Source organism: Drosophila kikkawai, chromosome X (assembly GCF_030179895.1).
Source record: "Drosophila kikkawai strain 14028-0561.14 chromosome X, DkikHiC1v2, whole genome shotgun sequence".
In the NCBI taxonomy this organism is placed as follows: Eukaryota; Metazoa; Arthropoda; class Insecta; order Diptera; family Drosophilidae; genus Drosophila; species Drosophila kikkawai.
In genome coordinates, this window is record NC_091733.1 from 15,555,857 (window position 1) to 15,677,302 (window position 121,446).

Genomic DNA, 121,446 nt, shown 5'->3' on the forward strand with positions numbered 1-121,446 from the left:
GCAAACTAATAAATATTTCTTTTAATTAGAATTCGAATTCCCAATTGCTTTTAACTACACTTTTGCCAAGCTTCATTAAGCTGTAATTCTTGACAATCATATTATATTGGGACCTTTCATAAACAAAAATTTATCTAAAGTTGCTTAGAATTCCCAAGTTCTTTTTACGAAAGCTTCAACCAATTCAAATATACCTCTCAAATTATAATTTCCAAATTCTTTTTTTACTTTATTGTTCCATCAAAATATCTATTAAGACTTTAATTTTCAACTTTTGCATTTTTCAAACCCAAGCCAAGTCATCTTAATTGACGTCCCAGGACTTTATCAGCACGATAAACTAATACAGACACTTTCCCGTCACTTTCACCAATGGCACGCACTTGTTTTCACCCCTTTTCTTCATTCCTGCCCTTGCATTCCTTCGTCCTCGGAAAATGCAATGCCAAATATGCGGAAAAAGCTGCGAAAAGTCTTTGCTTTTGCCAACTGGTCATCAGGCGATAGAGCGAGCGAGATGGCTACCAAGAGAGAGAGGGCGGGGGGGGGGGGAGGAAGTGAGGGTGAAAGAGATAGAGGAAGTGAAGGAGGGGGACAAGTTCTACTATGTCTGGACATGGCTCCTTTCCATTTGCCGTTTCCCGTTAGTTCGTCCTTCGGTTTGGCTGCGTGTCAAACGGTAAATTTGCGCGGTCCTCTCGCTCCCACTGATGGCAGGTACAGTAGGCACTAGGTAAAATAAATATATAAGAAATATATTTTTGATTTTAGATCTTACACTTTTTGGAAGAATTAAATACATAAATACATTAAAAACATAAAATTAAAATATTCATAACTTTCTCTATAGTTTTTAGTTACTTATTCCTCTTAGCGAGTGCCTACTGTGGCCGTGTATTTTGTGTTTTGTCGCGCATATTAATCATAAAGCGGACACGCGTCGCTTTACGCACGTCTGCCGGCTGCGGATGCGGATGCGGAAGACAAGAGAGACTCCTAGCCAGTAACCCGACACCCCCACCACCAACCCCTCCCCCTCCCTCCTTGAGTACTGTCCGCGTATTAGATTTAAGCGCGTTATAAATGAGCTCGGCCAATACACAAACACACACATAATTTCTGGCTCTTCTTTTACTTTAGCTTTCGCCTGCTCATAAATCAAAATTTTCGTTTTTGGCATTTTTAAAGGCCAGAACTAACACAGTGGAGTCTCTAGTTGGTGGTGGTGGGGGGTGGACAGCGACAGCCCTTTGCTGCTTTTACTGTCCATGACGGATGATTGGATTTTATGTTGATTACGAAAATGTCTAGGACTGTAGTGTGTTCGTGTGTGTGCAAGTCGAATTTTTGGCTTTGCCTTTCAAAGATATCTTTTATTTTTCCCTCCTGACAAAAAAATTAGGGAAAAGTATCGCCAAGGGTAGCAAGTAACGGGTATACTAGACGGAATTATTATTATTATTGTAGTAAAAATAATTTTCAATTTTAGACAAAGCAGCTCAAAGGAGTTCTCAAGCTGTCGTAAAAAAGAACTTGGGAATTCTAAGCATCTTAGGAGAAATAAGCAGGAGCAGGTTTTATTTATTTTATTATAATTTTTATTTATTTATAATTATTTTATTTATTATTTATTTATTTTTTAATTAAATAGTTATAAATGTTAGACAAAAATATACTGTTCTCATGGTATTTACATTTTTTGGTTTTAAAATAGAAATTTTATATTACTTGTTTTTAAACATTTCATATAATTATATTCAATATTTTATCAATAAATATAATAATAAACTTTTACTATCCTAGATCTTTGTATAAATTAAAAATTTGCGCCTAACATTTTGTGCCAATTACGTATACGTAATAATTACGTTATAATATTACGTATACGTAACTGCCATAAGAGCGAACTGTTAATTTATAAAAGGTTCTAGGAAAATAAAATGTAATATTTAATTAATTTAAATTATAAAAAAAATAATGTCAAACCTAGTTTTGTAATTTAACACATGCTCTGCACTTAATTCTACAAATTTAAACAGATTTAGCATTTTTAAGAGTAATTCAGAGTCCACATCCCGTGGAAAAAGTGCCACATTCTTCCTTAATGTCCCTCCAACCCCACCTCTTGCCAGTTACCCCATCTCGTATTACCAATTTTAGTCCGGCCGGGATTGGGTTTGGTGGGTAGAATGGGTGGTTGGGTGGTTGGGTGGTTAGATGGATATATCACTTGGATATTTCGGTTATTATTGGCCATATTTTAATGCTCTCTCGCTGCTGCTGGTGCTGTCCGTGTCCGGCGCTTGGCTTTCTGTTTCGAGCCAACCGAGATTTGTCGTAGTCCATTTTTGATTTATTTATGTGTTTATTTGCCTTGTTTTTGGGGGGGTCCTGGCTCTGCGTCTGTGATTACTCATGGCTCCATGGACATGAACCGGAGAGCAGCAGCAGCAGCTCTTGTGGGCTCATATATTCGATTTGCATATTATTTTATTTGCATTTTACATAATAATTTAATTTTATTAGTTTTGCTGCATCATCATCGTCGTCGTTGTCATTGTCGTTATCGTTGGCCTGATGGTGCGGCTCAAGTTTGCCAATCCTAATGGCTCTAATGGCACCTTGGCTTTCCCACTCCCCCCGTATTTTCTCTACGTAGTTTGCCCAGTTTTCCACGTTTTTCCAAGCCCCCACATTGATTGTATATTTTGAGGTCGTCGTCCGACATTTCATCGACGTTTTTTTCTTTCTGGTCAGGTCTCCTGCTGTTTAATTTTATTTTTATTTTTTTTAGTTTTATTTCAGTTTTTGGCGAGCTCTATGGGGACACTTAATGCGGACCACGCCCCCATGGCGAAAATCAACGCCTACTCCGTGTATATACTATAATTTCTAGTTGCATTTTGGGCTTTCCATTTTGTTTCTGTTTTTTTTTTTTTTTGGGTATTTATTTTCATGGTTTACTTGTAGCATATTTTGTTGGCCACCACATTCATTTAACTTTATGGTAAAGGGTGCTAAGAGGGAGGAAGGGAACCCAGAGGAGAGGAGGGGACTAAGGGTTGCTGCAGGGATTGCCCGACAATTGCCGCAGTCTTTGGAGAGTCTTCCCAGCGCGACGGCCAGTCGTAAATTAGTTGCGAATGGCAGCAGTAACACCATCAACAACAACACCACAAAACAACAATAACAATAAGGCCGACACCAACAACAACAACAACTACAACAATACAACAACTAACCGGAAAAGTTGCACAGTGCAGAGGGAGAAAAGTTCAAAAAGTCGAAAGGAAAAGTTCAGTAAAAGTGTGAGGTGAAATTATTATCAAGTGTTTTGCCATAAAATTTGTGGCAGCCTTAAATTGATGCACCTGTTTGCGTTTAGAGACACAAGGTGTTTCAATTTAAATAAACAAATATGATCAATTTAAATGTAGAAAAAGAAATTCCCAAATGATTGTAAAATAAAAGCATTGGAACTTCTCCCACATTAGGTATTTCTTTCAAAAACTAACCAAAATGTTTTAAGAATATCAGATAAAGCCTTTTCCCAAACTGATTTCAATTGAAACCAATAATTTTAAATTGTTGGTGAGTTTAAAAGGTTTTACGAACCTTGGGAAGAGTATTCCAACAAAACGAAATATACACCAATAAGATTCCCCAATGATACTCTTTCACCTGATTACTTTAATATATATATATATGTTTTTAATACTTGTCCAACTAAAAAGTTAAAGTTAAAGTTTTACAAACCTCAGAAAGAGTATTTCAACAAAACTAACTGTACACCAATAACCTTCTTCAATGATATCTCTTCACTTGTATACTTTGAAATATTTGAACCAACACCTTACACCAACGATTCTAAAAAATTCTCTTGTCCCCTGATTACTTAATTATTTAAAATACCCAAGTGGAAAGCCATCTAAAATCTACCACCACCGTAATATTTTAAGCAACTTCGGAGCTATTTTCCACACATTAAGCAGTTGGAGTGAAAGCCCCCCAGAGTTGAAACCCGAAAAGAATATAAATGCCGCTGAAGGAGAGCCAGGACAACGGCAGTCTGTCCAACCATTCCAAAACGATTCCTCGAATGACTTGCAGACACAAACCCGAAAATCTGACTCAAGCACACTGAGTGGGGGTCAGGACGAAATGGAACCTTAACGTTCGATGCAATTTGGCCGGCTTCTGGTGGCGCTGCCATTACCAATTATTTGCGCTGTTATCGCGACCTTCTTGTGCTGACCCCAATTTGGCCAATAAGGTTTCCTTGGCAAAAAGAAAAAGGACGAGCGGCAAAGAAAAGGAAACGAAGGAAAGAAAGAAAAATACAAGTACACATAGAGCAGGAAGGAGCCGCAAGCTTCGAGTTTCGAGCTTGTTGATTGCCTTCGCGTCCTGGCGATGGCAGCTGATTGAAGTGCAAGGTGAGGCGGTGCATGGCGGCATGGCGGGGCGAATTGCCATCGACAATTTCGCACAGTGTCTGGGAGGTCCTTGGGCAGGTTTCTCTTTCACTTTTAATGGCAACTGGCATAATGAGCTGCAAATATGTGTGCCATGTGCCACAGGCCCAAACTCGGAACTCGAAGCGACGCGATGCAACGCTACTCGCCAGCTGCATTTGTTTTGGCCACTTGGGAACTGGCTAGGCAAAAACAACGCAAAAAGAAATAAAGAACAAACCGAAAAAATAACCCTTTCGGCGACCCTTTTGGCCAGCATTGACACAATAAAACATTTGTTGTCGTTGCATTTATTGACGCATTTGCTCTTTTGCATATTTTGCATGCCTGCTGTCATACCCTTTCTTGAAACAAAGTTGGCCATTACCATTTAAATCCAACTTTAAATATTTTAAATAAAAAATTGTATATATTATTTCATTAACTTGGTCTTTGATTGGATTATTATGTTACATTTTAGGGTGGTTTCTTATTAAAAATTATTCAAGTATTATTATAAAAGATTACTGCCTTGGAATACACCTTAAAAAATATTTATGGTTGTAATATTTTTAGTTTTAAATTTAAATATATAAAACAAAGCAACTGCAACAGGGTAATCGTGCCTTCTAAATCATTAGCAAAAAAAAGTATATAATTAGAGATTTATATTACAAATATTTAAGTTACTTGAAGACTATATATATATTTTTTATTGAAACCTTCAAAACCCTAAACCCTTTCAAGATTCAGTTAAAAAACCCCATCAGTATTCAGTATAGCTGATGATCCATGTTTTTGAATTCTAACTTGAGAATTATAAGTACACTTTTGGAGATTTATATATAAATTGTAGATTCATCTAATGAAATTAATAAAAGGAATTATAATTTATTTATTTATATTTACTTTAAAGAGTACCAATAAGTTGAGTTATAAAAACTCCTCGACTTCTCGCCTATTGGGGCTCCGCGACATGCGACAAAATAAAATGTAATTTCTCTTTCAGGCCCAGTTCTCCAGTTCCAGTTAGCAGTTACCCAACCCTGGCCAACATGCGACAATTCAATGCTGACAACAAAAATAACAACAAAAAAAAAAAGAAAAAAAAACTATAGTAACAAAATATGCAAATCGTAGTTTCTAGTTGGGCGAGGTCAGGCACACTGACTGACTGGCTGACTGGGACTTGGGGTTTGGGTTATTGGCTAAATTGGAGTCAAGTGCAATCTCCTGCCCGCCGCCCCATCGAACGAACACATAAATAATTTAAGAGTGCGAAAACAATTTTTTGCCCCGGCCGGAATTTTGTTTAGATTTTATTTTTTGGGTGGTCTGGAGGCTGGGTTGAAAAATATTTACAGCAAACAAAAAAGTTGTTTGGTTATTGTTATAATCTCGTTTAAATGTGATATTGGGATTTTTAATTGTTATGCTTTTTTAAATGATTTTATTTCGGATGTCGTTACGGTGTCATTTCCATTGATTTCGGCAGCGCACATTTTCAATAGTTTTTACTGCAGCTGCTAGAATTGTGTTTATTTTATTTATGTCATTCGTTTTATATTCAAAAATGGGCCAGTGACATTTTAATTTCTGATAATTCCCATACAAAAACCATACAACAAAAAATGAAAAGAAATCGCGAACAAAAAGTCTGCTAAATTATATGGTTTTATATTTAAGAGGGGTTTGTATTATAGAATGAAATATATACATATATTATTTTGTATATTTAATTGTGGTTCCTTATGAGTTTTTTATGCCGAAATATATTCAAAACCTAATTATAATAATAATTGAAATTTTTAAAATTAAAAAAATACCGTTTCAAAACAAAATTTTATTTTTTTATGTACATTTTTATATGATTTTGTTACATCTCTGATGTTTTTTTCCTTGGTTTTTACAATATTTTAAATATTTTTATAATTTTTACATATTTTTCAATTATTTTTAATATGATTTTGTGTGGTTTATGTTTATCTATATATATTTTTAATATTAAATTAATTTCTTTTTTAAGAAAAAGCACATATTTCGGCTGACAAAAAAACCCAACAGATCGAATGATGGTCACTGACTTATAGGAGTGCCCGTCATCCGATCCGTTGGATCAGTTATGCGAACTAAGTGCCTTCTCTAACAAGTTCCTTCTGTCCTCCTGCTCGTAGAGTGAGTATTGGGGCGAGGCGTTGGATAGGAAGCTGGATCTATTGGAGATTTTGGAGCGCAGCCGCTTCTGGGTCACCAGCTGCGTCATTTTCCGGAGCGTGATGTAGTCCCTGTTCAGCATGCGGCACAGTTCGATGAAGATGCAGAGACGCGGCGATTTTAGGTCGGTGGCCAGTTCATAGGCGAAATTCAAGACCTCCTTCTGACGCTCAAACTTGTGGAGGACGGCATGCGACTTGGCCATCAACATCATGCTGAGGAACTGCCACACCAGGCTATTGCATGCCTTGGCCTCTTCAATGGCCCTGCGGGCCGACGACAGGCACTGGCTGAAGTGGTTCTGCTGCATGTGTCGATCGGCCACTTCATGGAGCAGATACGCCCGCTCGATTGGCAGACGGGCGAACAATAGCCGCCGCTCCAAATGCTCAATGGAAGTCCTACAAAGGAAAGGAAGTCCTACCTCTAAAAACAAGAACACAAATCAAAACGAAGGTTTTAATACTCACTGGTGGTCGGCCATTGTGCGCTCCGTGTGTGGTTTGTCGCCGCCAGCATTAGAATAGGAGGATCGGTCGCCGAAGATGACCTCTGTGAACTCCAGCGGCTTGGCCGCGGGTATATTGAGCAGATTGCACATGGCGTTCTTATCGTGGGGCGTCACTGGCGTCTTGGGAATGCGATAGGTATCGCAGAGACTGAGTGCTAGATGGTTATAAACCTCGTTCATAAACTCTACCTTCCATGGCATCAGGCGATCGGTCTTAAGGATCACATAGTTGCCCATCACATCCTCGATGAACTTGCGCAGGCACTGGTTAACCAAAGGCAATCTTAGGTACTGAAATATACGTGAATAGAGTAATCTTAACTCACGGATATATCATTCGTTTTTCTCAGCACCCGAACTGTCCGAAGGATACTGTGCATATTGCGCCTGGTCTGGTATTGGATCCTGAACAGATTCGCCTCCCTCATCCGAGCCTCCATTACGGGACTACGCTGGAAGTACTCATGGTACATGGGACTGCGAGCATGGAGCATTCGGGCAAAGGACTTTATGCGCTGAAACGATCTCTCCAGACAAGCCCGCCTCTCCTTCGAGGAACCAAAATTGTGGTCCAACAGAAGCTGTGGATTGTCGCGAAGCGTTTTCATGAATATAAAATCGGTCCAATTGCGACCCAAGTAGTTTTGGTAAAAATTCTTGGTCTTTCGAAATCTACGTTCGCTCTCCAGGGGCGATAGCAACACCTCCTTTCGATCGATATAGCTCTGGACATCGCACTCCTGGTTATCCTGTCGTATCTTCCACAGTGGCCGCTTGTCCGCCTTCACAAGCTGGTCCCTCTTGTGTTCGTAGAAACCGGGCATTGCCGTCGAGTGTTCCATATAGAACTTTGTCAGACTGTCCCCGGTGCTATCCTTGAGATTTGCGTTGACTGCATGTAGGCGCCTTGCAAAGGGCTCCCGCGAAGTGCCAATATTTCGGCGAACATTCTCGTGCAACAAAGCCTTGTTGTCCTCGAACCGATTGAGATCGTAGAGGCAATCGGCCATTTCCATAGTCACAGTGGCATCCCACACTGTCATTGCTTCGGTGGCCTTTTTACTATCATCAAGGGCACCCTGAGCCAAGCCCACTGCCCTTTGGAATTTGCTACGCAGACAGAGGGCCTTTTGATCGACGACAGCATCGCGCCGTGTAACGCACAGATTAAAGTTCCTCATGGCATCGATATCCCTGCGCCGCCTTGCAAAGTACTTGCCCCAACTGCAGTTGATTTGCCTCTGCCCTTCCGCCGTTAATTCCAAATGCATCCATGGTTTCAGATTGGCGGACTTTGGCGTCCCTAAGGATGTGTCCCTCATTGTCTTAGGCTCAGTCAAAATACAATTATATAAAACACTAAAAAAAAACCTAAAATAACTATAAAAAAACAAGGTTTAAAAAACGAAACAGTTTTTGTTGATTTTAAATCTCAAAGGAAAATGATGGGAAAATCCAATACACCTGATATAAAAACAAATTCTGTTACGTATAAATAGTAAAATATTTATAGAAAAATCATGAAATCCTCAAATGGAAATATAAATATAAAGAATATAACATGTCATAAGTTTATCGACAGTTTATGTAAACAAAATTTAAGTACATTTTATGTGTATAATATCTTTACAAGTCACCCGGCAACCGAACTTAACAACTGCAATACAATTTCAAATACGAAAACGGTATGTACATACATAAAAAAAAAACATATTAAATCATTAAATTCACAATCGATCACAGGCATCACTTCGGCTGGAAGGGATCTTTAGCGATATATTTATCCAGTCTCGCATCACCATCGGGCTCCACCTGGGACAGCTCCCCGAATCCCTCCTCGTCAACGAAACAGATCTCATGGCCATCCGGATCGGCGAGTATTAGCACCGAAACTGTGGCCTTACCCGGCGTATCCAGGGTGATCAAAGGCTTCAATATGGTGCCATTGGCTGCCTTTACCGCCTCATGAAGCGGTGGCTGCTTGGCCGATGGAATGGCAAAGGCGATCCTTCCATAAGCTTTGGCCCTGTCCAGTGGCTCCTTGATCTCTGTGATCTGTAACGTAGCCTGCGTTCCTCCGTAACTTAGGCGCAAACTCTGTTTGTTCTCATCAAGCAATTGCATTTGAAGCAGCTCGTGCCAGTACTTTCGGGAGGTTTGCAGATTGCTGACATTCAGCTCCACCGACTGGACGGGATCGGAGCTGGCCGCTGGCTGCTCAATTACGTAGAACTTGTAGCCATCCGGTGAGGTGAGCAGACTGCCTTTGCCAGCCACCTTCTGTACAGGATACGAGTGCTTGGCGGCCTGCGAGAGAATTTCCGTGGAATGAATGGTTACGCCACCAAAATCGTTGCCTTTAGAGGGGGAAAGTTGTGATATTCATTAGTAACTCATACATTTTAAACTATAATTTAGGTTGCGATAACAAGATAATGTTTAAGTAGTTTTTAAAATAGCATCACAGATTAATCATCCGATAGATTTTTAGCCTACTCAAAGATAACTGTGTGTTTTAATTACTTCAAGAGATTATTTATTTTTAATCTATTCGAAATAACGCACAGTCACTTATCAAATCTAATAATAGTGAAAAATACCTTTCAAACAAATCACTTAATTATAAAGTTCTTAAAAAAAGAACAACTCATTTGTGATTTTAGATAAGGAACCTGAGGATTACGATTGGCAACTAGTCCTTTATTCAACATTGTTAACTTTAAGTCAAATCAAGTACCAATTTTCTTGTTTAAATACTTTCTTTCCTAATATTAAATATATAGAATAAGGGATTAACAAGATATTCCTCAGATTAGAGTAAGAAGTCATCTCTTACCCATTTTATAGCTGCTAACTCCATAATTATAGGTAAGCTCGATGACGAAATGCGAATCCTCGGGTCCATAACCCACCATTGTTTTGCTCCACCGGTTGTCGTAGGGCCTGTGTAAGGGTTAAACATTACCGTTTTTAGTTAGTCCTCAGCTAAGTCTGGCATCTCGCTTGCACTCACCCATTGCATTCGGCGTCACAACCTTCTTTGAACTCCTCATGCCGCAGTACCTGTTGCCGCGAGACAGAACGAGAGAGCACGATTAATTTTGAAGAGTGGGAATAATAATAGTTACACCGTCATTATATGACTTTATCTGGGCATCTGGGCTTTTTAATTAGCGACTGCCAGTTGCTGTTTAGTCGTTGACACGTTGTTCAGATAAAAATCCGGCCCAGACACAACAGCAGCGATAAGAAAGTCTGCCGATTTATGCATGCACTCGTAAAGTGATAAACTCCTCCCCTCTTATTCCACCGGTAATATCAACCTCCCTTTCGCTCACCTTCATTCCAAGGATTTGACGGAAGAAAAAGGCGTTTTTAGCCCGATCGCCGATCTTGAAGACATAGTGGAGAGCACGTCCTGGAATCGCTGACATGGCTAGGTCCGTTTAAAAGCTACTCCGGGGAACTGGGTGAAATGTTTTCCGATCGGACTGCGGCCGTGCTTTGTAAGGGAACGGTGATGGCTAGAGTTGGCCAAATCATCGTAAATGGCCCCATCGATAGGTTTAGTGGCCGCAGCTATCGATTGTGTGACAAATCGATTTGGTACCATCTCTGGCTCCATGGCCTACTTTATTAGGAGCCACACACGGTCACACTGACTGTAAACCAAAATCCTGAAACATTAATTTAATTTTTCCGCATCCATTTTAAGAGAAACAAATATAGCAAGATGCCCGATGCCGAACAATTACCCGAGGGATGGGAGAAGCGCACTAGCCGCTCAACAGGTAAGAAATACACTCAACGGAAAGCTAAGCAAAAACAGCAAAAACACCGACCGGCGTCTAAAAAAAATTCGCACACTAACTAATTCATTTGTAGGGTTGAGCTATTACCTGAACGTGTACACAAAGGAGTCGCAGTGGGATCAGCCCACGGAGCCGGCCAAGAAGACCGGTGGTGGTGGATCCGGCGGCGGGGCCGGCGACTCACCGGACGAGGTGCAGTGCCTGCATCTGCTGGTGAAACACAAGGGCAGCCGTCGGCCTAGCTCCTGGCGGGAGGAGAACATTACCAGGACAAAGGAGGAGGCCCAGCTGCTGCTGGAGGTGTATCGCAACAAGATTGTCCAGCAGGAGGCCACCTTTGACGAGCTGGCACGCTCCTATTCCGACTGCAGTTCCGCCAAGCGGGGCGGTGATCTTGGCAAGTTTGGCAGAGGTAAGAGAACCTGTGAGCCCTTTTATTTACAAACTGATCCTGTTCCTGATCCTTCACAGGTCAAATGCAGCCGCCATTTGAAAAGGCTGCCTTTGGTTTGAACGTTGGCCAGCTATCGGGAATCGTGGACACTGACTCGGGACTGCACATTATCTTGCGCAAATCGTAAAAAACTCGTCGACTTACAACAACAATAGCAGCGACAACTGTGTCATCGCATAAATAAAACTTAATTTACAGTCATTTCTCAATATATAGGTTTATGTATTTAAAAAAATTAAGTTGTCTAAGCTAGCAAAAACGGGGATTTCGTTCTCGGTTTCATTTGCTGTTTTTTAAAGCCAGTTTGGTGGCCAACATCTTGGCCCCGGGCGTCTTCTGGCCAAGCAGTGTCTGGCTAAGGCTCTTCTCCGACGAAATGGTCTCCTTGCAGGACTGCAGCAGCGACGGACTGTTCTCCACCAGCTTGACGAGGACAAAGCAGGCGCGATTAACACTTAGCCAAGAGTTGAGCTAAAAAAGAAACGAGGAGAACAAAAATGCAAGTTATTTCCCAATAAAATATTAACGTGTCAAAAGGATATATAACAAAAAAAACTGAATAATTGCTCAGATCTAACATTAAAACAGCACTTGAGCAATGATCAACTCTTAGCACTTTTGTAGACTCGAATTAAATACATGTCTTTGAATAACATAAACTTAATTAAACCATTAAAAAATTCTTCTGGCTGGGAAAACATGAAAAGTAATTGAAAAATACTCACCACTTCCACATCGGCGGCTAGGTTTTCCAGAAGCTGCTGTCCAAAGGTAATGGCACCCTCACGCTTTACATCATTCTTGAGGATCTTCTTCAGGACTATGTGCATGCCGGCCTCCTCGATGCCAGAGACTTGTGGTGCTGCTTCTGCTGGCTCCTCTGCCTTTGCCTTCTTGGCCTCCTTTTTAGCTTTCTTCAGCTTGGGGGCTCCGCCTTCCTCCTCCTCCTCCTCATCATCATCCTCAGACTCGTCCTCCTCATCGTCGCTGCTGCTAATATCGGTCTGGAGCAGTTTTTTACGCTGCTTGGTAGCCTCGGCTATGATGGCCTCCACATCGTTGTGTGCCTTTTTCTTATCCTGTGGCTGTGGCCCGGCCGCATCCGCTGTAATGCGCCACTCCGGCTGGGCAATCACTTTGGCCAAAGCGGTGGCCGCCTTCTCATACGATTCGCCTTGAACTAAAAAATCAAAATCAATTTAAATACAGATAAATAAATATATAATAAAAGCCCAAGGAACTTACGGTGATTAAGGACATCGGCGGTGACCAGGCCAATGTGGCTGTTGGACAGCCAGAAGGCCGGATCCTCGACTATGTTTTCGGCAATTGGTGCCTCGATTTGCTCAAAGATCTCCTTGCGACGCAGCTCCTTCTCCTTCTTGCCGTAGGCCAAGCCCTCGTCCACCAAACGAATAAACTTTGGATGGAAGCAGGTGGTATCACCCGGTGCCACCAGCCACTGAACCACACGACGGCCGTACTGGTTACCCACCAGCGTCTTTAAATCGCCATGCAAATGGTCATAGATGGCCTTCTTGGTGGCCTTGGTGTCATCGAGGGCATTGAGCAGCGAGATAAGGAAAACGTGGCCATGCTCGTGGGTGGCGATCTTCAGCAGATGCTCCTTAATGTTCTTAATAATGGCCTAAGGATATAGGAAGTATAGACTTTGGAAAACTTGCTATTGGTTACTTAGGGTACTCACTCGACGGTTCTTGGGCGTGGATTTGTAGAAGCAAATAACACCGGCCTCGCTGCCTTCCTTGGTGGACAGCATGTGGGGCACTAGCGCCGCAAAGGCAGTCACGGTCTCCTCCAGCTTCTCCTCGTCCTCGTCACAGGCACGCAGGTATTCCAGCATTACGGCATGGACAAGGGAACTATCCACCAGCTGCTTATTGGCCACATGATCCAGATTCGCTTTCACGGAGCCCAGAATAGATGCCTTCATATTGGTTGTTTCCTTGTAGGTGTCACTCAGCGACTTGACACTTGAGTCCTTCGCCTTGCGATACAGATCGCCATAAAACTCCTGGCGCATATGGATGCGCTGCTGGGGCGTGGCACTCTGGTACATCGTGTCCAGCAAGCTACTGGCTATGCTATGACCAGCCAGCCGTACTACGTGACCCATCAGGCTATCCACCAGTTTCGTTTTGGTCGCTGGTGCTCCGTATTTAAGCATTCGCTGGACACAAAACTGGGCATATTTCGACTGGCACATGTCCACGGTGAAGGGCAGCAGCTGGTCGGATATTTCCGCCCGGAGAGCGGGAGAAGCATATTTAAGCATGCATTGCAGCACGCGGGCGGTATCGTGAGCCTTAACCACTTTGGATATGGTGTCGCCCACATTGAGCACCTTGTATATCTGCTCGACCAGCTTGTCCTTGTTCTCCGTGCGGCGGCTGTCAAGGGGAAAGACGAGAAGATTCATTTTGTATTCACAAGGGTATTGTAAGGGCCTTACCATCGCAGCTTCTCGTAGATCTGCTTGGCCTCCTTGGTAATTTCGTAGGTGTCCCTGGTGCTCTTGCGCTTCAGCTTGAGGTCCTTTTTCTCCTGCTTGAACTTGGCCCAATCCTGTTTCTCGCCCTCCGCCGGTGCCTGTTGTGGCTTTCCAGCAAACTTATTATTGTTGTTTCCGCCAAACTTTTTGCCACCGGATTTATCGAACTTCTTGAAACCTCCCGCTCCACCACCGGACTTGTCGAACTTCTTGAAACCGCCCGCTCCACCACCAGACTTGTCGAACCTCTTGCCCGACCCTGCTCCGGCGGGCTTATCAAATCTCTTGGCACCTCCTCCGGCAGATTTAAATTTCTGTCCATTGACCGGCTTGCCGGGCGATTTGTTGGGCTTGAAGGCCGGCGGTGGCTTAACGCCTGTTTTCGCCACCTTTGCAGTTCCCTTTGCCTCCGAACTGACCATGTTTTTCGCTACTATTTCTCGCACTTAAACTATTTGGAAATGTTGTTGGAAGAGTTACAAATTCTACACGTGCTGAGACCGCAGTGTGACCGTCGGGCATTTAACACATGATCCTAAATAAGCCGACCAGAAGTGGGCACACTATTCTAAGGTCAGCAAAAACAAAAGCAAACAATTGTGTTTTTCAGAGGATTTCCCATACGAATGATCCAAAACGGTATTGGATAACTTTTTTCCATAAGGAAATATAATAAAAATATTAAAAATCAGGCAACAAAATCATCACGATATAAATATTTATTTTTATATCGATATATCGATATCTATTCTTCACATCTCTATTGACAACCGGCGAAAATAATTTTTCAAGCACACGTGCAAGATATTTTAAACTTCAAAACCTGAATTTTTTGTTATTGATTACAACATAAAACACCTTGTTCCCATTCCGCTTCGAGACTATTACCAAATTCCTTGTCTCACGTTCTTTAGTGGAAAGCGATACGAAATGTCCAAAACGGCGGCATCAACATCAACGCCACTCATCGCCAAGCCAAAAAACGGTAAAGCGGCCACCAGCACAGGCCAATCGACATCTAATGGTGGAAGAGCACGTGCCAACGGTAACGGTAAAAGGCAGCCACCGTTCGATCTGAAGAACCTGGATGCTTTGGTAGAGGAACTGCTCGGCGACAAGAAGAAACTGACTGCAGCCCAGAAGGTACAGCGTAAAAAGCTCGAGGAATACCTATCCAACGAGTTCGCAGAGAGTGATGACAGCTCGGAGGATGGTCAGGCGGATGACAGCAATGAGAAGCCGTCGGGATACGGCAGCGATAGCGACTTCGACGATAATGATTACACCGAGTACCCAATGGACATATCCAGCCCAGAAGCGTCGCCACAGCCGCTGCCGCCGCCTCCCGCCAAGAAGGCTGCCCCAAAGTCTTTAGCTGCCAGGCCAACCGATCGTAAGCGAAACAGTCTTAGTGCCAACAATGATGCAAACAATAACGATAACGAGCCCGACAAGAGCGTTCCACGTAAGAAGCGTCGCAGCCTGGAACAAACTGAGCCCGTGTATGAGGATGGCAAGGCCCCCTATTGCCCGCTGGTCGTCCGCAAGTCACTGCCCGCCGCCACAGTTGGCAATTCCCGCCCCTTGCCAGAAAGTCGCAAGAGCCTGGCGACCGGTGAGGCAAAATCGTGCTCGTTGCCGCCCGAAGCAAAGGTCAGTGCCCGTGTGGATGATGAGATGCCCACCACCAGCACGAGCACCAAGCAAATAAAGCAGGAAGCCACTGTGGAAGCACCAAAGGACGTGCACAAATCCAATAGCATCGAGGAGGGTCGCCGCATTCTGCAGTGGATCATGAATCCGGTCAAGCCGGATGACTTCTTCAGCGACTTTTGGGAGAAGAACGCCTGTCTGGTGCAGCGCAAGAACCCCAAGTTCTTCTCTGAGCTGATCTCATTCCAGATGATCGACGAGATGCTGATACGAAACCACCTGGAGTTCACCACCAACATCGATGTGACCAGCTATACGGACGGCAAGCGCGAGACGCTGAATCCGGAAGGCAGGGCCAAGCCGCCGACGGTTTGGGGCTTCTACGGCGATGGCTGCAGCATTCGCATACTGAATCCGTCCACTTATTTGGCCGGACTGCGTCAGGTGTGCAGCATGCTGCAGGAGTTCTTTCATTGTTTGGTTGGGGCCAATGTGTATCTGACACCGCCAAACAGTCAGGGATTTGCACCGCACTTTGATGACATCGAGGCCTTTGTACTCCAGATAGAGGGACGCAAGCGCTGGCGCCTGTACATGCCTCTCCAGCCGGCCGACGTGCTGGCCCGCGAATCCTCTGGAAATTACAGCCAGGAGCAGCTGGGCGAGCCCATACTGGACGAGGTGCTGGAGGCCGGCGATGTTTTGTACTTCCCGCGCGGCACTGTCCACCAGGCGATCACCGACAAGGACCAGCATTCGCTGCACATAACGCTGAGTGTCTATCAGCAGCAGGCGTATGCCAATCTTATGGAGCACCTCATGCCGCACGTCCTCCAGAGGGCGGTGAAGCAGAGCCTGGCCATGCGTCGCGGCCTCCCGCTTCACACCTGGCAGAATCTGGGCCTGGTGCATGCCAGCGGTCAAAGTCGCACTCGCGGCCTTTTCATAAAGGATGTCCAGGGGATGGTGCAGAAGTATCTGGTGCCCACAGAGACTGAGATCGACTGGGCGGTGGATCAGGTGGCCAAAAAGTTCCAGCACGAGGCCCTGCCGCCAACCATTCTGCCGGAGGAGAAGTTGCGTACGGTCTTTGGGTCGCGTAGCGAACGGGATGAGAAGGGCTATTGCATTTGTGACTACGAGTTTACCGATCAGACTTCAATCCGTCTGTTGCGCGCCAACATCCTACGACTGGTGCAAACCGAAGACTCTTTGCGGATCTACTACTACGTGGACAATGCCTTGGAGTACTGCAAGTACGAGGCCAATTTCATGGAAATCGAGCCCACAGAAGGGGGTGCCGTTGAGACCCTTATAAAAGCTTATCCTGCCTATATTAAGGTATCTCTGCTGCCACTGAAGAACGCTGATCGCAGGATAGAGGTTGCCACGGCTCTGTGGGAGCGCGGTCTCCTGATGACCGAGAAGCCGTTTAAGTAAAAAATTAAGAAACATAAAAAATGTGATGATACCTAGATAGATAAATAATATTGTTACATAACTAGTATTTATAAAGAGACTCAGCCGTTTTGCCTGCCAAAATACGAATGTACTCTGAAGTCCCAATAACTCGCATCATTTCATTGTAATCGTCATATATCATTTGTAATTCATTTCCCATTTGGGCACTCGGCCCGCAAAATCCCTGAGTTTTGTGGCTGTTCTGTAGGCGTCCGCCCGGATTATGAAACCAAATCGTAAATTTGTAATAAACACTTATGTAGTTTCGTTTAATTACTTGTTTTACTTTATTTGGACTAACTACACGAATTGGGAAAGAAGAGGAGGGAAGTATATTAGGTGTTCTCCCTTAGGCGCTGCGGATTTTCTTACGTTCGCGGTAGAGGCTCTCTTTCTGAACTGAAAGATATAGATAAAAATAATACAAAAATTTTAATTATATATTTATTTAATAGCACAAAGCATAATTATTATTTTGAGCGAAAAAATAACACTCAAAATATAATCATTATTTTTTTTTTTACAGTTATTTGTACAAAACAAAATTATAATTTCAAGTTACAATTACGTAGGTGGTCTTTAAACCCCACGCACCACATAGGGGTTAACCCACACTCACTCTCATGCAATATTACGCTTGTGGAAGTGCCGGATTTTGCCGGCGAGACTACCTTGTATAACTGTATCATGATATTTATACTCACTGTAGGGATCGAAGCGTATTATCTCCAATTTTTCGGCCAAACGATCACGAAAGGCATTAAACTGATGTCCGCTGACCGCACTTTCCAGCACCACCATGATGCGCCTACAATATACAGACAGTAGTCAAACACAAATTCGATTCAGATCAAAGGGTTTACTCACTTGCTCTTCACTTTTTTCAGTAAAACGTTTGTCAATCTCATTTTGATTCAGTAAACTTGGTAAACACACAAAACAAAAAGAATTCCGCAGATTCTAGTGCAAGCGTATAAGTCGAACAGCTGACCACCCCTATCGATAGGCAGACGTAGCTGCCACCGATAGTGCTATCGATATCGCAACGCTAAATTGCTAGTGTACAGTCGTCGAAAAAATTCCGGATTTTGTTGTTGTGTTCTGCAGGTACGCGGCAAAAAAGAAATTCTTGCTAACACGAAGTAAACAATTGGCCAAAAGCCCATTTCTTCGGTAACAAAACACACGCAAGAATGGTCAAATTAGGCAAGAAGAAGGTCGTGGTGGAGCTGGGTCGGAAGAAGTCGGACAGCGAGAGTCGGCGCAAAAACGGAGCCGCCCCCGACCGCGACAGCGAGGAAAAGAATGCCGTCTCAGAGGAGCAATCTGAGCGGGGCTCTAATGGAGAAGTAGCCACATCCCGGGCCTCCAACTCCTCATCGGACACGAAGAAGGCCACCAAACGCAAGGCCGGATCGATTGACAGCGACGACCTACCGCTGAACGGCAGCAGCGGCGCCGCTGGAACCAAAAAGTCCCGCAAGTCCGGCAAAACCAAGGCTGGGGCCGCCGCCAAGAATGGCAAGAAAGCGGCATCCAAGCGCCCAGCGGATGATGAGGCCAACAGCAACGATGAAGCCGGTTCAGAGGAAGAGGAGGAGTATGAGGCATGTTATGTTATGAGTGCTAATATTTCGATTTTCCCTAACAATGCTCGCTCAGCAGAAAAAATCTGTATTGAAAGTAAAAGAAGAAATTCTAGTCGGGTCGAGACTTTTCCCAATTAGAGCGGTACGGCTGTTTTATTTGGACAGTTTCAGGGAGAAGTCTAGATATCTAGATAGCTTCAAAATGTATTTACCAAATGGAGAAATTCCTATTTATAGTCTTAACTCTTTAAAAATAGATTAACTTTAAATAATTATGCACAAGTACTTGACATTATGTACAGTTTTGTCAAGTTATTCTTTGCAAAACAAAACATGTTCACACTTGACTTTATGTACAGTTTTGTCAGGTTATATTTTGCATTTATAATTTCATTTCATTTAAAATTTCTAAATTAAACCATTATATTCCAGGTGGAGGCAATTGTCGGTCACAAGACTTTGCGCGGCGCCTCATACTTTCTGGTGCGCTGGAAGGGTTACAACAAGGACTTTGACACTTGGGAGCTCGAGGATGGTTTAAACTGCGACGATTTGATTGCTCAGTTCCGCAACAAGGTAAGTTCAGCCAAGTTATTATATACATAATCCCATAATCTTATTCACAAATATCTTTTATTTTTGATTAGCAATCGAAAGCAACCGATACCGGAGCCAAAGGCAGAGGAAGGCCGCCGAAAGTCGTTAAGCAAGCTGGCACCGGTAAACGCGGAAGACCTGTCGGTGGTGGTGGTGGTGGCAAGAAAACTGCTACGTCGGCAGATCCCGAAAAGGAATGGGTGGTTGAACGCATTGTTGATTGTGTCGAGGACGACGATGGCAGCAATCTTTACCGGATACGGTGGAAGGGATTCGGGGCCAAAGACGACACATGGGAGCCGGAGTCAAATCTCTTCTGCGAGGGTCTGATTGAGAAGTACAAGCGGGCACTAATTACGCAAAAGAACGTGGATACCAAGGAGTTGCGCGAGTCACCGAAGAAGACCAAGAGGCTGGTTAATGAGTGCTATCCCAGGACGAACATACATAATCGGATCGAGCGCTCCTCCAAGCGCTCCGCCGCCAAAAACAGGTGGGCTCTTAACACAAACCTTCAACCAGGACAATAGTGCACACTAACTTCTTTTTGTATCCTTTTCCAGGGTGTTTTATGGCGAGGAGTGAGTGAAGGCTGCGGCCAAGGCAGTCATCTCATCGGCTGTCCCGCCACCTCGAAGTGGTCGTCGTCGGCGAAGGCCGCTTGCCTAAATTCTGAACATATTTGTTTTGTTTTTGGGTTTTTTTTCGTTAATTTCAACGTTTCAGCTGGAGGAAGCAAATACAAAAAAAAAAAAAAAAAAAAAAAAAAAAAAAAAAACACATTTAGGATCGAACAAGTGCGCCGCATCACAAATCCCAACAATCCCAGCAAGGAACACTGAAGAATACAGAAGATTTATCTAGCATCTAAGTGAGGTCAGGCACCACGGTATATTCGTAGTATTATATCTGGTTGTGCTGCACCCAGCCAGCGTAAAGTGTAAGAAAATTAAACTTAGATCTAAGTAAGCAGAAACCTCGATTCGGTAACTAAATACATTTAGTTGAGTAAAGGAATTTGTAACTACACAGCTGCAGATAAAGCCTCTCACCATTCTTCCCAATTCTTCAATCAATATTTAGACACTTGGGTGTAAAAAGAATAATAATAATAATACTAGAAGAGTTGCAAAAGCATCTCCAGTATGGAATAAATAATTAAATAAATGTAAAAGATGTCACTGGAATATGAAGTTTGTACTGGGAACTAGCCAGTTAAGTAATGTCCCCAAAGGGTAGAATGGGATGAGGAGCTAAACCAAGAGAAATCCAAATCGGAACACAGGCAATCGGTTATCAAGGCCCTCTTAGAGTTGCTTAACTTTTATTTAACATTTTCGCTCGACAATCAGTGATACGGTGTTATTGGCTAGATGCTCCCAGGCTGTGTTAATCCCCTAGAGGCCGGGTTGCAGGCCGAAACCGGGACCCTTTGGCTCCTCGCTTAGGGATGTGGGCTCACCCTTTGGCTCGCTGGCAAAGCGTCCATTGCGGGGACCAGGCGGCGATGGCTTATCGGCTTTAAGGTCCCTCAAAATGTCCTGCATGTCCTTGGCCGTCAGATCTTCCTGGAATAGAAAAAACATATACAAATTTGAGTAAATATAAGATATAGAACCACCTCGGGAACTCACATAATAATCATCGTTGACCGCCACCATGGGCGCATTGACGCAAGCACCCAGGCATTCCACTTCCGAAATGGTAAACTTCTTGTCCTTGGTGGTATCACCGACACCGATGCCCAGCTGCTTCTTGCACGTCTCCAGGACCTCATCCGAACCGCGCAGCCAGCAGGGCGTGGTGGTGCACACCTGGATGTGATATTTGCCGGTGGGCTTGCGCATGAACATCGTGTAGAAGGTGGCCACCTCGTAGACGCGCATATTGGGCAGCTCGAGAATCTCGGCCACCTTGTGCATGGCCGAGATCGGTAGCCAGCCGTATTGGCGCTGGGCCAGATCCAGCAGGGGGATCATCGCTCCCCGCTTGTGGCCCTCCGGATAGATGCTGAGGATTGCCTCCACGCGCTTCTTGTTCTCTGCGGTGAACTCGAACGGGATGTTCGGGTTATCCTCCGGGGTGTCGCGATGCACGAAGAGATTGTCACTGGCCCGGACGCCGCTGGTGGTGATTGCCCGGATTCCACTGCGCTGCAATATCGTTTAGATCCTGTTAATGTTATTGTTTTCCCTGGCATAATTATATAACCAAACGGGAAGGCAGTAGCCATTCCCCCAGCCCATTCAATGGACAAAATAGGGACACTCCGCTTACCACTGCGGCCAGTGTCTTGGTGGCACAATTCGTCAGCATTTTGTCGATTCCGAAAGGAGCTGCGGCTGGGAAAAAGCTAATTTGCTCTTATGTGAAATCTCCTGGCCTGCTGTCAGTTTTTTTTTTTTTTTTTTTACAAGCACCGCCTCCAGCTGATTTAAGGCGAGCGCTTCGCAACACTGGTATGGTATCGTATGTTTTGCCTAGCTATCGACTTGACCTATCGATAGCGCGCTGAATGCAACTTGCAAAATCTAACGGACTTGCGATCAGACGCCAGGAAAAATTAAGAAATGTAAGAGTTTTGTTATATTTTAAATCGATTAAAATTAATATTTTTTTAGACTTACACTATCGATAGATCATCCACCCGACTATCTATTTCACAATCGATAGTCAAACCCTATCGTTATCGTAATATTTGTAAATAAAACCACGAGTTTGCATCGAAAGTAGGAGAAATAATGGCCAGGAAACGGAAAATCCCAGTGCGCAAGCACCACGGCATTCGCGATCCCCTCAAGCAAATAGAGCAGAAGGAAAAGAAGTATTATCTTATGCCATAATCTCCTAGAAACCCCGCTCCAACATATTTCCATTGCAGACTCTCCAAAGTAACGAATAATCCGCCCGAGAGAAAGGACGAGCAGCAGGTGTCCTTCAAGTTCCGCCAGTTCAAGCGGCTCGCCGATGCAACCAAAAGCGGAAAGAAGGTGAAACTCGGGGTCATAGGCAAGGAGGATATTCCCAAGTCGTCGTTAGGGGCCAAGACCAGCGGCGGCTCCATCTCTGCCAAAGAAGTCAAAAATATCAAACAGTTTGCCAACGAAACGGACGAGGATTATCTGCGTCGCGTTAACCGCATCACCAGTGCCTCCGTACGCGAGGCCCAGTACGAGGCCAAATATGGCGTAAATGTGATTAGAAATCCCAAGACCGGAGAGATTACGGTCCAGAAGAGGCCAAAAAATGAGATTGATGAACTGCTCAAGCAGAAACAAAAGGAACGTCGCACAGCTGCGGGCAAAAATGGTCGGAGAAAGGCAAATAATGCCCCCCAGAAGACAACAATGGATGCCAAAACCAGCAGGGAGCTGATAAAGAGAGCCTTCAAGGAGGCCAAGGACGAGGTGGATTCCGAGAACGAGAAAAGCGCCCCGCCCGCAGAATATAAACGAGACGTTTTCGCATTTGGTGAGATCGTACATGCGCCACCATCGCTTAAGACGCTGCCTAGAAAGGCGCCGAAGAACGAGACTGTGCCACGGCCGGGACGCAAATCCAATCTCCTCCTGAAATCGATGCTGAATCCCGCCACAACGGAAGGGGACCAAGACCAGCATGAAGGCAGTGGGCGAAAGGTGGCAGCCAAATCCAAGGAGGCCTTCAAAGCGCCCACCAAGGCGCAGATGAAGGGCAAGCGAAGGGATCTTCCGGCGGCCACACGGTCCATGCTAGAAAACGAGCGCAACAAGATGATTTCACTGTACCGTCAACTAAAGAATAAGACGGCAGCGGATGCCTAAGCACTAAGACTAAATGGAGTTCCCATTACTTTTTTTTTACCACGAAAACAATAAATTAATGTTTAAGAAATGCATTTGTTATTCTTGCTATCGATAGCACCGATAGCAATCAATTACAGAAACCCTTACACACAAATTGGTTTTGTAAATATAGGCTGGTACATGCATTTTTAATTTAACAATTTAAATGAAAGTAAAAAATTTGATTTAAAAAAATCCAACAGCAAATTGACCCACAAATGTCTAGCAAAGTTTCACTCCTTCAAATTAATCGAGTCATTTTTAGGTGTTTTTTTTAGAGTGTGGTATTTTCGAGAGGACTGACTGCGTGCACACTGTCTCCAAAATGAAATAGTTAAATTTATTATTTTTCGGCGAGAGCGCGCGTCTCACAAGTTTTCTCAAAATTCTTAGTTCTAGGAAAAAACTGAGTGGCCAGAAAAACACGGCTGTATTGTCTAAACATTTCGTCTGGCAATTTTTATATATATATTTTTTTTACAATATTGATTGAAATCATTGTGAATACATACACACACACTGACACACGCGGATAGAGAGGAAAACAACAACAACAATTATTGCTGGCGCGCAAATACACACACACGCGGGCGCACTCACGACCACAGAGGCGTATAACAACAATTGATAAATTGCTTAGACGCTAAATGAGTCAAATATTGTGCTTGTAAAATTAAAGCCAAGCTGTTTTTTGTTCCTGTTTTGTGAGCTGTTTTACCGCAATGTCTTGCTGCAATAGTGTGGGTGAGTTTTGGCTTTGTTTCTTCTTTGGCTTATCAGCTGGAAAAGAGGAAGAGACGCATGGAAGGGAACAACTGTGTTTAACCTTTAAGCAGTGTTTAATCTGTGAAATAACCACCTTTTTCATGCTGTTCCAGACAACTCCGATAAGATGCCTAAGCTGAACGGTCTTGGCAGCACTCTGAATTTGCGGAACGGCCGGCACAAGCCATCGAAGGACCAATCGCTGGGTCAGCAGGTGGAACAGCAGCAGCAACAAATGCAGCAGCAGGATCTGGATCAGACCCAACACCAGCAGCAGCAGGCCACGCCACAAAAGCAGGCAATGTCGCCGGACGAAAAGAAGGCCACCAAGAAGTCCCTGGTCATCGTGGCGGCGATCTTCGTAGCCAGCCTGGCCACCATGTGCTATGTCTACGCCATATTCCCCGAGCTGAATGTGTAAGTTGGATCAATTAGAGCCCCGTCTCCACGGATGATGTGTCCCCAGCGCATTCGTGCACCTGTGAGGTGTAAAAAAAAAGTCAAGCGGGTGTGCCAGTGTGTGTCTGTGTGCAGGTCTCGCTTGATTTGCGAGCAGAGATGCCGCTGAAAGTAGCTAGATCACAGTAATAATCTCCGGAATATTTGTCACAGCATGGAAATCTGCTGAGATATATGTAGATAACCAATTCCTGTCTGATCGCCTCTTCTGTAGTTTCTGGGTTTCTATTAAAATAAGGTTTGATTTATTTATTTCGCTTAGTTATAAGCACACGTGCACCTTGGTATTTTGGTTAAAAAGCTAATCAGCCAACGTGCCTGGCAAAACGTTATCAATTTCTTGGTAGTTCAAAACATATGTACACATGTTCTGTAAAATATCAATTCCATATTTGTTGAATTTGAATTGGCACAAAAATCGCAAACTCATCGCATAATCTTTCATTTTTTTTTTTGTTTGTCGATCGCAACTTGTGATTTATTTGGAAGTATCAAGGGGTTGAGCTCCCCTTACTTATGTTCATTATTATTATTTTCGTTGTTAATTGATGATGTTGTGAAATTGTTCTTATCAGCTAGTCTTTGCTTTTGCGACTCTTTTGTTTACTGTTTTCTAGATATGCGTGTGTAAAATATTATAAGGTAATTGCAATAGTTACTGAATGATATAATGATTACACCAATATCTTTTATGGCACTATAAAATTGGTTATCTTTTGACTATCTCTAATGTGTATGCCCAAACTCAATGGGGTGAAATTGTGGAAGTAAAAATAGCAGAAGTCTCAATATTATCATCAAAAAGTTTTTAAAAGCTATTTTTTTTTTTGGTAATTTGAATACTTGACCATTTAAATGAAAACTGAAAATTCTAAAAAATGTTTTTCAAATATTAAAGTTAAGCAAAACCCTTTAGATTGCTTATATTTTTAAAAAACATTAAGATTTTGATTCCATAATCTTAGTTACAGCTGGAAAATGGCGAAATTAACATCACTGCTAGCGAGAGGGTTTACAGACAAGCACACACACAGCCACATATATAAGCCGAGTCACGCCACTTGCCACCCATATTATCACGCCAAAAATGTTTACACCCCGACTTGTTGCTCTTCTTATTCTCTCCGCAGGTCGGAAAAACAACATTTGAAAATACCGCGTGATATCCAAGATGCTAAGATGCTTGCCAAAGTCCTCGATCGCTACAAGGACATGTACTACTTCGAAGTGATGTTCGGCGTCGTTGTCGCCTACGTATTGTATCCTTTACCAACGCAAACACCTACAGCTATTAGCTACCGAAAATCGAAAGTCTAGAGTCTAGGAATCGGCCACCGATTAGATAAGAATTCTATTGTTCGACGTTAACCTTGACCCGATTACCCAAAAAAAGGCAGACAAACGGACAGACAGCACAAACTATTCACGGCCGGCCGTACATTTGTATTTGGCTTAATTAATGCATGATCACCGCCGATCGCCGTAGTGTGCATATTAATTACGTGGGTAGTTCCGTACACCGCCTGCGGGTGCGAGCGAGATGGCACCAGGAAGTGGGGCACGGGCACCCACAGAACGTGCGCGCAGCTCAGGTGATATTGCAGTCGCTCTCCCGCTCGCACTCACACTCTGAATACCCTCTCTCCCACACGCACTCATTAGCTTTGCGTTCGACGTGCACTCTTAGGGTGGACCTGTCGCACTATAGCTTTTATTAATTTTTATTGTCCATTGTAAATTGATAAGCTAATCAAATTTAAATTTTACTGGAGGTAATATAAAATAATTTTAGGAAACGATCAAACATAAATTGAAATATGTTGAATTGATAATGTAATGGGTCCAGCCTAATGCATGCCCCATTGCTCTCGCTCCCTCTTAAATCGACTTTGGACACTCGTGTGACGCATTCTTTGTGTTTGTTGCTGTTTTCGTCAAAGAAATCAGCTGAGCTGGACATAATTTTGTTGTCGTCTTGAGTTTGTTTTGTACTCTTTTTTTCCGCTAATTCAATTGCGTTTTTAGCCCCCCCCCCCAGCCAAGGCGAACAACAAAATTCAAAGTAAATAAGTACTATTTTTGTTTGTATTTCTTTACTATCTCGCAATTATTATTTGTTTGTGTGTTTTGCAAGAGGGAGGAGAGGGCGTATGCCGTTATCGGGCATCTGCACAATACGTGGTCCGATGCCAGATGATTCGATTCTTCTGGGGAATCTCTGAGATACTCGTTGCGATGGGGGTGCCATTGTCAGGTCTTCGCGTCTATTAATAGCTGAACACAGCCCGTGCCCGAGCACGCGTCCAACTGACCGTCAAATCTTTTGCTAATCCGAAGCACAGTGATCATTCGTAAGGGAAATTGGTTTGTCGAAAGAGAAAGGGAACTATTTTGTGTTGGCTTCTAGCCAGTGCTAAGTGTACACAAGTTTTCAGCCACTATTCAGATCAAACCGCCTGCGACTGGTTGCCTTGACCTAATTGAAATCCATTTATAGCCTGCAAACATTCGCCATTCCCGGATCGCTGTTCTTGTCGATTCTGCTTGGATTCCTGTACAAATTCCCTATTGCCCTGTTCCTGATCTGTTTCTGCTCGGCGCTGGGCGCCACCCTATGCTACACACTTTCCAATCTGGTGGGACGTCGCCTGATCCGGCACTTTTGGCCAAAGAAGACCAGCGAATGGTCCAAGCATGTGGAGGAGTACCGGGACAGTCTGTTTAACTATATGCTATTCCTGCGCATGACGCCGATCCTACCGAACTGGTTCATCAATCTGGCGTCACCGGTGATTGGAGTGCCGCTGCATATTTTCGCCTTGGGCACCTTTTGCGGTGTCGCACCGCCATCGGTCATTGCCATCCAGGCGGGGAAGACCCTTCAGAAGATGACCAGCTCGAGCGAGGCATTCTCCTGGACCTCGATGGGTATCCTGATGGTGTGCGCCTGTGCCTCCCTGTTGCCCGGCCTCCTCAAAAACAAGTTTAAGCACAAGCAGGAGAAGGAGGCGTAAGCTGGCGTCTGGGAACTGGAAACTGTCAACTAGAACCTGGAAACTTAAGAACCGGAGAGTCCTCAATCCGATATATGTATGCTATATGCTATTCCCCCAAACTGAAACCAAAACAAACCCGACAAAAATCATTAATTGTAATTTATACACATAACAAAGCAGAGAAAAACTTGGAAAGCACTTCGGGTCTCGATCCACTATGTTTAGGTGTACTACAAATGTCTGTGTTTCTTTTACTATTATTATTATTATAATTATTATTATTATTATTACATGATTAATTTTGTCGAAAAAGAAAACAAACAAAACAAAAACAAAATATTCTTACGATAAACTTTTGCATCATATATTTCCATCAATTGTTTTTAAGTTAGTGAATTTTTGTTTAGTGCTATTGCAGTATTTACTAGAAAAGTTCTCATATAAGTAAATCAAATTAGCAGAAATAAATCCATTGAATATTACTATGCCTATGCATATATTAAATGTGGTATGTATGTACAAGTATGTGTGTGCGCAAGTAAATGTTCAAAAATGGCCAACTAAAAAGAAAAATCAAGCACGTTGTTTATTTTTATTATGGAATGGGCCTTGGGGGTTGTTAAATATTCCACTAGGTTAAAGGATATTATGCCAAAATAATGCAAGGAATACTGTAAGAACCCAAATCAAGTATTAATATTCTCTGCCAGCATCACCAGGCGAGTCAATTTGGCACTGTCTTTGGAGCTATAAGAGCTAGAGCTATCAAATTAGTTGGCAAAATTCTTTAAAAAATATGTATTTATGAATCTTTATAAACATATTTATTTATATACGTATAGATAAATCCTCAACTACATATTTATAACTAAATATATAAACATATATATATACATAGGTTATGGATTTAGGTTCACTGAAAAACTTTGATTAAATTTTATAATTTACTAAGTAGATTTTTTTAAACGGCTTTTTTAAAATGTTTTAAAGAAACAGCTTTTCGCTTAAGCTCATCGAACTCTTGGCGCTCCTTTGAAATTCAAAACTGCTTGATGTCAAAGCTCAGGGGCTTAGCTTCCTGCGCCTTCGTAACCAACCCTTCCCCTCTTAGCCATTTTCAAACTTTCTGTCCCTCGTCGCCGATTCTTTGTTATTGTTTTAATTAGTCCCTGTTATTGTTAGCCCATCGTTGGCGCTTTCTTTGGCCCTTTGTTTTTGTTGGCCTAATGCGGTTTTGGCCGCCATTTGATTTGTTTGCTCAATTAGTTGGGCAAACTTTTTTAAAAAGGATTAAGTGCCGTCAAGGCGCTCTGGGGCGATTTTTCTGCCTTTAATATTTTAAATACGTATGCTTTAAAGGAGTTTCTTTTAAGATTCTTTTGGGTCTGTTGATGCCACAGGTGTCTATGTCTTTCAAAAGAAAGAGTTTGTTGTAATCTTAAAAATTTGATGTCTGTTGTATTTTGAAACGCTGTCATCAAAGAGTTTAAACTGTATGTATGTACATAGCCATAGCCATGCCAGAGCATAGAAATTCTATTAACGACATCATAATTTGGCCCATCATGCGTTCCCTCATCACACAGGCGTACGCCACAACGTCAGCGTTAAGGCCTTTTGGTAATTGGCTAAAAAATATGCACATCTTTATTGGGCTTAAGTAGGAGACAGATATGTACAGACTTGAAGTTGCCAGTGGCCGTGTCTGTTTCAGGCAACCAAACTCTGATCACTTAATTCCCAGACAAATGCAAATGAAAAAGGCAAAGTGCGGAGGGGTAAAGGGAATCGTAATCGTTTGTAAATTATGCACTTCATTGCACAGCTTACCACATTTTCAGGCCATCATCTCTCAGAGTGCAGAAAATGTAGTTGAAAATTTACAGCAATTTATGTACATTCCATGCGGCTCATATGGGCATTAATACTTAATTTTTGAAAATTATTAAATAAATTCACAGGATACTCATACCAAGGACTTCACTAAGAAGCAGCAAGAAGCATGGGCTTTATAGATAAAATTCTTTCTTTGTTTAATGTTTAATTCAACATAAATATGCGATTTGATGGCCATTTATATTCACTTCTTTTTTTTTCAAACGCCTCTGCTGTCTGACTGGGATTGAAATTGTTAATTATTTTCGCCTTAATTTCGTCTGCTCAATCGGGGGATTTTTTTCTTTGCAATACAAAAAGGGCAAATTGTAAATGTGGAGTGTGTGCTGCTGGGCAGGGCGACTCTAATCCACTTTGTCGCCCAGTCTGCCAATTATGCAAATCAATCATGGAAGTGGAGTGGGAGGGACACACTTGTTTGCATCACTAGCGAACGTGCCTTTGCCAATTTTTTGGCTAGAAGATTGCACAGTGGGAAATTTGGGGGATTTTTATTTAATTAGAAATTTTAAAATATACTTTATTTAGTATATTATATAATAATATTTATATAATAATTTACTATTATTATTATTATTTTAAGCCACATGGTATCCCACATCGGAAACCTTCACAATATTACAGGAATGCTAAAACGAGTTGGGAATTATATGCAAGATGTCTTGACACATATTTTTTTTACCTTGAAAAATGTAATTGTTGCCTTAGATTCATTAAAACTATATTTTAAATGTAATGTAAATTTACTTCTAAATTTTTTTTAATATTTTAAAAATATTGCCCTAAAAAAAACACCCTAGAAATAAGAAAATGTTTCCTAGTTTTAGGGCGCTTTTTCTAAGGCAATTTCCTATTTCAACCCACTGTGCCATAGTGGGTCAGGAGCTTGAAAGCGGATCTGGACTTGGCCGATGATTGAGCCCAGCCTTGGCATTGATGTGAACGGGTGGCTGACGTGACCAGGGCCAACAAAGAGTCACAGCAGTGTATTATTTTTTAATTGCCCTCGGACGAGTGGCAAAATGTTCCAGGTTATGGTCCTCGTTTCAGTCCAAGTCCTAGTCTAGGACCTGTACCTTCTCGAGCTTCTGCCTGGTGCCGGCTTCTGGTTCTTTGTTCCTAGAAAATGAAATTTCATTGTTCATCGAGTGCTTATCACTGGTTTTGCACACACAAACACACAGAGAGTAAGCCCACGCACATGCGTTCGATTTAATCCAAATTCAATTCACTTTAGTTGGTGTTCTTATCGGTGCAGCCATGGACTGACTCTGGACCTGGTCCAAGGTCTCCCCCTCACGCAGCTGGGCTTTATTGCCCTTGTCTGTGGCCAGCAGACCAAAGGATCCCGTAGTCCGAAATCCGAAATCTGAAAAACACGCGCCCAAACAAAACAAAAAAAAAAGGAAAAAAACCTGTCCATCCATCTACGCATCTTTGTGGCCGGCGACGAGCTTCTGGCTGCTTAATTAAATAGGATTGAAAAGCTTCAATTATTCAATAGAACAATAGAAGAAGGGATAGCCTTGTAGTACACTCCGTTGCAGTTCTATAATTCTGTCTAGGAATTTCTAAGATTTTATTAAAGGTTTAGATCATCCTTACTAATTACTCTTATCGCTTTCGTTTGATATTTTATTATTTATATTAATTGCATTTCGTTTTAAAAGTCTTTTTAGTAATCAACATTAATTCTTATATTCATGTTCCACATTATAGCCTGAACCAAGGCTATCCCATCTGTTATTGCATCTTTTCGTCCGACTGAACAAATCGAAAGCCTTGCAGAAACAAAGGACTTACCAAGACACCCCCGAGCGGGGCAACTAATTGTAAAGTCAAACAGAAACTGTTAAGCAAATGGTCCTGGTTCTGGTTCTAAGAAAAATTGCCCTGGGGGGATTGGCAGCCGACTATCCCCTTTGCACCGTTTCTAATTCTAATTCGAATCCTGACACATTTGCTCCGTCGATGCCTTCCTTTGACTGCTACTGCAGCCAGGACGACGACGACGACAGCCAAGGGTATTAAAAAAGTTTTCAATTTCTTTGGCCGTCGTCCTTGAGAGTTTTCGGTTGAGCCGCCGCCGTCGCCGCCGACGCCAAGCGAAGAACATATTTTCCCCTGTTGGTGGATTTTATGATACCCATCTATATTTTCGATGCATTTAGATATGCTAAATTCGATTTAAATCGATTTAAAATCTATTAACATAGAATTAAATAGTTTTTTTCTCAGATTTAATTCGGTTTTAAAAAGTGAAGGAATATTTTTGAGGGAGATAAATTATATCAATAAAGAAAAGTACAATTTAAGCTTAGAGTTGGCAAACATATCGAAACGTCTATCGATTTTAAGTCGACGCTTACATTATTAAAAATATCGAGAGCTTGAAATGGCTTTAAAAATATATCCATTGATCGATGTATATATATATATTTAAAAAATATTGAAAGCTTAGCTTAAAGGTGTTAATAAATTATATGCTGCATTTGCAGGGTATTTCCACAGCCACAACAAATGAAAGCATCTTGTACCGACTGCCTTTTTTATTTGCCTTTTGGGAAGGGACGCGTGGACAGGGGACTAGCGACAGGCGACGGCCACTCTATGGGCACCACATAATTTTAACTTTTGTAGGCCAACATAAATACTTGATTAAGTAAATCCACATTTGTAGACAAACTTGAGACGAGTGGTCCCTGGAATCCTGAGGGGAAAATGGGGCAGTCTTTGACCTGCAGATCCTATGGATGTATGTATGTATGCTCTTTGCGGCCCCAAGTTCTTGCACTTGGTCTGCGCTTTTATGTTGCTCGATTTGCATAATTTACAAAAAAGGAAAAGAGGCGACCTGAATGGAAATGGAAAAATTGGCATACGAAAGCGCGTGGCTGGTCTCGACAAAAAATAGAAATTATACTCAATTTGGTGCGTCCTGCCTGAGTAATCAGGTTAACTGGGTTCTGGCCAAAGGTTAACCTGTCAATGGCAACTTCATGGGCTCCCAACTCCAAACGGAATTCCACAAATCTTCAACAAGTCCTGGTCTACAAAATAATCCAAATCCAGAGTAAAGAACTGATAAATAAAATGAGCCAAAACCAAAACCAGAGTCAGTGTTTATACAGAAATAAATAAATGAGAGAGCCATAGAGCCTGCAACAACAATAAGGCCTAGACCAGGCATTGCACACAGAGAAGAAAACTAAGATGACTTACCAACAAGGACACAACATATATATACAAATTAAGGATTAGTCAAAATTTCACTTTGAAATAAACAACTTAGAGATGTTTTTAAGGATTTACATATTTCCCAGATATAGTTGTGATAGTTTCGACCAATTTCCTCAATTTTTGGTTACTGTGCATTCAAGTTACAAAACAAACAATCAACTTGAGTATCTCTGAGATTCGCCCGGCAAATAATGAAGCAATGAAATGGCCAATTTAAATCAATGCGTCTCCCTCTTGGCTCAGACAACAGAAAAAAAAGCAAAAAAAAAAAAATAAAAGAAATGAAGAAGATGTAGCAAAAAACTGAATGGCTAAATTGCCTTTCGGCCAGATTCTTGTTGCTTTTATTGCTTCTGCTGGTACTGACCCATCATCGTCTATATACTACATGCCATTAAGTGTTGAACTTCAATCGCCAAAGCGTTTTCTTCGAAGAACAATAACTGCATTGAGATCACTAGTTTTATCAGAGGAGACATGTACTGAAGTTGAACTAGGTTTAATTCTTTGAGCCCAATTACCTTGTTTAAATGTGAATTCGTCGTTAAGATAAAAGACAATATTAATATGTTGATATGATATCGATTTATTACAAGAAATTCGATATATAAGTCGATATTTTAATGAGTTATAAATCGATATTCTGCTTAAAATATAGCATCGATTTAATCTAAAAAAGGGACACATTAATTAAATATTCAATTTTTCTGATATTATATAAAAATATCGATATTGAAATGTTAAATTTAATACATATATTTATATATTTTATGTATACCATTTCGATATGATTTTTCTTGACTTGACTTTTCCTCTCGGTTTTTGTACATTTCTAAAAATTAAACAAATTATGTTATTCCCTTGGCTTTTAAATGGTTTACTTATATTATCATTATTCTAATTTCCACTTTTTCATGTTTTTCTTAGTGTTAATCCCCTGCTTAACTAATCTGCCAAAGAAACTGCACAATATTATTTAAGCAATTACGCAGCACTCTCTTTGATGTTTTTCCATGTGGAAAAACAGAAATACAGAGGTAAGTATGTATGTAAGTGGTAAGGGGAAATCGGGGCTTTTCATAGTCCAATGGCTTCTTCGATTTTGGTGACAATTACCAGGACATGTCTGCAAGAATTCCATTTTCCTTTGGCTTTCATAGGGCCAAGCATTATCTTAAAGACAATTTCTAGGATCACACTTGGCGTATGAGTAACGTGTCGTATGCGCAACGTGTCGTATGAGTAACGTCTATTCCTATACTTATAAGCAAGACCAGGACGTGTGTGTGTGTGTGTGTATTGATTTGGCAACAACAAATGCAGCGTACAAAATAATAATAAACAAAAAAAAAAAAAGAGATTGGCAGCCGCTTTGCTTTGGCATATGGCTCATCTTTCACTTTCCCTCTCACTTTCACATCCACATCCATCAGCTGTGCCTCCAGCGTCTAGACATTTCCACATAAAAGCCTCGCGTTTTCCCGCTGACACATTTTTTTGTAATTATGCGACAGATTCGTTTTTCACTCCCATTTCTTTTTCTTTTTTTCACTTCTCTACTCGCTTTGTGCGCGTTTTTAATGGCAACGCTTTGCGTGCCTAATTTGAAGCGCACACGGCGCACATTAATGAGAAGGGACGAACACAACAGGCAGGAGAAGGGGGGTTGGCACATCTCAAAGGACACTGTGCCAGAGGATCAGAAAGGGCGCTGAAGACTACGGTCAAAGGATACGTTAATATAACACATTAAACCATTAGTTATATTATAATTAAATTTAAATCAAAAATTAACGTAAAGTAAATAAAATTGTTAAATAAACTTGCTGATTTTAGCTTTGTAATCTAATTTTAACATCTTAATTAATTGTTATACATAGTATTGAGATGAATTGTGATTAAAAACATTTAATACCTTTAATAATTGTATATAATTTAGTAAATAAACTGATATATGCCACTGTGGGTATATAGTATTCTCTGATTTTATATGCCGACCCGTATGCCCGTTTGATTAAATAAGATTGAAGTGTAAAATGCAATTTCATCGCCTTCATTTAACTGTAAAATTAATGATGATAAAGTGCGATCCGAAGAAAAGGTGCCCAAGTATACACTACAAAAAATAAATTCAAATAATTCAGACAGCTCTTCAAAGTAAATAAAGCAAATATTCATTAAATCTGCCAAACAATATTAATTTGAATGGGTAAATATGGATCGATCTGAGGAGTGATACACAAGTGCCACAGAAGGGGGATTCACCATCCTGCCGGTATTCTGGGGCCACACACGCATGAAATTAATTACGAAATTTGCGTGTGAGTGTGTGTGTGTGTGTGTGCAAAAACATTTAAAGCAATTTAATGCCCTCAACAGCAACAGCAATAACGCATGCAAATAACAAATAAAACAAATTGCAAAGCGAATTCTAAAACGCACAGCTAAACCGAAACAAAAACTGAGGCCAAAATTGGTAGGCAAATCGGAAACGAATGGAAGTCAAAACTACCTGGGGAAAATAGGAAAAATTTCAAAGGTATCTAATTTTTAAGTCTATATATTATGTTTTATATAATTTGGTTAAATATTATTTTGTTAAATTTGTACAATTTTAAAAAATGTAGTAAAGTTTGGTATATTGAAACTGTAAAAATCGAAAATGATCGAAATTTAAAATATCGATGTTCTTGTGCCTTATTATACAGTATCGATATAAATAATAAAAATAATACAAATTGAGTTACTTTTAGGGTAAATAACTAGGTAAAAGCATATATTTAGCAGCACTGTATGTACTTGTACAAACGTGTATTCACAGTGCTCGCCACCGGCAACCGTCACTTCATTCTAGTTAAGTTAGAAGTTAGAACCAATTGGGAATTACATGTGAGATTTTCTTCCGTTAGATTTTTAGGGCAAATTTTCTTTAATTCGATATTCAATATAGAAATATTATTATTATTTATCTCTAAAAATCTCTGAAAGTGCATAGCTTCCCCCCTCGTACAGGGTATGCAAAAAGGAGGCCGTGTTGAAGAGGATGGCAAGGAGAATCAGACGCCAAATATGCAGACAAATAAATGGCAGGCCAAATCTGACGTATGCCGCATGTGCGACAGGGTGGGAGCGAGGCCAAAGTGCGGCGGCGAGAGCGAGAGGAAGCTAGCGGGTGAGAGGCGTAAAAATAAAATGAAATTTGACACTTTGTTTCTTTTGCTTGCTGTCTTTTGTGGCTGCCAACAAAAGCGTTTTGCGGGTGTTCGGGTGTGTGTTTATTTCATAACCCACAAACACACGCACAGGCACACGCACACTTCAGTGAGTGTTTGTTGTTGGCAGTAGATTTTCCGATCATTTTACGCGTATTTTACTCTGAATGCCAAAACAAGCGTGAACGACAACGAGGGACGACCTTGACGGAGGGGGCGGATCCACCCGAACTTCCCACCGTTCCACCTCCCGGTCAAACAAATCGACTGCGACATTTACAGGACCCCAGTGGCCTCCTGATTTACCCGCTCCTGGGCGTCCCTGTGTCCCCTCTTTAAATGCGGCAAATGTCTTGGCCAAGTTGGCAGAACAAAGGAAACCCGGAAACTTTGGGTAGCCTGAGAAAAATAAGGAATTATTACCCTCGAAAGGGTTGTCCATGACGATGCCCCAAAAAGTATGCTATAATTTAATAATAATTTCTAGCTCTCAGCAAGAGTATTAAAAATCAAAGAAATATTTGATAACTAGCTTACAAGAGTGTTAAAATTAAATATTCAACTAATAAATATAAACAATATTAAGTAAAAATAGTAAACCTAAGCAACAAGCTGTGCATGATCATCAATTGCCGCCATGAAAAGTGTTCCCTTGCAATTGCATTACGTATCCGCCACGGGTTACGGGCAAACGAAAAATCGGAAATCGAAAGCAGCACTAAATAAATACGTATGACTATATAAATAAAGTGACCCAACTGGGAAAGGGTAGGGGAGGGAAAAATAAATTCACAAAAAAAGAAAAACATGAAAAAGAAATAGAGAAAAAAAACAAAAGACCGGCAAGAAAAACAACAATGAAGGAGAGTTGAGAAAATTCTATTGAAACAAATTTGAAGATTAAATTACAGCCATTTACCTCGGCAAATATTTGCTGAGCACACGATGAAGATGCCCCAAGTGGGAATCAGGGGAATTCTCTTGAATGATGCTGATGCTGATGCCGATGATGCTGGTAGTGGTTGGTGATGATAATGATGATGATGACATTGATGGGATAACCGACAATGGACGTGGGATAGTGTGCTCAGGGGTCGGAGATCGAAGGCAATGGAATGGGAATTCAAATCACAGATTAGGTTTTGTCTGTCATGGAAACATGTGTAAAATAAATCAAATTTGATTGGGCTAAGCGGTTAACTGTCTTGGCAGTTAATATTCAGGCTTTATTTAAATCAAATTTGACATGTATTTATGTTTAATTTATGACATGTTGGTGAACACTATTCAATGAATTTATTTTGTAGAAATTACCCAGTGTTTTTATTTAATTTTATTAATTAAAATAATATAAGGCGGTTTTAAAAGCCTTTAACTAAAGCAATAGTTTATCGATTGTTAGATGTAGACCAGCAAATAAATCGAGTTTTAATTAATCGATTTTTTAGATTTATAAATTTATGATTCTTTACATTTTATCAACTTTAAACTTCACTTTTCTACAAGTTCACATCCGAATAGAACTTTTTCGATTAAATGATTCTAAAAATATATGTCAAAATATTGCATTATTAAAACAAATAGATTAATCGATTATAGAATCGATTTTATTACCAAGAGATTGATAAATCGATGCTATCGGAAAACTTGAACGATTACTTTTTGAATTTTAAAATTTATTGGGTATATCTGTACAGAATATACCCCAATAATAATTGTTATAAAATATTTAACTTATCGCTTGACCATCAATCTATATCGAAATACGTGCCTATCAATATGAAAACAGCGTGTGTGGCTATTCCGAGGCATATCTACATTCAATTCCAATTAATCGCTGACCATTATCGTTTACCGTTTGCCGTTATTTGTCTGGCCAAATCCGTTGGCCCCTTGACTCCTCCGAGCTATATAGGCAAATGAAGTGGCAGAGTGTGATCTCTTTCGCTTTCGCTGGAAGTTCAAGTGGCAATGTGCTGTCAAAAAGTTGTTAGTTGTTGGTTATGTGTCTTGGGCAACCAACCCCCTGCGATATATTTTTTTTTTGAGACTTGTCTGAACTGGCTTAAGTACAAATTGAGTTTCACTGTCGTTGTCGCTTTCGGCCGCTCTCCTTATAAACATTTAAGGTTGTAATTTTGTTGTGCTGGCTTTTTAATGGCTTTGTTTGCCCTCGGCTGTCTCGGCTGCTTCCCTCTGTTGTTCGCCCGTCTCCGCATCCTTCGATTGTGAGACAAAAGCGCAGCGCACATAAATTCATCATAAACGTCGACAATATTAGCTAAATTGACATATGGCCGAGACAACGAGGGGCGCGAGGTGGGCGAGAACTTTGCCGAAGCCCTCGCCAAATAGGGTTCAAAAAGTTATATCATCATATACATGCATTTTATGTTGGCCTGAAATTACATTGACCCTGAAACACAGCCTTGATTAAGTCGGTTTATCGGGTTACTACGGAATTTTTCTCTCAATATAAAACCATATTTCTAGAGGTGATATTATGAAAATAGCATCGAAATGCAGAGGCAGCTCTAAGGCCGCGCGCACACTACGAGCTGAAAGCGGAGCTGACGGCTGACGGCTTATCAGCTCTCTGAAACAAACACACTACTTGTATGAGAGCGCGCACACTGAGAGCGGAGCTGAAAGCTGATAAGGTCAGCTCCGCTCCGCTCTGTTTGATCAACCAAACATGTTTGATTTTGTTAGCAGCTGACGCGAGCTGATTTTTTAGACTATTCTTTAAAAAATTGCCCTAATTAGCGCTTAAGTAACAGAAATTTAAATTTCTGTCCAGTTATATACAAAAGTATGAAGAATTTTTTTAATATTTATTAAAATAAAAATATTGTCAACTTTCCGAGATACAGGGTGCCAAAGTACACTAAAAAAACGTACTTTGTCAACCATATTCTGGAGAACTGGGTGGTCCGATTTCGAAAATTTAAATGTCATGATGATCTAAATAAATATGTCATCGCATTAACAACGATATTTTAAAAATATTAAAGAATTAAAATATGTTTTTTTTTAAACGTATTGCTTGAAAAACATTTACAAATCAACATCAGCTTCAGCTCGCAATGTGCGCGGCTGCAAAAAGCTCCGATCGCTGATAAGCTTTCCGCGGATAAGCTCTCAGCCGTCAGCTCCGCTTTCAGCTCGTAGTGTGCGCGCGGCCTAAAGGTGGAAGCAATGAAACTTTGCAAATTAACTAAAACCATCAAGCGTAAATCGAATTAATTTACAAAGCTTAATCATTGAAGAGGCAAAAAGCAGAGACAGTGAGCTGTTAACTTGGCGATGACGCAGCTGCCAGAAAGTTGGCCAGCCTTAACCCTGATATACATATATATACAGATAATTATATATTTAAGTTATAAGGAATATTTCCTTAAATCATTAAATAAATTTAAAACAAACGAAAAAAAATTAGTTAATTATTTAATTATTATAAATAATTAATTATAATTATTTAATAATTAACTAATTAATTAAACTTATAAGGACTATTCCCTTAATTCTATAAAGAAACTTTAGACAAACGAAAATAAAATAAATTAAATTAAATTAAAATTAAAAACATGGCCTTAAGTATTTAATTTAAATTAAATAAAGTTCTTTTAAATTAAAATTTAATTTAATTTAAATTAAAAACTTAATACCACAGTTATTATATTTTATAATTTAATTCCACAATAATTATAATTATAAATTTATTACTAAAAACTAAACAAGTACATATTTTAGTTGGGTTTTTTTTAATTAAATAAATGGGTAAAACTTGTAATATTTAATTTACACTTAAAAAAACAAACTCGCATATTTTTTGCTCGAATTTGAAGCAGGAAAATGGTTCAATCTCAGCGCCTTCACAGAGATCCCTTGGCTTTTGTCTATGTAAATGAGATGGCGCCCAAAAGACGCTCCAACTAAAGGCAGAAAGGGCGGTGTAGGCATCTGGAGAAGCGCAAAAAACAAAAAAAAAACGGCTACAAAAAACGAAAGAGGCTAAAGCAATCTAAAAGTTCTCTTTCATTTATTGACAGTTTGTTTCAAAATAATTGCCAATGGCGGCGGCGACCATGCTGGAAGGGCTGTAGGCACTAGGCACCTCCATCCTCACCCTGTTTTGTGACCAGAAGGAGCACTTAACGCTTAACAGCTGAAGGCTTTGCTCATTTGGTTTATGCGCCGCAGGACATGAGGATGGACAGAGTCCAACGTTCACGAGTTCAATGAACTATGTCTATTCGGAATTCCTTTCTTGTTTTTAACTTGATTTAAATTTAAACTTGTTGTTAAGTCATCGAAGAAACCCTTTTAGGCGCCTTGACAGATCTCAGGTGGCTTTATCACTTTTGAAAGCCAGATGCTGCGGGTCAAGTTAATGGATGGAAAATGCCTTTCGTCCACAGGTGCACAAGGGCGCCCATGTATGCGCCATAATCCTCGACGTAAGCTCAATAAGTCCTCAAAGGGGGGGAGGAGAAGGTAGGGTGAATGGCAGGATGGCATCACCTGCAAATGCAATTTTATAATATCGTCTTTATATCACGTTCCTGCCATTTTTGCTGTGCCAAATCCCGACCAGCTGCTGGTCACCAAAGCGTCTAAGCGGCTTCTCCTGGCTTCTTTCCCCCATCTCTCTTTACATCTCCATCTCTTTTCATTTATGATTCGCTTTTACCCGCACTCTCGTTGTCCTCTGGTTGTTTTCAGTGATTTTATCCATTTGATGCCGTCAATTGGCTCCGAAAGCGCCTCTAATGCGGTTTCTTTTCAGCGTTCTTTTCTACATTTACTTTTAACCCACTAAACTCACTATGTGGCATCTCTGTCGCTCTATTAGTGCCCTCTCCCTTGCTCCCCATCGCTCTCTGTCTGTTTGAGCTTAGTTTCTCAGCATCCAGGGAAGCGTGCAAATACAATGAGTGGTTAAGTAGTTGCGATTCCGTTTCAGTTTCCGACTCTGATTGAGGAGGTCCTCTGATTCTGATGCCGAGATTGTACCTATGGCCATGTCCTGGGAATAAAAAACTATAATCGAGAAAGTGTAGAGCGACAGGACTCGACAGGGAAAGGACCCTGACCATTGAAATACCTACTAACCGTTTTCAGAAAACATAGCATACTTTTTGGCAAAGACAAAAATAAAATCATTATGAAAAATATGAAATTGTTGGCATGTTATAAATATTAAGTAATATTAATTAAAGAACATATTATGTATATTTCAATATATTTGTGAAATATACAATATACATATGTATGTACTTTTTCCAGCCACAAGTTCATTTTAGAAAAGTCACCTTGAAAAAGGCACTACAGTTGGTTGTTCCTTAACGAGCTTAAGCTCTTTAATGACATGGCGTCTGGGCTTAAGTAAATGATGTGTTAAATAAGTAATTAAAGTCGGAAAACTAGGATAGTTTTAGTGCCAAGGATTGGCAGTTATGTCCTTAGTATTGTGAGTGTGGGGCGTAAGGATTAAAGTGAGATAAGGAAAGGCAACCAGGCACACTATTTTAATTAATTCAATGGCTGACAGTTAAAATTAATAATCAGCTTTTTTTTACTAAATTATTAAGAACCGGTAAGTTCGTCTGCTCATAACTGAAATGCCAAGGACGAGACTCAGTCAGGCAATTCGCACGTTCCGCGGACACAAATGGAGGCAACCGGCTTGTTAAATTCCCATAAAAGCAATCTGATTACCTTTAATATTATGCACATACACTTTTATTTGGCTTACATATTTGTTTGTCTTTTTTACATTCAATTTTATTGATTTGCTGAATGCCAAGAAAAGCCGGTTTGGGAATCCCCCAATCGAAAATGTTTTAAGAAGCTGCCAAAGCAAAATCCATCTTCTTCCCAGTTTTAATTTAAGAGAGAACTCTCTTAGTTCTGAATGCTCCACCAGTATTTCCCCACTCGAAACTCTTCCCACTATTTAGGGGGGCTAACTAACTGGGAACAGTGCATGGCGCAGGCGCGGATAAAATTCCCCAGGATGTCAGGAGTCGTGCCACAGGGGAAATGGGCAATTTATGAATGAATTCGAATTTACTACGCCACTGGGAACAGTTTCTCGAGGAGCAAGGACTCCTTCGGCTGCGTGGGCGTTTGTGGTTCCCCTTCCGGTCGTTGGCTGTTCACGTGGCAGCCAAAGGTTCACGTTGCTCCCAAGGTTGAATGACAACCAAAGCGCTCAACCGGGGGGACCCAGACTCGGACAGGGATATGATTATTTTGAGAGAATATTAAAAACAACAAACAAAACCCAATTAAATTTCTTTCCGTAAAAAAAACCAATAAACTGTTGCCTATACTGGCAATTTAGCAAGTAGCAGGACAAGTTAGTGTCCTTTAAGTCCCATACGTGCCTTGTGACTTTTATAGACTGAAAACTAGTGCTAGTTTTTTACAATTCTGCTAGGATTTACTGTCGACGCAAGAGTACTTAATGTGCAACGTTCGAAAATTGCCCACATTTATTCGTTTATAGTGTTGTTAAATTTGTAAAATTATAAGTAAGGGAATACAAAATATTTCGGATTATTATTTGTTTTTAAAACGTGAAAGGAAGCTAACTTTGTATATTGTGTTTCGGTAAATTAAAAAAATATTTTTAATTAGAACATGAATTTATTGTTTAATAAAAATATATAAAATTATATAAATTCATCAATTCCTATATGATTTAATAGTTCGATTTTGGTACAATTTAAAAATGCTAAAAATGTTACAAACAATAATATTTTAGGGGGTTATATTAAAAAATGACTAAAATTTTAATATCCTCAAGGTTATATTGATCATATTATCTATCATTTTTATCACTAATATACTCTATAATTTTTTAAATTAAATTTTGTTGGTTGGTTTTATATTTCATAAATATAAAAATAAAATAAAAGTCAGAAAAAGAAACCTTGATTAAACATTTAAATAAAAAAAAAACACCCAATTTTAGGATGCCTTTTATTCATATATTCCGTTTTCCCTCAAATCTCCAGCCCATCTCATGGAGGGTCCTTTGTTCGAAGATCTCCAACTGCAAACCGCTTGTATTTACGGGCATCTGGGGGCCAACGCTCGTTTACTCGTGCACAGCTCGTATATCTTGAAAATATGCGCATTTTCCAATGTAACTTACATACATATACTATATGTATTTTACACAAAATCATAAACTTTAGTTTGCGACAATGGCAAGCATCAAAGCTGCACCAACCCTCTGTGTCGTCTGGTAATCATAAACGGAAACGGAAATGGCAATGACTTGGGCATCAAACATTTGCAAGGAAATTCTACACAATTCGAAGACTGTTTGTAGAGGCCATTGGGTGGGAAACGACTAGGTACCCTTACCTAACTACATGTATTTTAATTTAAATAAGAAAATTCCAATTCAAATTTAATTCCTTTTCAAATTTTAATTTTCAAAAACATTTAAGAAAACAACAAAATTGTTCTTGTTTAGATCTGACTGTGGAATTTTTGCTACAACTTTGTGTATGGAAAATCACATTTTCCTAGAGAGCACTAAAAAGAGGACACGCCACACACGAAAGGGACTAGCCCCATAATGCCATAAGCCGTAAGCGAAACCATTTTCATGGCAGCAGAAATAGAGAGCGAGCTGCCAAAGCGGATAGAATTATTTTGAGTTATGGTCTAGGCCAACATAAAGCACGAAACCGACCGACTGACTGGCTGTTGATTAAGCCGGACTAATTGAGGGGCCACCAGCAGGAGGTTTCCCCCCCTCTCTCCCTCTTTTTTTTTTTGTTGCAGTTCCGGAAAAGTGCATCTGCATTTGCATCCAGTGCATGCAAATGAGGCGCCCAAAAAGCCAATTGTTATAATTGTTTTGTTTGTTTCGAGAGAGTGGCAAAAACCTCCATCAACCTTCTGGGGGGGCCAACCAACGCAAGGTCACTCACTCATACACACTCACTAACACCCACAGGCACGAACACACCCGCACACCGACAGGGCTGAGCGACAGCGACTGCGAGTCAGTTGGGAAATATGAAGTATACGCCACGTGCGACACAGCGCAAAAGACAACTTATTTAACACATTATATGCAAGTTCAAATATTCAACTTTAACTCGAGTTAACCCACCCTCCAGCGATATATGTGCCGAGGAGAAACTTTTCGTGGAGGAGGCTTAGCTGGTTTCATAAAGCGGCAGCTTTTTCAGGAAATTTCTTCAAGGAAAATTCCAAGTTTCGGGTTTAGTTATGGAAATAGGGTTATACTCAGACCTGTGGTTGTCACCTGTGCTTGTATGAAAATGTTTTAATAATATTGTAAAGAACCTTTAATTAACTGGGACACAATTTCCAATTATTTCCGGTCTTTGATTTGGCAATACCCGAAGCTTGCCTTAAACTACAACGGAAAACCCTTTGACGAAAGGTGTGAAAACAGTCAATATTAGGTCAAGTATGCCAAAAGGGGAGATCCTGACTTCCGATTCAAAGGGCAGCGCTTATTAAATCCCACTTTCGGTGGCAGGATGGACAACCAAAGGAGCACTTGCGGCACATAATGCACGAAAGAGCAGAGGCAGTGGGAACTAGTCTAGAGGGGGAAGTCATATTTGAAGACAAAAAATAAAAATAAATTCGTTTGTTAATGGAATGCTGATGAAAAGAAACAGAAATGTTTATAAAACATTTATTTATATGAAAAATACATTTTAAAGAGTTTTTACTGTACACAATATACTCAGCGGAATGAAAGTGGTCAACTGGGAAAAGCGAGCAAAAGGACAAAAACCCAGGGCCTGCTCTTGTTGTCACTTAATTTCCAGCGACAATAAGGCCAACAACGGCAATAAAGAGCCAAAAGGCAAACCGCACAAAGGACCACGAATTGGATGCGGAATGCGTTGCCAGTTGGTAGATGCCAGATGGCAAAGATGGGAGTCCGAGACTGGTATCTGACCTGGCCCAGGATGATATACGGCAGCTGCATGGCCGTGCAGCCAATTTTAATGCACATACATTTTAATGGTAGCCCATGGCCCGCGGCTCTACGGTTTATTTTTGGTTGAAAAAAACAAATATATATACGGGGAAAATCGTCCATTTCCCCATTTGTGTGCAGGTTTTAGCAGCAGCCCAGCAGACAAAGTACCCCTTAAGCGGTTGGATTCGAAAAATGTTCGCTAAAGATATTAGATACGGACAAAATATCAGACTTGCCGCATTAGTTTCGCTAAATGCTCAAAAACGGACGCGCAAACTGACGAATAGCGGACGAGTATTGTGAATTTTCTGGATTATAACCGCTGATGATATCGTAAAAGGTACGAAACTGAAAGCATCTCTGAAAAGGACCTTTTGTTCGCCTAAAATTCGCAAAACTATCGTTTTTAATATCATAAACGAAGCTTTTGTCAGCTGGGAGGTTAAACTGAAAATTGTATTTAAATTTACCAATAAATTTTCAAATAAATAAGGGTTTTTTGGTAATGGATTTCACCTGGTCGAGACTCATTAACATTTATTTCGCTTGGGTCCTTCTGCTCCTTCTGCCTGCCTCCCAGCCAGGGAGTAATTAATCAATATTTACATGCAATTCCATGGCGAAAATTGGTAGGGGGAAAAAAAAAATGATTTTGCAACCGCAACTTGTTCTACATGGCTTGTTTACTTGTGCATCACCCATAAATATTTTGACTTGCTTTCGGAAGGAAAAGTAATTACAGTTTCCCGGAGAAAGAGGAGGATCTCCTTTTTTTTTTAAATACTTGCAAATTGAAAGTTTTTCTGGGCCATCGGCGGCACAAAATGCGAATGCCACTGCGAGGGAGTGCTTCTGCGATTGCAGTTTGCTGCGTAATTGGAGCAACAGTTTTTTGTGCCCCGAGAACAGGACAAATTGAGTTTTGTTCTCGCTATGAAAATGTGAAAATGTGAAAGCCGTAAATCAAAAAAGGCAACAACGCTGGACATGTTGGGTAGTAGCTGCAGGGGGTGGACTCCCTTTTTTTTTGCATTCCTCATGGCCATGCGTATAAATAAAATTCGTTTGAATTCGTTGAACACAGAAACAAATTCCATTATCCTTTGTATTCCTTTTAATTGTCTCAAAGTAGGATTGTGGCGGAATATTCACATTTCATATTGAAATTACTATCAATTTTTCTGCATACTTTCAGTGCACTGCACAGGGGGGTGACGGTGACCTCTGAGCTGCCACCCCCTCGGGGCTTCAATTAAAGTTTTATGCGTTGGCTGAAAAAGAAAAAAGCTGTATTTCCATTTCGATAGAGGGATAAACATTGCTGCATGCTTTTCAAATAAGAGTGCACTTAATATTTTCTTTTTTAAAACATTTATTTGTTTAATGTGTAAAAAAAATAGGTCAGCAATACCCACCAGCCAGCCAAAGAGTTTTCTGAAAATCATCATATCTTTTAATCTTTTAAGCCAAGTTAGAGAGAGTGGGAGTGAAAGACAGATCTCTCTCCGTCTCTTTTTCTCGATCAACCTCTCTCACTCTCTCTATCTTTCTCTCTGTCTCTCTCTCTCCCTCCGCTGCAGCCTGCAACCCTTCTGGAAGACCCCCGAATAACTGTCTCGTTGATGGAAAAGTGCAAGTTCATATTATATTCATTCAAAATCAACAAACATCTCTGCAATCGAAGGAATTATTAATCAATGAATCCCAGCCAAGTCAAGATGGAAGGCAACTGAGTGTCCTTTACTGCGGATAAGCTCTAGAAGCAATCGGGTCTAGAAAATCCCTGCAGGTAAGTCCAAGCCAAAACTATTATTATATAACACATACAGCTGCAAGAAAGCTTTAAACTGATATTACAAAATACATATACAAATACGTATTACCAACTAATTAGTTACTTCTAGGGTTTAAGTAAAAGAAATTCAATTATACTTTTAAAATTTCTTTTCAAAATCCAATTTTTGCAAATTTTGTTTGCGAAAATCAAATTATTTACCTCTTAAGGCTCTTATCGCAAAAGCATTATCTCACTTCCCAAACCATATGTACATACATGTGTACATCTTTAGTAATAATAGTAATAAATATCATTGTTTTAGTTCGCCAACATTTGCATTTATTTACTTAATGGTTTTAACCGAGAATCATAAGAAAAGCTTACGATAATGAACAGAATTTGGCTTTAGTCGACCTCGGTCGGTCTCCGTTTTAATTGATTCATTCCATTTGTGTATATTTCGCTACTGGAATGATATGCCCAGTCTTCCCCATAAGAATTGATGCATACATTATCGGCTTTCAGTTGTATATATATTCCATATTTCGTTTATTTTTCAGCACTTGTATACTTTATTCTTCATCCTTCCTTTACTTTACACTTAATTTTGGGTTCTCTGTTTTGCTCTGGCTTGCTATTGTTTTGTCTTTTGCACAGCTTTTGCTTTTGCACAATTTGTATTTGCTTTTGTTTTTCTTTAGGAGCGACGACTAGCTGCTGTCCCTTTTACTTTTGCGGCGCAGCGACATAAATTTCTAGGGTTTTGTATTCACTTTACTAAAATATATATTCTCCGTCTATTGTGGCTGCTATACGGTTCACCACCCACATCCTCCTCCTCGCCCTTCTGCTTTTCCTAATCTAGTCTACAAGGTAAATTCCTCTGGCTTTTCCCGCACTCTCGCTTTCTCTCTCTTTCGACAAAAAAAAAGAACTCATCGATTCACCGCATACACTTATAATTCGACTAAAAGCGATAAACACATCAAACAAAAAATATATAAAAACGAAACGGTTCCGAAGAGATTGCCACACCCTCTAATCCCTTAAAGCCTTTGACTTGCCCAGCCTCTTGGGCCCCGCTGCGGCATGTGGTGGCGTTACAGCCGACGGTTTCTTGTGCAGTCGCTTGTGATAGCTCTGGGCCAGCGAGTTCACAATGGAGACCACAAAATAGCAGACCATACCGATGACGAACGTCTCAAAGATCTTGGACAGCAGATTGCCGGAATCACCAGCACCGCCGCCAGCGCCACCAGACGCTCCACGTTGCTGCCGATGCAGTCGCTGCTTCTGATTTTTAAGGAACGCCTTGAACGGCTCCTGTAGCTTATGGCCGAGCACGGGTACCGTGGCCAGTAGATCCACCGCCCGCTCTATAAGCGTCTCGTTGAAGGCAATTATAACAAAGATCTTCTGGATGTGCATCTTGATCACGGCCTTGCCGATGAGCGTGGCCCCGAAGAATGTCCAGAATGGCACCAGAAAATGGCCGCAAGTAATGCCAGCCAGATCGAAAAGGGGATTGGGAATCTGCAAGACAACAAAAAAAAGCAAAAAAGTTAAAGCAACTTGTTAGCAGAGTTCACAAATATCCCAATATAATAAGATTCCCACCCCACATAGGTATATATATCCACCACTCACGCTTGCACAGGCCAGGATGCCAAAGAAACCGACGCGCTCCACCACGCGCTCCATAAACAGCTTGCCCTTGTCCATCAGACTGAGGTTCTTCTGATGCCTCTTCGCATTCAATGCCTCGAATTCGGCCAGCTCCTCAGCATCGTCCGGATCATAGCCCGAGAGTCGCGCCGCCTTGGCCATAAAATACGGCGGCAGCTCGCCCAGCGCTGTACCGGCGCCCCAAAGGAATGCCTCCAGTCGCACCTTGGACATGATGGACCAAATATTTGGTACTCGCTTATCGTATGGCTCCTCCGGGCAGATGATGCTGCAAGAATGGAAAAGAGAATGTCAACGAGGGCATACTATTTGGGCATATGGGTTTACTCACTCATCTGGATACGGTGGCTGGGGGAAACGAAGCGAATTGCATTCGTAGGCGGCCAGCGTTACGCTGGCTATGTGCGGCCCCAGGTAGAGCAGGAACGTGTGTAGGCCGGTGCCCAGGCCCACCGACGAGAGTACGCCCAAACCGAGCCAGTAGACAAAGAACCAGGTGTTCCTTCGCACTAGCTCGATGAACAGCTGATGGGGACCATCTATTTTGTAAATTATGCTAAATACAATGCCTAATACTATCAGGGCGGCCAGTAGCAGCCGCTGCTGCAGCAATCTGTAAAAATCAAAGAGGGGAATATCAGTTGGCTAACCCGGATTAAGAGGTCCTGGCAATAACTCACCTGGCGCTCCATGTGCGCAGCAGGGCGGCCAGCTCGAGGCCACAGTACTTGGTGGTCTGCAGCGGATGCCGCCAGAGTACCAGCTGGCTGCGTTCCAGGCGCTCCTTTTCGCGCTGCTTGTCTTTTTGGTTCTTCTCCTTCTTGCTAAGCACTGGCGCAGATGCGGCGCCGGCGCCCTGCATTATGATATTCCTATTGTTGCTACCGACGCCACTGGGGGACTTGGAGGGCGTGTGACTACTGTTGGTATGTTGGGAATTGCTATTGGCCTTCACACTGCCATTGGCCGCCGTATGCCGTTTGTGGCTCTTGTTGCCGCTGGTGGCTACGGAGTTTGGACTGCTGCTGCTGCTGCTGTTGCTCGCATTTTTGTGGCTCTGGTTCGCATGGCTACTGCTGCTTTTGCTGCTGTTATCCTTCTTCGAGTGCTGTGACATTTAAGCGCTGTGTTGGCTGGTGTGTGTGGCTGCTTATAGCAAAAAATAAACAAAAACAAAAACGCAAAAACGCAACGAATTGAAGAACTTTGAATTTTAAGGCGGTAACAAAATATAAAAATAAGCCCTTGCCCCGGCGAAGGCCGCTGATAAACTGATAAGCTAACAAACTGGCGGCGCGGTGCAGAGTGTCCAAGCTATGTATAAATCTAATATGTATATGTGAGCATAATATGTATATGTTGTTGGCTCTCTAATTTTGTGCGTGCCCTAATTTATTTATTTGTTGTCACTTGGCTTGGATTTGGGCTTTGAGTTTTGGGACGGAGGCAGGCTACTCTGCTATCATTCTAATGTGTGCCCAGGTCTTATCGCAAAAGTGCGTGCACTACTTTTTATCAATGTCCCCGGATCCGGTTATCTTGAGGACCTAACTTAATCTCCGTATGTCAGCTTTGTGACTTTTTAACCCCTGCCGTTCCCTTGGCTAAAAAATATACACTAAATCCGGGGTGCCCAAATTTACTCTTCCGGCACACGCACAGAATGTAAACAAATTGTATATTTAAAAATTAAATATTTTTTATGCAAATATTTCAAAAGAACAAGAAATGAAGCTAACTTTGAGAAACCAAGATGTATATACCCTTGAAGCTGGAAATTGTTTTATGGAAATCAATAATAACTAAGTCAAAAATCCATTAATTTTAATTCGAAAAGATGTTCTGAGTTGGGTTTTATAAAATTAATTAAAAACTGTATTCTAAATATAACCTTTTTTTAATTTATTTTAATTTTTTCCTCAATTTCTAAAATTTCTTGCGATTAACCCCTTATAAAATTTTGTAGAAATGGGTTATCTATGCATATTTTGGGACATAACTCAGTCAAAAAAGCATTAAGCAAACTGTTGTTATGTTGGTTTTTATTAGACTAACAAATCTGGATACTAAATTTAGAATCTAAAACAAAATACATTTTTCGAAAATTTTTTTTGAGAATTTTAACGATTTTATAAAAAATGTAAACATTTTATTTTCTGCCGGCATGTCTAGATCGACTCCAGCTGTTGATGCTGATCAAGAAAATATACGATTTATAGGTTCGGAAATGACTCCTTCAATGAATTTTCAAGCCTTTGACTGATATTATAATATCCTGTAGGGGTATAAAAATAGTGATTTTTTTTCTAGCTTCTACATTTTACTCAAATTTCTTAAACAAATACTTTTAATTAAATTTTGAGAAGTGGAAAATTAAATATTAAATGGTAATCCCATTTAAACTAAGTAAAGTGTATACCATATTCGATTTAATTATATATTATATTTTTTGGTCATTCTGCGGGCGTTTTGATAGTTTTCTAAATTGAATTTGATTTGCTTGGGAAAATGAAAATCTCTGTGCGCGTGTCTGTGTGCAGAGCCAGAGCCCGCGGAAAAGCGCAACAACAAGAACAATAACAATAACAAGAAGAACAGCAGCGGTAGCGAGATTATCATGCGATTTCAAGCACCAATAAAACGAATCCACATGTTCGCCAAACGAAACGAGCCAGAAACAGAAGCGGAAAACAGAGACGGAAGGCGCACACACACACACAGCAAATGGGAGAGAGGCAGAGAGAGTGCAAAGAACAGAGAGTGACGTGGGGGAGGAGGAGAGCGGAGAACGGAGACAAGGAAGACAACAAAAACAAGCTGAGCTGGACAATAACACGACTGCTTTTGCTGTTTTCTCTTGCCATTTCTTCAATTGGTATTCATTTTCTGTTTTTCTTGCTTTTTCACCCCGAAGTGTCTAATCAGCATGTTTCGCCATAATTCAATAACCCGGTTGTCCCTCGACGCAGTTACTAGGGTTACGGTTATGTGGCAACCGTTGCAGCTGTTTCTTTCACTTTATTTCAGTTTTTTCCGGCAAAGGATTGGGGGTTCAAGAAACCCGGCAGCGACGGGGGTGTTGCGATTGCCAAACCATCCCCCAGCAGCACCAACAACAACAAAAAGACACGAAAATCAATTGCATTTGGTAGACAACAAGAAAGGAAATCTAATTGTTAACTGAACTACGCAAGTTATTTACACTAATTTACACCGTCACGAGGCACAACAGAAACAACAACTGGAGCAATAACAATAACAGTGCTCATCAGTGGCGAGGTTTTTTCTCTCCCTCCCCTCCCCCCGTGGGCTGTTCTTTTTTCCTTAGATTTCGATTTTGCACCTTCTCGCCTGTTTTGTAACTGGGTCCGCTTTTATCCGGCTAGCGAGGTGGCAAGCGGCGCATTTACCTGTTTCCGTGCGAGTCTGTGTCCGTGTGGGCCCTGTTTCTGGCGCGGGCGTGTTGCACTTTTGGCACACGATGTGTTTCACATGAAAAAACGGCGATTTGTTAATAATTTTTAAGCAGCAGCTAGAGCTGGCAGTAACAGCGATGTAGCGCCGATTGTATTGTATATCGATGGTATCGATAGCTTCTTCTAGTGTCCTCTTTTTTTATTATCGTTTTAGATGTTTTTCTAATTTTTATGACATTTAAAAATATTTATAACTATATTATTAACCAATCAAGGTGGAGTGCCAAATTTCACTAAAAAAATAAACCTTTTTGGGAGCTCTAATGAATTATTAAACAGCTGCTTAATCAGCTGTAGCCAATTGGCCTTATTTTCGCTTTCATTTGAATTAAAGGCTAAACAAGGCTTATCATTTCTGCACATTAATTTTATTTTAGCTCCGGGTTTTTGCTATTTACCATTATTTTGCTAGAATATATCAATATATTCATGTTATCCTTATTTATCGTCCGGACAGACAGATCAACAGTGCTGCCCATCGATTGAGCTGCTAGGCGCCATTTTCAAAACTGAAGCACTGCACTGATAAGTCCTTAGTTGCTGCGATAAAATTACCTAATAAAACAAAGCAGATGAATCACTTCGCCTTCATAAATAATATAAATACCTGATCGAATCTCAAACTGTAAGGGCATACAAATTTCGGCTTGCCGAAGTTAACCTTTTCCTTGTTTTGCATATTAATATCTCAATGAATAAATACTATTCATTTTTATCAACCACCAGAGGAAAGTATTAATTTGATTTAAAAAACTAAATAATGATTTAATTTGCAATATTTATATATTTATATTTTGCACTAGATAATTATTGTGCGTTTAACAAAAGAAATTATCATATTTGAATCTATTTGTTCCTTAGCTTGTTTCTTTATTTGCCAAGTCACCCCCAATCAAAGCACTTTACGTATTTTTGTAGTTTTTGTTTATTTAATAATAGATTAATTACCATACACTTAACCGAGAGAGTCCTATTCGTAACCATACACACTAAATATGCACAAAATTTTGTTGTATCGTAAAAAAAAAGTGGGTAAAGGGGCGAAAAATAACGAAATAAGCGAATAAAAGTCAAGTACAAAGGGCATGCGCGTGTAGCAGCAATTTAAATTAGATGGGGAGCCTGTGTTTCTGGGGTTAATAATGGTAGGAAAGGAGCCGAGTTTTAATTGAAAATACTAATGCGTATAGAAAATGTATATATATAAAGTAAAGTTCACATAACAATTGTTTTTGTCGTTTTCTTCTGTGTTTTGTTTTGTGGATTTTTTTGTTGCCTGATTCAGATCATTTTCAAATTCTTTTCATCAATTCGTTTAGCTAACTCGCGTCCGTTTTTAAGCTGCATGCTAAACATAAAATATATTTGTATTTATATATATAGATTTCTGTATAGGGGGTTGTTTTCCGCAGCGGTGCAATGCGAAGCGCCGCCGAGTTAGTTGACCCTGGCCATGCCGTAGACATTCTCATCGGAGTAGGCGATGTACAGGAAGTAGTCCTCCTCGTGGTGTTCCTTTAACACAAAAAATTTAGACATAAAAATCGTTAAACACACAGATCAGAGAGAGAGAGAGAGAGAAAGGTATGTTTGTTACCTGGTACAGGGAGCCCATGGTTGCCGATGTTGGTGGAATGACGTTGTTCACAAAGAAGAAGAGGGCATCCTCAGGACGCAGGTGGATGCGCTTGCGGATGAGGAAGTAGAACTGGCCAACAGTCAGATCCGAGGGCACCAGGTACTTCTTCTTGTCCAGGTCACCGATGCGCGCCTTGGGAGCCTTCTCAACGATCACCTGGCAGCGAAAGAGAAAAGAAAACAGGAGATGAGTTATGTAGTTCTAGTTTGCTCAATATGTGCTGACTACGTGCCAAGGCATTGCATTTCTGCGTGTGCTCGACTACGTGCTACCTGGGGATTCGCACATTTCGTGCCTTGAATACTGTAAGGTAATTGTTTTTAATATTTTATCCAAGCCAAAGCACTTGTATTATTTTAATAGCAAATAATCCACTCAAAGTCATGGTTATGTACCTTCCTAAACATAAGTAAAGGCAAATAAAGAAAATTTATAGTATAAAATGCAATTCCTACTGTTCGTGACTTGGCTTAACCCTTTAGGGGCTAAACATGATTCATTTGGTAATTGAAATTAGCAATTTCGTGCTTGCTTTGGACAGTTTAATCAGTTTAGAAGCCTAATAAGTAATTTCACAATATGAACAGTAATGAGAAATGTCAAGTTCTGTATTTTAAATGCAAAACCCCTTACTAAATCTTGATGTTAGTTAGTTCAAGTAAATTGGGGTAAAAACGTACTTGAATTACCAATTTGGCAACTGAAATATGTAATTAGGCAGTTGAATGAGTAACGAGGAGTTTCGCCATTCAAGTTTCAGGTTCTCAACACACTTGTTGTGTGTATAATAGAAGTATTCCTATAACTTGATAGCGTTACCATGTTAATATTTATATTTGGCATAAAGTTCTGCTTAAATTTACCACAACATAAGCATGTTGAGGAAAATGTACTATCAAGCTGGCATTAAAGTTCAAAATGGATAAACTCACTGGCCTAGGGAAACCTTTTAGGCTAAAAACTGACAAAAAATGGAAAAGTTTTACTTACAAGTAATTTTGTTGCTGAAAGACCACAATTTTAAACTAAACTGAACTATGGGATACTATAAGGAGAGTTTTTTTAGAATGAAATTTGTATATTAACCAAGTAATTTATAGATTTCATTTACATTTACCTACTGGTGGAGCTTAGCAAGACTCTGTTTAACCCCTGTTTGAGCTTAGCTATGCCATGTTTAACCCCTGTGCCAGTCTAATTAGCCAACTGGTTTTTTGGCCAACTTTTAGAACAGGAAGCGGGGCGCAAGCAACAACAAATAATATTTTTGGCCGATGAATACGAAATTAGCAAACCATTGCCGCTTATCGACGCTTTTTCGCCCCTCTTCCTTTCCCTTCTGTTTCACACACCACCCCAAGAAAACCGAATCTGGCTAGCGTCATTGGCCGAATCCAAGGTGTTTTTGTGTTTTGGCAATAGCGTCTAATGTTGAATTATTTGAGATACTAGAAGGAATTTGGGATATATGTATGTTATTATATATGCATGTATGATGCGACGACCAGCTGGCCTTCCCGCACTCATCAGCTGTTATGTGACTTTGGCACTTTGTACACTTGCCAAAACCCGAAATCAAAAACAGGCGAACAAATAAAAACACAAATAAATCATATATATGTGTATGTATTTTGTCATGTATATATGCGGCAGAGAATCGAAAAACAAAAACAGCGAGTGCACTTCTCTGGCGATTGGGGCACCTTCAGCTCAATATTTTTTACATTTACAATTATTTTTAATTGTTTTCTTTTTGCTTGCTGCCTCCTTTTGTGCACTGGGAAAGGAGTGGAGTTCGCTGATAAGGTGGTGAAATAGCAATAGCGGAGGAGACCTGCTCCCCCGCCTGCTGTTCCCTCTCTTGGTCTCCCTTGTTTTCCCGTTTTCAGTTTTGTTTTTTTTTTTTTTTTTTGTGTGGAGCCCATCTCTATGACTAATTCCTGTCACTGTGTGCGTGCCCGTGTGTGTATTAGTGGGTGATTTGTTATTATGCGCAGTACACTCGCTTGTTTTTGCAAGCAAACAAACACCAAAAATGAAATTTAAATCAAAAACAACTGGTTCGCGGTGTGGCAAGCGGAGTGGGGAGGCAGGGAGCAGATGAAATCGGGCAGGCCAGTGGGAAAACAACAACACTTCAACAGCTGAGCAAGTGAAACGGCTAGCTCGCTCGCACTCACACACACACTGCGAAGCTGCTTTGTTCTTTTTTCTTTTTGTGTTAGATGTGTGAGTGTTTGACGGGGGACAATTCCTTTTGCATTTCATCTGAGAGCATTGTGATTGCTCGCAAATGTTTTCCCAGCTGAAATGCATTTTATGCAATCGCTGCGCATTCAGCACCTGACGTCCCGTTGCGAAATTATTAACAATTACCAACATCCCCAATATGCGCAGTATTGATTTTCTTCGGTACAGAAAAAACAACAAAAAAAAAAGCGAACGACGCAAAACAAACGCATACATACACTCGCGCACTCCAACACACGCACGATATACACAATACATATACGTATATATATAAATTCGGGTACTTACGGGTACACGGTCTGGATATTTGCGACGGATCTTGTCGCCCTCAGCGCGACGCTTCTCGAAGGCGTGCTCCTCTTTGTATTGGAACTTCATGATTGTGATGTACAGGAAATTGGCTAAGAAACGCAGCTTTTGGTTTTCACTTTTTCTCCTTGTCCTAACAGTAACTGTCAGTGCGTGTAGTTGGTTGTGTTTTTTTTTTCGTTCTGTTTCGAGCGAGTTCAGTGTGCCCCGCCAGGTGTTCCCCTTATAAGCCCAAAGTTCGTCGGAAAAATAACGGATTTTGGTCCCCACGGCAGATGGCCACACTTAATGTTCCATAATACCACCGTTCCACTTTAGTTTTAGAACATTTTTCTGTGCTTCGGCCACACTGCAGCATTTGTTTATATTCTCGAAGTAATAACAATCCCAATTATTAATAACAATCTGGGACAAAATGCTGCGAACCCTAACCCGGGAAACCGCCAGGCAACACTGCCGCACCTGTCTGCTCAAGCTGGACGGAGAACGGGCCACCGAAGAATACCAATCAGACGCAATTCCAATAAGTCCGGAGCTGCAACTGTTGCTCGATATAAATATAAATCTCGTGCCGGATCGGAAGCCGCAGAACGCGGCAGAGGAGGAGCAGCCGTGGTGGCCGCGAGAACTGTGCCCGGAATGCCTCGTACTTATCCAGAATTTCGAACGGTTCCGCACCAGAGCGGAAGAATGCCGGCAGCGGTTGCTGCAAGTGCTCAAAAAGGAGGAGGATGATCAAAAGCCGGAGCCGTATTTCGAGGTGGTTTACGAGGACCTGGACGGCCTAAACCACGATCAGGAGTCCCTGCACAGTCTGGAGCCACCAGAGCCCGATCCCGACCCCGATCCCATAGATGAGCCCGTCGCAAAGCCAGAGAAATGCGGAGGAAAGGCCGCGAGAAGCACCGCGAGAAACAGCCTCAAGTGCCCGGTGTGCCGGCACAGCTTTGCCCACCAACTCACCTTGGCGGCCCACGTCCGGAAGGTGCACGAAGGCAGCAAGCGACCCTTCCAGTGCGATCAGTGCGAGAAGGCCTACAGCTTCATGGGCGGCCTGTACACGCACATCCGCGAGGTGCACACGCCGCTGGAGCGTCGGCATCCCTGCGATCAGCCGGGCTGCGAGCGGGTCTACACCAGCCGCATAGCCATGCAGAAGCACAAGCGGCTGAAGCACAGCCCTCGAGAGCGGGACAGTGCCCCGCGCAAGTTCATCTGCGAGCAGTGCGGCGCCAGCTTCAATCAGTCGGCCAATCTGAAGTACCATCGCCGGACGAAGCATCCGACGGAGGACGAGCTGGCCGCCAAGGAGGGCGGCAGCGGAGACCGCCACTACTGCGACATTTGCCAGAAGGAGTTCCATTCGCGCTACACGCTGCGCTATCACACTCTGCAGCAGCATGCCACCGCTAACGAGGATGGGAGCCGCCAGGATGTGCTGCCGCACGAATGCCAGGTGTGCGGGCGCCGGATGGCCAAGAAGTTCATGCTACTGCAGCACATGCTGATGCACTCCAGCGACAAGCTGCCCTGCGAGCACTGCGGCCGGCGGTTCGCCCGCCGCTTTGAACTGGAGGCCCATGTTCGGGCGGTCCATCTCAAGCTCAAGCCCTTTGCCTGCCGCCACTGTCCGGAGAGCTTTGCGTCCCGCAAGACGCTGCGGCACCATGAGTACATTCACACCGGCGAAAAGCCGTATGTGTGCGGCACGTGCGGCCAGGCTTTCCGCCAGCAGACGTGCCTCAAAAACCACCGCAAGGTGCACGACAAGTAGCTCTGGCTTACAATAGATTTGTTTAAAAAAAAGTGCTTTAAGATAAACACCGAAAGCTAGCTTAACTTTAACTTTAATCAACAGAATCTGGTGGCTTCGTGGCACTGGGACTCGCATCTGGGCTACGCTTCTCCCGCTCTATGTAGGCGGGCAGATCTTCGAGCGGGCGATAGTACATGTGCACAGCCTGCGATCCGGCCATCATGGCCAGCATGGCGCTGCCCAAGAACTTCATGTACTGGCCCCAAGAAACACCGGCGGGCATTGTTGATCAGTGCTCGGTGGTGGCTGTCTGCCTCTCCTGCAGATGTTGCTGCTCCTCCACGTAGTTCTTGGCCTGGCGGCGCTTAAATGTTCGGTCTACCGAGGGAAAGGGAATGCGAACAATAAATTATAACTATGCAAAACCTGGATTTTGGTTCCCCTACTCACAGAAGTTGGTCTCGCCAACGGTCCAGTTGATCATGGAGAATTCCAGGCCGGCGCCCAGCAGGAAGAAGAGCGGCAGGAAGCGGTAGACACCGAAGCGCTGCTTTCCGGGCCAGCTGTCCAGCAGACGACGAACGGAGCCGCTGTAGGGACTCATGTGTTTCTTTAACCGGCGGTTATATAATTCCGTGTCTTTTGCGGCCCTTGTCAGGCACAGTCAGCAGGGGTGGCGGAAAAGTAATGCCTCTGTCACATGTGGCTGTTAGTTCTTTATAAGTTTACGAGGAAAAACATCAATATTATTGCAATATTTTATACATTTTTATAAAAAATCAACAAACACTCACGTTTTCGATTTGTTCCGCAAAAGAACAGCTGTTTGAACGCAGTATATTTTTGGTATATTATATCGATTGTTTGTTTAAAAGGAAACATATTCGATAGTCAAAAGTCTGGCAAGGCTGGCTCAAGACCGATATACAGACATCGATAGCATCTAAAGTGATATCGGATACTTGCAGCTCTATAATTCAAATTTTTCATATCAGGGGTTTCCCCTCTATTTTTAGGGGTTTTTTTTTTTGCAGAGATTGCAAAATAAAATAAAGAAATTAAACTTAAATTAAAAAACTTTGTTAATCTCATTCTGGTTATTTCAACTGTGTATTTTGCTTTTCATTTATTTAACGTTTATATCTTTTGTATGTGTGGGTGTGTGGGTGTTTCTATATATAATACATAGCATGTACACCTGCATTATGTATGTATAATTTCACTTAGCTTCTCTGTTCCGTTGCTGTCCCTCAGTTAATAATATATATATATGTATATATAGCAGTACTTGGAGTTTGATTCATATATAATTTTTTGTGTTTTTACAATCCAATGCAGTTTGTTCATTAAAAAATTCTATAATATATTTTTATAGGTATATAATTGTTTGTGAGAATCGCATGCTCTACAGGCTACAAATTCATCAAAAATAGATAGTACATCGGAGATTGTGTTTCCACCGATGTTTTCTCTTTTATTTTCTTCTATTTGTTGTTGGTTTTTCTTCTTTTAAAGCCGCAATTGGCAGACTGGCGGCATTTTTAATGTGTTGTTTATAATTCTCAATTTACAATTTTATAAATATATTTCTAATAATTTAAGTATGTACGGTCTTTATGGATTTTTAGTTTTGCAATTTGTTCAGTGTTTTTGTTGGTTTTGTTTTTATATCGCAGCGATAATTTTAGTTTTTTTTTGTGGTTCTTATTGTTTTCCAACTTATTGAGAATAATGGAAAGTCCACGGGATAATGTTTAAATGAATTTCGATCGTTATAGTTAATTATTTGAACGAAAATAATAATAATAATAATAATTTTAATGGAACTTGGAGGGAGCTTAGCTATTAAAAAATCTCTTTGCTGGGCGTGGAGATGCCCAGTGGCTGTTCATAGTCGGTTGCCGAAGCGGAAGATGTCTTTTTCTTCTCCTTGCGCTGAGATTTCTCCTTTTTATGCTTCTTCTTGTGCGACTTGGACGCTGACTCCGCCTCATTAAGCTCTTCCTCCTGGACGATGTCGATGATGCCTGGCGCTGACGCTTGCGTCTTCTCCTTGTTCTTCTTCTTTTGCTTGTGAGGCTTGGCAGCATCGGGAAGGACACTATTTGAAGCATTGTTGCTGGACGTGTGGCGGGGACTGGGTGTGGGCGTGTTGGCATCGATGAGATCGATCACCGGCTGAGCAGCGGCTGCCTTGCGTTCCCGCTTACTCTCCCTGTCCTTGTCCTTGTCCTTGTCCTTTTTTCTGTCCTTTTTGGAGGTGCTGCTGCTGCTTGTGGTTTCCGCTGGCACCTTGAGATTCTCCTTGCCCGACGGCTTCTTCGATGACGTGGTGGACCTGACCGCCGGCGCCTCAAAGTCCGTGCTGTGGTGGAACAGAGTTTATTACATTTTCTGAAACTACATACATACATATATCGCTGGAGAGGCCACTTACATGTCCAGCTCAATGTCCAGAGCTCGATGGGGATCATGGGGATCGTATTTGCCGTCTTTGTCCTCGCTGTCCGACATTGAAACGCCCTCGGGCATGTCCAGTGTGGTGTTGACAATGTGCAAGGGTTTTGGCTCTGCAAAGACAACAAAATAGTTAGGAAGCGAGATCGATCCTTGATCCGAGAACCTCCACATACCTCCTTCCGATTCGGAGCTGCTGTTGTAGGCAACTTTATTTTTGGACTTTTTGCTCTTCTTGCCCTTTTTATGCTTCTTCTTGCCATCCTTGCCGCCGCCCTGGGCAGAAGCCTGCTGCTGCTGCTCCTGCAGATATTTGTCCGAACGCTTCGTAACTAGAGAAAGATAATGTTTACTGGTGGATCCACTCGTGTAACTCGGGAAACTTACTGCCCACGCGAAGAGCGGCCACACCCTCCATGTCCAGCGGCAGCTCTGTTATGGGAATGTCATCTATATTGTCATACTGATCCGCGTTGGCCGCCGATCCGCTTGCCGTTGGCGTTGATTTCAGATAATGCGGATTGCTGGATTGTTCCAGAAGACGAGCCATACGCTGCCGCTCCAGCTGCTCCGGCGTCAGCTCCAAGCTCTGCCGACGCTTTCCACCGCCACTGCCGCCGCCACCGCTGCTGCCATCCACTCCCGTACCGGCGCTAACAAAGAGCTCGTCCTTGTCATGTTCCGAGGACGAACTGCTCGCCGCATCTTCAGGGGGAGGTGGATTAATCCACTCATCCAAATCCAGTCCATCTGGGAGGGGCACCTTCCGTTGCGCCTTGGGCGCCACCGGAATCAGTTCGCCGGCAAATAGCAGCGTTATCTCCTGGACAATCTCAATGGCCAGTGGCGGAATGCCGCCGCCCTCCGTCGTCGTCGTGTCCATTAAGGCCATCCCCTCGTCCGTCACGGAGAGCTGAGTACGCAGCATTTCAATCAGCATGCAAGCAGAGTTGGCTCTCTCCTGGACCTCGATATCGCTGGAGCCATTAAAGTGCTGCAGCTTCTCCAAAACATGCTCGCAAAGCTGCCAAAAAAGACGGTAAAATTAATTAAAAAAATAGGCATTTGGAGCGCACTCACTTTGACCAATCCAGGCAGATCCTGAAGCTCTAGACATGTGGTGGCCAGGCGGGCAAACAACTTGATCACATTCTGCACGTAGACCCCCTGGATGTGGCCGGGCAGCTGTCTGGGACGGAGCAGGATATTGAGCGTCTTCTCCGCATCCTCCAGTTCGCCGGCAAACTCGCCGACAATCCAGGCGGCGGCATAGAGGACTTCGTACATGGAGTTGCTCTGCGCCGAAACGGTAAACGTGTCCAGCAGATTGGTCATCTCGTTCACAGCAAATTGTCGGACAACTGGCACCCGAATGGCCACATCCAGCAGCTGCTCGGCAATGAGCCGGCCGTGCCGAGAGCCAGCCTCCAGCTGGATAAGCTCCACCAGCACGGTTAGATACCATTCGAAATTGGTTACATACAGGTAGGAACTCTGGCCGCATATCTCGATCACCTTGTAGAGCAGCTCGTCGCGATAGGCCGAGCCCTCCGCCCGCTCCATGTGACCCAGCAGACGCTTGACAATCTCCATTAGGTTCTTTTTGGATACCATCCCGTACAGCAGATCCAAGGCGCGCAATCTAATCGATTCGTCCTTGTCGTCCAGGCAGGCCAAAATCAGATCCTTGTGCGCCTGCACACTCTTTGGATGCGTCTTCAGGATCTTGGACATGGCCAACAGGCCCAGGTATTTCACTGCCAAGAGGGTAACAATTTGTATATTTACATCCCCCTATAGGTGGCAGTACTCACAGTTCTGGTCAGAGTCCTCGATGAGGATGCGCAGCTTCTGGACGCAGAGCTGGATGGAGGCACTGTGGTTGGGCATACCGCTGCTAATGCTGATGAGCACCGCGATCACCGTGTTGATGCATTCGTACAGGAGACTCATCGCCGAGGTGCTGTTGGGTGAGTTGGGTTCGGTTTTGGTTTTGGTTGGTTTTGGTTCGTTTTTGTTGGTAGTTTGTTTTTTTTTTTTTAATTTTTTTTTTTTGTGGATTGTATTAGTTTGAGAAAGAAAGGAACTTGTATTAAGAATAAGCTGCGGTAAAGCGACAAACATTGCACTAACAACAATAGCAATAAAAGTGATTACAACAACAGCAATATCGATAGCAGTTGAGTGGCAGCGATAACAGTTAGCGATTATAGCGATAGACAACAGCAAAAAAAAAAAAAACATACACACACAATATTGTGGCAAAGCAACTCAGCAAAAGGCAACGGAAAAGAAAAGTCAACAAACACCTACAAAAACAACTGCAACGTTTCTGCTATTGCTTCTTCTTTATCCGTTACTTCTTTTTTATATTTTGTTCTCGATGAGTGTGCTCGGTAAGCAGACAATCGATAGACAAACAATCGATAGGCAAACAATAGAAAGAGCGAGAAAGAACTAAAACAAACACAAACTAGAGCAGGATGGCGACAGTCGTAAGTTGAGAGCGAGATAGGAAACAGAGCGCGAGAGATACTTGAGCTGGGCAAAAATCGATTTATCGCGATAATTGAAAAGAAAAAAATTGATTAATCGAAGAAATTACAATTTCTATAAATAAAACAGAAAAATAGGGGAATAGAAAATACTTCTTCCTAAACAAGAAGATCAGTTTATATTGTTATTGATATTATACAAATTACTAATAGATAACACATTGGTTTTAACCATGATTTAAACTATAAATGTTAGTATCGCCATTAAAATCAATATTTTCCCAGCTCTAGAAGATCATAGGAAATGTAAATGACTTAAAAAGCTTAAAGGAATGTTTTATATGTGGAAATGATACAAAAATGAGACAATATAATATATTATTCAGTCGCACAATCATCGAGCAGCGATCGCCGACAGCTATTGACCATTATTCGGTCTTATTTTCATTTTAATTAATTGCTATTTTCGCTTTGCAATCGTTTTCCACACACTTTTGGGGTTTCGTTCAGTTAATTTCTGTTTGTTTGTTTGTTTTTGTTTGTTTATTTTGCAATGAATTCAAGACTTGCCTATGAATTAGATTTGTGAGTGGTTCTATTAATTTCTTTCCTAGCCGGGGTTCTAAGGGAGTTAAAGCGCCAAACTGCAAATGCAAAGAGAAAAAGAAACAAGCAACAAATTATAATTTACATACAATCGAAAATCATCAACACATCCTTATCCACAACTAAAACTAAAACTAAGGCTATAACTAAAGCTAAGACTGAACCGAAAACTTCAACTTAAACGTAAGAGGTAAATATAAGAGAAATTAATAATATCGGTAGAAGATTCTCATTTCTCAAAAGACTGGCTGTATTCTTGGCTCTTGGTGTGGTTGGTTTGGTCCTTTTCCTTCCATGACGATGTGGTGTCTATATATAAACATTCAGAGTATCTTCGAAGTCTTGAACGTTTTGCTCTCGTTACTTGTTTATTTGTTCAGCGAAATTAGAATGTCATAATTGAATTGGTTTCTTCAGTTATGCTTCCATTATGTCAAGCGAATTATAAGCTATGTTGTAAACACAATAAAAAGCCAAGGGGATACGACGTGGTAAGTACAGTCAAGTTGGGTTCGAGGTTAAGCTGAATCGAGGTGAGTTTTGTTTTGGATTCAAGTGAATAATGAATAAAGTCTCACCAAAAATATCCAGAGAATGTTTTTCAAGTAAATTAATCAGGGACCATAATTTGAATTTAAATTATTTTGATCAAACATAATAATTACCATTGATTTTTATAATATTCTTACATTTTAATCATAATTAATAATCAAAAAATACAAATCAATGTAAGATCACTATTTTTAAAATAAAACCTATAATGATTACGGTCCCTGAAATTACTAGTTACTTAACAGATTAGTTTGGTTTTATATTAAATTCAATATATTAATCTAATAATGCGTTCATATGAACACATTCGAGTGGATATTTTTAATTAATTCTATTCATTTGTTAGGATTTGTGGAAGAAACATCATGTGCATCATCATCAACATCATGGGTGTACAAAATAAATTGTGTATCTATTGAAATTGCAATGTCAATTTTGGTTTAATTTCAATACAATTCAGTTTATATCAATTACGACGCTCAGATGAGTGTGGTGTGGTGGTGTGTGGTGAATATGAATAAATATTGAGAGGAGCTTCAACACAGTGATTTGATCTTCACCTCGTACAAGTTAAATAAAAACCGAAAAGGGAAATATTACTAAGGTATTGCTTGCATTTAAACAATTCAAAAAAAAAAAAGAAGGATATAAATCAAGATTTTGGTTAAACAAAAATACATAAATTGTTAATAGTAAAATGCTTAAGAGTTAAAATTAAAGCGCGTGCTGGTTTTGATGAAGTTTCTTGGATTTTAAATTGTCCTTTGTTGGGCTGATGATTAATTATTAAATGAATTAAAGAAAAGCGCGCCGATAAAAACCTGGAAATAATTTCAATTAGGGGCTGAGTCAATTTGCGTCCCAGCGCCGGTTCAATTGTCGTGAGGCTCGCGAACTAAAATTCAGTGTTTGGCATTTCACATTCGGTTTTCATTAGTATTTTGATTGTTTTTTTTTTTTTTTATAATGGTTTTTATTGTTTTGTTTGGAGCGGGAGCAGAGGGAGGAGAGGGGGAAGGAGTAGTTGTAGTGTTAATTAACATTTTTTGTTAGACAACAACAAAAAAGTTCAAGGATTGTCGTATATAAAAGTATATATACAGCAAAATAGAAATCGGCGTTTGTCCGTGAACAAACTTGAAATCAGAAAAGATCAAATACTTAACAAAAAAAAAAAAAAAAAAAAAAAAGAGGAGATAACTTAATGAGTTTAAATCATAATCATTGTGGTAAAGGTAAAGCCAAGTGCAATGGAGCAGCACTCACTCACCAGCTTGATGATCTTGATCAGCATCCAGTTGTTGGTCGACGTGGTCATCAGTTTAAAGAAGATCGGCGCCAAGGGCAGATAGTTTTTTGGATTCTTACGCGCTAATTCACATATAACATTCACGGCGGCGGATTGAACTCCTGAAAATTGGCCAAAGGAATCAATAAAATGTATTAATTGATATTCTAGTTAGGGCATGTGTTTTAAACCTGGATCTGGATCCTCCAGTTTCTCTTTCAGCTTGGGAAATGCTGGCCTCAATGCTTCGGGATATCGTAAAAATACTTTATACATCATCAGGACGGCTTTCATGCGCAGATACGGTTTCGTTGAGCTCATCTAAAAAGTAAAGTAAAGAAGGAAATAAGTTAATAAACATTTAACATCATTTTGTTGTGCCATACCAGTGTCATAATATCATTGGCCAAATCCCGGGACAGATCGGGCGATATAAAACAGCTCAGGCCGCTTAGCGCTACACCTGCATCGTATTGGTTCTGAGAGTTGAGATCCTTGCGTATCATATTTGTGGTCAGCATAAGCAACTGCAAAAACCCAAGAGAAAATATAAATAAACAATATTATCAATTCATATTCAGTTCATATTTCAGAGAGTTTATGGGAAAATTCAAATCCTCACCTCGCTGTCAGGATGAAAGCATTGACTGGCCGCCAGGTAACCAATTCGCTTGCAGGTAAATCGGGAGGAACTCATCACCTCAATGATGTTGAAGCCGGCCCATGAGATGTCGTAGCCCAGCATTTGTATCTGTTGGAATCAAAAAGGAATCAATCAATATTAACACATTCTGCTGATTTTGTGCAAAGTATGAGAATGTGTATTTGTGTGTGTGCGCAGGGAAAATGCCCAAGGACTCGTTGTTTGCATTTCGTTACAGCCATGGCTGTAATAATATTTCCACTAGCTTTTTCATAACAAAAATTAAATTATATCAAATTTTTGCAGTTAGTTTTTTTCTAAATATTGTAAGTAAAATTATATTTATAGAAAAATTGAATTGAATTGAATTGAATTTCCTATTGTTTTAGCCACAACTGTGGCCGTTCGCTTGTTAGTTGCTCTTCCGCTTGTTATCGTCACATGCCTGCTGTTGTTTTGTCTTTATTGTCATCGCACTTGCCTACGAGGGTCCTGACCCTTACCCCTTACCTAAGGCAATTTGCATCAAGTGCAGGAAGCCACTTCGGCAGCCAGTGATGCCGATATGCTGGAACATGCTAACTAATAAGGATGAGCCCTCCTTAAGTCGGGGCCATGTTCATAGCTCTCGTTGTATTAATTAAGCAAACAACAAAAAAAAGGTAAAATATAACAAATATACCAAATTTTGTCTAAAAAACATTGTAATTCGTGTTTAGTATGGATATCCCGTGATCTGTGGTGAAATGTAGAGGTGGTTGTGGGTGGTAGGTTGGAACTTACGTAGGTCAGCTTGGCCACTGCATTGCACTTGACATTGATATTGTCCTGTCGCAGCTCCTGTTTGATCTCCTCGATGCACGTCGATATGTATTTGGCCTGCGGAGAAAGTCGATGTTCATCAAATCAGTTTATTTATAAATAGGTACAAAGCCAAGGGGGGGTTGGGTGGTAAAATGTGCAATGACAGCAAAACCATAAAAAGAACAACAACAAATCTGTGAATGGTCCAGAGGCTATCAGTATCATACGCCCCACACAAGCACATTAACGTTCTCGGACACAAATACCACAGCATATAGTTGGGGTCAATAAAATAGGGTTTTTCTTTTTAATCAAAATCCAAATATATATCAAAATTAAAAGAAGTATAGAAAATTTTGATTAATTTTTAATTTCATTTAATCTTAATTTTACTTTTTTATTAAAGATTTAATTAATTTTCTAGTCACTATTGTAAATCATCGCAGCCAAGCAAAAATGTGAGCTGGAATTGGAGGGTCACAGAGGCCAGGAAAACTCGATGGCCTCTTCCAGCCAGGAACCGTTATTTGAGATCCTGCTTGCCTAATGTAAAAAGGAGACGGGGCAAGTGTGGGATAGGGAGAGAGACGTCAAACTAGAACACAAGTCAAACATCTGTGTGCGGGCCGCACACAGCTGATAAGGACCAAAAGGCAATCAACGAGGGAATTTACATGAGTAAATATTTGATAAAACGTGCGTTGGCTTGACACAACAACACTTGCAAACACACTCGCGCCCACCTCCGCCCCCTCCCTTTCTCTGTGCCGTTCAGTTTTTGCCCGAAATTGACATAAAAGCATTAGCCGCTAATTGAGTGAGCGAATGTGGGTTGGTGAGAGTGGGAGTTGGGCTGAGTTGAGTTGGTTGAGTCCTTGTTTTGTCGCTCTTCTCCTTTTTTTCCTTTTGCATTGTTGGCAGATGCCAACGCACACACACGCGCGCGCATACACTTTCACCCACACGCTCGCACCTAAACACACACACACTCACGCATAGTAAGTCGAAACTCTAACAAAATTCCCTTAATGCAAACGAAATTTGTCAGCCAATTAGCGAGTTCTAATTGGACATACAGCTGTGCTGCGGGGGCGTGGCAGGAGGCGCCGGGGGCAGGCAGTATTGAAGGGACGAAGGGACCTGACCATCGGCACACACGCTTACCTCATTATCCTTGTTGTTCCGGATGCCGCGCACCAGATCTGTTAGGTTTTTATCAAACATACGCTCAAAAAAGTTGCCCTTCACTTTCTTCAGTGCCATCTTCGCTGGCGTTTTGTGTTGTTGTTACTATTGTTGTTACCGTGTACTTTGCTCGGTTGGCAAACAATGCAGCACCGCGGATTTGCAATTTAATTGTTTTATGTGCACCGGCAGCAGCAGCACTTGCTTCCGTATATTTTTCCACTTTGTTTTTCTTTTTTTCTGCACTTGCAAAAGTTGCTGCCAAAAAGAAACATCGATGTGGTGTGACCAGGTGACGTTTTGGCCAAGATACCAACATACTCGATAGATGTCGGTTACACCTCAACCGATAGTCTTACTGAAAGCATGTCAATCGATTTTGAATTTTTAAGCAGGAGCAACAAGTTTGGAGAAGAACAAACAAAATATATAAAAATAATGCTTAATATAAAATATATTTCATATTTCTTACCATTTTCCAAGCCACAAAATACACGCAAACTAATTTGCAGATCAACAATTAAGCGTTTATTTCATTAGTTCGCTCAACACTTCAAAAGGCATCTGTTCAAAAAACATGTTCATTAAAAAAATTTTAACAATATCTTAGTTTAGGTTTTGTCTTTTACTTTTTTGGCAATTGACCAGCGCACTTGGGGAAAAACGAGTATTAACAATTTTTGCTAGCTAAGCTTTAGCGACGCTTTTGTTTGTGAAAAGTAAATGTGCGTTTTAATACTTGGGCTCTCCCTTATGTCTATTCGAAAAAATATATTATTTTTTATATGCATATGGGAGATGTTGAGATATCTTTGAGATGGCATTGGAACTCGAATTTAAAATAGAACTTCATTAAACTCCATCGGTAATTGATCAAAACAGGTGGATTAAGCTGATTGTGCGATGCTATTCCTTGGCGAGATGATGGATCATGGGGCGTATGGTGCACATGCTCTGTCGCAAGTGCTCAAACGTTAGAGGCTTTAGAAGATTAGTGTCACGCTTTTTATAGTACTCATTGAAGTCCAGCCGCGTGCCAAAGAGCTGAAGATTGGGGTTCACGTGCGAGTTGAGGGTCAACAGGAAGCCGCTCACGGCCTTCTCGTAAGTGCCGGCAATATCCTCCAGGTTGCGTCTGGCCAAATGTACCCGTTGCTCAAACAGTTTGAAATCCTGGTCGCGCTGCAACTTCTGTTCGGCGGTGATACCGAATCGCCCCTTCTTCTCGGACTCCGCCACCATCTTCTTTACTTCCTCGCGAGCACTTAGCTCCTGGAAGCAGTATCGGAAGAAGCGAGATTGCCACGTCTCCAGCGCTATTATATTCTCAAACACCGAATCCAGATACTGCTCCTTGTCCGTATTCTGTCCATTGAAGCAGCCCTCCTTAATGTTGGCTAAGAACTGCTCGTGAGCTTCCAGGATCTCGTCCAGTGCCGTGGCTGCGACCATCTTTTTCTTCAGCTCCACCCAGTTACATTCAATCACCTCAAAGAGGATGTAGTACTGCATCTGGTGAATAAAGTGCATGATCTCGGAGGTGAACAGATGCAGGCGGTGTGTCGTCCTGCCAATCACCGGGTTCAACAAACGTAGCTTCTGCAAAGAGTAAAAAAGTTTGCGTTAAAAATAAATACAAATTTTTGTAACTGATCGATTAGTTTCAACGAGTGCCCTAAGGCACTCGATAGCCCCACAAACCGATGAGCCTCTGTTGGCTATCGACTATCGCGTGCGGCATTGTTTACATCCGCAATTTAACCCGTGAATCGGATTCTCTTTATCTTCTCCCTTATCAGTGGCTGATCACTAAGGCGGAACTTACAACAGCGTTGCCAGCGATGTCCCTCTCGATTTTCAAAGACCTGCCGGCGGAGCATCCGCGCCACCTGATACCCTCGCTCTGCAGGCAGTTCTACCATTTGGGATGGGTCACCGGCACCGGCGGCGGGATGAGCATCAAATTCAAGTGGGTGGCGGAGAGGAGCCTATCTGCTGAATCTCCTAATTCAATTTTTCCCTTGCAGCGATGAGATCTACATAGCGCCGTCGGGCGTGCAGAAAGAGCGCATGCAGCCGGAGGATCTGTTCGTGCAGGATATAACCGGCAAGGATATTCAACTGCCGCCAACGATCAAGGGCCTGAAAAAGAGCCAATGCACACCGCTGTTTATGCTGGCATACCAGCACCGCAACGCCGGCGCCGTCATCCATACGCATTCTCAGCACGCCGTAATGGCCACGCTCCTTTGGCCCGGCAAAACCTTCCGCTGCACACACTTGGAGATGATCAAGGGCGTTTACGATGAGGCGGACAAGCGGTATTTGCGCTACGACGAGCAACTGGTCGTCCCCATTATCGAGAACACGCCCTTTGAGCGTGACCTGGCTGATAGCATGTATGCCGCCATGATGGAGTATCCGGGCTGCAGTGCCATCTTGGTCCGACGCCATGGCGTTTATGTTTGGGGAGAGACCTGGGAGAAGGCCAAGACCATGTACGTTGGAGCAAACCCAATACCAAATAACCATATTTAATCAAATTTCTTATAATTTGTTTTGTCGTTAAAACAGGTCAGAGTGCTATGACTATCTGTTTTCCATTGCCGTGGAAATGAAAAAGGCCGGAATCGATCCGGAGAAGTTCGAGAGCTCGTAAGGAGTTAGCCATTGCAATTTGAAAATCAATAAAAAGCCCAACAGCTTAATAAACCTTCCGATTGAACGGAAAAACAGATTACGCTCAATAAAAAAAACCTTATAACAGATATTTTACTCAGTTTTTAAATGTAGAAAAGGAAAACCTAAAACCTATTAATTATTGGGATAGGAGGTATTATTAATTAATAATTAATAATAAATTAATCTTAATTCTTTCGTTCAAAATACTTTAATATATAATAATAATAGCTTCTAGAAGCGAATTTAGCAGAGCTACGGGGGAGGGTTAGTTTGGCAAGGTTTCTTGAATGGGTCTGTGAGGTGGCATATTTTGGATGGAAAAATAATCTGGACACTTGAAGCCTTATCGCCGGTTTTATGGGCATTTCAAATTTCAAACTGGGTGCGCACTTTGCACTAAAATTTGGACTAGGAGGGTGGTAACAGCCATGGCCAACAGCTGATAACCGCTGTTAAAGGTCCATGTTAAACACAGCATGTTAATGTTAAAGTCTAAACTCCGCACACCTGCTGCCGTGGTTGGAAGCTTATAAAAACTTGCAATTTCCTAAAAATTCTTATATTTTTAATAAAAATTAAAGTAAAAATAACAATTTTGCCATATATTGTATCTTTGCTTTTTTTTTAGCTTTATATAAAATGTATATATCAATTTCTTTTACTTTACATTGCTTAATTTCAATTTAAAATTATAGCCGAAAATAAATTATGATTTCTTTTGGCCCCACTGTGCATCTGCCGGCTAACATTTGAGCGAAAGAGAGCTAACAACTAACAACTCACCACCGCTTGGGGAATCGCAACTAGTGCAAGGGAGTGAGCAGGAGAACACCGGCCGGTTGTATTGCCATCTCGCCCTGGCAGCGGGTGGGTGATGGGTGAGGCAGAGGGTGGGTGAGGAGCGAAAAAAGAGGCGACATAAAATCGGAACTTCCACGCCGCCTGCTCAGTACTTTTCGTTTTCCGCTCCAAGCGTAAGCATTTTCTACAACGCACTAGCCCCCGCTAATTTTTCTTAACGGAAAACCCTACAGAAAACATCACACACAGCAAACATGTCTCTCCAGTCGGACGCCGTTTTCCAGAAGATCATCGATGGCCTGAAGGAGAACGAGGCCAAGGCAAAGTCGGTCAACGGTGTGTTCCTGTACAAAATCACCAAGGACGGCAAGGTGGCCAAGGAGTGGAGTAAGTAATAATATTAGCCCCCAAAACACCCTCAGGCACACCCCTCCCGTACGTGGCCTTAGCGTATGTGTGTGTGAGTGTGTGTAGACACCACTTGTAAGCGGCTAGCAGCAGTTCAAAGTGCAGAGTTTTTTTCCTGGCTCTTGATGTACTTTGATACTTCCATCACAGCTGTTGACATTAACATTTGCCTTTATGCGATGTATTTTCGATCGGGGAAAGTCTATTAAAGTCACTAAACCCCGAAACTCGCAATGTAAAGGCAAGAACCCGCTACCGCTTAATCGTAGTGTTTATATTTTACTTGTGCCCAGGAATATCACAACTAACTTGAATTCCCCTCTCTACCTCACAGCTCTGGACTGCAAGAACGCCAAGGCGTACGAGGGACCCGCCCAGGGCGTTAAGGTGGACACCACTCTGACGGTGGCCGATGAGGATATGGTCGACATTGCTCTGGGCAAGCTCAATCCCCAGGCTGCTTTCATGAAGGGCAAACTGAAGATTGCTGGCAATATTATGCTCACCCAGAAGCTGGCGCCGCTCCTCAAGACCGATGCCAAGTTGTAAGGAGCCAACGAGGAGAAGGAGGAGCAACAGGAGCAGACGCACAACATTCCTCAGCAAAATATACATAGTGTGTGTGTGTGTGTTCAATATGAATAATTACTTTTTTTCTGTGCTTGTTGTGTGTGCATTCTCGTGTAATCTGTATTCGTGTTTTTGTTTCACCACATAATTAATTAATTAATGTTATTTTTGTACGGGAGAAATCGTCAACAAAGAAAAACTAGAAAATAATACATAAGGCGAACTATCGAACTATATATTCTTCTTTGTGCACTTTGATACTACGGTTGGGTCTATCGCCAAGTGGGTTAATCTTAATGGATTAGATTGAGGCTAATCTTATCTTTGATTGATTCACTGAAAAACTATAGAACACTTCTTCAACTTCCTTGCAAGTTAGAAGATTAGAAGATTGTGATACCTTTGGTAAACTTTGTATATAGGGAGGAATCGTTTCACAGAAGTCTTAACACCCTGACTTGCTATATTTGATGACCACAACGAGATGCTAAAAACCAGCTTCAAATGAACATAAATCTAGCCTGACCCCCAGCCGCGGTTATCTACACCCTGCGGATGCACTCGAGACAAGCTACGCGCCATTGATAAGAGAGAAGGAATGGCAGGAAAAATAAATACCAAAAAAAACTCACCTTAGCATTGCACATCTGCGTCTTCCATATCTTTATCGAGAGCAGAAACTCGATATGCTTGAGGCGCCACAACGGTCTAAAGATCGTCTTGTACGTGGGCATCGTTGGCTCCAGCATGGTGGCCAACGGTCCATGGACGGTGTACTGCAGCGAGATGATGTCCCAGCCGCACTCACCCGGGAATGGCGTCTGCAGAACCACATCCAAATGGTTAAGTATCTCGGGATCTTCGTGTTGGGCATTCTCGCAGCGGAGGGCGGCATCCAACATGGCAGATAGATCGTGAGCAAAGATATCAGTGCCCTTGCGCTCCAGTTCGTCTCTGCAAGAAGCGGTTACATTCAAGGTTTCCTTTGTCCCTGGCAAAGCTAAGACTTACTTCATGTGCTGGATGAGGATGCTGACAAAGTCACCTTGGCCCAGCAGAAGATAGCGACGCATTCCGTAGAGATGATCTAGCAGCTTGTGCGGACCCACCATGATGTCCAGGACGTGCTTGGAGGTCTGAGCGTAGCACATTTCCACAGCGGCATGCCAAGCAGTGTCTTGCACGTACGAGAAAATTTGGTCAGCTGTTGGAGATAAAGTTATATAACAATTTATATATTATAATTATAATATAATGTTTTAGCACACTCACAATTCTTGTCCATGGCATCTTTGAGTTTGTCGTGGTTGGAGCCCAGATCGTTCATTTCACACACTTCCCTCAGAAAATTAATGCTTTTGCCCGTCTTTAGGATCTTATCGGCCAGATCCAGGGGCATAAACTTGGGCAGCATGGACTTGCGCAAACGGAACTTGTCGTGCCAGAGGCGATCTGGACCCACGTCATTGAGAGCTTCCACAAAGAATTCGCCATGGAGATCGGTTATGCCGCCCTCAAGCATCCACTTGGAGATCATGCGACCCAGCGGGACACAGATGGCAATGAGAAGCTCGCGCACCAAATTGTTCACCATCGGATTACCATTATCCAGCATATTGTACAAGGTCGAGGCCAGCTCGCCACCCTTCATCATCTGGCACTTGTCGGCGATTTTGGCCAGCCACTGCATGCGATGCAGAGGCTTCACATACCAGGAGAGCAGCGATAACAGCCCCTTTTTTTCTTTGCCCGATGAAGAGTTGGCTTTGAGCTCGTCGGCTAGCAACGACACCTCGCCACGGAATGCACCCAGCTCTGCTCGGAGCTTGCATATGAGGGCTTGGCCCATGATGCCGATGGGATTAAATCCGGTTGTCACATCCGCCACCTTTTCCACGCGATCGTAATAGTAGCCCAGCTCAGACAGTCGAAGGAGCATGCCCGTCTCTGCTTTGGACAGCGCCTTGGTGTTCAATGGGTCCAGCTTGAAGGAGCCGGTGATGAAGTCCTTCTTTAAATGCTTTCCCGGGATGCCGATAAAGGAGTTAAGTGCACTCAACGCCATGCTCTGAGAAGGGTCCAGTGCCTTCTTTGCATGTAATATGTCCGTGTAGTCCGGCACGGCCATGGTACTACTCATTCCCTTGGTTGAACCCAAAGAACTCTGGCCGAATCCATTATGATGCGACGAACTGCTTCTGTGTAAGCTGGTTACTTGACGACTAAGGAAATCCCCGCTCGCTCCCGAAAGTGTTGTCTCCGAGCCAGAAATAGGACCTGTCTCGGAGGACAACGATTTGTCTGCCAGGGCGAGCAAGAATCCTATTAGGGAGTGACGGAGCTGAGGATCGATTTTTAGCAAGGCCAGCTTATTGTAATATATGGTGAAATGACTGGCTACGTCGTTATCAGTGGCATCGCTGGAGCGCAGAATACGTAGGATCTTCTGGACACAATCGCGTTCGTTCAGCGGTGTCGAAGGATACGAACTATTTTGAGGGTTGCTGATGTAGCAAGCTGCACGGGCAAGAGTGTCTTCTATGGATGGATGATAAAAGAGATTTATTTGTTATTATTATATTTTTGCATCAAAAATCTTTTTTTTTTTTTTTGTAATATGGTTATTAAAAATAGTTTTCCTTCTTTGGAAATGTCCACATAAATATTTCTAAATATTTGATTTTTCAACTTTAAATAATAATAAATTATTTCAAAACTCACCGTGCACTTCAGGCGGCTGTTCACCCTGAATGCAGATGATCATATCCTTGACAATAGTCATTATTTGGTTCGCCTGTCCGGGATTAGCCATGTCTAGAACTTGCGGTAAATTCGTCCAGTCGGTGAATCCGGGGATCCAAACACGCGCGCGCAAGTCGCTCCGCTGTCAATTTGGTTGGCGTCCAAATGCAAGACAAGGAATGCCACTGGCAGGGAACAACTGCTTGATAAATATATGATGGCCCACGCTCGCCGGTCGCGTTTCGGGATAACAACGCACTGCACTGGCTGACGGTGCCAGAAATGCCCTCAGGGAATAGAGCAACGAGAAATAATACGAGAGGCGCGTACTTTCAGGCAAAATGAATTAAATTATCAAAATAGACTAAACAGCAAAGGCCAGTGTAACCGTATACGCAAAGTTTTTAGCTAGAGGTGGAGAAAGCACTTTGATATCGATATTTCTGAGGACTGCCGATGTTTTTACACCATCGCCAACCAATTAAAATGAATCTGCAGACGCAAGCCAATTTATTTTAATGATGATTTGTTGTAATTATGCCTATTTTTTGGAATGTGTGTCGAATTGTCACCGTTAGAAAAAATATAACCAAGTACTGTTCCTGCGTACTTAAAACGATATATCGATAGATCCAACCGCCGGCTGTTTACGAACACTGGCCAAGATTGCGAATCAGTCTGGCAGCGTTCGTCGTCATCTTTTGTATTTTTTGAATCCAACTGAAGGTGTATCCGATTGGAAGAGCGCCACCCGGTACCCGGTAGTTTGTAATTGTTTATTCGCGCCCGACGAATGGCGGCATGCCGAGAAAGTTTCTTCCGTTCAGTGGCAGTACAAGGTATTTACATGCTAGCCAGGCGAATGCCTGCGCCGTGAGAAAATGTGTGGTATGCAAGGAGAGGCACTGTTGGGGCAGCAACCAAAACAACAACCGCAAAAGCAACAGCAACAACAACAAGTTGGTGCTGACAACAGCCTTCCAGCGTCCAGTCTCGAGGCCGTGGAATGCGGCTCAGCAAGTTGGAGCCGTTGCCACCATAGATATTGTTGCTGTTGCTGCTAAAGTTGTTGTACGAAGCAGGAGCAGCATCGGGCGCGCGCCTATGTGTGTGTGTGTTGATGAGGTTTGAGAGGCACAGTGGGTCGAATTGAGGCCGTGCTTAAAAGTCCTTTAGATTTTTACCCAATTCCTGGTAAGCTTGACCACCCATTAAATCTTAGCTTTCATTAAAAAATCAATCTCAATCAATTAAGTTGCCAACCATTATTTCCCTTAATTGGTCATTCAAAAGTCTTTTTCGTCTATAAATAAAAAATAACGTTAGTTTTGGGCCGAAGGGCTCCACGGTGGCAAGCGGAGAGTTCGAAATTGGCTCGTTCCACAGCTCACCTGTCCGTGTGTGCGCGCACTGCCTGTGTGTGTGAGCGAGAGGAAGAAAGAGAGCGTGAGAAGAGAGAGGGAAGCGGAGACAGCCCGTTCACTTGTTATACCCGGCAACCATAGGGTGCCAAGGGTATTATAACTTAGTGCTAGCCAGGCAAAAGGACTCTGTAAGGTGTATTGATTATAGAGCATTATCACCTGGCGAGTCTATTCCCTATTCGTGTGATCACATATAAAATCATAAGACTATCAAAACTAGAGCTTTTAAACATGGTAAAAGAATACTTACAGGGTATTTTAATGATTTATTAAATTTATTACTAGGATCGGACATGCAAGTTTTATGTCGGGGTACTAGGGTATCTCACTGTCGAGCATTCTCTTGTGTAGCTTTCTTACTTGCTAACTGGTTGCTGTGTTGTGCGAATAGCCACCATCGCATCGCTGCCGGCGGCGACTAGAACTGCTGGTGGAATGGAGCGGTGGTGGCAGTGGCAGTAGCAGCAGAGTTCCGAATGCCGCGGCTCCGATCCGATCGCAGTCGTGGTTTGTCACTCTATCGGTCACCGCGTCGCCTCGTTCACTGGCCGCTCTCTGCAGCGATCTCTCGGATCGTATCGAAACGTATCAGATCGTGTCGGATCTAGGAAGAGGCTCCGGCTCCTCCGGCATGCAGCCAGCATCCGCAATATCAAAGGCAATTAATTGGATTGATCCGGCGCCACCTCCGCACCACAGCAATGATGGCCATGTAAAGGTCAGGGGTCAGGAGCGGAAATTGAAATAGCCAAAAAGGAACGCGGAACGCGGAGGTAAACTCGTTTTACAACCTGCCAAATTGCATTAAGGCCCTCGATTGTTGCCGTTTTTGGTAGCATTTCGCGTTAATTTATTAATTTTTTTTTTCTTGATGTTTGTAATATTTGTTTTTATTATTATTTTGTTTTTTTTTCTGTGTGATTTTGTGCTTGTCAGCGAAAAACAACCAGGTGGAGGAGGAGTTCCAATGAATTTTGGATTCGAGACCCTGGGAACTCAAAATTTAAAAGTTTAAACTTTAAGCCCATTCACAACCAGAACCAGAGGTTGGGTCCTTGGAATTGCATATAGAATATGCAAGTATTTCGATATCTTGGTGGAAAAAAGCATGTGTGTATGCACCTGAGGTTCTTTCGTCTAAGATGCACCGTTACCTTTCATTTACCTTGCATTTCCGTCACTTTTTACTCACTCTCGCCAGCGTGCGAACCTTGAGTTTTCCCGCTTTTGCTTTTATAGCCCGATGGTGAAAAGTTCTTCGCCATCCGTTAATTACCACATAATTTGTGGGAAAGTCTTGCACATGCACAGCGGCGATCGTGGCTGCAGTTGAGCATTAGCCGCAGGTGAAACGAAAGTGCCGTGAGCTCAGCGTCCAGCTTAGCTCCATGGTCGAGTGCCGTCACATACCCATCATCTCTCTCAGGCCTTTGAAATCCCAAAGATATAATATATATTCGATTAGGCTCCCAGCCTTGTGATACCATTTAACAATATCGTTTTCTCTTGAAACTACTTGCAGGCTGATTAATTTTGGTTTTACTATTGGTCCTTGCCACCGACGAGTCCACAATGTGAGGCAAGTGTAGCGGCCAAAACGCTGGAAATGCTGAAGCACGCCTCAAATGCGAGCAGTGCCGCTGCAATAGCCACCGCCATTGCCGTCCCCGTAACCGTCCCGCCCACCGTATCCGCATCCGGAGGCGCTCCCCTTGGCGGCGGCGGCGGTGGCCAGTTGCTGCGCACCGCCAGCGTTATCGTTGCCAACAGCAGCAGCAGTACCAACAATATCAGCTGCAACGGCAACAGCAACAGTAATAGCAATGGCAGTGGCAGCGGCCACAACACACCCCCAGTTGGTATAGCGGGAACTGGAACGGGAGCGGCAGCAGGAGCGTCAGGTGCAACCACCACCAACGGTGGCAGTGGCGGTTCCCCTACGCCAGCAGCAGCTGCCGTGGCCAGCACTGCGCGCAATATCCACCTGCGGCCGCCGCAACCGCAGCCGCTGAACATATCCGCCCTGAATGCCTCCGCTGCCAGCACGAGCACGCTGCTCAATGGCGGCGCACGTGTGGCCAATGGCTCTACGCTGCTAAACATTGCCACCCCGATAACGCCGCTCAAGCCTTTAACGCCGCTAACGCCCCTAACACCCAATGGACACTGTCTGGGCAATGGGAGTGTTCACCATCATACCTACACCAATCAGCACATCCTGGCCAGCAGCAGCCAACAACAGCAGCAGCAGCAGTCGATGCATCAGCCGATGCACCAGCATCATCATCCATCCCATACTCAATCGCAGCATCAGTCGCAGGCGCCGATACAAATGCAGCAGTCACAAACACAGGCGCACCACCTGAGCAGCCAGGTGCCGCATAATTACAGTCACTGCAACAACCTAACCACCAACTCTGTGTTCCACAAGCTGACCAAGCCGGGACCCTCGCCCCGTGAGGCCCTCACCAGCCTGGGCCTGCTTTGCCTGAGTAAGTAATTCATTCATTTACTTCTGGCGAGATGACTTAAGGGGGAAGGATTTAAAATTTTATTTATTTGCAGTTTCTCTGTTACTTGCGTTGCTTTCGCTGATCTTCCTGCTGAGGATCTCACCGACGGGACGAGAGGATGCCGTGGGACGTGGCGGGCCGAGCAGCGAGGACTTTATCCTGGTCTACGATGTCACATTGGCCTTGGGCGCTCTCTCGCTGTCCCTGAATCTGTGCTGTCTGCTGGTCTGCGCCATCCAGTTTCTGTTTGCCGTCAAGTTGCGGGCGCCGGCCTTCGAGGGTCGCGACAACCAGTACCTGGCAAAGTCCAGTGTTAGTCGCACTTGCGCTGTCAGCGGCTTCTTCATCTCCATACCGGTGTTTCTTACCGGCCTCATCCTGTACACCTTTAGCCACTTTCACTCCACGCCAGCGATTGTTACCAGCATACTAATTGGCGTGGGCATTGTTTTCTGTGGCGGCGCCATGGTGCACAACGTCTTTGTCTGGCAGCACGAGAAGACCATCAGTTATAGAAGTGCTCCTTTGGGTTTGTCCCAGCTCCTGACGCCACCAACCGCTTCCGTGCCGCCGCTTTCGCACAATCTGTCCCTGCTCTCGGCTGCCCAGCTGCCGGTGCAGTTGCCTGTGCCGCTTCCACTGCCGCTGCCGCCGGCAAACGGCTACCATACGGCCTCGCCGGCGGTGCCACAGCCGCAGCTCTACCAGGGTCATCACGCCTGCCTCCTGCAGCCGCCGTCTGTGACACCAGTATCGCCCAATCACTCGCACGGCAGCTTCAATCCGTTGCTTAGCGGCGGCAACCTCCTGACAAGTGGAGGCGCCGTCAATTCATCATTCCTTGTCCGTCCAGCTACGGCCACGCCGCCAACGCCAAGGCCAGGGAATAGCAGCTGCCTGACGACGGCAACAGCCGTGGCGGGACGCGATGCCTGCGGTTCGGTCAGTCCTGGCATACCGCCAACGCTGGACATGAGCAACATGACCATTTCACTGCACGAGCTCTCCACGCTCGTCTAGATTTAGGCATAGCATTAGCATTAACATAGACGACGAAGCCACCGCGCCAGCCCCATCTTGCCGAACTTAGTCCGTAAGGAACGAAGAAAGCCTGTTGTAAATATCTGTACAAAGTATGAATTAACCACATTGAAAGTAAAGCTAGCCTAGAAATGATATATAGCGGCATTAACTACCCGGATTGGGCTTTGTTTTATGTGGTAAATGAATTCCGAGTGGAAGGAACTACTAAGAAGAAGTGAGTGATTCACCACCGGTTTGTGCCTTTTTCAGGACCAAAAGTTCGACTGGATATTCAGGTTATGTGTCTCTGGGGACAACCTCTGCATGGTTGGGGTATCCCAGAGTTTTGATACTCTGCGCCTAACGATATTCCCCACTGGAGAGCCCGAATTTCTTAAGGGAGGGTAAGGTATCCAGAAGGTTCCCTATAACTTCTAGACCTCAAAATATTAAAAAAAAAAAAAAAAAAAATGTAACACAAAATCGTAAATGTTGTGTTATTATATGGTATTTAAGCTAACTTTAGCCGTTTCGCCACAATTTTTGTTTGAAATGTAATCCTTACCCTTAATTATTTATTCTAAAAAACAAGTCGGGCGAACTTTTCATTTCATCTCTAACGATTTTATTTGGAACTCATACCTCAGAAGGAAAAAAAACTTAAACATAAAAGTGAATGACTATTCAAGGTTGTCGCTTGGGTCTTCCGCGCTTCTTGGGGGGTACATGGGCCTCGCTGCTGCCTGTGTATTAAAGGTTTTAATTTTATTATTAATATAACTATTAATATTATTATTATTTAGTGCCAGGAGTGGGCATTACTTACCCTCAGTGGGCGTGGGTGTTCGGGATGCTCTCTCCGAAGCACGCGATGGTGGCCGGACTCCGGGCTCCGTCGACGTGGGACGCAGGCGCGGACGCAATTCACGAATTTGGGGACCTGAAGTGCTGGAGCTGTTTTCACTCAGCTCGGAGGTGCGGCGCCTGGCGGTGCGGCGAAGTCGCGGCTGCTCGGACTCGGAGGGAACCGGAGACACAGCTGGCGACATATCATTAGAGCTATTCTTGCGCGAGCGCGTCATAATTTGGCGCGGGGGCCTCGGTTCCACCGCTGGCTTCGTGGGTGTGGTACGGCCGGGGTTAACCGGCGGCTCACTGATCCCGCGCATGGAACGGCGGCGCCTTACGCTCTCCACAGAGGGGGGGGCCAGCGAAGTGGATCGCCCGCTGTGCGAGACCATTCTCGTGGGTGTCTCCACTGAGCCGAGGCGGGAACGAGTGCGCGGTAGCGGGGATTCATCCAAGGAGCCCTGTTCGTCGATCACATCTAGTAGAGCCGTGTGCTTGAGGGCGCGTCGCGTCCTTGGCGTGGTTACGGTAGGCGCTTCTCCGCTGTCATCGCTACGCAGACGGACTCGGCGAGCGATAGGACTGTCCTGGTGGGGTTCCGTAGAGTTGCGACGCAGCCTGTGAGCAATGGGATTGTCCTTTTGGAGTGGTTCCATAGAGTTGCGGCGCATCCGGCGAGGGATAGGACTGTCCTGGTGGTGTGGTTCCATACTGTGGCGGCGTGGACGCGGTGTAGCGTCTGCCGTTGCCGCTGCCACCTCCTCATCCGCTGCCGCCGCCTCCTCCTCCTCGGAGAAGGCCAGCGTTAGGCTGTGCCGGGAGTCCTCATCCTGGGCGTTACTGGTAGTGGGTTCGGCTGGCGGTTGTTCCTCATGCTGTTCCTTACCCTCCATCTCAGTCTGGGACTCTTCCTCGGGACCTTCATCTTCATTTATTTTCGGCTGCTGCTGGTGTTGTGGCTTCTGCTCATCCTCCTCGTCGTCGCTGTCCAGGTCTATGATATCGGCCGCCACAGAATCGCTATTGACTGTGGCGCCCAGTGAGAGCGATGGACAAGGGCCCGGTGCCGCCTCATCCGCGCATTCGTCCTTGAAGGCAAACAGCTCCGCGCTGCTGCAGGCAGTCGGGTGAAGCGGACGAATGTAGCCGCGCACCTCGGTGCCATCCAAGGCAATGACAACACAGTCATCCTCGTTATCCTCCTCCTCCTCCTCTAGCGAGCCCTTTGTGGTGTCCAGATCGTCCACGGTCTCTAGGCTATTGGCACGGTACAGGGAGCGTGGTGAACCATCTCCGCCAGGACCATGCGGTGCGCGGGGGGGACTTGACGTCTGCGAAACATTGGTATCGCTGGGCAGAAATGTGCCCTCCGGTGTGTGCGTTACCGAACGGGAGGTGGTGATGGATCCGGTGGATTCCTCATCATCGTTGGAGGATACCAGTTCAACCTCCTGCTGCTGTTGTTGTTGTTGTTGTTGGCGCATTTCTGGCGAGGACAAAGCAGAGGCTGCGCTGCTCGAGCTGTGTGTGGGGGATTGGATGGGCTCCTGGACGGGTGCTTCTGGGCCGGCTCTAAAGTATGTAATTTGCTCCGAGCGCTGTGTCTCCTCCACTTCATCCTGGAACTCTGGCTCCTCCTCCTCCTCTTCCTCATTCTCCTCCTGATGCTCCTCCTCATTCTCCTCTTCATTCTCCTCCTGATCTTGCTCTGCTTGGGAGCTGCTCGAGCTGCTTTTGGGCGAGATCCCCGCTTCCGACCCGGACGAGGGCTCCTCTGCTGATTCCTCATCATTGGAGGTTACCAGATTGACCACATTTTCCTGCATCTTGGGCGAGGATGGCTTAGAGGCTCCGCTGCTTGAGCTGCTTGTGGGCGACTGTGCCTCCTGGGGCTTTCCCTGCTCATTTTCTGATGACTCCACCTCGGAACTCAACACCACCACCTCTGTAATATTCTCCTGATCCTGATCCTGCTCCCGCTCCCGATCATCATCCAATTCGCCGCGCTGCTCCAAAGACGTTGCCTCGTAGGTGGACATGTCCAGCGTAGTGTCCATCATCCGAAGTGTCTGTCCGCTTAGACGCGCCGCCGGCATGGACCATTGCGAACTGCTTCTGAGGGCCATGCAGGCCACTAGATCAGTGGACTCCATGTCGTCGCAGATGGTGGTCCTCTCCGAGATCTTGGCCCTGCCGCTGCCAGTTGAGAAGACCTGTGACTGGGTCTCATACATCTTCGAGGAGCATACGGTGGGCACGAACTGCGAGTGGGACACTGTCTGTGTTGGCTGGACCGTCGCAAAGCTGCCAAAGCCACTGCTGCTCTCGCTTCCGGTGCCGGTCCTAGCCTGGAGCAATGAACCGCGTGGCTGTGGGCCACCGGGTGGGGTCTTGAGTGATGGGGATAGCTTTGTTCCTGCTCGGGACACTGCAGTGGTGGGCAGTGGCGAAAGGAAGACCTCCTCCTCTTCCTCCTCCTCCGCCTCCTCATCGGACTCGGCACTGTAGGCACTACGTGGCTCGCTTCGGGAATCGATCTCCATGATTATCTCATCAGTTTCCTCCTCCTCCTCTCCACCACTCTCTCTGGCCAAACTGCTGTCCAAGCGCAGTGGAATGGGCGGCTGAAAGCGGAAGCACTTTGGCTGCAACGACAACGATGTAGATGTGGCCGTGGGCGGAGTTCCATCGACCACGGGCTCCGCCATAGGACGACGCTTTAGGATTGTGGGTATTTTTAAGGGCGAACTGGCTTTGGGATTCAGCGTCATCGTTGGCTGCTTGCGTGTCTGGAGGTAGGTGGGCGGCTCCACCAAATCGCTGGCCTTGATCTGCTCCTGACTGGCCTCCAAAACCGACTCCTGAGTTAGTAGGGTGTTCACCTGGCCGCGTATATTCTCCATTAGCTGCTCGGCCTGCAGGCAACGACGCTTGCGCGGCTGCATTATGCTTGCCTCCTCCTTGTCGCGCTCCTCCAGCTCCCGATTCCGCTTTTCCACCACCTTGTGGGGCACTGGACGCACCAAGCGCACGGGCTGGGCTTGCCCCGAGAAGCCATACTGTTCGGTACGCAGAAAGGGAATGTTGTTGTTCACCCGCATCGACAGCGGCGGCGGCGGCGGAGTGTAATCCGGCAACGGGCACTGTTCGGCCCACAGAGCACTGATGGCACAGCTCTGATAGATGTCACCCAGCTGGCCCCTGGCATTCTGCCTGGCCAGCTGGCAGCTGAGGGGCAGGCGGTACTCCGCGTTCGGATCATCGGCCAAGTCCTCGCCCAGTTTTCCACGAATGCGAAAGTAGTTACCAGCTATATTTTTGGTTACCGGGGCCATCGTAGAGCGATAAGCTGACATAATGCTGCTGGTGGCAGAGGCATCGTCATCGGCACGCTGATTTCTGGCCGCCACATCGTCCATAAAGTTGACAGCCTCCACGTACTTGCTCTTAAGCAGCAGCAGGATGAGATTCACTCGTTCCGCTTGGGGAGAGCGGCTCTCCTTTAGGAGTCGGTAAACCATTTGCTCCTCTTCATCGGTGAGGCAGAGTTCAGCGAGCACCCGGTAGCGTCGGTTTTCGATGCAGTGACGAAAGAAGCGCTCTACCAGGGGCTGCCCCTCCTCGTCCACGGCATGCCGAGCATTGTGAAAGGCTTCGGGCACAAAATTGTTGGCCAGGAGTACGTCCAAATGCAAGGTGTTTGTCAAGGGACCTGGCGGCTGGCTGACCACGCGCAGAGCTGCCTTAATTTCGCCAGCCTCTAGCAAGGACTCCACCAGGAATTGCATCTCCCAGGCCACAATGCCTTTGGGCGGATTGATTCGGTTGTGGTAAAGCTCCTTCAGACATTGCTAGAATAAAAGACGGGGGAATCCCCTCTTAAGCTACATAAATCAGTAAAAAAAAAAGAGAGGGCCAGAACTTACCTGGTAATCGCCTCGATCCAGCCACCACAGGCAACTCACCGACCTGTCATTCGGTTCGTGCATCTGAAAGTCCAACGAAAAGCGCTTGGCCAAATCCTGGTCGAGGTCCAGCAGCATGTACAAGAGCAGCTTGTGCTTACGCCCGAGATCCGTGTCCGGATCAAGCATTACATGGAGCAGGGCCTGCAGCGTGTCCGGGGGATAGGAGTCCACCAAACTGGTTTGCTTCGTCAGCGCATCAATGTAGAGGCGTCTACGCTGTGTGCGTCTCTCGGCATAAGAACGCCGCAAGGCAACCAGGGGCTGTTGCTCCTCGCCATGGGCCTCGTGCTGGCCCTCGGGCAGAAGACCCTGCTGGATGAACCAGTAGAGCACCTTCTGGTACTCGTTCACCGTCTGCAAAGCACGCTCGTTGCTCTCCAGCTGTTCCAGGAGCTCGGAGGTCAGACTGCGTCGTCCCAACCTCAGGATGTGCGACTGCAAACGCACCAGCTCGTACATTTGTTCGGAAAGTGCCTCAAACTCGCGCCGTTCACGCTCGTCCAAGGAGTAGCCGCCGTAGTCGAAGACTCCTTGGCAAATCTCCGAAATGCGCTTCTTGATATGCCCGGCACGCCGCACAATCCACTTGGTGAGAGTGGCCAGCGAGAGTTCGGTGGGGTCCAGCATGTTGCATAGGAAGCTGCCATCCAGCCAGCTGCTGGCGCAATCATTCAGCAGGTCCCTGAATCCGTGTTCCAAGGCCACCGACAGGATGACCTCGTACATGGCGCTCTGAGGGAAAAAAGAAGAATAAATATCTTTTAGGGATTGGTAATGGAGGACTCCCTACCCCCACTTTGACCTCATCCTTACCTTGGAGAATGTGGCATCAACGTTGAGCTCGCAGAACTGCGGCAGGAGACGCAGCCGGACAATATCCGCGTGACAGGCCTGCGGGTGAAGGAACAGCGTGGCCCGCGACATGCGAAGGGCTTCCAGGAAGCGACGTTGCACTCCATCATGAGAGTAGTAGTGACAGGCGGCTGCGGTTAAGAGATGGCAATCTAGGAGAGAAATAGGAAATAATACATTTCAACAGCTGCAACAAGTTACAGGCTCTTACCGAAGGTCAGGGAGTTGGGATAAGAATGCTCTTCGTAGCGCTGCAGCGCCTCAAAATGCAGGATGCTGGTGGGTCGCAGCAGCAAGGCCAGGCCGCTGGGCAGACCCTTGAGTCTATAGCCGGCCAGGTAATGCGCCCTCTCATATGCATGCATGCGTTCCGGCATCTCGTCCTTATACCACTGGTTTATGTCAAACAGGACGAGCTTGTTCTGCTGCTCGGAATGCGAGTGCCAGGATAGGATGGCCAGCAGAGTGCCATTGTCGCCGGCAAAGCTAAACGTGGACGCGGTGCTGCAGCTTGTCACAGAGCAATCGCCGATATCTAGATCCAGGTGGTTGCGCACCGAGGTGGCATAGAAGTTCTAGGAAAATCAAAGGCAGATAAGTTAGGTCCGCCTCCAGGCAAGCACTCGCCTAGGACTCACCTGGAAGAGGTACCCCTCGTCGACCTGCTTTACAGACGAGTAGTTGATCGAGTGCAGCAGCATGGTGAGGCGATCGGGGCCCCTGTACATGGCACAGATGTAGAAGCAGGGCTTGGGGTCATCCGGGGGCACAATGGCACACATTCGCTCCACAACTCCGAGGTCACCGGAGGAACGCAGCGTGGCTGTCAGCTGGAAGCTGATCAAATCGTAGATCAGGATGCGGCCATCATCCAGTCCAGCGGCAAAGCCAGGTGCTAGTCCCAGGCCCACCAGGCTGCGTATACCAACGCGTGCCACTGTATCGGGTGTTAAATTTTTAGTGATATGAGCAGGTTAATCGGCACTAGACATATACGCCGCCGCGCCACGCCGCCGCCGCCGCCGATTTTTGCCTTATTTGACGCGCCGCCGCCAAATTATGAAAATAACGGCGCGCCGCGGCGCGCCGCTGGTGCGGCATCGGCGCAGCCTCAGCGCGGCCTTCAGTGTCATTGTTCTTTATAAAACTTAAAAAAAAATAAATAACTCATTAAAATGGCCTTTTTGCCTTATTTGACGCGCCGCCGCCGCCGGTTCTTTCTGACTACTACGCCGCCGCCGCCGAGTCATTTTGACCTCTACGCCGCCGCCGATGCCTTTAACCATCGGCGTAAACCTCTAATCGGCACACACACACACACTCACCGTCCAGCTCCACGCTCAAGTGTAGTCCATTGGTGCGGCACTCCTCCAGCAGGTCGTCAAGACGCCGCATCCGCTTGTTCCCAGTGACGCGGTGAATCTCACACTGGTTAGGCTGGCTCTTGTCTCTGCCCTCTAGCAAGTGCTCGTAGTTCAGGTCAATCAGTTGGACAAGGCCCTCCATGGTGGCCACGGCCAGGCAGCCATCGAAACGAGCCAGCTGGGTGGCGCTACAGAGCCTCCGATCGAGATAAGTGAGAGACTGGCACACGAGACCGGAAAAGTGGATGACGCGCAGCACCTGGCAATAGGTGATGCTATAGAGGTGCACCTCCGACTGGATCTGTACAATGTTGGGACGCCGCTCGCTGCCGTTCCAGGAATCCAGGCAGACGGCGAGGAGCACAGGGCGATCCGGCTGGTCAGTGAAGATCTCCTCCACGCATCTAATGCTGCAGTGCTCGTCCTCGCTCTTGTTGCCAGACTCCCTCCAGAAGGAGTGGCGCGCCACACGCTCGCCGGAGGCCAGGCGGTACACCAACAGAGTGGCCTCGCTAGCATACTGGCTGGTGACCCAGCCCCAACGCCCGTTGCGTATGATGCCGCCCAGGTAGTTGCCTGCAAGGCAAAATGGAAACTGTAAACGCCATGCATGTCAAATGCCCTTTATCTCCCACTTACGAGGCTGGTCTAGCTCCTGGCGAATGGCCGGATCTGAAGCCCAGGGAACGCCGGCGAACGGCACCGATCGCTTGCGGTCCAAGTCCACTTCGTACCAGTCCATGTGCGGTGAATCTGCGGGACCGCGCTCGGTCGGAATATAGAGAAGCTTGCAGTAAATGGAATGATTTTTAGCAGCCGCCAACTGATTCCGACAGATTTGGGCAAATGTACGTGTGCGAGCGAGAGGGATGCTTTTGACATTTCAACACTTGGTTGCCGGTTGTTGTTGTTGTTGCCATTCGGCGGACGCGATTCGGTGCCAGTGTTGGCCAACGTTGGTATTGAAATTCGCAGCTTCCAACTGCCATTTCGCAATTCGGAAATGTTTACAATTGCGATTAGAAATGTTTTTGGAGTTTAGTTTTGATAAGGGTCCGAGACAAACAAAGTCAAAGGCAGAAGTTTAACAGATTTCGGCTTGGCATTCGTTTAAAACGACAATGCCGTCTTGACAACTGTCGCGATGTGGCAACGCTGCGGCATTGCGAAAATATTGCGCGAGTTTCATAAGAAATTTCAGTTAGGCAGGCCAGAACCACACATTTCATCAGCTTGCAGTAAGACAAGAAAATAGGACTATCCCAAGCCAACGACCCCATACTTGAGGTCACTCCCGGCTGCAGCACATCCACACGCATTCCAAAAACACGCTCTGGAAGCGGAGACGAGTCCGGGCATTCGGCGGCAGAGCCATCTGGCAACTTCCGCACGGCGGCTGTCAACCCTGTCCCGTGCGATTTGCTGCACATTGTTCTAACGCGAACCAGCCGGAAAAGCCATTTATCTATATGCGATTCCAATGTGAGAGGAGGCACTGAGACGCTGAATGCTGTCTTCTCTGGCCATAGGTGCGACAGAAAGCTGACCAACCGAGTACCCGTTCGTGGAACGCCCAGACCCAAAAGGGCCACGAGCGCAAAGCGACCAAGAACACCAGCGCAGCTCTCGGCACACGCACTCCGCAATCCAATCCGGCACAGCTCCACACACCCGCACATACGCACGCACACCGACACCGACATCGACACACGGGCGGCTCTTCTAATCGCGAAACGTCGTTGTCACACCGCATTGGCCAAAGGCGAACGCAGGGAAGCGCGCAGGCAGGAAGGAAGGAAGCCAGCCAGGCAGGCAAGACAGGGCACCGAGAAGCGGCGGCGGGGGCAGGCGCCAACAAAGGTAAGTCTCGTCCGGCCGGTCAGGTCCGGAGTAGGGACTACTACTACTATTACTCAGTAGGGAAAATACAAAAAAAAAAAATAAAATAGAACCCCCACCCCAATCTAAAATTCTGTTTGCAGGAAACAAAAGGCAGCTAGCAAGAGCAATATCAATGGCCCAGCTTGGAGGCACAGAGGCCCTGGCCGCTGAACTGGCCAAGGCTGTGGACCTAATCATGCATCCTTTGACCCAGCAGCAGGCGCGCCTGGAGGCGTACATGGCCTGCGAGCGCTTCAAGGAGGAATCACCGCTGTGCGCCCAGGTCGGCCTGTACTTGGCCAGTTCGCCGCAGTCGAACCAGCAGGTACGCCACTTCGGACTCCAGCTGATCGAGTACACAATCAAGTTCCGTTGGAATTGCATTTCGCACGAGGAGAAGGTATACATTAAGGACAATGCCATCAAGATGCTGAACGTGGGCGTGGGCCCGGCGGAGGACCGCACGCTGCTGCCCACAAAGGACGCGCTCTCGCGCATTATCGTTGAGATGATCAAGCGCGAGTGGCCGCAGCAGTGGTCCGATTTGCTGCCAGAGCTGAGCTCGGCCTGTGCCAAGGGCGAGTCACAGACGGAGCTGGTGCTGCTGGTCTTTCTGCGTCTGGTGGAGGATGTGGCCCTGCTGCAGACGATCGAATCGAATCAGCGGCGCAAGGATATGTATCAGGCACTGAACAACAACATGAACGATATTTTCGAGTTCTTCCTGCGCCTGGTGGAGCAGCATGTGACCGCCTTTCGCGAGACCACGCGCCAGTGCAACTACACCAAGGCCAATGCCCACAGCCGGGTGGTGGAGATGGTGCTGCTCACCCTCAGCGGTTTCGTCGAGTGGGTCAGCATCCAGCACATTATGTCCAGCAATGGCAAGCTGATGCACTTCCTCTGCATTTTGCTTAATGACAAAGCATTCCAGTGCAATGCGGCCGAGTGTTTGGCGCAGATCACCAACCGCAAGGGCCAGGCCAAGGAGCGCAAGCCGCTGCTGCAGCTGTTCAATGAGGAGCCGCTACGGTACATTTACCAGGCCAGCCAGATACCGCCTGACTCTGTCTCGTCGCAGTCCATCGAGCAGCATCACAATTTCCTAAAAAAGCTGCTGCAGGTGCTTAATGGCATGGCCCAGCAGCTGGTGGCTCTGTGGGGCAAGGACGATGCCACCCAGCGTCCCGTTCACCTCGAGGTGCTGCTCGAGTGCCTGCTGCTCCTGGTGCAGCATCCCTCGCTAGCCGTTGCCCACGGATCGGCGCTCATCTGGCAGCTGCTGCTCAAGCATGAGCCCTGCTCCAAGGACTTTGCCACGCTCAACTACATTCCCAAGCTCATACACACGATCGCTCCGAGGATTGTGAAGCTGCCATATCCTGCCACAACCAGCTCACCCGCCACCCTTTCCACGGAGGCGTACATCCGCCTGGAGTACGACAGCGAGGAGGAGTTTGCCCTGTACTTCTTCCGCTGCCGCACTGATTTCCTGGAGATCTTCCGCCTGGCCACGCTGGTCCAGCCGCTGGTCACCTATGGCTACTGTGAACAGTGGCTGCAGCAGCGCCTGCGCCATGCTGTTGCCGAGGCCGAGGCGGAGGTTAAAAGTGGCACCGTCTCCTGCAGCGTCCTGGATCCCGTCTACCTGGAGTGGGATGCTCTGGTCAGCGTGCTGGATGGCGTGCTCAGTCGGATTCTGCTCGTGGCGGAACGACCATCGGTGCCAGCGGGTCTCCGGTTGTTGGAGGAGTGCCTCAAGCTGGAGACGGTCAATCCGTTAATCTACTCGATCCTGCTCTCCTGCATCTCGGCACTGTTCGTCTTCCTCAGCATGTCCTCGTGCCAGATCACGGCCACCAACTGTGTGGCCATGAGTGGGGTAAGTCTACTGCCCCGTGTCCTTGACAAGATCTTTCGGGCTCTGGTGCTCAAGCCGCCCAACGAGCTGGAGAAGGTGCAGGCCAAGTCCGCCAAGAATCTGCGACGCCATGCTGCCTCGCTGCTGGTCAAGCTGGCCCACAAATATCCGCTGCTCCTGCTGCCCGTCTTCGAGCAGATCAACAACCATGTGGAGATGCTGCTGAAGGAGCAGCATCAGCACCAGCATCAGCACCAGTTGAGTCGCCTTATGCGGACCACGCTGCAGGAGGCCCTCATTCTCATCTCGAATCATTTCTGTGACTTTGAGCGCCAAACGCTCTTCATCGAGCACATTGTCCAGGACAAGCGCAGCGAGTGGTTGGCCTTCAGCGAGGCCCTCAAGTCTCCGCTGGACTTTATGAGCTTCGTGGGCCTGGACAAGCCTCCAATTTTTGCCGTGGAAGGTGCTCCGTCGCTGGAGAATCGCTCGCGTTTGCTGGATGCTCTGCATGTGGTGCTCGGCGTGGTCAAGCGCTGTACCTGGCCGGATGACCCGGACCGGGCACAGCGGGGTGGATTCGTGATTGGATGCACAGAGCTCGGCAATCCCATTTGCCGGAATCCGGCCACCAAGCATGTGGTGCCACTGCTCTCGCATGTCCTTAGCCTGATGCGTGTCCTCAACGAGCTTTTCGCCCCGGAGGCGTTGGCCGCCCTCTCCGAGGGCTATCGCGGCATCCATGGCATGCTGGAGCACGAAAAGAAGCTGCTGATGGGCATCTGTGCCTTGCCCACCGATCCCTTGGACACCACCATACGCAGCGAGCCCACTCCTTTCGAGAAGATGCAAACGTTCATGATGATGGTCACCGAGGGATGCTACCATTTGATGGGCTCGGCGGGTCCATCGCTGGGCCGCGATCTCTACCAGCTAATGGGCCTGGCCGATGCCATCGTAAGCAATGTGTTCAGCCGCATGGATCTGGTGCCTGATTATCGCCTGCGCCCCATCATCCGTGTCTTCTTCAAGCCGTTTGTCTATTCCTGCCCGCCCACCTTCTATGACAGCGTCCTGGTGCCGCTCTTTGCCCATCTGGCTCCACTGATGTGCGAACGTTTGACGCGCCGCTGGCTGTACATTGCCTCCCTCTACGAGAGTGGCCAGCTTAATGGCGAGGTTAATGACACCCAGGAGGTCCTGGAGGATCAGCTGAATCGAACGCTAACCCGGGAGTATCTCGACGTACTGAAGATCGCCCTGGTGGGTGGCCAGATTGGAGCCGATCATGTGGCAGCGGGTGGGGGCGGCGGGGCCAATGCTAATAGCAACATGGCCACAGCGATGGAGAACGAGGAGCATTCGATGGATAGTGCGCCACAGTCGCGGGCCATACAGTCGGCCCTGCTCTCGGACATCATCAGCGATCTGGGTGGCAAGCTGCTAAGGAATAACCTTATCGGGAACTATGTGCTGATGACCCTGCTGAAGGCCATCGCCTGGAACGATGGCATGTGCAGCATGAAGGCGGTGAATATAGCGGCTCCTGTGATGCGCTTTTTGGCTGCCGAGCAAATGATGGATGAGAACAAGGCTGTGACGGCATTTACGGCCGTCCTGCAGGGCATGCAGGTCCATGGGCAGCACGAGGCCAATCAATCCGGCCTGGTCACCCTCGGCGTGCAGTTCTATGAGCTGCTGCGTCCACAGTTCCCCATCCTCAGCGAGGTGCTGCAGCACATACCCAGCGTGAATGCGGCGGATATCCAAAAGTTTGACGAAAAGATTGCCGTGGCTCCTGTCAAGGGCAACAAGGTGGATCGTGCCAAAAAGGATATATTCAAGAAGCTCACCGTCCAGCTGGTGGGACGCAGTGTCAACCAGTTGTTCCGTCATGAGGTTCAGATAGCCAATCTCCCGCCCATGCACAAGGCCAGCAAGGGTGGCGGAGCCGCCGGTGCCACTGTGGATATCATGGATAGCAATCAAAACGCCAGCCTGCCTCGGTTATTTAGCGCGGAGAAGTGACAGGGGGCGGAAGAGAGGCAAAAGCACACCAAGGATACGACAACGACGAGGAAGAGGAGGAGGAGGCGGCGTCGCAGCGGTGGGGGAGCTTCCTCCACCTCCAATGCCTCGGTTACGATCCAGAGCCAGGATCAGGATCAGGATCAGGTCGAAACCAGGGCCACCTCAGCTGCCAAACTAGCGACGACTGAACTTAAAGTAATTGTAAACTAGCTTAGACGATGCCCACGCCCACGCCCATGACCCAGTCCAAATTCCAGTTTTTAAATTGATTAACTTATTTATTATACAAACTAATATTGGCCGCATGTAGCCCTAATTTAATTAAGTCGCTCGGTCAGCCCTTGGCCCCCATCCCCCCAAACCCCCTGGCGACTTGTGACTTGTTACTGCTTTGTTATTTATTATTCGGAATTTGTTGAACTTGTTTGCACAAAATAGAAGAAAGTCGTAGGCGTATCCAAGATGATGGCCAATACTCGAAACAGGAAACCCCCTTGCCTCCGATCCCCTCCTGGCCCCAGGCACCAGCAAGACCCTTTATTTTTTTATAAACTAGATAATTAATGAATTGTGCTTTCCTACCCACCCCCCATCGCCTCCTTCTTCCCCCCTCGTTACCTATGCTCAGGCATACTGTAATTTATATAGATTTGTACACATAGTATATCCCCTGGAGAAAGATTTCTGGAGTTACGCTTAGGCTTAGTTGATAGGCAGCAACGCGATAGGAAGAGAGAGAGAGTGCGAGAGAATACGAGTTATTATTATATAATACATCAATCTGTATATGAACACATGCATCCCGCATCAGCACCACACATGCATTATCCCCTCCCAACCCACAACCAAGATGGAAAGATAGAAAGGAAAACTAAATCTACACACACACACACACACACACACACACATCGGGATTCTAAGAATTGTAAGTGGAGTGAAAAGTATGTAATTTTCAAACCGAAATTATGTACACCTATTATTTATAACGAAATGAAATCGAAGAAGCGGGCCACAATCCGTAAAAAAACACACACAAAATCGAAATAAGCTAATAAATTTGAAATAAATTTACAAACTGAGACAATTTCTTGTGTTTTCTATTGGACTTTAGCGTCCTCTGGAGCTTCAATATCCTTCCTTTTTTCAAACTTTAGCCCAAGAGAAATGAAAAGAGTCCCTTCCTGGCTCGCATAAAGCATTTCTACCACAATATAGTAGCAATTAAGACGATAATGAGATACTGATGCATCTATTTTTACTTTAGACTTATGGGAAATCACATTTTAAATAAATATTCAGAGCCTTCTCTCGTCGTCTCTATGAACCCGTCGGCCGATTGTCGCACAGGTTGCTCCAGTCGGGCACATGCTCGCTCTTCAAATACGTCTCCTTGGCCAGGGAGCGGGTCTGAATGAGATCAGTGGCCCCGCACAGAGCACCGCCCAGCCAGGCGGTGAAGTTTTGCTTGCCAATGGGATTGAAGAACTTGAACTGCAGCTGGCCGTGGAAGCGGTTCGCATAGAATGAATCCTCGGCGAGCAGATGCTGCATTTCGTCGCGGAGGCGAGACTGCAGGCCCTGGACCATGGAGCCGCCGCCCACCAGGAGCACGCTCTCGACCAGCGCCCGGCGCATGTCCAGGGTGCAGTCGAGAATGGAGCGCAGGATGAGATGCGGCAGGCTATCGCGTTCGTTGCTGGGCTCAAACATAATCTCGTAGACCGTTTCGCGCAGAGTGCCGGGCACATGGATGACCGCATCGTGGTCGCTGACAATGTAGTCTACGCCCGGTGGAGGTGTCGGAGGCGCCTGATCCTTGATGCGAGCTTGCGACCGCTCGAAAGTGGTCACGAAGCAGGTGCGCACCTTAATGTCCTCCAGTACGCTCTCCGTCAGCAGGTCATCCTTGATGCCAGCCTCAAGAAGCTGGCGCCGGATCTCCGCGTGAATGGCACTGCCCCCATAGCTCTGATCCTTGAAGGCGGACATGATCTGTACACCGCTGTAGACGGGCATCACGCTGGTTTCGCTGTAGCCGATGTCCACGACCACGGCGGTGGGCACGGCCAGCGTGGAGAGCGCAATTAGGTGTACGGGCACGAACAGCACCGATGAGACATCGAAATGGAGGAAGAGCACGCGCGCCAGGGTTTCCCGGAGCACGGTGGGTCCGAATACGTTCTCCACTACCACGAACTTGCGCTCCTTGGGGCTGACCAGCAGGTGCCTGGAAGCAGCCAGGAATTATGATTACTATTACCATTACGAGGATCACCAGGTAAGCCCTACTTGAAGAAAATGGTCTGCAGAAAGTCCACGAGCTGGTCGTGTAGCTCCTCTGTCGTGTCGTAATCGAATAGCCGCTTCCGGATTCCTGTTGTGGTCAGCACCACCTCGGTGGGCATGATCTTCCGCGGACTCGCCTCCGCCGTGAAGCCAAGCCTGAAAATGTGGACAACAAGTAAGCGATGATATCACCTCTCGCCTCCAACAGGCAGCCCCCGGAGGTGTTACTCACTTTGTGTAGGCGGTGCCGATGTCCAGGACGATGGGAGGCTTCTCCTGCATCACGCTCTCGTAGATGGGCATGGTCGAAAGTTAGCCCACGGGCAAATAAAATGTTCAAATGCAAATTTTTTTAATATTTGCCAATTTTCGTTTTGTTGAAATTGCAATCAGTGTGACCGAGAGTGATGTGCTTAAAAAATACCAAGGGAAATGGGAAATTAAAATATGACAGAACCAAATCGAATAGGTGTGAATATAATCAATTATCTAATGACTACCTTAATCTAATGTATTGAACTATCAATATAGAACTTTAATCTTATCTAGAGCAATGTCAAAGTAGTATAATATTTTAAACCTAGGAAAAACAAGGCTTTTTTCGGATTGTCCCAAGATTGTCCCATGTTTTTCCAAGTTCCTAACCTCGCAGAAAAATACTGTTTGCCTTAGTATATACCGACGGTGTTTAGTATTACCTAGTAGTAGACCGAACAACGGTCTTACTGCAAAGAAGTAAACAAATTTCAAAGTTTAAACAACAAATATGAGCTACATACAATTTGAGAGTGGCAGGGAAAAGGACAAGGCCCGACAGGAGCTGCGGAACGCCCGCGCCGAGATGCTCCAGCAGGCCAAGGAGCGGGCCGAGCTCCGGGAGCAGCGGGAACGGCAAAAGGAACTGCGCGGCGAGGCCGACTGGATGCTGCCCGCAGTGGCCAAGAAGCTGGAGAAGTCCGCTGCGCCAAAGAAGTCAAAGAAGAAGCGGGACAAGCACAAATCAAAGTCCAAGTCCTCGAAGGTCAGAAAGTCCTCGAAGAAAAGCAAGAAACGTCACAAGAAGAGCAGCAGCAGCGAGAGCAGCGACAGTGAAGCCTCCGATTCCAGCACCAGTTCCAGCTCATCCGCGTCCAGTGAGGAGCAAAGGAGACGCAAGAAGAAGAAGTCCAAGTCGAAGCGAAACCGCAAAGATGAAAGCAGTGAGGAGGAGTGGGTGGAGCGGAGTGCCCCCGTAGCGGAAAGGCCTCCCGAGGAGTCGAAATCCCTACAACGCGACAGCTGGATGACCAGCGAGGCCCTTGTGCTGAAAACCTTCTCCAAAGAACGCAAGGAGCCGGCCAAGCCCAACGAGAAACTGCAGCAAATCGACGCCTACGATCCGGCCAAAAGCGGGCGCGAGTTGAATCCCTACTGGAAGAGCAACGGGACGGGCCTGCCTGGCTTCCAGAGGCCCCAGGCCGACGATGACGACGACAGGCCAACCCGGAAGCATTTGCTTCCCCCCGCACAGAGTACCGCCTCGCGCGGCTGGCGAAAAGCTACAGCCAAGGTTCCCAGTCCAGAAAGCAGAAGAAGGAGCAGATCTCCCTCAAAAAGTGCCTCTTCAGCGGAGGAGGAGGCGGTGGAGCCGGATGAGCCTGAAGAGAAAGCTAGCCCAGGTTGCCTCACGGACGAGCAAATCAACGAGCTCGCCGGAAAGGCCATCAAGGCGGAGCTCAAGGGCAAGACAGAGCTGGCAGCTGAACTAAACCAGCAGCTTGAGGCTGCCCGCAAGGCAAGGGTGGAGTTCATTGCCTCCGGCAAATCAATAACGAACAGAAAGCCATCGAAGGCCAAGAGCTCTGCTCCAGAGCATGTGCTGCTGACCAAGACGGATCAGAGTGGGAATGTGCGTCCCCTGGTGCAGGCCAAGGCGACGACGGCGGCGCCCAGCGATCCTCGCGATTTGTACGGTGGGCGTAGGGGCCAGAAGCGCAGTAGCAGCAAGAAGGTGGACACGCACGTGGACGGACAGCGGGTGCGATACTTTGCCGACGACGACCGCTACGACATCAAGCAGATGGTAAGTTCGATCACCAACTCTAATCCCAGCCACTGACGCTAATCCTTTAATCCCTCCTCTGCCACAGTTCGAACGGGAGAAGCATGCCACGGCCGCCGAGTCCAACCTGCAGTACGCCGACATTCTGTCCAAGCACAAGAATCCCAACGACGATCTGGAGGATATATTTGCCGACAGGGTGCGGAAAAACATTTCGGCTGGCGATGCCGAGCAGCGGGAGCTGCAGAGCGCCATTCGGGAGCACGAGAAGCTGGCAGCCAGTTTGGAGAACTGCGAACGCTGCTTCGACTCCGCTAAGCTGGACAAGCAGTTGCTGGTGTCAATGGGCGAGAAGATCTACCTCAGTTTGCCCTGGTACGTGGGCCTGCAGGGCGGTCACTGCATTCTAACGACCCTGCAGCACGTGTCCTGCTGCACGCAGCTGGACGAGGATGCCTGGGAGGAGCTGAGCAGCTTCCGCAAGGCACTCACCCGCATGTTTGCCGCCCGGAACCAGGATGTCGTCTTCTATGAGATCGCCAATAAGCTTCATCGTCGTCCCCATGTCAGCGTCCACTGCATTCCCATTCCCGCCAGCAAGGGCGAGATGGCACCTTTTTACTTCAAGAAGGCCATCGAGGAGTCGGAGCAGGAGTGGTGCATCAACAAGCAGCTGGTTTCGCTGCGCCAAAAATCGCTGCGCGCGGCCATACCCAAGGGTCTGCCCTACGTCTGGGTGCACTTTGGCATGGACTCGGGATTTGCGCACGTGATCGAGGACCAAGACCGCTTCCCCGCTAACTTTGCCCAGGTAATCCTGAATCAGGAAATATATGTACAACAGCCTGGTCTGAAATGTTTTTCTCTTGCAGGAAATAATTGGCGGAATGCTGGAGCTAAATCCAAATGCTTGGCGCAAGCCGCGAAAGGAGCAAAACCCCATTGGCAAGGTCAAGTCGTTTGCCGAGAACTGGAAGAAATTTGACTGTACGGAGCAGTGAACTTCCTGCCCCAGGGGTTTTCCACCCTTTCTGTAATGGAAAGCACCTTGCCCAAAGCTTTAAAACTAAAGCCAAATCAAAAATGCACAGAAATAATTGGAAAATCTGGCTCACATTTATTAGTGGACACACCGCAACAAGTGGCTTGGTGGTTGGCTTCCTCTTCCTTATCAACTAACGTGTGTGTTCATGCACTTCAACATTGAATTGTGAATGGAATTTTGTTTGAACATTTGCAATACGCTTTCACATGCCGAGTATTTGCACGTAAAAATGGTGTGTAAGAAGGACATTCGCTGAATGCACATAGTTTCGTTCATCTATATATATGTATATTTATATTAGGCATGTTAACTAAACGAAAAAAAAATCGATTTGATGTATGCTAGAATTGGATGATTGGGTGTTTGTTATTGTTCTGGTCCCTCGGCCGACGGCTGAGCTTAGGAGCCCACAATGATGTTGTTGATGGGAATGTGTATCAGCTTGACGAAGAAGCCAATGAAGCCCATGATGCAGAAGCCAATGGCGGTGGCGATGGCAATCTTCTGGAACTCCTTGCGGTCGGGCTTGGTGCAGCGCTTCACCAGGCGGATAGAGTCCTTGGCAAAGGCGCGTCCAGGCTCGGCGAACTTAACAACCTTGTCCATGTCTAGGGTGGGATGAGCTGGCAAACTGGAATGAGAGAGCGGATTGGTTATAAGTAAGGGCAAGCACTTTCACACGAGCTAGACCCCCTCTCCTTTCCTCCCCTCCCCGCACCACACCATCAGCTGTGACGCTGGCGACGTGGCAGAAGTAGGCGACGTCACAGGTGAAATCTGGCGAACTCGCTCGTTTTCCACTTGCGCCCCAAGGCCCCAGTTGGATAAACTGAATGTTTCACATTAATATCAGCATATTGAATAAATATTCGCCACGAATCACTTAAATGTACGATTAGTTCTGGCAAAGGCACGAAGAAAAACATATTGGAAAGTTGAAGGTCCCCCGATTTGGAAAAACACACCGAAAAAGAAAGGCCCTACGCTTTTGTCGCGGAAATACCACTGGAAAGGCACTCTTTGTTTATAAATCTTTACTGTTTAATTGACAAATTGTCCCCAAAACACAAGGTTCGCAAAGCAAGCACACACACCTCCGGGTTGATCGAAAATTGTAACGTAAGTGAGCTGCTTTCGTTTGCTGCCGCGTCGGCTTTACGATTTCTGACAGTTCCACGTCAAAGTGTCAAAAGCAGGGTTGCTCCCGCGCTGGCGTTGCCACCTGGCAGCGAAAAATGACGTTTGGCCGATAGTTGGTGGTTGCTTGTCAGGTTTTTTATTAATATTAATACAAATTGCAAGGCAAAATAACAATTTCTTGTACAGTTTTTATATTATCTATTATAAAAAACGCATTTTTTCGAAGCACTTGAATGTTTGATTACCTACATGTCAAAATGGCACTAATAATGCAAGTATTTCGAAATTCTGAAAGATATCCAATAAAATTTTAATTTATTCATAAATATTTAAACAATATTATTAAAAAGGCAGGATTTGTATAAAAACAAAATTTGGTTTTGCACTATCGCGATAGTAGACAAATCGATATGCCGACCGGAGTCGGTGTTATCGATAGTGCTACGAAGTTTTACTTCGACCTCCAATTGTTTTTTTTTACATTTTTCGCAAAATTAAGTGTTTTTAAGAATCCCTATCGAAGTGCGATTGCAGGTTCTGTACTCGGACCCTGCCCGGCATAATTTGCCGCTGGTCCCCGGGCTTGCGGCGAACGAAATAGGGCTGCCCAGAGAGAAATCGAACATTCGCGATGAGTGCCCAGCCCAGCCCCCTCATGAACCCCCAGCAGCAGCAGCAGAGCGAGCAGGAGAAGGTAAGCCACCTGCGGGACCAATAGTGGCCACTGGCCAGGTAAAGCTAACGCTCCTCCCCTTCTATTCTCCGCCAGGTGTACCAATGGATCAACGAACTGGCGCACCCCGATACCCGCGAGACGGCCTTGCTAGAGCTGAGCAAGAAGCGTGAGACCGACTTGGCCCCCATGCTGTGGAACAGCTTTGGGACGGCCTGCGCCTTGCTGCAGGAGATTGTCAACATTTATCCGTCTATAACGCCGCCGACGCTGACGGCGCATCAGTCGAATCGCGTATGCAATGCTCTGGCTCTGCTGCAGTGCGTCGCATCGCACCCGGAGACGCGCACGGCCTTCCTGCAAGCCCAGATACCGCTATACCTGTATCCTTTCTTGTCGACCACCTCCAAGACCAGACCTTTCGAGTACCTGCGCCTCACCAGCCTGGGAGTGATTGGTGCCCTGGTCAAAACCGATGAGCAGGAGGTGATCACGTTCCTACTGACCACGGAGATTGTGCCCCTTTGCCTCAGTATCATGGACAGCGGCTCGGAGTTGAGCAAGACCGTGGCCACGTTCATCATCCAGAAAATATTGCTGGACGAATCGGGCCTGTCGTACATCTGCCAGACCTACGAACGCTTCTCCCATGTGGCCATCACCCTGGTGGGTATCCCGATATCTCAATTTCGTAGCATTTACCATGTCTAAGTCTCCTCTGATTTTTTTCAGGGCAAAATGGTCATCCAACTGTCAAAGGATCCGTGCGCCCGGCTGCTGAAGCATGTTGTCCGCTGCTATCTACGCCTCTCGGATAACACTCGGTATGTATGGCTGGACTGGACTGGGCAACATGAACTACAACTCTCCTCCATCTCTCGATTGCAGCGCCCGCAAAGCTCTGGGCCAGTGTCTGCCCGATCAGCTGCGTGATGGCACCTTTGCCCTGTGCCTGCAGGACGACAAGTCCACCAAGCAATGGCTGCAGATGCTTCTCAAGAATCTGGAGTTGGGCGCCACACCGCAGCAGATTGGCATGTCACCGCTAGGCTCCTAAATCACTGCCGCACTCTCTCATTTAGGCGCTGCTCGCTATAATTCTGTCAGAGTCGCTTCTGGCAGAATCAAAATTGTAAAATGATAAAATTGTATGTACCGATATATTAATGTTAATATTAGTTTGACCCTGATAGTATATAATTTACACCGTAAATAAACAACAAAATGCAGATGCAACGTTGAAAGTGAGACTTGTTTATGACTGAAGATCTTTTTAGATCGGGTTTCGAGTTTCATTATACACTTACTCATGATATATTTTTTGACCTATAAAGATTACAGTCCCTACTCTATATACCTACGTGTATAAATAATGCAGTTAATAAACAATTGCCGAATTCCGCCTTAAACCATAATAAAATGGCTGTCGCAGCTGCCCCATAATTTCTCGAATTTCTTTTGTATACAAATTCCTGGCCATGCGGAGGCGTAAACAAAATTGAATTTGAATTGCGCAGGAACTGGAGAACGCAGTGAGCATTATTCCGGGGGATGCACCAAATCGCACTCGCTACCACCCACCCACCCACACATGCAGGCCATCTCGCTCTATGTGGGCGGCGGCAGTCAAAGGAAAAGAGAGGCAAGAGCTGCGGTAACGGCAACACACGTTCAAAATGCATATAATATGGACACTTATACAGCTTGCAATAATTACAACAATTACAATTACAATTACAATATACACGCATGGAATTAACTTGTAAACACTAACAGCGCAGCCGAAATTGACTCCTTGCACTAGACATCACTGAGCAGACTCCAAAAAGGTACTGTACCAAACCTGTAGGTTGCCTATCAAAACACGATCTTAGCATACACGACTTGGGGAACGATGGTGCAGTGGATGCGATGCGATGAGGACAGTGGACAGTAGGCAGTAGACAGTACTGCTGTGGGTCTTCTTCACACCCGGGGAGGGGAGAGAGCTAACTACGGACCAGAGAGACCAGAGAGTCCGCGGGCGGGGGACGGGTATCCATTTGCAGCTTAATTCGGCGACTTGGCCTGCCCGGCGGTAGCGGCTGCCGATGCCCGTCGAGCCATCTCGGCCTGCTGGCCATCCTCCGGCCCATTGCCGTCGCCGGCGGCACCCAAGTTCGGGTTCGGGCTGAGATTTGGAGCCGGGGTCTGGAGCTGCGGCAAGGCCAGCATCTGGTCCATCAGGTCGAAGCCACTCTTCCACACCAGCAGCTGGGCGCGCAGCTTCAATTTGCTGCGGTTGCGCAGCAAATGCTTCTCCATGGCGAAGCCACTGCGGGCGCAGGCAAAGTCACAGGCCCGCTGCCGGAGCACCGGGCAGATGTCGTTGTTGCCGTCACCCACATAGAAGACATGGTCGTAGCGAATGCTGCGCCGCAGGTCCTGCTCGATGACAAAGTGCTCCAGGACACGGCCCTTGCACAAGTTACTGGCGCTCAGCTTGCAGTCCGACTGTTGGTGATGGGCACGGACCACCAGCCGCCCGGTGGCATCAAACTCGGCCGGATTGGTAAAGACAGCCAGGAAGCAGTCGGCCAGGTTGTGGGCCCGCAGCCACTCCTCGATAAACACACTATTCGAGTCGCTGATGATGATTAGGTCGAACTGCATCCGCTTGGCCAGGTGCTTGATCAGCCGCACGAATCCTGGCACCTCGGGGATGCCGCGGATGGTGTCGCGAATGCGCGCCTCTGGCACTTGTTGCTCGTGCAGCAAACGAAACACCTCGCCCATGTACTCCGTCCAGCAGTCGTTCTCCACCAGCTCGTGGGCGCGGGCACTGGTCACCTCCGTGGGCAGCAGGTCGCGCACCACCGTATCGGTATTCTGCGACACAATTGTGTGGTCAAAGTCGAAGGCCGCCAGGCGACGGCGCTGCTGCTTCACCAGCCTGCAGCTGGCCACGGCCTTGGCCACCGCTACGGCGTCCGAGGACGAATTCGAGGACATGAGCTTTTCTCCCGTCGAATCTCACTTCTTTCAATGTCGAGTGGCCCAAAAAAATATGGAAAACACCGGGAAGCGGGAAATCTGATTTTCCTAATTTCCGTTTTCCAATTTTCCTTTTTCCCGGCGAACAGTGCGGATGTTTAATTATGCACAATTTTTTTCCGAATGGCTTGCACTTGTATTTATAGCAGTCAGTGTTGCCAATTCACTATATCTGGCGTTTTTCAAAACCTAATATAACGATACTTTTTGCCCAAATATCGAAATCGCCATATTTTTGTTTGATATTTTCCCCTTGGTCACTCTGAACTTCAAAGTAAAATGTCAAAACAAAGTTTTACACGCTTGGGGTCGAATTCTCGTTTTTGGGGTCGAATTCTCGTTTTGGGGTAGAATTCTCGTGTAGAGTGTAAAAATGTAAGTATATCAAAATACCGAAATCTCGATATTTGGTATTTTCTCCCTGGTCACTCTGAACTTCAAAGTAAAATGTCAAAACACAGTTTTACACGCTTGGGGTCGAATTCTCGTTTTGGTAGAATTCTCGTGTAGAGTGTAAAAATGTAGTATATCAAAATACCGAAATCTCGATATTTGGTATTTTCTCCCTGGTCACTCTGAACTTCAAAGTAAAATGTCAAAATAAAGTTTTACATGCTTGGGGTCGAATTCTCGTGTAGAATGTAAAATGTTCGAGAGCGAACCTGTTTGTCAACAAAGAGACCGTTGCAACCGAACCGAGAGAGATGTGTTCGACGAACGTGTTTGAATGTGCTATTTCTAGCTTTTTTCGAAGTTGGGTTTAGCTTTTTCAAGCCCTAAAGAGTTGGCAACACTGATAGCAGTGCTGTCAGTTTAGCTTGCTTCAGGCTAGATAATATATGAAAATGGAAAACTTATAAAGCTAGCATAAAAATAGCTGAATTAGAGCTGGAAAAAACATCGGCGATGTATCGATACATCCATGTTTTTCATTTTACAACACTTGCGATTACCTGGCCACATAAAAAACGTTATCGATATACATGTCTCCGTTTCCGCTAACATAGTTTGAAAATTCCTGCTCCACTATTGACCGTTAGGCCACGCGCACACTGGTAGCGGAAAGCGGAGCTGAGAGCTGAGCTGATAATTTCAGTGCAAATTTCTCAGCTCAGCTCCGCTTTCAGCCGGCAGTGTGCGCCCGGCCTTATTGTTTTGCCCATTAAAAGAACCAAGTTTGAATATCCTAACAATTTTTATTTTTTTAATATTCTCAAGAAATATCATTTAATAAGTTATTAACACATAAAACAAATCAAGAGTAGTATTTTGAATTAAAAAATGTTTGGTTTTTCTTATATTTTAACATCATTTTCATTTCACTTTTGTTAGTTGATGTTGGTTTTGTTGTTTGTTATCGATCCATTGAAATATATATATGTATCATCATATCGGGACTTTCCCGCATACGTTAAAAGTTGTATATTAACTTCATTCGCTCTCGACTCCGTCATCCTTCATCACTTTTTCTCGTCGATTTCTTCTCCCTTTTTTTTTTTTGAATTTTTCTTAGATTTTCGTTTAGATAAATTAGTACAGAATAATTTCAAAAATTTTGATGCTTCATTAGTAAAAGTTGTAAAGTTTGCTATTAGACCTTAATTATATACACGTTTAAAATAAATCATATTCCAGTAATTCAGTCTTATGAAATAAACAAAAACTTAGGTACGTTATATTCAGCTGGTAAATCAATCAAAGAAACAATCGTCTAATGCATTTTCCAATCAATCAAACAATCAAATGTGGATTATTTATAGTTGTTTGTCATAATTAGGCTTGGCTCTTTGGTAAATATCGGTTGGCGTTGCTTTCGGTTTTAGAATTGTCATCAAATACTTGTGTTTCGGCATGTGTGCTTGTCTATGCGTGTTTATGTGCGTCCTTCCTGTTCCGTCACTTCCGGTTTCGGTGTGCTGTTCCTTTTCTGATTCTTATTCTCAGCCTGCCAACAGTTGTCAGTTAAAGTTACAGTTACTGCCACAGTTACTATTAAAGTTACTCTTAAAGCAAATTTTACAGTTACTGTTAAAGTTACTGTCACTCTTGCAGTTACAATTACAGTGAGCATACACAGACAGTAGAGTAAGAGTAAGTGTTCCCTGTGTTTTTTTGTTCTTTGTTTCTTTTTCTCAAGTGTTTAGTTTTTTGTTGTTCTTATTTCTCCGTTCGAAGGATTAATAAAGTAAACCATAGGTTATAGTAAAATGCATACGTTTGTCAACGGAAGCTTTTTGTTTTTCCCTTCACATTTATCGATATATTGTTAAGTTTACTTGATTTGTTTCATTCTATTCGCTTCAAATTGGAACTGTAGAAAATCTATTAAATCTATCATATTCCCATAACAGTTATCTTAACTTGGTGGTACCGAAATAGCCGAAAGGTGGAAGAGCAAGCTGTTTTAGCCCGCAGTTGCTGGATTGCCTGTACTGAGCCGTATCTGTTGTTACATAAATATGTACCATATCGGGAGGGACCTCTTCCGAGCGCACACCCGGCAGACAGTTGCCGCTAACATACACCTTAGTCCGCGTAAATTCTTCAGTTCAACTAAAAGGTTTGACCCAACTGTGTAAAGGAAAAAAATATCGACTCTAGCTCGTTATGGGACTGTCTTGGTCGGTGGTAAATGGCGGTCGGCTATCGAAACTATCGGAGGAATGTGGGCTCGACAGGTTCCATTAGATAGAGGTCTCAACTTTAAGCTGTGTGGTAGGATATGTTATTCTTTAGTTGATGCTTCTGCTTCTGAGTATCGTTTCTTTATAGTTGATTCTTTGTCGTGTAGCGTTCATAAAAATATACATACGCACTGTTTCTCTGCCTGTATGCCTCTGGTGTATGTACAAATCGTGTTATCGAACCAATTCATCGCTTTAGGTTTTGACAATTCGATATTTCGTTTAACTAAAGTGTGGCTTGAATACATATATGCATGTAGTTCATAGTGCAGGACTATAGCTTAAGTAGTTGGTCCAGAGAAACCAGGAATTTGAAGTGAGTGCGTGATTAACTGCATACATAGTTCGATATCTGTATTCAGTTGTTCGATTGCTGCTACCTACTGGTTTAGGGAGTGCGTCGTGCATATTGATTTGGCACTCGAAATTGAATGGATTAACGGATTGAACTGGAGATTAAATATGGAATGGAGGGGAGTGTAATCGAACGAAATCAGTCGAAATTAAGCTATAAATCGAATGTCTTAGACGGTAGGTTCGTATATAAATAGTTGTTTTGCGCTGTTGCGGGGCTAGATCGAGTCGAGAACTAACCCTAGGTCATTGAGTTCTGGCTTGTGTTCGTGTTGTGTTTGTGTGGGGATTTTGTGTATGTACAGAGTCGTGGAATACAAATTCGAATAAATGATCAGAAGTATTATTATTCTTAAAAATTTGTTGATTTTGCTTTAACTTTGCCATATACTTGTGTGTAATTTAGTTAAAAATAGTTAGTTACGCATGGTTTGCTTGTACATAGTATATAAAGTGGAAAAAAGTATGCTCGTACGTAAATGTAAATGTTATTTTTTTTGTTTTAGTTTTTGTTTTTGCTTTCATCATCATCATCATCATTATTTGATTTTTGTTTAAGTTATCCTCGTGTTTATACATATTTGTAGTTTTATGCTTGCCATCGTTTATATTCTTGGTTTAAGTTTGAATAGCTTCGATAAGTAAATATTTGGTATTCCTTTGGTATTTGTTTATATGGTAATTCTCATAAATATATATGCATATTCATATAATTTTGGTTTTGCCTTGGTATTCGATAAGTAAAATGAATTATTGTATTACAACGAATGCGAAATGCCGCTTAAAAATGAGTTTTAGCTTAGCGCGAGCGAGCCTCTAGGATACAAAAAATTAAAACAAATAACATTTTGAGATAGATCGAGTGAGACGACGACGGGGGGCTTGGGACGGTTGACAGTACCACCCAGCGCCGTATAAAATGCATAGCGTAAATATATATGTAAACAACAATAGAATCATAAATACATAAGGTACGTGTTTCTTTTAGATCTCATAGTGTGGGTAGTCCGTAGGCCGTACTCCTGATCTTTCCCTGCGGCCCTGATCTCTCCAAAAACCCAGGGTATCAACTATACTGCCTGCGTGGCGGTGAGTGTGGGGCACTGCAGCTGCTGTTGTGTTGGTGCCTAGAATGTACAGTTGTGCACGAAGTTGCCAGTCCCCAAACGCACCGCCACGGATGGATATATGCACGAGGACGTCATATGCTCCTCTCCGTGCTGAACAAGTTCACAAAATATGCATACATATGTATTACTGGTATTACTTGGGGCGGGTATCCTGGGTCTTGTGCTAAATGCCGATTGACAAACGTCACCCAAAACGATGGTCAATCGGTCTTGAGCACAATCGTTTATTGGCTATCGGATATCTGTTGGTTTTGCTTTCTCGATTCTCTCGCTTATTGCTAATCGCAAGGTTTTCGGGTAAATGGAATTCGATAACTTTGCACTGTAACTCTTTGCTGAACTAATAACCCTTTTCGCTATATATGTATATATATATTTGTTTGTATAATCAATATATATTATGTATATATATATATATATTGTAAATGGTATATGATATGGTGTATAATGGTGAGCTCGCGACTCACGGAGCACAGTGCACGGTGAACAGTGAACGGTGAACAGTGACTCCGCCGTCGCCCCTCTTGGCTCTTAATCAAGCCTTGTAAATGGGGAATGCTGTAGCTTCTGCTTCTGCCTCTCGGTAGCGACACACCTGGCCATATATCGTTAAACTTAACATCTCTAATCGTATTTACAAGTGAGTGAGCAGCACCCGGCAGAGGAGATAGAGAGGTCCTTCTCCATCGACTGCCATCGAGATCGAGCTTGGTTTGGGCTAACGCTGCTTTTCTTACGGGAATGAGGATCGTGGTTGGGACTGGGAATTGTAACATACTGGGACTCCGTGTTGGTAGTTTCTGGTGGCAACAACAGCTTAGTCCTCCCACGTCGGGAACTGACCCTCGTCCACAAACATGCTGAACTGGCCGGTATATTGGCGCTCCATCGGCGGACCCTTTGTCTGGCCAACGCCAGTGGGCGGTGGCGGCGGCACGGGTCGTGTGGGGCCAGCACTGTTTCTGCCCGGCGCCTTTGTCGCCGCACTGCTTCCGCTTTCGGTGCCTCCCCTAGAGGTGCCCTGTGCCGACGATGAAGCCGTCGATGATTTTCCATAGTTATAGCGTTGCTCTGAGGGAAACGATAATTAAAAAAAGGAATTTTGTTGAATTCCTCCAAAGCACTGCTGCACTTACTCGAAGGCTGCTTCACTTCCTTGCTGGCCCAGACGGGCTCATGGGTCTGGTTATACGACTGTTGATCCCACACGGCCTTCTCCTCGACGTTTTTGCTCTGCGAAGGAGTGAGATTAGCTATTGGATTATAGGGAAATGGAATACTCACATAATCCTTGTCCACATGCAATTCCAGATCATCGCTGGCCTGCTCCAGGCTGCTGTGCGTGATGCCGTAGTAGAAATACATGACGAAACCCAGCGACATCCAGACGGTAAAGCGGACGAGCGTAAGGATGCTCAGCTTGAATATCAGATAGATGTTCACCGTAATGGCAATGGCCGGGATGAACGGTAGTCCGGGCGTAAGGAAAGCCAGCGCATATCTGTGTGGAGGAGAGGGAGAGGATTAGCCTTGGGACAGCCAAATAAAGGACATTTAGGTAGAGAGTATTACCTATTTTGCGGCTGCCTCGATATAATCAATAGTATCACAAATATGCCGATAAACAAAATGAAATAAATGAATGCGGCGAGGCCACCGGACCACCCAATGGCCGCGAACAGGTCCAGGAAGAATATGAGACCGAACATGATGCCCACTAGCTTGGTGACGTACATGCCTGCCGGCGGTCCATTGGTGGATGGATTGGTGTATCGGTGGTGTCGTATGTTACGGGTTAAAAAAGCAAAGGCAAAGAGTCAATTTCAATGGTAATTTGGTCAGCTGGTCGTCGGGAGGCTTAGGGGCTAACTGCAAAGGCAAAGTCCTTTTCCCTCTTTCGACTGGTTAAAGAAAGTCCATTGTTAATCAATTTAAAATCACTGTTTGCTTACAAAAACATTGAAAAATTCGATTATTTTCCAAATGTTCAAAAGCATGAAAAGGACTTTTTTCATCCAGCGAAAACCTAATCTTTTTAGAAGAGAGAACCCCATCGAACGTACCACTTTCGGTGGTGGCCTGACCGGGATTTATCCAGGGGAAAAAGCCGGGGCACAGGTACGCATAGTCATGAATCTTCCGGGTAACAAAGTTCAGGCCCATGGCATCGAAGGCTGTCGCCTGGCCGGTGGGTCCAGTCGGTGCTCCATGCACACTGCCATAGAACTTATTCTCGGATCGATCGGAGACCAGAAACTGATCATCGCGTCCACCTAGGAAGCCCTCTGGGCTGTCATCGATGAAGGAGTCGTCTGAGTCGGACATGCCACGTGTCACGCGCTTGATGGTCAGCTTCCCGGGCACCTCCAGCACCTCGGCGGGTGTGACATGGGCGCGGGAATCACTGGCTGTACCAGGCGCCACCGGAGTGCGCAGCTGGGCTGGCAGCAGCTCCACCAGCGAGGTGCTGTGCGGCTGATAGCGCAGAACCAACACACAGGTGGATACCAGCGTATAGGCCAGCAGAGTGCCAATGGACATCATCTCGACGAGGATCTCCAGGCGCACGGTAAGAGCGACCAGAGCGGCGGCCACTCCGCTGCCGATCGTTGCCAAGCCGGGCACATTGGTGCGCTGCCACAGCTGTGACAGTTGCCTGGAATGAAACGGAATTCAGCGAGATCCTTGGACAACCTTGGTAAGAAGAGCTCACCTGAAGATCAGACCGTCCTGGGCCATGGCGTAGATGACGCGCGGCATGGGGAACATTGAGCCGAACATAGCCACCGAGAGGCCGGCAGTGGCGCCAATGGCTACCACAGCACGGCACTTGGGAGCATTCACATACGACCACATCTGCACCAGTGCTGCTCCCGTATTGATGTGATCATAGGGAACTGAAAAACACATTTAATTTGAGAAGATAACTCCTTTTAAAGGTTAAGAGACAACACTCACCCACTAAAGTAAGGACTAGACTAACGCTGACGTAGGCAATTAGCACTACGACCAGAGAACCAACAATCGCCTTGGGAATGCTCTTTTGCGGATTGTGCGCCTCCTCACCGGTTGTCGCAATGATATCGAAACCGATAAATGCATAGAAACAGGTGGCGGCACCAGAAAATACCTGTTTTATTTTGAGCATTAAAATGATAAATAGTTTAAAATCTTAAATCTTCTACTTACGCCACTCCAGCCATAGGGCAGAAAACCCTGGTGCTCCGACCACGTCTTGGTGTCCACATAGAAGAGCCCAGCGGCCATCACGAACACCCACGTGGCCAGGTTGATGGCATTAAGGGAGTGATTGAAAATGACCGACTTGCTGGCGCCCATCGCCAAAACGCAAGTCATCAGCAGTGTAATACCAAAGGCAATAAAGTCCGGCGGTTTGCCTAGGGTGTATACAGAATATAGTACGATATAGTACATAAATTTTTTGGATCTAGAGTAGCGCTCACCGAATATCGTGCCAATGGACTCGCTTATCGTACGCGCTATGGTATTGCCAGTCAGGGAATCGAAACTAGAACTTAACGCACAGGCACAGGCACTTGTTCCTGGATTCATTGACAAACATCAGTTAAAGTTTAGCATGGAGAGCTATTTGTACTCACCTATTAGATATTCCAATATCATGTTCCAACCAATTATAAAAGCTACAAATTCTCCAACCGCCACATATGAATACATATAGGCCGAGCCGGATGTGTGCGGCACACGAACGCCAAACTCCGCATAGCAGGCGCCTACAGGAAGACACCAGAATTGATAAGGATAAGATGCAGGAAGAGGATCAACTCGGCTTGATATAGAATGAAAGGATAACAGGATAACTGGACTGTGTTCTGCTGCTTTCAATACCAATTTCTATTTTTTATTTTACATTCCTTTCCATATTGTACAAATCCCCAATTAATCCCAGCATCCTCTTGGTTCCAAATCAGTCCAATTAGCCTGTCGAGAGCCACGTCCTCCCATCTTCTCTCTTACCTGAGAATATACTCGCTATGGCGGCTATAATAAAACTAATAATCACACCGGGTCCGGCTATCTTCTGGGCCACCATGCCGGCCACCAGGTACATGCCCGTGCCGCAGCAGGAGCCAATGCCCAGCGAGGTCAGGTCCAGCGTGTTCAGACATTTCTGTGGATTATAAAAATATACATGAAGAAAATCCAAAATCCAGAGTTAAAAAATCCAAGACTCACCGTTAGCTTGGGCTTCTGTGGCTGTGCGTTGCCGTCCTGCAGCTGCTTCACGTCCTTGGTGCGGATGAGCTTCGGCAGAAGCGTCGTCGAGCTGACTCCCGGCGGCAGGGGCACCCTGAACTTGACCTGCAATCGGAGCGAGCAAGCAATTAATTCAACGAGGACGCACGTTCGACCAGCTGCCACTGAAAGATGAGTGTCCTGGCACACTTCCTTGCCACCCAAATCACCCAAATAGAGGCGAGTGCTCTCCAGTGATAACTGATGGCAAAGGACAGCACAGAGCAAGGACTTTGCCAATCGATATTTTGCAACAAGTCCTGCCTGCCCTTGCAGGCTGTTGAGTTCTACTTTCCCTTAGTGGATTATTGTTAAATTGTAAATGTCGAGATAGAGGGCAAGGAGCCTTTACTTAGTATGGCAGATATTCAAAGATTTAGTCTTAGGCTTTAAATATTACTATCCTGTAAAATGGGTAAAATGAGAGTAAACGCTTTTCTACATCAAATTGAATCTTAATTCCAAGGGAAAATAAAAAATTGATAACCAAATTACTTTTGTTCGAAAATGGTTAATGTCAATAATTCAATTTTAATTGAAAGACCTTCCATCACGCTTTGTTATTTTCAAAGGACACACATGCTTCGGGAATTAATGAGAATTCCTCCTTTAAATACTTGTTTCCAAGAATCTCCAATTGCCATCGTCTGGCACAAGGAACGTGCTTTGAATTATTTTAAGTTGAAACTCAACTTGGTGCTAAATGGAGTGTGTTTCCTTTTGGTTGCCAAATCTATTAGGTTCTCTTTTCTAAATCTTACAAGAAACATGTCTTAAAAATATTAAAAATTTCGAAACAAGGAGCCCTAAAAAAAACCAAAGTATGTCTTATAATAACAGTTTTAAGCACTGTTACTCAATTCTAATTAATTTCAAATTCACAGCCCTATTTTATTAAAATTTATATTCAAATATCCTTTATAAATATTTATATTTAAATAATTATTTAAATATCTTTCTTAAGTAAAAATCACCATTGCTTAGGAAGCGATTATATCTCCGATTGGAACTCCAGAAGATTCTTTTTACTACTGACTCCTGTTTTTCTTTTTTCTGCCCAAGGGACCTCATCGCTTGCACTTCCGGCAGAGCCTGACCCGCTTTGATGTCAGCCGCAGTGGCCAACTTCATTTGGTTCCCAGCTTCCCAGCAAAATGCCATGTCAGCGGGCAGACAGTCAACCGCAGATGTCCCTCCTCCATTTCCATGTCTCTATAGTGGGCAACTTGGTTTAGTTCCGGGACAGGCAACGGGCAGGCCTTGACGCAATCAAAGCAACTGGAGCCCTCCACCGGATCCTCTGCGGCACATCCTATTTGCCATTTACTAGGAATCATAGCCATTAACCTTCGACCCGCTTCTCTTGGAGCCCCCGTCCTCGAACCCTTTGTATTCCAACAAGTTGCATGCTGCGGCGACATTTGTCGTCCCCATTTATTTTTTCCCCTTTCAAGGCTCTCCCGGAGCTGGGGCATGATAAGTTAGCAGCAGGTCCTTGCGATATTAAATAAGTACTCATACAAACTGCATTAGAACCTATATTTTATATATTCTGCTACTCCTCTATTTGCTAAAGATAATTGAAGAGGTAGAAGGAGGTAATTATTTTATTAGCATAATAGGTATTTACACCAAAAATTAAATGTCAATGGAAGACACTTTAGCATAAGTTGAACAAGTTCCGAAAACTAGAATATGTCAAGTAGCTATTTTGTTTTCAGCCAAGTATCATGTTTTAGCGAACTTTAAATGTCATCAACAGGCTGTGGCTTTAAAAGCCATTGAAATTTTATCCGGACTAAAAAATTTGTGCAGTTATGGTATTGCTTAATTTTTAACTTTTTTAAATGGATTTAAATGCATTTGTTAACTAATTAAATATAATATTCTTAGGTAAATTTGCATATAAACCAATATAAGCATTCCTCCAAACCTTAAAAACACTCTGCTTGGGTATCTTTAGCTTCGACCCCCAGCAGGTCCTGTTCCCGATGGCCCTTATATACATACGTATATATATTTTTTTAGCGAGTTGGCGTTATTAATGGCTTGCCAGAGTCAAGGGATGAGCCGCAGTGAGCTGCAGTGGCAGCCACACAAAAGGTCACCCCACGCCCTGGAAGGATCTGGACGCGCTAGCAAAGGATAAACGCGCGGTTCTCCGGCATGGCTTGTGGCCAGGCCACGACAAAGGAGGCATCCACAAGTGGAAGGCAACTCCTTAATGGAGAGAAAGTGAGGCATCTGCACAAATAAAAATATTGCCTGATCTGTTAGCGAAAACAAAAATATGAGAAAGCAAAGTGTTTTAAAATCAATTTAAAAAGGCGGTCCGAAAGTATGCAATTAAATATTTCAAGTCCTTAATGTGTTAATTTTTTTTAAGGATTAATTTTTTTCAAGGTAAAAAAATGGATGTGTAAGTAAGGATAATAAAAACAAAACTAAAAGGGAATTATTTAAAAATCGTTACTTGTTAATAATGAATTGATTGTTTAATCTATTTACTATTTTTATATGTTGGTAATAAAGGATATATTGACTGCCGCTCTGTTTTTTCTCCTTGTGTGGCATACTTTGGTGTGGCATACTTTGGTGTAGCATACTTTTCGGCTGGCTAAGCTGGTCTTGCTGTCATACGCTGCGTATGAGTGATATTGTCATAACAAAGCTCTGTTACGTTACGTTACGCCTCGCCCCGTCTCTCTTGCACCTAATCCGGCCCCAAAACAGATGCTTTATTTATAGAGCCATCCCCTCCCCCTCCTCGTATCTCACGCCCCCGGCGGGATAAACTGGACAGCGGTATTGGGGGATGAGAAAGATGTAGCGGGTGTAGAGGGTGAAGCGGGTGTAGGAACTGGGGATTTGGTCTAGGGACGAGCGGCGGCTCCAATTACAGCTGCGGCTGTAAAGGGCCAGCGCAACAGAAGTGGCAATAAAGATAACGGAAAGCCAAAAAATGTGTGTGCGCTTGTCTGCGTGCTTGTGGGTTTGTGCCATCCCTTTCGCGCACTCTCCCAATCTTTACTTGTGTGTGGCTGCCTCACTCTTGTTGTTGTTTTTACGCTTCGGCATTGGAGCTCACTCTGAGTTACTGTAACCGCTGTGGCTGTTGTTGTGTCGTACTTGCCACGTCTATGCTCTTTCGCCTCTGTGTGTGTGTGTGTGTGTGAGTGTGGGTGCGCAATTGTGTGGGTGAGCAGCTCCTCTGCCAAATGGATTTGCATAAGTTCACACACACAATACGCCTGACTGTGTGTGTATGTGTGTGTCTGCGTCGGCGTTCGGTATCATAATGACCTTTTTACGGCATACCATTACAACAAAGCTTCATTCACACACACACGCACAGTCACAAATACACATAAACGCACGCACACGCACTCGATTTTGTGTGCGTGTGTGTGAGGTCTCCAATTTTAGCAGTGACCAAAACTCTGTGTCAGCTTCAGTGAAGAAATAATAATAAAAATACACCTTTCGGACTGATTCCGCTGTTGATTCGCTTCCTAAAGTCTTCTTTATTTTTAATTCTTGCTCACTCACCTTCTCCAGGACCAACAACAAATCCGATGGCTTCATTTCGTTTATCTGCTTCCTCTTCCGCTCGTTTTGACTTCCTCTTTCCCTCCTCTCTCTCTCTTTCTCGGCGTTTGGTCCTGACTCTGTCTCTGTCCCACCGACTTTGCCTTCAACAGTTATTAAAGCGAAGGATGATGCAAAAAAGCAGGCGATGTTGTTGTTGTAACTGCTGTTGCACTTGACTGCGCTGACTTCGCGATTTGGGTACCGTTAGCTGCTGCTCCGCTTCTTACGCTGCTTAAGCTTGAGCTATCTCGCTCTCTTTATCTGTGCGAAAAGCGCGTTGTTGTTGCTGCTGCTGATGGTACCGTTACCGTTGCTGCTGTTACTGTTGCTTTTGCTGTTTCTTTTTTATGCCTCACATTGATTTTTGTGTGCAACGTCATTCTATATTCAACAGATTACGGCTGTTGAAGGATCCGCACCCGTTGCTGTTCGTATTCAATTTTCACTTTCGGTTTCGCTTTTCTACCAGCACTGTCACTGTCACTGTCACTTTCTCTACCTCTACCGCTCCCTCTCTTTCCCCTCCGCTCGCTGTTGTTGCGCGCCTTCGCCTTCACGTGGCCCCAACACACACGCACACTTGCGCACACAGATACGAATGGAAATGCAGAACGTTCGCTTGGTTTTAATATGTATTTTCCTCCTTTACAGTTGCACACACACAAACAAAAAGTCAAATTGCACCGTTATCTCTGCGATTCACAGTTAATTTTGAGTGGTCTCCACTATTTTTCGGTTGCCTTTTATGGCACGTTTCTTGCAGGCGGTCGCGCTTCTCGCCTCTGTATTCGGTGAATGAATGCTTGCGATTTTTCCGTGTGTATCACTTTTCGGTGGAGCGAAGCGATGTGAAGCGAAAAAGTGTGCTGCTCCTGCTGCTGGTGCTGCTGCCTCTGCTACTGCTGCTTCTTCTTGCTGCTTCGCTTTTGGCCTTTCTTTGTGCCATTCCTTTCTGCAGGAGAGCTTTTCGCCTTACAGCATTTTACATGCGTGCTATCGAGCGAAGCGGCGAAGTTGCCAGGCCGCGTCGCGGCCATCTGGCAACGCCGCGGCTCGCGGACAGGAAGTTTCCTGTATCTATAACAGAGTTTCGCCTGACTTTGCCCCAAAGCTACAAGTTTCCCAACTTTCGATTTCGCTCTGCTCGCTCTCGCTCTGTCACACGCACACCGGCGCATACCAATCGCTTGCTCTCTCCCTCTCGTCCTCGTCTGCGTCCTTTCCTCTGCCCTCTCTCTCTCCGCACGAAAGTAGGCAACGGAAAGTGCAAGCGGCGAGAGCGCAAACGCACCCCAACCCACCACACTCTCCCCTCTCTCCGCTATCCAACGTGCGCGTAGGCGATTGTACTTTCGTTTTTTTTCGGCTTCTTTTGTGTTTGTATGTGTGTGTGTGTGTGTGCTAGTGTCTCTCAAGGATATGTAAATACACACGCTCCCCAGAGGCGCCGCTGTTATCCGAATTGTGTAACGGGACAAGCAGCTTATGTGTGCGCACCTGTTAGCTGTTACCTGTCTGCCCCCCTCCACTGTCAAGCTGGCAAGCATGGCTGGCAAGCCGTTATCGCATTTGAAGCTGCTTAAAGCTCAGCCATCAAACGGGATAATCGCCAGCGCGTGTGCTTGCCACCATTTGTCGCTAGATGGCGGGCGTATATCCTGGATTTGTTGGAATCTGTTGGGACTTGGCTTTAGAATGGCTATATCATGGATGGTAGCCCCAAGGGCCAAGAAGTTGATATGGAAATCAAAAGAACTGGTGCTTGTTCGAGGACAACAGTACGTATGAGTAATAAGCATGGGAAGAAATTTATTATGATATCCATCAATGGCTTGTATCTTTTACAAAATGATGTATCCAGTCTAGGATTTATATACTAAAATGTAATGATTATTCCCAATTTTAAAGTTTCTTATAATATATAGTCCTATTTAGTCAATCATGGAACAATTACACTTCCATATACATACAATATTATATATGTATATTTTGTATGGAATTATGATATTACCTAGTCATACGGTTCTGGTAAGGCTTTAAAGGTAGACTCATTCTACAATTATCTGTCTTCTCTATGGAATTAAAAGTTATTTCGTTTTATAACATACTTTAGTCTTAGAAGTTTTGAAGTTTGGCCATTACCAGAAGACTGTCCATTCAGCTATCCCGAAAATCGTATAGTTTTTCTTAATAGTATGTAATTAGTGTGTGTTTTTTTTTTAATAATAAGTCTCTACAGTTCCTGAAATCAATTAAATATAAGCTAGGTAATACCTAAATGTATAAATTCGGAACTTAAGGGAAACCACTGATCTCTTTAATAAAAAAAAAAAATAGTAAATAAATCTGAAAGTTAATTGTCAATTCTATAAAAAGCTACAAAGATTTTATTTTTATTAATATTATTAGATATAAAATATAAACATATACTCTCCAAGCAAACCTTCGCTTTTCTTTAAAATGTTTAATCAATTTTTCCTATCAAATAATTATAATAAATAATTTTATATAAAGACAATAAGCTAATACTTCAGGTCTCAGTAAAGAAAACTGAGTTCAATAACCCCTCGATGATTCCATAGTTTAGTTTACATGTAACTTCTGTATTGGAACAAAGTATATTTGCCTCTCATCTTCATCATTCTTTCGCTCAGATATTGCCACGAATGGCATCGCTTTTGGATCGTATCCGCGGTGGTAGCCTGTGTCTGGTCCCTAGCCTACGGTTGTTAATACGCCGCTTTAAAAATAGCAACTATAAATCTTATGTACTCTCGTCGCCCCTGTCATTGGCATACAACGTTCGTTGAACGTTCCCCCGCCGATCTTGAGAGGAGCACACAGATCTGGTTGCCACTGGTGGTTCTGCTGATGGTGCTGGTGCTGATGGGGCTCTTGTTGTGTGCTGTAGTGTGCATTCAATCCCATGTAAATCCGCCACATGCACTCACTCATCTGTCCATCTGTCGGCCCAAGAGTGCACTTGAAAAAATCTATAAGACAGGATATGAAAAATGGTAATTAAAACGTAAATAATATGGGGATAGATACATTTAAATATTTATTATTACTGATATGTGTGCTTTATCAACAAGTCACCTTGTGAGCGCCCACGACCCCATCTTCAACTGAAGTTCCTTAAAATTTCCAACTACATATTTCGTCACTAGAATCTTTTGCTTATTTCCACCGAAGATATATTTTAGTATCTGAAACAACAAAAACAATTTGCTGCAAGTGTACACACATGTTTGCATCTGTGTGTTATGATGATGCTGGGCTGAAACTATCGAAACTAATGTTACTCGAGTTGCCAATGGGGGAGGAACGATCCTACAGTCCACGCTGAAGATCATCAGTCCCAGAAAGAGAAACAGATTCGGATTCAGAAAAAGATTCTAAAACAGATTCAGATACAGCTACAGATACAGGCATACAGATACCGACGTACAGATGCACATACAGACGTACGCAGTATAGCTACAGCTACGACCACGATCGTGACGCCTTGGCGGTGGCGAGGAAATCTCAAGGAGGGGATGGGACTGGGCAATGGTATGGGGGGGAATGGGCATGGGGACGGGGCGGGGGCGGGGACCGACAGCAACTACAGAAACGGAGCGTAAGCAATGTTAACGAGTAAAAATCAAGAAAATTTTAGTTCTAAAAATAACCATTGTACTCATTTTCGTTTCAAAACGGAAAAGCGGCCGCCAACAACAGCGACGGAATATAACGAGAAACGACCGAAAACCAATAGCTATAAAGCGCAAAGATACTGAGATACTTGCACTCTGCGCAACGGCCCCAGATACAGATACAACACACCGATTCAGATTCAGATACAGCCACAGATACACAGCAGCCACGGATTCTTGGCAACGCCATCGGGGCGAAACACACATACTGATTTTACATATACTATGCGCATTGTACTTGGCATTAAATTAATAACTATTTGGAAAATGCTCAACTTGGAGGGAAAATCTAAAAGACAGATTTCTTTTACTACGCCACTATAATTTTTGTTATTATTTTAAACGTTTTTACTTTAAGGAAATTATGTTTATACAACCCTTGATTATATTTTAACTTAAAAATTCAGAAATATGGAAATAAAATACTTGTCACTTTATGTTTTTACCAAAAACATAGCTTTATTAATGATTATCGCAAAAATTTGAAGATGTTGATGATAAAATTGATTTATAAAAGTTTTGTTTTCTCATATAAATAATACTAAATAATATATTAACAAGGAAGTAAACTAACTTTAGCACGCCGAAGTTTGTATACCTTAACAGTTTGAAATAGGATTATTTAGAATCAATACAGTCATATTATATTTATAGCTTTACATTTTTCTCAACATTATCCAATCGTACCTATGACAGCTATATATATATATATATATATATATATATATGTATATTAAATTAAAACCGAAAAAAATATGTTAAAAACAGCATAGATATAATTTTTTTGGTAATATCCCGATCATTTCTATACCCTGCAAGGGTATCATAATCCATAGTGAGACTCTCCCATCCCCGACTGAATAATCTTAGCTTTTAATAGTAGCTATTAGCATTTGTCAATTTTAGATGCCGGCATTGATAACGCCTCGAAGTGGCTTCGAACTGACATTACAGTTCTATTCTATTCTATATTTTACTTTTAGTCAAGGTGGCAATAAACTTTATAGACTTTTACACAAATTTTTCAACATTTATATTGGGGTCATTCGCATTTCCTAATCACAGTTGAAAGAGGGTTCGCTTGTGGTTCTTCCTGGTTGGATGACAGATGGAGCCCCAAGTCGGGCCTAGTGACCAACTACCAAACTGCAGTGATAACTCATTGGAGGCGAGAGATAACCCCGACGCCACCGACGTCTAACACTGTTTTGGAGCGTACAGAGATTATCGTAACTACGCGCGACTCTATGCCCACTCGCCGTGCTCTCTACGCCTGGAATTTCTGCGCCGAATTCGGATCTGAGTCCGAATCCGAGAACTTACACTGGGCGCTCTAGATCGGGCAAGATCTGTGTGCTATATAGCCCATGGAGAAGCACAAAGAAGACATTAAGAGGAACAGCGTTCGGCGAGAGAGAGATCGTAAAGCGAACCACATTGTACGGATGCAGATACAGCTACAGCTACAGCCACGGATACATACACTTATTTTGGATTACAAATAGAATACGATCGTTGCCAGCGTGTGTGTGTGTGGTATATGTACTAAAAATTAAAAATAACGGTGGGGCCGTGAGTAAAAGTTGTACGTACGGGCCCCAGCAACGCCAGCAAGTCCAATTCCCTGATCCCGTCGAACGTTTTCGGGAACCACCAGATATACCAAGGCACTTACCATGCGATCGTTGATCGTCGGTCGCTGAGTCAGGCTAAGCTGAACACACTTTTGGGAATCGGGATCAAAAGGTTAAAACCACGCCGAGCCTAGACAGAGTCATCGATTTCGCCCGGATGGCATTGCATATATCTGCATCTGCTTATAAGCACTCGATGCATACTCAAACTAGTCGAAATACTTTGAATACTTAGTTGAACTAAGCAACAAATCTAGGCATTCTATATAATTCTTTTACGATCGTATACTTGATTAATATGCCAATTAAGGTCACTGATAGACCTTTTCTGGGGTAACATTTATAAGTAAAAATAACGTTTAGAAAGTAAATAAGTTGCTTCTTTGAAAACTATAAAATGAAAGGAACTACAATCCATAATTTATACAGTGTATATTCATTAAAGATATAGATATCAATTCTACAGAATGGAATAGCATACAAATATCATGTTTAAGGCTGTTGGTATAGGTTAGGTGCTAATCTTCAAAAAGCCAGACTACAAAAAGCATCCTTTTAGTTATGAACTAGAGAGGTTTTTGTAGTTTCTGATTTTGTACTACCCCAAAACTTAACGGAAAGAGAAGAGATTTGATAAATACTAAAAACTTAAGATCCGTAAATGCCATAAAAGTTAACTCTAAAAATCGTATAACTCGAAACCTGCACATAATCTTCAAGATAGATAAATGTAAGTGCATTTTCTCATATCCAAAACAGGCAAAAATGTCCCCAGTTTCCACTTGAAAAACAGATACAAGTTCTAACAGATGTTCCTGATGTCCCAATGTCCTTTGAGTAGATGCAGTTGCGTCGCCACTGAGATCATCAACCCAAGCGCTACAGTCAAAAGCCGACGCAAAAGGCAACCCGAAGCCAGGCCACTTGGGGTGCCAACGGCATACGGCATACTCGCATCTATTTTTAGGCTACGATTTTTCCTTTCCACTTGGCCCTTCGTAGAGCAGCATCCATCCCATAGGCAGCGATCCTCACGCACACACACGCTGCAGGCGAGAGGGAGAGGCAGAGAGGGAGCGACCTAGTGGGAGGGCCTGCGTGAGTGTATGGATGCGCGGTTCCTGGAGTCGGGAATCGGAGTAACTGCTTCCCTTCTTGGATTTTTGGTTCGATTGTTGGGAATCTTGCTAGCTGCTGCTGCTGCTGCTGCTCCGACGTTCTGCCGCCGCTGCTGTGCTGCCATAGACGTAGCCCCCGTAGTAGCTGTAGCCATCGTCCGTAGTCGCGTTTCTCTGCCCGATTCTATAAGTAGACATACATATGTATTTA

General features: G+C 44.5%; 28 protein-coding genes across 31 annotated transcripts; 12 read left to right on the top strand and 16 right to left on the bottom strand.

The window, feature by feature from the left end:
* Positions 1-6,277: 6,277 nt before the first annotated feature.
* Positions 6,278-8,613, bottom strand: r-cup (ryder cup). Its single transcript, XM_017174811.3, has 3 exons — positions 7,506-8,613; positions 7,139-7,443; positions 6,278-7,069 (listed from the first exon to the last, which is right to left on the bottom strand). Exons 1-3 carry the CDS (start codon positions 8,499-8,501, stop codon positions 6,571-6,573), a joined length of 1,800 nt encoding a protein of 599 aa, XP_017030300.1. The 5' UTR covers positions 8,502-8,613; the 3' UTR covers positions 6,278-6,570.
* Positions 8,614-8,746: 133 nt separating this feature from the next.
* On the bottom strand, positions 8,747-10,711 carry LOC108080167 (glyoxalase domain-containing protein 4). Its single transcript, XM_017174812.3, has 4 exons — positions 10,518-10,711; positions 10,193-10,242; positions 10,016-10,122; positions 8,747-9,536 (listed from the first exon to the last, which is right to left on the bottom strand). The coding sequence occupies exons 1-4, from the start codon at positions 10,611-10,613 to the stop codon at positions 8,926-8,928; spliced, it is 864 nt and encodes a 287-aa protein (XP_017030301.1). The 5' UTR covers positions 10,614-10,711; the 3' UTR covers positions 8,747-8,925.
* A 92-nt stretch (positions 10,712-10,803) lies between these two features.
* Positions 10,804-11,656, top strand: dod ((peptidyl-prolyl cis/trans isomerase) NIMA-interacting 1 dodo). Its single transcript, XM_017174788.3, has 3 exons — positions 10,804-10,970; positions 11,065-11,403; positions 11,463-11,656. Exons 1-3 carry the CDS (start codon positions 10,913-10,915, stop codon positions 11,570-11,572), a joined length of 507 nt encoding a protein of 168 aa, XP_017030277.1. The 5' UTR covers positions 10,804-10,912; the 3' UTR covers positions 11,573-11,656.
* On the bottom strand, positions 11,644-14,463 carry peng (Pumilio and CPL domain-containing protein penguin). Its single transcript, XM_017174787.2, has 5 exons — positions 13,919-14,463; positions 13,154-13,856; positions 12,691-13,093; positions 12,171-12,625; positions 11,644-11,916 (listed from the first exon to the last, which is right to left on the bottom strand). Exons 1-5 carry the CDS (start codon positions 14,377-14,379, stop codon positions 11,725-11,727), a joined length of 2,214 nt encoding a protein of 737 aa, XP_017030276.1. The 5' UTR covers positions 14,380-14,463; the 3' UTR covers positions 11,644-11,724.
* Positions 14,464-14,719: 256 nt separating this feature from the next.
* NO66 (Bifunctional lysine-specific demethylase and histidyl-hydroxylase NO66) lies at positions 14,720-17,344 on the top strand. Its single transcript, XM_017174699.2, has one exon. The coding sequence runs from the start codon at positions 14,888-14,890 to the stop codon at positions 17,048-17,050; it is 2,163 nt and encodes a 720-aa protein (XP_017030188.1). The 5' UTR covers positions 14,720-14,887; the 3' UTR covers positions 17,051-17,344.
* Positions 17,335-18,103, bottom strand: LOC108080096 (large ribosomal subunit protein bL33m-like). The gene is made up of 3 exons (XM_017174705.3): positions 17,939-18,103; positions 17,776-17,879; positions 17,335-17,470 (listed from the first exon to the last, which is right to left on the bottom strand). Exons 1-3 carry the CDS (start codon positions 17,977-17,979, stop codon positions 17,421-17,423), a joined length of 195 nt encoding a protein of 64 aa, XP_017030194.1. The 5' UTR covers positions 17,980-18,103; the 3' UTR covers positions 17,335-17,420.
* A 15-nt stretch (positions 18,104-18,118) lies between these two features.
* On the top strand, positions 18,119-20,444 carry LOC108080092 (chromobox protein homolog 5). Its single transcript, XM_017174700.3, has 4 exons — positions 18,119-18,678; positions 19,093-19,236; positions 19,308-19,750; positions 19,821-20,444. Exons 1-4 carry the CDS (start codon positions 18,265-18,267, stop codon positions 19,840-19,842), a joined length of 1,023 nt encoding a protein of 340 aa, XP_017030189.1. The 5' UTR covers positions 18,119-18,264; the 3' UTR covers positions 19,843-20,444.
* A 102-nt stretch (positions 20,445-20,546) lies between these two features.
* On the bottom strand, positions 20,547-21,699 carry ND-24 (NADH dehydrogenase ubiquinone). Its single transcript, XM_017174704.3, has 3 exons — positions 21,535-21,699; positions 20,892-21,410; positions 20,547-20,825 (listed from the first exon to the last, which is right to left on the bottom strand). The coding sequence occupies exons 1-3, from the start codon at positions 21,571-21,573 to the stop codon at positions 20,655-20,657; spliced, it is 729 nt and encodes a 242-aa protein (XP_017030193.1). The 5' UTR covers positions 21,574-21,699; the 3' UTR covers positions 20,547-20,654.
* Positions 21,700-21,913: 214 nt separating this feature from the next.
* LOC108080093 (uncharacterized) lies at positions 21,914-23,130 on the top strand. Its single transcript, XM_017174701.3, has 2 exons — positions 21,914-22,081; positions 22,139-23,130. The coding sequence occupies exons 1-2, from the start codon at positions 21,999-22,001 to the stop codon at positions 23,058-23,060; spliced, it is 1,005 nt and encodes a 334-aa protein (XP_017030190.1). The 5' UTR covers positions 21,914-21,998; the 3' UTR covers positions 23,061-23,130.
* A 291-nt stretch (positions 23,131-23,421) lies between these two features.
* On the top strand, positions 23,422-27,878 carry stas (Transmembrane protein stas). Its single transcript, XM_017174703.3, has 4 exons — positions 23,422-23,825; positions 23,960-24,263; positions 25,436-25,564; positions 26,803-27,878. The coding sequence occupies exons 1-4, from the start codon at positions 23,804-23,806 to the stop codon at positions 27,317-27,319; spliced, it is 972 nt and encodes a 323-aa protein (XP_017030192.1). The 5' UTR covers positions 23,422-23,803; the 3' UTR covers positions 27,320-27,878.
* Positions 27,879-46,937: 19,059 nt separating this feature from the next.
* On the bottom strand, positions 46,938-51,672 carry Tango5 (Transport and Golgi organization 5). 2 transcript variants are annotated; one of them, XM_017174780.2, is made up of 5 exons: positions 51,515-51,672; positions 48,785-49,250; positions 48,436-48,717; positions 48,066-48,372; positions 46,938-47,951 (listed from the first exon to the last, which is right to left on the bottom strand). In XM_017174780.2, the coding sequence occupies exons 2-5, from the start codon at positions 49,219-49,221 to the stop codon at positions 47,457-47,459; spliced, it is 1,521 nt and encodes a 506-aa protein (XP_017030269.1). In that variant the 5' UTR covers positions 49,222-49,250; positions 51,515-51,672; the 3' UTR covers positions 46,938-47,456. The 2 variants fall into 2 exon arrangements, with proteins under 2 accessions (XP_017030269.1, XP_070144176.1); XM_070288075.1 differs by lacking the exon at positions 51,515-51,672 and having other exon boundaries at positions 48,785-49,525.
* An 815-nt stretch (positions 51,673-52,487) lies between these two features.
* On the bottom strand, positions 52,488-55,969 carry Atg8a (Autophagy-related 8a). The gene is made up of 3 exons (XM_017174810.3): positions 55,758-55,969; positions 53,178-53,375; positions 52,488-53,095 (listed from the first exon to the last, which is right to left on the bottom strand). Exons 1-3 carry the CDS (start codon positions 55,845-55,847, stop codon positions 53,018-53,020), a joined length of 366 nt encoding a protein of 121 aa, XP_017030299.1. The 5' UTR covers positions 55,848-55,969; the 3' UTR covers positions 52,488-53,017.
* A 98-nt stretch (positions 55,970-56,067) lies between these two features.
* LOC108080187 (zinc finger protein 664) lies at positions 56,068-57,959 on the top strand. Its single transcript, XM_017174840.3, has one exon. The coding sequence runs from the start codon at positions 56,194-56,196 to the stop codon at positions 57,550-57,552; it is 1,359 nt and encodes a 452-aa protein (XP_017030329.1). The 5' UTR covers positions 56,068-56,193; the 3' UTR covers positions 57,553-57,959.
* Positions 57,610-57,817, bottom strand: sloth2 (sloth 2). Its single transcript, XM_017174843.2, has one exon. The coding sequence runs from the start codon at positions 57,815-57,817 to the stop codon at positions 57,626-57,628; it is 192 nt and encodes a 63-aa protein (XP_017030332.1). The 3' UTR covers positions 57,610-57,625.
* Positions 57,610-58,387, bottom strand: sloth1 (sloth 1). Its single transcript, XM_017174841.3, has 3 exons — positions 58,329-58,387; positions 57,985-58,249; positions 57,610-57,912 (listed from the first exon to the last, which is right to left on the bottom strand). Exons 2-3 carry the CDS (start codon positions 58,136-58,138, stop codon positions 57,824-57,826), a joined length of 243 nt encoding a protein of 80 aa, XP_017030330.1. The 5' UTR covers positions 58,139-58,249; positions 58,329-58,387; the 3' UTR covers positions 57,610-57,823.
* A 235-nt stretch (positions 58,388-58,622) lies between these two features.
* g (adaptor-related protein complex 3, delta 1 subunit-like garnet) lies at positions 58,623-67,852 on the bottom strand. Its single transcript, XM_017174768.3, has 13 exons — positions 67,544-67,852; positions 66,359-66,454; positions 65,555-65,683; positions 65,319-65,459; positions 65,124-65,253; positions 64,915-65,054; positions 63,057-63,130; positions 61,806-61,954; positions 61,072-61,748; positions 60,379-61,015; positions 60,168-60,323; positions 59,972-60,104; positions 58,623-59,899 (listed from the first exon to the last, which is right to left on the bottom strand). The coding sequence occupies exons 1-13, from the start codon at positions 67,640-67,642 to the stop codon at positions 59,380-59,382; spliced, it is 3,081 nt and encodes a 1,026-aa protein (XP_017030257.1). The 5' UTR covers positions 67,643-67,852; the 3' UTR covers positions 58,623-59,379.
* A 217-nt stretch (positions 67,853-68,069) lies between these two features.
* Grip91 (gamma-tubulin complex component 3) lies at positions 68,070-75,161 on the bottom strand. The gene is made up of 5 exons (XM_017174755.3): positions 74,747-75,161; positions 73,298-74,563; positions 73,037-73,229; positions 72,658-72,979; positions 68,070-69,163 (listed from the first exon to the last, which is right to left on the bottom strand). Exons 1-5 carry the CDS (start codon positions 74,835-74,837, stop codon positions 68,471-68,473), a joined length of 2,565 nt encoding a protein of 854 aa, XP_017030244.2. The 5' UTR covers positions 74,838-75,161; the 3' UTR covers positions 68,070-68,470.
* Positions 69,282-70,334, top strand: LOC108080125 (probable methylthioribulose-1-phosphate dehydratase). Its single transcript, XM_017174756.3, has 3 exons — positions 69,282-69,533; positions 69,592-70,062; positions 70,139-70,334. The coding sequence occupies exons 1-3, from the start codon at positions 69,406-69,408 to the stop codon at positions 70,221-70,223; spliced, it is 684 nt and encodes a 227-aa protein (XP_017030245.1). The 5' UTR covers positions 69,282-69,405; the 3' UTR covers positions 70,224-70,334.
* On the top strand, positions 71,107-72,261 carry LOC108080127 (peroxisomal multifunctional enzyme type 2). The gene is made up of 3 exons (XM_017174757.2): positions 71,107-71,220; positions 71,281-71,434; positions 71,790-72,261. Exons 2-3 carry the CDS (start codon positions 71,302-71,304, stop codon positions 72,002-72,004), a joined length of 348 nt encoding a protein of 115 aa, XP_017030246.1. The 5' UTR covers positions 71,107-71,220; positions 71,281-71,301; the 3' UTR covers positions 72,005-72,261.
* A 302-nt stretch (positions 75,162-75,463) lies between the features above and the next one.
* LOC108080183 (uncharacterized) lies at positions 75,464-79,892 on the top strand. Of its 2 annotated transcripts, none has more exons than XM_017174834.2 (3): positions 75,464-75,606; positions 77,714-78,683; positions 78,757-79,892. In XM_017174834.2, the coding sequence occupies exons 2-3, from the start codon at positions 77,798-77,800 to the stop codon at positions 79,722-79,724; spliced, it is 1,854 nt and encodes a 617-aa protein (XP_017030323.1). In that variant the 5' UTR covers positions 75,464-75,606; positions 77,714-77,797; the 3' UTR covers positions 79,725-79,892. The 2 variants fall into 2 exon arrangements, with proteins under 2 accessions (XP_017030323.1, XP_017030321.1); XM_017174832.2 differs by lacking the exon at positions 75,464-75,606 and adding an exon at positions 76,569-76,964.
* A 443-nt stretch (positions 79,893-80,335) lies between these two features.
* Positions 80,336-87,715, bottom strand: Elys (AT hook containing transcription factor 1 homolog). The gene is made up of 8 exons (XM_017174682.3): positions 87,400-87,715; positions 86,722-87,336; positions 86,035-86,333; positions 85,608-85,971; positions 85,358-85,548; positions 84,503-85,276; positions 80,554-84,427; positions 80,336-80,470 (listed from the first exon to the last, which is right to left on the bottom strand). Exons 1-8 carry the CDS (start codon positions 87,500-87,502, stop codon positions 80,412-80,414), a joined length of 6,279 nt encoding a protein of 2,092 aa, XP_017030171.1. The 5' UTR covers positions 87,503-87,715; the 3' UTR covers positions 80,336-80,411.
* A 136-nt stretch (positions 87,716-87,851) lies between these two features.
* Positions 87,852-93,617, top strand: Ranbp21 (exportin-5-like protein Ranbp21). Of its 2 annotated transcripts, none has more exons than XM_070287822.1 (2): positions 87,852-88,620; positions 88,710-93,617. In XM_070287822.1, exon 2 carries the CDS (start codon positions 88,775-88,777, stop codon positions 92,528-92,530), a length of 3,756 nt encoding a protein of 1,251 aa, XP_070143923.1. In that variant the 5' UTR covers positions 87,852-88,620; positions 88,710-88,774; the 3' UTR covers positions 92,531-93,617. The 2 variants fall into 2 exon arrangements, with proteins under 2 accessions (XP_070143923.1, XP_017030172.1); XM_017174683.3 differs by having other exon boundaries at positions 88,743-93,617.
* A 149-nt stretch (positions 93,618-93,766) lies between these two features.
* On the bottom strand, positions 93,767-95,231 carry Arp10 (Actin-related protein 10). Its single transcript, XM_017174582.3, has 3 exons — positions 95,052-95,231; positions 94,823-94,975; positions 93,767-94,760 (listed from the first exon to the last, which is right to left on the bottom strand). Exons 1-3 carry the CDS (start codon positions 95,120-95,122, stop codon positions 93,851-93,853), a joined length of 1,134 nt encoding a protein of 377 aa, XP_017030071.1. The 5' UTR covers positions 95,123-95,231; the 3' UTR covers positions 93,767-93,850.
* Positions 95,232-95,519: 288 nt separating this feature from the next.
* LOC108080118 (CWF19-like protein 2 homolog) lies at positions 95,520-98,538 on the top strand. The gene is made up of 3 exons (XM_017174750.2): positions 95,520-96,881; positions 96,949-97,671; positions 97,733-98,538. The coding sequence occupies exons 1-3, from the start codon at positions 95,586-95,588 to the stop codon at positions 97,859-97,861; spliced, it is 2,148 nt and encodes a 715-aa protein (XP_017030239.1). The 5' UTR covers positions 95,520-95,585; the 3' UTR covers positions 97,862-98,538.
* Positions 97,955-99,142, bottom strand: Sec61gamma (Sec61 gamma subunit). Its single transcript, XM_017174752.2, has 2 exons — positions 99,000-99,142; positions 97,955-98,536 (listed from the first exon to the last, which is right to left on the bottom strand). Exon 2 carries the CDS (start codon positions 98,509-98,511, stop codon positions 98,305-98,307), a length of 207 nt encoding a protein of 68 aa, XP_017030241.1. The 5' UTR covers positions 98,512-98,536; positions 99,000-99,142; the 3' UTR covers positions 97,955-98,304.
* A 316-nt stretch (positions 99,143-99,458) lies between these two features.
* Rcd-1 (Required for cell differentiation 1) lies at positions 99,459-100,962 on the top strand. Its single transcript, XM_017174751.3, has 4 exons — positions 99,459-99,739; positions 99,815-100,384; positions 100,451-100,542; positions 100,607-100,962. Exons 1-4 carry the CDS (start codon positions 99,677-99,679, stop codon positions 100,773-100,775), a joined length of 894 nt encoding a protein of 297 aa, XP_017030240.1. The 5' UTR covers positions 99,459-99,676; the 3' UTR covers positions 100,776-100,962.
* A 406-nt stretch (positions 100,963-101,368) lies between these two features.
* On the bottom strand, positions 101,369-103,087 carry LOC108080013 (pyridoxal phosphate phosphatase PHOSPHO2). Its single transcript, XM_017174579.2, has one exon. It carries the CDS (start codon positions 102,707-102,709, stop codon positions 101,768-101,770), a length of 942 nt encoding a protein of 313 aa, XP_017030068.1. The 5' UTR covers positions 102,710-103,087; the 3' UTR covers positions 101,369-101,767.
* A 947-nt stretch (positions 103,088-104,034) lies between these two features.
* On the bottom strand, positions 104,035-115,832 carry LOC108080177 (solute carrier family 7 member 14). The gene is made up of 13 exons (XM_017174824.3): positions 114,744-115,832; positions 111,135-111,260; positions 110,916-111,069; positions 110,540-110,671; positions 110,384-110,482; positions 110,109-110,317; positions 109,878-110,049; positions 109,633-109,816; positions 108,983-109,575; positions 108,492-108,657; positions 108,204-108,420; positions 108,056-108,152; positions 104,035-107,990 (listed from the first exon to the last, which is right to left on the bottom strand). Exons 1-13 carry the CDS (start codon positions 114,777-114,779, stop codon positions 107,737-107,739), a joined length of 2,439 nt encoding a protein of 812 aa, XP_017030313.1. The 5' UTR covers positions 114,780-115,832; the 3' UTR covers positions 104,035-107,736.
* Between the last annotated feature and the right edge of the window lie 5,614 nt (positions 115,833-121,446).

What these genes read in the sequence shown, in the direction of transcription:
- LOC108080183 (XM_017174834.2), top strand. Translation starts at nt 77,798, where the DNA reads ATGCTGAAGCACGCCTCAAATGCGAGCAGTGCCGCTGCAATAGCCACC. An exon ending in CCTGGGCCTGCTTTGCCTGA is followed by an intron (nt 78,684 to 78,756) that starts GTAAGTAATTCA and finishes ATTTATTTGCAG; the next exon opens with TTTCTCTGTTACTTGCGTTG.
- LOC108080118 (XM_017174750.2), top strand. Translation starts at nt 95,586, where the DNA reads ATGAGCTACATACAATTTGAGAGTGGCAGGGAAAAGGACAAGGCCCGA. An exon ending in GCTACGACATCAAGCAGATG is followed by an intron (nt 96,882 to 96,948) that starts GTAAGTTCGATC and finishes CCTCTGCCACAG; the next exon opens with TTCGAACGGGAGAAGCATGC. An exon ending in TCCCCGCTAACTTTGCCCAG is followed by an intron (nt 97,672 to 97,732) that starts GTAATCCTGAAT and finishes TTTCTCTTGCAG; the next exon opens with GAAATAATTGGCGGAATGCT.
- stas (XM_017174703.3), top strand. Translation starts at nt 23,804, where the DNA reads ATGTCTTGCTGCAATAGTGTGG. An exon ending in GTCTTGCTGCAATAGTGTGG is followed by an intron (nt 23,826 to 23,959) that starts GTGAGTTTTGGC and finishes ATGCTGTTCCAG; the next exon opens with ACAACTCCGATAAGATGCCT. An exon ending in GTCGTTGTCGCCTACGTATT is followed by an intron (nt 25,565 to 26,802) that starts GTATCCTTTACC and finishes ATCCATTTATAG; the next exon opens with CCTGCAAACATTCGCCATTC.
- LOC108080092 (XM_017174700.3), top strand. Translation starts at nt 18,265, where the DNA reads ATGGTCAAATTAGGCAAGAAGAAGGTCGTGGTGGAGCTGGGTCGGAAG. An exon ending in AGGAAGAGGAGGAGTATGAG is followed by an intron (nt 18,679 to 19,092) that starts GCATGTTATGTT and finishes ATTATATTCCAG; the next exon opens with GTGGAGGCAATTGTCGGTCA. An exon ending in CGCTCCGCCGCCAAAAACAG is followed by an intron (nt 19,751 to 19,820) that starts GTGGGCTCTTAA and finishes ATCCTTTTCCAG; the next exon opens with GGTGTTTTATGGCGAGGAGT.
- LOC108080167 (XM_017174812.3), bottom strand. Translation starts at nt 10,613, where the DNA reads ATGTCAGCGATTCCAGGACGTGCTCTCCACTATGTCTTCAAGATCGGC. An exon ending in GTCAAATCCTTGGAATGAAG is followed by an intron (nt 10,243 to 10,517) that starts GTGAGCGAAAGG and finishes TCGCGGCAACAG; the next exon opens with GTACTGCGGCATGAGGAGTT. An exon ending in TGTGACGCCGAATGCAATGG is followed by an intron (nt 10,123 to 10,192) that starts GTGAGTGCAAGC and finishes ACCCTTACACAG; the next exon opens with GCCCTACGACAACCGGTGGA.
- Rcd-1 (XM_017174751.3), top strand. Translation starts at nt 99,677, where the DNA reads ATGAGTGCCCAGCCCAGCCCCCTCATGAACCCCCAGCAGCAGCAGCAG. An exon ending in CCCATGTGGCCATCACCCTG is followed by an intron (nt 100,385 to 100,450) that starts GTGGGTATCCCG and finishes GATTTTTTTCAG; the next exon opens with GGCAAAATGGTCATCCAACT. An exon ending in CGCCTCTCGGATAACACTCG is followed by an intron (nt 100,543 to 100,606) that starts GTATGTATGGCT and finishes TCTCGATTGCAG; the next exon opens with CGCCCGCAAAGCTCTGGGCC.
- Atg8a (XM_017174810.3), bottom strand. Translation starts at nt 55,847, where the DNA reads ATGAAGTTCCAATACAAAGAGGAGCACGCCTTCGAGAAGCGTCGCGCT. An exon ending in AATATCCAGACCGTGTACCC is followed by an intron (nt 53,376 to 55,757) that starts GTAAGTACCCGA and finishes TTTCGCTGCCAG; the next exon opens with GTGATCGTTGAGAAGGCTCC. An exon ending in CCATGGGCTCCCTGTACCAG is followed by an intron (nt 53,096 to 53,177) that starts GTAACAAACATA and finishes TTTGTGTTAAAG; the next exon opens with GAACACCACGAGGAGGACTA.
- Sec61gamma (XM_017174752.2), bottom strand. Translation starts at nt 98,511, where the DNA reads ATGGACAAGGTTGTTAAGTTCGCCGAGCCTGGACGCGCCTTTGCCAAG.
- dod (XM_017174788.3), top strand. Translation starts at nt 10,913, where the DNA reads ATGCCCGATGCCGAACAATTACCCGAGGGATGGGAGAAGCGCACTAGC. An exon ending in GCGCACTAGCCGCTCAACAG is followed by an intron (nt 10,971 to 11,064) that starts GTAAGAAATACA and finishes ATTCATTTGTAG; the next exon opens with GGTTGAGCTATTACCTGAAC. An exon ending in TCTTGGCAAGTTTGGCAGAG is followed by an intron (nt 11,404 to 11,462) that starts GTAAGAGAACCT and finishes GATCCTTCACAG; the next exon opens with GTCAAATGCAGCCGCCATTT.
- Ranbp21 (XM_070287822.1), top strand. Translation starts at nt 88,775, where the DNA reads ATGGCCCAGCTTGGAGGCACAGAGGCCCTGGCCGCTGAACTGGCCAAG.
- LOC108080096 (XM_017174705.3), bottom strand. Translation starts at nt 17,979, where the DNA reads ATGAGATTGACAAACGTTTTACTGAAAAAAGTGAAGAGCAA. An exon ending in CTGAAAAAAGTGAAGAGCAA is followed by an intron (nt 17,880 to 17,938) that starts GTGAGTAAACCC and finishes TGTATATTGTAG; the next exon opens with GCGCATCATGGTGGTGCTGG. An exon ending in AATACGCTTCGATCCCTACA is followed by an intron (nt 17,471 to 17,775) that starts GTGAGTATAAAT and finishes TATATCTTTCAG; the next exon opens with TTCAGAAAGAGAGCCTCTAC.
- ND-24 (XM_017174704.3), bottom strand. Translation starts at nt 21,573, where the DNA reads ATGCTGACGAATTGTGCCACCAAGACACTGGCCGCAGTG. An exon ending in CCAAGACACTGGCCGCAGTG is followed by an intron (nt 21,411 to 21,534) that starts GTAAGCGGAGTG and finishes ACGATATTGCAG; the next exon opens with CGCAGTGGAATCCGGGCAAT. An exon ending in CGGTCAACGATGATTATTAT is followed by an intron (nt 20,826 to 20,891) that starts GTGAGTTCCCGA and finishes TTTCTATTCCAG; the next exon opens with GAAGATCTGACGGCCAAGGA.
- LOC108080177 (XM_017174824.3), bottom strand. Translation starts at nt 114,779, where the DNA reads ATGAAGCCATCGGATTTGTTGTTGGTCCTGGAGAAG. An exon ending in TGTTGTTGGTCCTGGAGAAG is followed by an intron (nt 111,261 to 114,743) that starts GTGAGTGAGCAA and finishes CTCCGATTGCAG; the next exon opens with GTCAAGTTCAGGGTGCCCCT. An exon ending in GTCCATTGGCACGATATTCG is followed by an intron (nt 110,318 to 110,383) that starts GTGAGCGCTACT and finishes TATACACCCTAG; the next exon opens with GCAAACCGCCGGACTTTATT.
- LOC108080125 (XM_017174756.3), top strand. Translation starts at nt 69,406, where the DNA reads ATGTCCCTCTCGATTTTCAAAGACCTGCCGGCGGAGCATCCGCGCCAC. An exon ending in GGGATGAGCATCAAATTCAA is followed by an intron (nt 69,534 to 69,591) that starts GTGGGTGGCGGA and finishes TTTCCCTTGCAG; the next exon opens with CGATGAGATCTACATAGCGC. An exon ending in TGGGAGAAGGCCAAGACCAT is followed by an intron (nt 70,063 to 70,138) that starts GTACGTTGGAGC and finishes TCGTTAAAACAG; the next exon opens with GTCAGAGTGCTATGACTATC.
- Arp10 (XM_017174582.3), bottom strand. Translation starts at nt 95,122, where the DNA reads ATGCCCATCTACGAGAGCGTGATGCAGGAGAAGCCTCCCATCGTCCTG. An exon ending in ATCGGCACCGCCTACACAAA is followed by an intron (nt 94,976 to 95,051) that starts GTGAGTAACACC and finishes CCACATTTTCAG; the next exon opens with GCTTGGCTTCACGGCGGAGG. An exon ending in CTGCAGACCATTTTCTTCAA is followed by an intron (nt 94,761 to 94,822) that starts GTAGGGCTTACC and finishes GGCTGCTTCCAG; the next exon opens with GCACCTGCTGGTCAGCCCCA.
- Grip91 (XM_017174755.3), bottom strand. Translation starts at nt 74,837, where the DNA reads ATGGCTAATCCCGGACAGGCGAACCAAATAATGACTATTGTCAAGGAT. An exon ending in AGATGCCATGGACAAGAATT is followed by an intron (nt 73,230 to 73,297) that starts GTGAGTGTGCTA and finishes TATCTCCAACAG; the next exon opens with CTGACCAAATTTTCTCGTAC. An exon ending in ATCCTCATCCAGCACATGAA is followed by an intron (nt 72,980 to 73,036) that starts GTAAGTCTTAGC and finishes CGCTTCTTGCAG; the next exon opens with AGACGAACTGGAGCGCAAGG.
- Elys (XM_017174682.3), bottom strand. Translation starts at nt 87,502, where the DNA reads ATGGACTGGTACGAAGTGGACTTGGACCGCAAGCGATCGGTGCCGTTC. An exon ending in ACGAGGGGTACCTCTTCCAG is followed by an intron (nt 85,972 to 86,034) that starts GTGAGTCCTAGG and finishes TGATTTTCCTAG; the next exon opens with AACTTCTATGCCACCTCGGT. An exon ending in TCCCAACTCCCTGACCTTCG is followed by an intron (nt 85,549 to 85,607) that starts GTAAGAGCCTGT and finishes TTTCTCTCCTAG; the next exon opens with ATTGCCATCTCTTAACCGCA.
- sloth2 (XM_017174843.2), bottom strand. Translation starts at nt 57,817, where the DNA reads ATGCCCGCCGGTGTTTCTTGGGGCCAGTACATGAAGTTCTTGGGCAGC.
- peng (XM_017174787.2), bottom strand. Translation starts at nt 14,379, where the DNA reads ATGGTCAGTTCGGAGGCAAAGGGAACTGCAAAGGTGGCGAAAACAGGC. An exon ending in ATCTACGAGAAGCTGCGATG is followed by an intron (nt 13,857 to 13,918) that starts GTAAGGCCCTTA and finishes TCCCCTTGACAG; the next exon opens with CCGCCGCACGGAGAACAAGG. An exon ending in CCACGCCCAAGAACCGTCGA is followed by an intron (nt 13,094 to 13,153) that starts GTGAGTACCCTA and finishes CTATATCCTTAG; the next exon opens with GCCATTATTAAGAACATTAA.
- LOC108080093 (XM_017174701.3), top strand. Translation starts at nt 21,999, where the DNA reads ATGGCCAGGAAACGGAAAATCCCAGTGCGCAAGCACCACGGCATTCGC. An exon ending in ATAGAGCAGAAGGAAAAGAA is followed by an intron (nt 22,082 to 22,138) that starts GTATTATCTTAT and finishes TTTCCATTGCAG; the next exon opens with ACTCTCCAAAGTAACGAATA.
- LOC108080127 (XM_017174757.2), top strand. Translation starts at nt 71,302, where the DNA reads ATGTCTCTCCAGTCGGACGCCGTTTTCCAGAAGATCATCGATGGCCTG. An exon ending in CAAGGTGGCCAAGGAGTGGA is followed by an intron (nt 71,435 to 71,789) that starts GTAAGTAATAAT and finishes TCTACCTCACAG; the next exon opens with CTCTGGACTGCAAGAACGCC.
- g (XM_017174768.3), bottom strand. Translation starts at nt 67,642, where the DNA reads ATGGCACTGAAGAAAGTGAAGGGCAACTTTTTTGAGCGTATGTTTGAT. An exon ending in GCTTTCATCCTGACAGCGAG is followed by an intron (nt 65,460 to 65,554) that starts GTGAGGATTTGA and finishes GGGTTTTTGCAG; the next exon opens with TTGCTTATGCTGACCACAAA. An exon ending in TGATCAAGATCATCAAGCTG is followed by an intron (nt 63,131 to 64,914) that starts GTGAGTGAGTGC and finishes TTGCATTTGCAG; the next exon opens with TTTGGCGCTTTAACTCCCTT.
- LOC108080187 (XM_017174840.3), top strand. Translation starts at nt 56,194, where the DNA reads ATGCTGCGAACCCTAACCCGGGAAACCGCCAGGCAACACTGCCGCACC.
- Tango5 (XM_017174780.2), bottom strand. Translation starts at nt 49,221, where the DNA reads ATGTCACAGCACTCGAAGAAGGATAACAGCAGCAAAAGCAGCAGTAGC. An exon ending in CAGCCACCGTATCCAGATGA is followed by an intron (nt 48,373 to 48,435) that starts GTGAGTAAACCC and finishes CCATTCTTGCAG; the next exon opens with CATCATCTGCCCGGAGGAGC. An exon ending in GCATCCTGGCCTGTGCAAGC is followed by an intron (nt 47,952 to 48,065) that starts GTGAGTGGTGGA and finishes GTTGTCTTGCAG; the next exon opens with ATTCCCAATCCCCTTTTCGA.
- NO66 (XM_017174699.2), top strand. Translation starts at nt 14,888, where the DNA reads ATGTCCAAAACGGCGGCATCAACATCAACGCCACTCATCGCCAAGCCA.
- sloth1 (XM_017174841.3), bottom strand. Translation starts at nt 58,138, where the DNA reads ATGAGTCCCTACAGCGGCTCCGTTCGTCGTCTGCTGGACAGCTGGCCC. An exon ending in CGTTGGCGAGACCAACTTCT is followed by an intron (nt 57,913 to 57,984) that starts GTGAGTAGGGGA and finishes TTCCCTCGGTAG; the next exon opens with ACCGAACATTTAAGCGCCGC.
- LOC108080013 (XM_017174579.2), bottom strand. Translation starts at nt 102,709, where the DNA reads ATGTCCTCGAATTCGTCCTCGGACGCCGTAGCGGTGGCCAAGGCCGTG.
- r-cup (XM_017174811.3), bottom strand. Translation starts at nt 8,501, where the DNA reads ATGAGGGACACATCCTTAGGGACGCCAAAGTCCGCCAATCTGAAACCA. An exon ending in GAAAAACGAATGATATATCC is followed by an intron (nt 7,444 to 7,505) that starts GTGAGTTAAGAT and finishes TTGGTTAACCAG; the next exon opens with TGCCTGCGCAAGTTCATCGA. An exon ending in CGCACAATGGCCGACCACCA is followed by an intron (nt 7,070 to 7,138) that starts GTGAGTATTAAA and finishes TTTCCTTTGTAG; the next exon opens with GACTTCCATTGAGCATTTGG.